This window comes from Pleurodeles waltl, chromosome 8 (assembly GCF_031143425.1).
Source record: "Pleurodeles waltl isolate 20211129_DDA chromosome 8, aPleWal1.hap1.20221129, whole genome shotgun sequence".
Lineage (NCBI taxonomy): Eukaryota > Metazoa > Chordata > Amphibia > Caudata > Salamandridae > Pleurodeles > Pleurodeles waltl.
This window is the reverse complement of record NC_090447.1, coordinates 45,775,869-45,920,047: the sequence shown is the minus strand read 5'-3', so window position 1 is coordinate 45,920,047 and position 144,179 is coordinate 45,775,869.

Sequence of the window (144,179 nt, the reverse complement as noted above, 5' to 3'; positions counted from 1 at the left end):
CTCACACCACTAACACAATGAATACACCACAAAAGAGACCCCACACAGGATTATATGAAAATATAGTATATATCATACATAAATCATAGCCCAAAAGGACCTGAATCATAAATTATATGTGCATTATGCAAATCTGGAAGTAATACTCGTTATCCTGAACAGTGCAAGAAACAAAACAGTAAACATCAGGACAACAGGACATGAAATGCAACAGGTTATGAAATAAAAATATGAAGTTTACCAGAAAACCATAACTACTTGTCCAGTAATGCAAAATGTGTAGGGTAGATCTTCCAGTATTACAGTGATCACTTAGACACAGCACATCTGCACTCCTATCACAAGTTTTATGGTAAATTGTCACCAAACGTAGGTTACGGAACCTCCTGCACACCTACTCCATTGATTATTGTAAAACAACATCAGCAAGATAAGGACCTCCGTTGAGGATTTTACCCGTCCTGCTGTGCGATCCAGCTGATCAGCATCCCAAGTGTATGCGCACAGGTGGGGGCACACACACTGCAGAATCAAGTGGGGGGAAGGCACACACTGTAACAAGGGCTGGGAGACCCCACTGGGTCCTCCACATATAGAATGGCAAGGGGGCAGTCGCCTGCAAATGTGCAGTACAGCTGCTGAGGGTTGCCACACTAGGAGTCACAGCAAGGGGCACCACCCTCACAGAGGACCCTGTGGAACTCCTGCCTGAGGCTCCGTACCTTCTTTGGAGTTGGAGCAGTCCTCGCTCCTTCGATTGAGCAGGGCCACACTGGGAGGAACATCCTCTGGAACATAGGGATCTTCTCCCTACAGGTGTGTGAGTGCTGTTACCAAGATCTTCTTTCTGCACTCAACATTTCCTGTAGTAAACGGTTGCCCACCAGGGGGCTTCACACGACCAGTAACAGAGTCCCCAGAAGAGGGAAGGTGCCACTGGATAGCGCTTCTTCATCAGATGGTGTACGTTGCAGTCCCTTTACCGAAGGGGGTTGGGTTCAGAATAACACTCCAGTTGCTCCTGGAGACTCAGGAGCAGTGCTCCATTACAAGCTAGTGAGTAATGAATGGGTAGCCTTAAATACCAAGTCCCCCACTTCCGATATCTATGAAATGAAGCACTCAGCACATGCTGTTTGTTAAGGAATTAGGAAGTCACAAGGAAGTGCTCAACTTGTGCTAAAAAAGCTCAAAAAGCAGAGAAAGTGAGGTCTTCACCACAAGCTAGTGGCATAAGTAAAGTAAAAATATAAAGCGCTCACCATGTGCTAACTTTTGGGACTGCACGCGCCGGACTCAGGGCCCCACGGCCAATTTTGGGGCAGCCCAGTCCCAGACCAGCACATAAGGTTACTGTTTTAGCCAGGTGCCAGTCCCTATAGAAACAAGCTGGTAACAGGTCAGCACAAACAAGCAAGTAATTCCAATTGCACTTCCTCATGGCAGCACCACAGTGCCTTGGCAGAGCAGACTAATGGAGCAGGTGGCAGCAGGGCATCAATCAGAGAAGCAGTCCAGATTAGTTCTTTGAGCAGCGCAGCGATCTTTCTGACAGAGAATCAGTCCCAGTTCCAAAAGTGCTCTGAAAACATGGGGTCAGAGCCCCTGTACTTATAATCACAAATGCCTTTGACGTAGGGGTGACTTCAAAGGAACCCTTTCAAGTCTACAATAAACCCCTTTCAGCCCAACCCTAGCTCCAGATGCCAGTAGAGAATAAACCAACCTTATTTGTGAAGGCAGGATGCAACCTATTGACATGTAAGGTGTGAACGACCTCTCCCTCTCCAAGGCCAGGAGGACCCTCAGTATACAGATGAACGCAAATGTATCCTGTGCCACACCCAGCTCTTCCAGTGTTGTGACAGTCTAGCAAGTACGCACCAAATGTAGGTGCCACACAGCCCTAGATGTGGATTGGAGTTAGACTGCAAAGTGCACAGAGTTATAAGCACAGAGAAATGTACACTTTCTAAAAGTGTATTTTCTAAAATAGTAATGTAAAATCCAACTACACCAGTAAGCAGGATTTCTCACTACCAATCCAAACATAACAAACATAGCAACACTACTACTTTCTAATCAGGAATTACCACTTAAAGTATGTAAGGGAATTCCCAATGCTAACCTATGAGAGGAGCAACCCTCACAGCAGTGAAAAATAAAATAGGCTGCTTGTCACTACCAGGATGTGCAAAACATAAAGGTACATTTCCTACCTTTTACTTTCACATCACTTTGCCCATAGAGCTACCTAAGGCCTACCTTAGGGGTGACTTATGTATAATGAAAGGGAAGTTTAGGGCTTGGCAAGTAGGTTTAAATGCCAACCAAGTCAATGTGGCAGTAAACTGTGCACACAGGCCCTACAGTGGCAGGCCTGAGACAGGTTTGAAAAGCTACTTCTGTGGGTGGCGCAATCAGTGCTGCAGACCCACTAGTAGCATTTAATTACAGACTCTGGGTATAGGCTAAACCACTTTACAAGGGACTCAGATGTAAATCAAATATGCGAAACAGGTGTAAGCCAACCATAACATGTTTTAGTGGCGAGAGCACATGCACTTCAGCATTAATTAGCAGTGGTAAAGTGCCCAGAGTCCTAAAGTCTACAAAAAGAGGGTCAGAAAAATAGAAGGAGGAAGACAAAAGGTTGGGGATACCCCTCCAGAAAGGGCCATTTCCAACAGTCTTGTTCCTCTATTTGGTCACAGAACTCGTTTGTGATATGCAATATCCTTATGGAGTATGGCAGGAGGTTCTTTAGTCCCAACATTTCAACCAGAGAGCAAGCAGTGTGTCTGTAGCAAGATTAGTGTGCAAGCTCGATTTGTGACCTCCATGGCTGATGGTCCCCAGTGTATGCATAGCACCAAAAAAGAAAGAATGTTCTTATGTTAAAAAGGATATAAAGTAGCATTTCTGTCTTCCTGGCCTACATCCCCACAGTGTTTGTGTGCTGCTCATTTCTCTTCCCCATCCCTACACAACCATGTTGTTGGGTGTTTGACTTGAATCAAACAACTCAAGGGAAGACAAAAGAACTGATGTGTTTTTGTCAAAGAAATAAGAGGAGTTTAGATATATCATCCTCTATCCTCCAAAGAAGCAACAGATAGGCGTGGTGCACTGTACGCCTAATGATTTTACATCTCAAAAGCATGTCCAAGTGTTTAGTGGATAAGAGATGGTATGAACCTCAATTTCATGAGGCAATGTGTCCTACGATAAGGTACACATCAGCATATGCAAAATAAGGTAAAATAAGAAAGGACTAACTCAATAAGTGAGTTCTAGAGTGGATTTAGAAAACGTGTGAAAATGTATTACCAAAATTCAAAAGGTACAATATAGTATAATGAAATGCACAATCAGGAAGGATTCAAGTGACATCCATAGAGGGTCAGGAAGGCTCTCAAAAGAAGTCTGGGTCACTCCCAAATTTAAGGGCACACATACAGATTTGCCCCATAGAATCATATGAAATGTGCAGAATCATTGTGGTGTGAGCAAAGAAATACATTTTTAACAAATCAAAATACAGAATTCGACATTGTCATACACCATTACAACTTAAGCACTAACCCACTACATCAATATTGATTCAAAACCTCTGACCTAATGTCATCTGGCAGAACAGTGAACTACTGTGAAAGAATTATACATCAATGAGACCATGCTAGAGACTTTTCAATGAGAAAAGTATCATTCAGAAATTAACAAACATGACTTACTTGACTTTTAACAAACATGACTTACTTGACTTTGTGTAGCAGAAACAATAAACACTGAATGTGACACCCAATTTGAACAAGATGGGGTCAAGATCTAATTGAAGCCTAGTTAGCATAAGCTAGGAATATGCATTTTAACATGTCACATCAAAATCGTTTCGAAGGCAATTGCATCATGTCATTATACCCGTGTGTATTTGAATGTAAATTACTACTTTGCACATTGTTAATAATGCACACTTTGATTAATACACAAAACTCACTCATAGAGAAATACTATGCTTAACAGCATACACCCTGCACCCCAACAGATGAGGTATGCTGAACTTTCTGCTCCTTCCCTTTATGGTCATCTCTGGTAGAGGAGATGTGAAACCCAGGAACAATTTTTATTGGCTGGAAGACAGAAAGCTGGAAGTACACTTTCTCGGGGTGTATTATAAGATTATTTCAATTGCCATATTGGAGTCAGAGAACCTGTCTGAACCTGAGATGCATAAGGATATCCTTGAAGCTTCTCTTCTAGAGTACACTGTGTTCTGACTTTTTTGAGCTAACCAGAGCTCTCTTTGTTTGTGTACATAAGCACAACCTGTCATGTTCACTCTTGAGTCCGAGGAAAGTTTTGTGTCCCAACCCAGAACTAACAATGGAACAGCTGGCAGTCCTTCCATACGGTTAGGGCTAAGCTCAGTGCACTCTGGATGTTGGTCCTTTGCAGTGACTTGAGGGAGGAGATTAGCTGTGAGGTTTCCTGGAACCTGCTTTACATCAGCTCAAGAAACAAGCCCAGTTGCTGCAGATAATGGTTTGGACCATTGAGGAGTTTCCAGGCCTAGAAAGTCCTATTGCCATTTCCAGCCTTAACTAAAAGTTGCCCTCAAAAAGATCAGAGCTCTCTATATCTTTGGGGAAAGGAATCCCCAGAGAGAATATATCTAGTAGCCTGCAGGGTGATCCGCTGCTACACGTATGTTGTCCAAAATCTTCTTTTCCCTTTGGCCATTCCCTCCACAGTTTGTTGTATACTCCCGTCATGATAACAGCTGTCGGCCTAACCCCTTCTGGCTAGTTAGCAGTGCCTCACAAGTATCAGAGGTAGAAGTGATTTGTGGCAGCCTATCGCATGACACTCAGACTCCTCAGGGAAGTCGTGGTGGAGCAGATCTTACCCCTTTCTCTCAGTTAAACAAGTCTCATGCATGCAAGGACAAATGAAGTTATTGCATTCTATGTAGAAAGGCATGAATTGTGATTATGAGGATAGTGAAACACAGTGTTATTACAACAGTGACCAAGAAAGTGAAACACAAAAAGAGTCCCATCATATTGTCATTGTAGTATGCCTAACATTCCTACCTACACTACTAAGTTTCTACATTAAAGCGAATAGCAGGAGTAGCTCTAATCTGCCCTTGTGGTCCCGGGAAGGAAGCCCAACCACCATACCTGTGCATAGGTAAAGAAGGGATCTGTTAGTCTGCTAAGAGTCCTCCCACGTAGACGAAGAGGAACCAAAGGTTTTCGGCAGAAACTGTGACGACAGGCTGCATAAGATGACAAACTGGCTGGAATGTCCCCTCTAAGATGGTGTGGGCAGTGTGATGTTTTATAATAACATATCTGTTGTTCTAATAACTGCCCTGACGTGACAACTCATACTCTTCTGTGTATGGTAGACAATGGACCCTCTGGACTGGCAATACCCGGTAAACATCATGTACAAGCCTTGGGTTGAGTACAGGATGCAAATGTTGTGCAAAGAAATGAATAACAAATTCTGCAAGAAAGGACAACTGATAAAAATAATAAAAATCATCTCCACTAAAATGAAGCTTTGCTAAAATAATATAAGGAATACAAGTGAAATGTAATTAGGTAAAAGGGCTCAGGCCTAGGGCTAAATAATGTGCTTGTGTAAAATGCTAAAGTAACTTAATGACAAGTTAAAAGAACGGCATTGTGAACCTTGCTATGGCCTTCCATGGATACCCTAGAAGTGCTCTGTCTTACTGTGGAGGATTCATAACCCCACAGATCTCACACATTCTGCATTATTTTATGCCGATTCTTCTGTGTGCCACAGAATCGTGACCACTTGTGTTCTTAATGAGTGGAGCGCTCCTCCTTCCAGCCTCAGACCTTTGCCACATAATCCTTCAAAAATGCCTCTGGAGGAAATACAGTTCAATGGTTGGGGACTAGCTGAAGACTAGTAACATGCAATGTAAACACAATGTGACCCAACAAAATATAGTAGGACGTGAAAGAAATTCCCCAACAAAACATTTTGACTCTCCCACACAAACCAGATACTGTACATTAACTGCGCTGACAGAACATATGATTCCATGAGATCATATATCATACCTTGCCTGCGCTGACAGAACATATGATTCCATGAGACCGATACTGTGCCTCAAATGCGCTACCAGGACATTTGTTTCAATGAGACCAGCTACCATACCTCACCAGCATTGCTAGAACATATGATTCCATGAGACCAGATATTGTACATTACCTGCACTGTCATGACATATGCTTTCATGAGAGCAGGTACCTTACCTCACCTGTGCTTCTTGAATATATGATTCCATGAGACCAAGTACGATACCACACCTGTGCTGCAAGGACACAGGATTCCATGAGACCGGATACCATACCTCGCTTGTGCTGCCAGACCATTAGTTTCCATGAGACCAGATACCATACCGCCCTGCGCTGCCAGAACATATGATTCCATGAGAAAGGAAACTGTACCTTCCCTGTGCTTCCAGAACATAAGATTCCATGAGACCAGATACCGTACCACGCCTCCTCTACCGGGGGATTGATTTCCATAAACCAGTTACCATACCTCACCAGCACTGCTAGAACATATGATTCCATGAGACCAGATACTGTACCTCGCCTGCGCTGCCAGACCAACTGTTTCCATGACAGCAGATACCGTATCTCTTTTGTGATGCCAGGACCAAATACCGTACCTTGCCTGTGCTGCTAGGATATATGATTCCATGTGACCAGATACCAAACCTTGACTGTGATGCTAGGACATACATTTCAATGAGACCAGATAACATACCTCCCCAGAGCTGCTAGAACATATGATTCCATGAGACCAGATACCATACCTTGCCTGTGCTGCTAGGACATACGTTTCCATAAGAACAGATACCGTACCTCGCCTGTGCTGCTAGGACATACGTATCAATGAGACCAGATAACATACCTCCTCAGAGCTGCTAGAACATATGATTCCATGAGACCAGATACCGTACCTTGCCTGTGCTGCTAGGACATACGTTTCCATAAGAACATATACCGTACCTCGCCTGTGCAGCTAGGACATACGTATCAATGAGACCAGATAACATACCTCCACAGAGCTGCTAGAACATATGATTCCATGAGACCAGATACCGTACCTCGTCTGTGCTGCTAGGACATACGTTTCAATGAGACCAGATAACATACCTCCACAGAGCTTCTAGAACATATGATTCCATGCGACCAGATGCCGTACCTTGCCAGAGTTGCTAGGATATATTTCCACAAAGACACTGCAAGTGGATATGCTTTTGTGGCTCACTCATAATAGTTGGATGATTTCTGTGATACATTACTGCAAAGTGATATGAACATATTCCATTTTACTGACCGCATCAAACATTTCAATTGAGTGAAATAGCGGGGATTTAACGTATTTAGACCACTCAGATGCTAACTTTATCTGAGAGTGAATTACACAAAAATCTCAAGGAAGAAGCCTTAACTGTCATGCCTACCTTCACCTGAATGTCCTAAACACACCTTGTATGAGCTGCAAAATACAAGTTACACTAAAACACATTTAAAACACCCACCCACAAACAATCATCATGCTTGTACAAGAGAGGTAGAGCAGCTTTCTATGCAGATGCATCTCAAGCATTGTATCTTTGGTAAAATCAGTCATCTTTGGTATTCTGTCCTGGGTGCTCGTGATGGTCTACAGGTGCTTTGACTTGGGATTAGTGAGGGTTTTGTTTGTGGTCTTCTTTTAGAGTACAGTGTTCTCACATTTGCCCCTGCACATTTTTGAGCTTGGAATTAATCATCAGTTGGGGTCCATTTCATGATGACAGTGGTATAAGGGTGCACACATATCAATATATGAATTGGTTGTGTAATAATACTTTTTATTTATTGCTTCATATTAGACCTCTGCTGCTTCTAAATGCTGTATATAACAAATATTACTGAGTCATTCTCACCTGAGCAATCTCAGGAAGAATGAAGAGCTGAGGCTTCTGGGACGCCAACCCACAATCTGCAGGATCACAGTTCCTTTATTTGGGCCAGAACCGTGTGCTTTTAAGATCTTTGCATGTACTCACATAAACTGTATCTGAATGTGTGCTAAATTAATACAGGGCTTTCTTTACTTTACATTGATATATGGTGAGGGCTAGCTAGGGAAAGATAAATAATTCAGTTTGGATGATCAAGTATATGTTTGATAGGAATGAGGAAATGTAGCCTAAAATTGTTCTTCTCTTAATACCAATGAATGGATGGAACAGCACAAACATTCTGGGTGCTAAGGTGGATTATTTGATCCAAGAAGGACTTAGTTGGATCACAGTTCAGAACAGCTGAGCACAGATATAAGGATTTGAAAGCTCAGAAGGCAGTGAAGTGGCCAAAGAAGTAGCCTGGTCAGTGAAATTCAGGGGGAGTGAACCTTTAATTTCCCAGCTAAAAAAAGCAGGGGGCTGCAGGGTGGAGGAGTGAGAGGACCACGTTTCGGGATGGACTGTTTCCATGAGCAAGAGGGTCAATGATGATTTGCATTAGGTAGGACTCTCTTTTGAGTGGGACACTGGGTGAAAAACATGGGTTAGTATGCTTCCCCAGTGACAGCCACTGGTTAGACTAGTTGCAAACATTAATTCCATTTCTTTTGGATGTTTGATTGCCAGTGGTATGCCTGGGAACATGAGACTGGGGCAGCTTTCCAAGCCTACTACTGTCAGTTTGTGAATTCCAAAAAGTAGTACATTTGCATTACTTGTATGGGTCCAGATTGCTGCTATTTGGTAAGCCAGCCACTATAGATTTAAATCCCAGTACAAAAATTAACAAGTTAAAACCTCTTAGTGAAATGAGAATGACAAGAGAAATCAACAGACATTGCAGACCTGACTAGCAACCACCAGACCCAACTACCAAACCAAGAATGCATTTGAGGAGTGTCATACCTCAAACACCTCCTCTGATGCTTCATCCATGCCCACCCCGACTGGGCCTGGTGGTTCTTCCTGGAGCTCTTGACTATGGTCTCATGCAATACGACGGCCTAGAGTACTGCTCTGGCATCACATATTTTAAATGCATTTTCAATGCATGCACTCTTCTTCGACTCAGCGAAAATAAGCAATGATGGTAGAGTTGCTAAATTGATGCATGAGGAATAGAAATTAATCTTCAACTGGGGGAAGAAAAAGTTACAAGGGCAAATAGTTAAAATCCCATTATAAGAAACGGACATAGGAAAAACAGCCATAAAATGCAGAGTGTTAAATCTCAATCATGTCATCTGATATCTATGATGACTATATGGAATCCAAACAAGGTAGGATTCAATCCAAGGACTACAGATGGTTCACATAATTTCTCACAGTAAGTTTCTGAAACTCAGTTTTCATTCTCTGGGTTTGGAACATATCTAAAGAAAATGCCTTTAAGACGTTCTTACAAGAGGCAACAAAGTCATCTGGACTATCAAATAATTCTGGCTATGGCTGAGATTTTCGAGCCTGCAATTAATCATCAGTTGGGGTCCATTTTATGATGACAGTGGTATAAGGGTGCACACATATCAATATATGAATTGTTTCTTTGGGCCGATGACCATAACATTGGTTTTTGATTGGTTTAAAGTACGATCTAGGTCCAACATGAAGATTGAGAACCTGTCCAAACATCTCTGCTGCCCTAGTGCAGTCAGACCCATAAACACAATGACATTCGCCTAAAGAACAGCAGGTATAGGACAGGTACTGACAAAAGGTAAATCAATGGTAGACTTGAGTAAACATTTTTAAGCAATTAATGAACAGAATAAACAAAAGGGAGCCAAGACACAACCTTGTCTTACTCCTATTGAAATATGGAATGTTTTGGGCCATATCACCTTTCTGTGTAGTTGTCTACAAATGTTTTAAAATGTCAGCCTCCACCCCTAGGTTTATCATAATGTCGTATAGCCTGTTATAGTTCACATGGTCAATGGCCAAACTGAGGTCCATAAATGCTGTGTAAACAGATACCCCTTTCACAACTGTATATTTATTAATTAGAAGACAAATATTGAGAGACTGCTCAATTGTCCCCCTGCCCAAAGTGAAACCATACTGTAGAGAAGAGATGTGATCTGATTATTATATGCAAAGATATCCAAGCACTCAAATAGTAGTTCAAAAATAATGAACAGCCATGCAGTGTCATACTTTGGATACCACACAGTTTTGAGTGTTTGGAGAGACAAGCAGAGGTTTATCAGGGTCTCTCTACTGACTTACCTTGTGTTATCCTGGACCATGTGTAATTGGAAGACGGTCCTTAGCTTGGCCATCAATCAACTAATCTAGACTAGTTTTCTTCTTCCAAACTTCAGACTTGGAAGCTTTACTGTGGATCAACCTTTTGAAGTCTATTCCTGCTATTTGTACTTTCATATACTTGTAGCCTTGAAAAAGTCACGGATGGTGACGAAACACGTGTCGGCTGTTATTGTGATAATATATGTGATTTGGAGCATGGAATCTTCCATGTTTTAATAAAACTCACTTGATTGAACTTATCACCTACAAATCCTTACTCTATGGACTGACAATTACTTTTGGAATACTATTTGAGTACTTGGGTATCTTTGTATACTCTTGTATACAGTGGACCTATTGGACGATTGTTGTTCATGCCTTGGTAGTAGCGCACATGATATCTGTCAAGCACGATCGTAATCAGCTATTTTTTTTTTCCATTATCCACATTCATGTTTGATTAACAGGGGGTGCAATTTATATACCATTACTATGTTTGTGTATAAGTAGTTATCTGATTCTTCTTAGCCAATGACTTGAGATGATTTATTAAAATCCTGCCCATCATGGTAGCGCACAATGAATAACATGAATTAAGCACAAGAAATTAATTGCGCGTCTTGCCGATTCGAATGCCACCATGTGAATGCCATGAAATGGTAGCTCACAATGAATAACATGAATGAAATACAATAAATGAATAGCGCGTTTGCCGATTCCAATGCTACCCTGTAAATACTATAAAATGGTAACGCACAATGAATATCAAGAGTTGAACATGAGCAATGAATCGCGTGTCTTGTCGATTCGAGCGTTCAGCATGTAAATGCCATTAAAACTTGCGCATCTTGCCAATTCGAATGCCACCATGTGAATGCCATGAAATGGTAGCGCACAATGAATAACATGAATTAAGCACAAGAAATGAATTGCGCGTCTTGCCGATTCGAATGCTACCATGTGAATGCCATGAAATGGTAGCGCACAATGAATAACATGAATTAAGCACAAGAAATGAATTGCGAGTCTTGGCTATTCGCATGCCACCATGTGAATGCCATGAAATGGTAGCGAACAATGAATAACATGAATTAAAGACAAGAAATGAATCGCACATTTTGCCGATTCGAATGCTACCCTGTAAATGCCATAAAATGATAGGGCAAAATGAATATCAAGAGTTGTACACGAGTAATGAATCGCGCAGCTTGCCGATTCGAGCGTTCAGCATGTAAATGCCATTAAAACTCCAAGCGCACATTCACACGCACAAGAACCAAAATGTTTCATCATGAAATTAGGCCCAAGAACTCGAAAGCCTTCAAGAACGGGATCGGGGGCCCAGCCCGACCTCCGTCTTACCGCCCTGATCAAGAATCACCAACAGAGTGAAAGGGCAAGGCCCGGAGGATCAAAGTAGGCCTCCGGAACAGGAGCTCAGGAAGTTGCTGCTGCTCTGCACCGGGACCTCTGAATAGTGAGCACGTGGAGCGGGGCTGGCTCCCTTATATAGAGTCTTGGCCCAGCCCACAAACCACACCCAGGCAGGCTGCAGGGAAAGCTTCTAGAAGGCCCTGCAAAGGGACCACACCCTGACACACTCTGAAAGCCTGCAGCAATACATTGCAAATGAACAGTATTTATAAGCACCTTGAAAATAAGTCTTCAGGATTAAACTCTGCAATGCAAAAGGTTAAATAACAGCATATCAGCACAATGCATAAATTACGTTACCTTGAAAGTGCTGGGTTTTTGCATTCTAGTCGCCCGTAGAGCGCGCACTGCCCTGATGTTGACAGTACTCCCCTCTCCCAGACGTGCTCTAGGGACTGGTTTGTCTGGATGGAGACGATGAAAGTGCCTCACAAGTACTGGAGCATGAACATCAGATGCGTTACTTTCAGGGCCATAACCTTTCCATGAGATCAAGTACCATAGGTTGCGCCCTTTCAGTTTGGAATCCAACACCTTCTTGACTTTGTATTCTAGTTCCCCCTGTACTAGAACTGGAGCTGGATGAGGACGGACCTTATGGACTGCCTTTTTTAAAAGGGAAGTGTGGAATACTGGATGAATCCGTAATGATCTTGGAAATTGCAGTTTTTTAGGTCACAGGATTGATTTGCTGAAGGACAGTGTAGGGACCTATGAATTTGGGATTAAACATGCGCTTCTTCTTGAAGTCTATATGTCTTGTAGACAGCCACACTTTATCACCTGGTTGATACTGCGGTCCCTCACAATGTTTCTTGTCATAATGCTTCTTGTATTTTTGTTTGGCCTTTTCTAAATGTTGTTGAATCAATTTCTGGGTTTGATGAAGATGTTGGATGGTTTCTGACACAGCTGGTGTAAGAGAACTTTCTTGAGGGACCATGATGGGCAAGGTGTCAGGATGATAGCCAAACAAGCCGAAAAAGGGTGTCACGCCAGTGGAAGTGTGGAATGAGTTATTGTAGGCTAACTCCGCTAAACAGAGCATTGATGTCCAAGAATGAAGTGCTTTTTCAGCGTAAGCACGCAGGTATTGCTTCAAAGTCTGATTTAGTCTCTCAGTTTGACCATCTGTTTGAGGATGATGGCTAGTAGATAGTGTGGATTTGACTTGAAGTGTTTTGCACCATGTCTTCCAGAAATTGGAGGCAAATTGTGACCCTCGATTGGAGAGGATCATTTTAGGCAGCCCATGATAAAGGACCACTCTATTTAGTAAAATAGTTGCCAGTTCACTGAAGGTGGGCTATTTCTTACAGGCAATGAATGTCCATATTTCGTGAGACTATCTACTACCACAAGGACTACTGAATGTTGTTGAACCACTGGTAGTCCTGTGATAAAGTCTAAAGAAATGTGCTTCCAAGGACGACTTGGAGTTGGGAGTAAATGCAAAAACCCTTTCAGTTTCGAATGACTTGTTTTTTTGCGAGCACAGACTTTGCAGTTGTTTACCATTGCTTTTACGTCTTTTGTCAAGGTAGGCCACCAAAAGTAGCGTTGGATTAATTCAAGAGTTTTAGGAGTACCTGGATGACCTGCCGTAGGTATAACATGCAACCAATGAAATACTATCTTGCGAAGTTTGGTAGTGGGCACGAACAAACGAGCATCATGGAAAGGTAGTCCTTGCTTGATTGACCTTTTGGGATCTGCTTGGGCCCACGCCTGCCATTTCTCAATGGTGAATGAATTACGGATGTCTTCAAAGAAATCTTCAGTTTTTATGATGCATAGGACTTTGTCTGGAGCAATAATAGCTCTGGAGGTTTGAACTGCAGGCAACGTGGTAGACTCTTGGCGGGACAAGGCATCAGCTTTGCGATTGTCTTTACTAGGATGGAAAGTTACCACAAAGTCAAATTCAGCAAAAAACAGCATCCAGCGTAATTGCCGAGGAGTCAAAAGTCTGGCGGAACTCATGAACTGGAGATTGCGATGATCAGTATGTACTGTGACAGTATATTTGGCACCCAACAAATGATGTCTCCATTCTTTAAAGGCGTCACAAATCGCCAGAAGCTCTTTTTCAGCAATGACATAGTTTTGTTTGGCTTCGTTCAGTTTCTGAGACATGTAAGCCACAGGATGAAGTTGACCAGTGTCTTTACTTTGTTGTGACAAGACTGCACCTATTGCCATATCTGAAGCATCAACTTCCACTATGAAGGGGGAGTCCACATCAGGGTGAGTCAAGACTGGGGCTGTGGAAAAAGCTTCCTTCAAGGTTGAAAAGGCTTGATCAGCTTCTGGGGACCATACACATTTTTCTTTCTTTCTTAATAGTTTAGTGATTGAGGCCACTGTCTGGGAAAAAGGATTTATGAACCTCCGGTAAAAGTTTGCAAACCCCAGGAAACATTGTACATCACAAACAGTTTTTGGGGTGGGCCAATCAGGTACGGCTTGTACTTTCTTCTCTGCCATCACCATACCTTGAGGGGTAAGGATAACCCCTGAAAACTAAACTGTGGTAACATGAAACTCACACTTGGTTAGTTTGCAATATAAATGGTTCTTGCGAAGGGCTGCAATAATTTTCTTGACATATTGCACATGTTCACTTTCATTGTCAGAGTAGATCAAAATGTCATCGATGTGTACTATGGCAAATATGTTGAGGTACTCTCTAAGAACGTCATTCAAGAAAAACTGAAATGCTGCTGGAGCATTACACAGACCAAAAGGCATAACGGTGTATTCAAAGAGGCCATATCTTGTCTTGAACGCTGTTTTCCATTCGTCACCCTCTCTCATTCTGATCAAATAATAAGCGCCTCGTAGATCGAGCTTCGTGTAGATTTTAGCTTTCTTTACTTGTTCCAGTAAGACCGGAATCAGGGGCAGGGGGTATTTATTCTTGATGGTGACCTTGTTCGAACTCCTATAGACGATACAAGTTAGAAGATCTCCATTTGCCTTCGGAACAAAAAACAAAGGAGAGGCTGTAGGAGACTTAGAAGGGCGGATAAAACCATTCTCCAAGAATTGATCTAGATACTTTCGTAAATGTTGATTTTCATGTTCTGACAGGGCGTATACACAACAGTTGGGGAGTATCGCACTTGGGACTAGATCGATTTGACAGTCATAAGGTCTATGAGGAGGCGAGGTTTCTGCTTCTTTCTCATCAAAAACATCTTCATAGGATGAATACTGTTTGGGCAATTTAACTTCTTTCTCTGTGGCAGTGGCTATGTAGGATTTGCAGACTTTTGGTACTTGAGACTTTTGGAGGCATTGTTCTTTACATAGTGCTGACGACCTTTCGTTCTGCCCAATTAATCTCAGGATTGTGATGAGTTAACCAGGGTAAGTCAAGGATAATTCCATACTGGGGAGCATGGATCACGTCAAATACGAGTTTCTCTTTATGTTTATTTCTTTGGCTCTTACCCTCACAGATCACCGACAAGATAACAGTCTGAAGACTTACCGGACCTCCAGTCAAGAGTTTTCCATCTACTGCCTGGATTATTTCTAGAGTCTTCTTTTCAATACATGGGATCCCCCACACACGAACCACTTGGGCATAAACAAAGTTCCCGGTAGCCGCAGAATCTACCAGGGCCTTCTTGGAATAGGTCTTTTTCTTTACTTGAACTTTTATGCCCAGCTTGAGATGTCTAGATTGTGAAGGGTCCACGGTAACACCCAAGAGCAATCCTATCCTTCTTTGCATCTTGGGTGTGTTAGTTTTCCGACTCTACTTGAGCATTGGCTGCAATTTTCTGGACAGGACCTCGTTTGTTCTTTGGTTTGATTGGACATTCTTTGGCAAAAATGACCCTTGCGCCCACAATAAAGACATTGTCCATTCTTTCTACGTAGGTCCTTTTCGTCTTTGGTCAAAGGTCTCCTGATTGCTCCAATTTCCATAGGTTCTGGCATTCTTTCTTTCTTAGTTCTTGATTCTCTATTATCGTGAACACGCCAGGAATATTTTTCAGTCTTTTTGCGTGTTCCCCTTCGTTCTGTTAAACGATGATCCAATCTCAACATGAGGTTTATCAGGTCTTGACAGTCTGTAGGCTGTGGGTCTATTTGAGCTAGAATATCTTTTAACTCCTCTCTGAGTCCCTTGTAGAACAAGGCCGCTTGCTTTTCTTCAGGCCAGGATGTCTCGGCTACCAGCCGATTAAAGTTGGCTAAATATGACACTAAGGTGGCCATTACAACCCTGGCGGTCGGTGTTAAAGTGTCGCTAAAACCGCCAACAGGCCGGCGGAAACAAAATGGAATCACAACCATGATGGAAACCGCCAACATAGACAGCCACTTTAACACTCCGACCGCCAGGGCGGTAGAAACAAACACTACGGCGGTAACTGCCAACAGACAGGCGGAGGACAATGTATCGCCCACACTATTACAGCCCACCAATCCGCCACCTTTTCCGGAACGGATTCACCGCGAACAAAAAGACGGTGGAAACAGGACTTCGAAGGGAAAACGCTCACCTCAACACACCCCACGAGGAATCATGATGCCATGGAACCCGAGCTCCAGATTCTGCCAGCCTTTATCTTCCTGCTCCTCTACCAGGATGACGAATGGCGGCGGCGAAGACCACAGTGAATACTGCACCTATGGCACAGGGGAGGGGGGAGGGAAAAAACAGTGACACACACACGCAACACCCCCACTCTCACCCACTACAAGACACACGCGAATACATATTGATACATAACCGTTACAACCCCCAAACCCTCCTGGAAGAATGCAAGGACAAAAGGAAATGAGTCAAATAATTGTGATATATTCAATTACATACATCAAAAATATTTACAAATATATACATTTATACCGTATACAATTATATACACCAAGAACACAAGTCCATGGGATTCCACCATCATAGTCCGTGGATCACTGGGCCCAAAAGACATGGGCGGGGCCCACACTCAATACCCGAACACGCAGGAGAGAACACTGCAGGGGCATCAGTTAGAAATAAAACAGGCACCTCAGGGGGAAGGGAAGTGGGGGCACCTCAGCCAGTTGAGTGCACAACACCAGATCCACGAGGGGGCTCGATGCCCACAGTTCAATCCTGGGGAGTGCAAAGCCACAGTCTCTCAAGTCTCTACAGTGGGTGGTTTGCCCACAGTTCAATCCTGGGGAGTGCAAAGCCACAGTCTCACAAGTCTCTACAGTGGGTGGTTTGCCCACTGTTCAATCCTGGGGAGGGCAAAGCCACAGTCTCACAAGTCTCTACAGGGGGTGGTTTGCCCACTGTTCAATCCTGGGGAGTGCCAAGCCACAGTCTCTCAAGTCTCTACAGTGGGTGGTTTGCCCACTGTTCAATCCTGGGGAGGAATTGTACAGGGGAAAAAGAGAAGAAATTACCAACTGCACCGTCACAGTCATTGGCCCGCATCCCTACCCTTGCCATGATGCACATGCACTCACTGTTGTTTCATGCACGCCTCATTCTCACCCTCCCTATCTTTCATCCACCTCACTCCACACAGGCATTGCCCATACAGCATGCTCACAGTTCACCTGTTTGTCTGGAGGACCGTAGAGTAGCGTGTACTGGGGGAGGAGCCCATCCACGAGTTTCTCCAACTCCTCCGTGCTGAAGGCAGGGGCCTTTTCCCCAGACACACGAGCCATTGTCTCTTCCAGACTGAGGTCACAGCAGCACTTGCAGTGTAGGTCCTCTACTGTCAAAGATCAGGTATCGAATGATTGAACAGAGAGAAAATGGCGGTCACGTCCACGGCGGTGCGTACCAACACCGCAGGCGTACATCGTAATTGGCTCCTTGGACCCATACGGTGCAATGTTAACCAATGCAGAATTGTGCCGCGGTCTTTGACCGCCTACCGCAACGGTGTACAACGCCAGCGCAGTTACCTCATATCCCCCTGTCCAACCTTACAGGTCAGGCAGCCGCCATTTCTGGGGCCCACATGGCATTATTTTTGACTGAGTCACACATACCTAGGCCTTGCCTAAACACTCATAAAGGCCAATTTTGATTTATGAATATTTTCAGAGGAAGCTGTGTTTACATACCTCAGAGTTGGTTGACTCTGTGCTCACTGTTCTCCTCCATAGGCACCGTCCGCTGGGGCATGTGAGGAAATGGCGGCATCCTCCGGTGTACCGACCGCTGGTGAACCTGTTGACAATGGAGGAAAGACATGTGATCATCACCTACAGGCTTGATCGTGCCACAATCCAGAAACTGTGTGCCCAGTTGGAGCCAGACCTGATGTCAGCTATCCGCCATCCCATAGGAATCCCCCTTCAAGTGCAGGTGCTGTCAGTACTCCATTTCATAGCAAGTGGGTCTTTTCAAACAACAGTGGCCATAGCATCAGGGATGTCCCAGCCTATGTTTTCCAAAGTGTTGTCCAGAGTGTTGCCTGCCCTGCAGAAACACATGCGGAGCTACATCATTTTCCCTCAGGTGGAGGATTTGCCTACAGTGAAAGGTGACTTCTATGCCCTGGGACATATCCCCAACATCATAGGTGCCATTGATGGGACACATGTGGCCTTGGTACCCCCCCACAGGAGTGAACAGGTGTACAGAAACCGGAAGAGTTACCATTCGATGAATGTGCAGATGGTGTGTTTGGCAGACCAGTACATCTCCCATGTTAATGCAAAATTCCAGGGCTCAGTTCATGACGCTTACATCCTGCGGAATAGCAGCATCCCTTATGTGATGGGGCAACTACAGAGGCACCGGGTATGGCTATTAAGTGAGGACATGGACCCAATACAGTGTGACTAGGTGTCTTTGTCTGGGGATGTCCCTAAGAGTTAGTGTGTGTCTAACAGTTGTCCCTCGCCATTTGCAGGTGACTCTGGTTACCCCAACCTGTCATGGCTACTGACCCCAGTGAGGAATCCCAGGACAAGGGCAGAGGAACGCTACAATGAGGCCCATGGGTGAACTAGGAGGATAATAAAGCGGACCTTCGGCCTCCTGAAGGCCAGGTTCCGGTGCCTCCATATGACAGGTGGTTCCCTATTCTACTCGCCAAAGAAGGAATGCTAGATCAATGTGGCCTGCTGTATGCTTCACAACTTGGCTTTGCGGCGACAGGTGCCTTTTCTGCAGGAGGATGGTCCAGATGGAGGTGTTGTGGCAGCTGTGGAGTCTGTGGACAGTGAAGACGAGGAAGCAGAAGAAGAGTACATCGACAACAGGAACACAGTGATCCTGCAATACTTCCAGTGAGACACAGGTAAGAAGACAACACTGCCTGCTACATCTAATTTAAATCTAATACCTCTCTACTGTCTGTCATTTTCACCCAGTGGATGGTCTCTGAGTTGTCACTTTCCCTTACGATTTCACAGATGTGGGTCCCACTGTGTGACATCTGCTTTGTTTCCTCATGGACTGTAGCTGTGTGACATAGGTATGTTGACATTACATTTGAAACAACATTTTGGCACTGTAATTGCTAATACACTATTTCGAAATCACAGACAGACTCCAGATTGTTTTGTGCTTTAAGGGAGTTTATTTAAGTGCTCAATATTGGAGGGGGTTGTAAAATGGTCAGGGGTGATGGTGGAGGAATGTCCATGGCAGAGTCCAGTCTATTAGTCTCACAGGTGTATTGTCCAAAGGGGCATAGGAAGTGGAGCTGGGGCAGTTTAAGGATGGACAGGGTTACAAGGTGGGACAAATGGATGACAATCAGGGAGGTCTCATTTCTTGGCGGGGGTCTTGGCATCGTTCTCTGTCTTTGTTCTGGATCTCAGGGACTGTTTGCGGGGTGGTTCTCCCTCTGCAGGGGGTGGGGTGCTGGTGTGGTGGTCCTGTGGCGGTGCCTCCTGTCCACTAGCGCCGGCGGGGGTGGTGGGCAGTTCATCATCCAGGCTAGTGTCAGGGGCCCCTTGTTGTGCCACAGTGTCCCTCCTGGTGTTGACGTGTTCCTTCAGCACCCCTACAATGGTGCCCAGGGTGGAAGTGATGGATTTGAGTTCCTCCCTGAAGCCCAAATACTGTTCCTCCTGCAGCCGCTGGGTCTCCTGAAACTTGGCCAGTACCGTTCCCATCGTCTCCTGGGAATGGTGGTAGGCTCATAGGATGTTGGAGAGGGCCTCATGGAGAGTGAGTTCCCTGGGCCTGTCCTCCCCCTGTCGCACAGCAGCCCTCCCAGTTCCCCTGTGTTCCTCGGCCTCTGTCCCCTGAACCGTGTGCCCACTGTCACTGCCCCCAGGTCCCTGTTGTTGTTGGGGTTGTGGGTTAGCCTGGGTTCCCTGCAGTGGTGGACACACTGCTGCTTGACGTTTCCTGGGGACAGAGGTATGGGCCCACTGGGTGGGTGCTGTGCTGGTGTTTCCAGAGGGGGGAAGCCCTCTAGTGGCTTGTGCCAGTTTGAGGGGAACCGACTGCCCTGAGGTCCGGGCTGGTTGTCTAAATCCAGTTGGACAGAGCTGCTGTCATCACTGTGGGCCTCTTCTGTGGGTGGAGTGGACATGTCTGGACCCTCCTGTCCGTTGACGTTGGGTAGGGGTCCTGCAGGGGTGTAAAAGCATGATTATTGCATCTGTGTGTGCCATGGTGTGCAATGGGTGGGTGACCGTGTACCCCAGTGCTTGCATTCCTGTGTGGGACCTTGTGTGATGATGGTTTAGGGGGGAGTATGGGTATGTGCAGTGGCCATGCTTTGATGATGGGTGTCCATGCTTTGGTGTTGCATGAAGGGCTTGGTGTTGGGATGGGTGGTTTGTGATATTGGGACATGTGTGAGGAGTAGGAGTGATGGGGGTGAGGGCGAGGGTGGGGGTATGTGATAGCATGCAGGTAGGGTGGGGGATGAAGTAGTGAAAGATTTGACTTACCAGAGTCCATTCCTCCAGCTACTCCTGCGAGGCCCTCAGGATGCAGAATAGCCAAGACCTGCTCCTCCCATGTTGTTAGTTGTGGGGGTGGAGGTGGGGCTCCTGTAACTGACTCACTCTCTCAGCTAGGCTAGTTGCCAAATCTTTTGATGATACCACCTCTGCTTGGAGCTGCGTAATAGCCTTGACTAGCTCGTCCAATGTGGCCATGCTGAGAACATACGCAAACCAGGAGGATTATTAATTTGTGAGCTCACTATTCTGTCAGAGTCACCAGGTCCTCGGGGTCTGCGCACGTTCCCAACATGTCCACCACAAGACAGCTCCAATACTCTGATTAGAATGTCACAGAGTCAAAGAGAGTCCTAGTGGGGAAAAGGGGATTAGGTAGGGAACAGCTGGGAAGGAGACCTGTAGGAAGCAAAAAGGTTAAATCACACAATATCAAGATTATATCACATTAATCATTACTAGACTATGATTCCAAGCATTGTTATACTAGAAACATGGATAACTTAAGCATGGAATAAATAGCTAGGCCTCAAGATGTCTGGTTACCTGTGAATGAATCAAGAAGGATTAATACAACTGTTCAGATGAACCTCTCAATGAAATGTTACACATGGATTAGAAAGCATCAGAACCTTCTAGAATTACGTTTTCAAATTCTAACATAGACTTTGCATGAGGAGAAGAAAATGATCTGAATGTATTCTATAACACCATAGAAAATTTACTTAAGGGACTTATTATGCACACACAATATAACATCTAGAATTCTAGCACTTTAGTTTCTTAGAATGCAGGAACATGAATTACGCACACTGCAGATTTCCACAAGAGTTTGTAAATGCCATAACAATGGTTGCGCACAATGAATGACATGGATTAAGCTCAGGAAATGAATTGCGCGTCTTGCCGATTCGAATGTCACCACGTAAATAGCAGGAAATGGTAACACACAATGACTATCATGAATTCAGCACAAGAAAATGAATCGCGTGTCTTGCCGATTCGCCTGCCACCATATGGATATCATGAACTGGTAGCGTACAATGAATAACATGAATTACGCACAAGAAATGAATCGCGAGTCTTGCCGATTCGAATGCCACCATGTTAATGCCATGAAATGGTAGCGCACAATGAATGACATGCATTAAGCACAAGAAATGAATCATGTGTCTTGCCGATTCGAATGTCACCATGTGAATGCCATGAAATGGTAGCGCACAATGAATAACATGAATTAAGCACAAGAAATGAATCATGCGTCTTGCCGATTCGAATGCCACCATGTGAATGCCATGAAACGTAGCGCACAATCAATAACATGAATTAAATACAAGAAATGAATCGCGCGTTTTGCCGATTCGAGCGTTCAGCATGTAAATGCCATTAAAACTCCAAGCACACATTCACACGCACAAGAACCAAAATGTTTCATCATGCAAATTAGGCCCAAGAACTCGAAAGCCTTCGATAACGGGATCGGGGTCCCAGCCTGACCTTCGTCTCACCGCCCTGATCAAAAATCACCAACAGAGTGAAAGGGCAAGGCCTGGAGGATCAAAGTAGGCCTCCGGAACAGGAGCTCAGGAAGTTGCTGCGGCTCTGCACCGGGACCTCTGAATAGTGAGCACGTGGAGCTGGGCTGGCTCCCTTATATAGAGTCTTGGCCCAGCCCACAAACCACACCTAGGCATGCTGCAGGGAAAGCATCTAGAACGCCCTGGAAAGGGACCACACCCTTACACACTCTGAAAGCCTGCAGCAGTACATTGCAAATGAATTGTATTTATATGCACCTTGAAAATAAGTCTTCAGGATTAAACTATGCAATGCAAAAGGTTAAACAACAGCATATCAGCACAATGCATAAATTACGTTATCTTGAAAGTGCTGGGTTTTTGCATTCTAGGCACCGTAGAGCGCGCACTGCCCTGATGTTGACAATTTAAGTCCATGGGTGTCAAAACATTGCACATGTTTTGAAAAATTCACTTAGGTGTAACTTTCAATCCATCAAAGATTTGTAGGGTGCACTTATCACCGGAGAAGGTTTCCAGGCGTCGGGTCTGCTACATGGGTCTTAGTTGAAGAGCCAGATCTTGAGCTTCTTTCTGAAGTCCTGGATGGAGGGGAAGATCCTTAGGTCAATCGGGACACTGTTCCAGGATCTTGCTGCCAGGTAGGAGAAGATGCAGCCTCGCTAGTTGCTGCAGCAGAGGTGGGGGTGTGGGTGAGGTAGAGAGAGGCTGAGCTCAGGTGTTTGGTGGTATGGTTAAAGTTCAGTTAGTGGTTGAGGCAAGCTGGTCCTTGGTTATGTTTGGCCTTGTAGGTGAGTGTCAGCAGCTTGAATTGGCATCATTTGTATATGGGAAGCCAGTGGAGGTTCCTTAGGTGTGGGGATATGTGTGCTCATCTTGAGAGGTTCAGGACGAGCCAGGCTGCTGCGTTCTGAATGACTTGAAGTATTTTCGTGAGGTTTGGCGTGAGGTTGGCATTGAGAGCATTACCACAGTCCAGGTGGCTAGTGATGAGGGCATGTGTGACGGTGCGCCTGGTGTCAATGGGGAGCCATTTGATGATCTTAAGTAGAATGCGGAGTGTGAGGAAGCAGGCGGATGATACTGTGTTGACCTGGCTCTTCATGTTTACTTTTTTGTCAATGATGACCCCTAGGTTTCAAGCATGGTCTGTAGGGTTAAGGGGGTGCCTAGGCTCATGGGCCACCAGGAGTTAGCCCATGGGGTGGTGGAGTTTCCAAATAACAGGGATTCAGAACTTTAGAGGACGGGGTTCACATACATTTGTAAAATCATGTTCCATGCTTTTCAGCACAGATAGTTAAATATAGCACAAAAACTGTTTTTTAAGAAAAGTCGTTCTGTGTAGTCATTTCTATCTCATCACACAACAGTGACACCAGGGCCCAGATCATATATAGAGTGCACTGTTCCTTTTTGTGTCATAGTACACCTTCAAATGGATGAGTAAACACAGACCAGGTCACCTCTAACTAGTAGAGTTCATGAGCTGCCCCAACAAGCTGTAAACATATGTCTACCTTGGGGCAGTGCATCAGTGAAAGGTGGACCAGAGGTTTGAAATAGCTGGCCACCTTTTCACCCGGCATGTGGCCTCCTTTTAAATGCAGGCAAAGACCTCCCTGCAGGCAGCTGTAGTGAGTGGCTGACCCAACCTGCTGAGTGAAAGACTTGGGGCCCGCTAAGACCCTACATAACCTTTTTCATGGATCGCACTTTGAGGTGCACTGACTGCTTGCCATCTCTTTGTGATGGATAGTCAGAGAGACTCTAGACAGCTCCTTTGCCTCTGCACCAGCAAACAGTAACATTACAAAATGCATAGGGCCACCCCCTCCCAATAAGATGAGGGAAAGTCCCTGGAGATCACCCTGGCACCCATGTATTGTTAGCACAGTTTGTATTACAGAAGGTGCTGCACAAGAATTTGTGGTCCTGTCCCTAACACTAAAATGCACAAGGGCATAGAAAGTGGGCTCAAATGCCTGCTGCACCCACAGGGCACAGGGCTTAATAAGGCCCCAGATCTCCTGCAAACATCTCCACTTTCATCCTAATGAGAAGAATGAAGGAGGTCATTAGTGGATCTAATACAGAATATCAATTTCACAGGCCCAGTGTGCTGTCTGGCACATAATGTAATAATACAATGAAATGCTTCTGCTCTCTTTCTTGCATCTGCTCATTTTGATTGCATATAATCAGGTCCAGAATTGGACATGGGTTTCCATTGAGCCTGGCACCCTTTGGTATTGATATGCCATTTTACCTTTGTGATCTTCATCTGTCCCATGGCGCTCATCTTGTTCTGCCATTGAAGCTTCACAGCACCCAAAGCTCATTAGTATCGAAGACCCACTGATGATAAGGACTTGATCATCTTCCCTGTTAAACTGTTTCACCCCATGCTCTTTCAGCAGCAAAAGCAATTCCAGCTAATGCCACCTTACAGCTGTATTGGATTCAGAAATCAAATTATAAAAAAGCTGCCCTATCATAAATAACTATGTGAAAGTTTCTAAAAGGAACTTTCGTCTACAAGGAAGTCTGATATAGGATTGCTTTCATCAATAAACTTCAGACACCCTGTGAATAGCTTTGTCAAGACATCTTCACCCTGTGTAACTACAGCTAAGAGAATGAGGGAGATGGGGATAATATTACACAGAGAAGAGAAGAGAACAGCTGAATGGGAGAGGGGTAGAAAGATGAAGGAGGTCATCAAGAGAGACCCAGGTGAGAAAGAGGCACCTAAGAGAGGGTTTGAAGTGGTGATAGATGAGAGATACAAAGTGCGAAGGAGAAACACAAGTGTGAAAGGGAGCTGATACAGGGATACACGTTAGAAACATATGATAAAGAGAAAGATAGATGAGAAAGAGACAGCTGAGAGGTAAAGTGGCAGATGGAGAGAGGTGATAAAGAAGGAGCTGAGAGAGAGAGAGGCAGATAGAGGGGAGATAAAGAGACAGCTTAGAGAAGGAGTAGTGACTGGAGGGCGGTGATAAAGAAACAACTGAGAGAGGGTGTGACTAATGGGAGGGGGCGATAAGGAGACAGCTGAAAGAGAGAGAGGCAGATGGGATACGGTAATAAAGGGACAGCTGAGAAAGAGAGTGGCAGATGGGAGAAGGGGTGATGAAGAGACAGAAAAAGAGCACAGATGAGAAGGAGCAGTTCATAAAGGAGACAGTCAGATATAATAAAGAGCATGAGAGATAGATATATCTGATGGGACAGGGAGGCAAGTGAGACAAAAGTCACAAAAAGGTGGAAAACAGAAAGTTGAGCAGGCGCGGCTCCTCCGCTAAGGCGGAGGAGCATTGCCCCCCGTCAGCAGCAGAAGCGTCCAAACTTTTACAATAAAACGATGATAAACTATGTTTATTATTGTTTTATTGCAAAAGGGAAGTGACAGGGACACACAGCACTCCCCCTCAGTGTGCATGTATGTTTGCCAGCCAATTCTTGCAATATCTTCTTTGCAAAAGAATTGCCTTTCTTGGGGCATTGGCCTTAATAACATAACAGTGTATTGTACAAGTAACATTATATATATGCATATACTTTACAATTATATGTATAGTATATGCTAGAGCTCAAATTGCCTGATATACTTCACTATAAATTACATTAGGATGGTGACCACACAAAACGTGTAAATATTATCCTGATTGCATTATTTAGTTGCAGTAGCCAAAGTTGATTCAGGCACTTTTATACTTTTCCTGCTTGATGTCTTCACTAAATGTACTCATTCTCACATTGACTCAGGGGTTTCAAGTAGAACCTACTGCACTACTTTCAAACAACAACTGGTGGTGGTAGCACACATACACATCAGAAGTGATGGCTTACATGCTATACAATGTTGCATCAGAAGTGTTAGCTTGCATGCAACACACACTCGCAGATGTGGTTGCCTGCAAGCAACACACAACCACAAAGTAGATTATTTCTTCAGTTGTGTTGCAAACATGGTAGGCATAGTCATGAAACTATCACTGTGTGAACATGTAAACATGATTGCATAGATAACTGGCTGTCAGTCATGGCAAGCTTGAGATATGGGCCTGATTTAGATTTCGGTGGACGGGTTATTCCATCACAACGGTGTAGGGTAGCCCGTCCCCCTGTATGAATACCATCGGATATAATGGTGTGTGTGTCAGGATTAATGCCTAGAAAATAATATTATGAATTGTAATGCTATCAATGCGTGTGTGTAATTGCTACATACATGACAGACATTTTCAGACATGCAAGTTTCTTGAGCAAACAATGCAGAGAGCTGATATTGTCTGTTCTCTGAATGCTGCAGGACTGTGAGCAATGATTAGTGTTGCAAGGCCACCCTGACTAACGCAAATCAAGCTTGGAAGGAAGTACAAGAGGCAACATTTACCTGCCTTCCATATGCTGTTGTAACATATAACTGCAAAAGAAGTTACAAAGATTCACTGGGAAAGAAGGTGTAAAGAGTAGATGGGAGTTGGGTGGAGAAGTCTTGAGTATTGATTGCTAAAGGGTCAAGCAGAAGTGCTATCAGAAGCTGAAGCGCTGTCTGAGGCAGAAGCTGAAGCGCTGTCTGAGGCAGAAGCAGAAGCGCTATCTGAAGCTGAAGCAGAAGTGCTATCAGAAGCTGAAGCGCTGTCTGAGGCAGAAGCAGAAGCGCTATCTGAAGCTGAAGCAGAAGTGCTATCAGAAGCTGAAGCGCTGTCTGAGGCAGAAGCAGAAGCGCTATCTGAAGCTGAAGCAGAAGTGCTATCAGAAGCTGAAGCGCTGTCTGAGGCAGAAGCAGAAGCGCTATCTGAAGCGGAAGCAGAAGTGCTATCAGAAGCTGAAGCGCTGTCTGAGGCAGAAGCAGAAGCGCTATCTGAAGCTGAAGCACTATCTGAAGCTGAAGCAGAAGCAGAAGCGCTATCTGAAGCGGAAGCAGAAGCGCTATCTGAAGCTGAAGCAGAAGCGCCATATGAAGCTGAAGCAGAAGCGCTATCTGAAGCTGAATTGCTATCTGAAGCTGAAGCAGAAGCACTATCTGAAGCTGAATTGCTATCTGAAGCAGAAGCGCTATCTGAAGCTGAAGCACTATCTGAAGCTGAAGCAGAAGCGCTATCTGAAGCTGAAGCAGAAGCGCTATCTGAAGCTGAATTGATATCTGAAGCTGAAGCAGAAGCGCTGTCTGAAGCTGACGCTGAAGCGCTATCTGAAGCTGAAGTGCTATCTGAAGCTGAAGCGCTAGCTGAAGCTGAAGGAGAAGCGCTATCTGAAGCTGAAACTGAAGCTGAAGCTGAAGGGTTATATGAAGCTGAAGTGCTATCTGAAGCTGAAGCTTAAGCAGAAGCGCTATCTGAAGCTAAAGCGATAGCTGAAGCGCTATCTGAAGCCGAAGCGCTATCTGAATGCAGATCCAGTGCCTTGGTAACATATGTGGAATACTTACATGCCTTGGTGTAGAAATAGGTAACTCTAACAACCATTCAGTCAATACAATAATCATGAGGCTGATATTATATATGCAGGGTCGCTGGAATTTTCCAGCAGGTCAGGGCCAAATTACGCAGCAAGTTTGACTAGAGTATGCTGTAAGGAAAGGCAAGTTATGCAGAATAATGGGGCACGTTTATGGTAGTTTTACCTAATTTTTTTGGTATATTTACCCTTCTTAACACTTTCTGGATAAAGGGTTCACCTCATTAGTACCGCTGCGACACCCAAATACAGAAAGATGCAAGAGAAGGTTGACAATGTAACAATCGCGAACACATGTTGCTGTTTTTTGAGTAACGTTTGACCTGAGAGTTACTCTGACAAGGCTGTCTGACTCCTAACACTCCTTAGCTGAATGAGCATCAACTGTTGTTGTGCGGAGTAGGAGAAACCTGTTCTCCATTCCCCTGAACAAGACATGGACCCTACAATTTATTTTGGGCTTAAGAGTTTTATCCAGGTGTGTCCCCCTGAGAAGTGGTGTTCATGCCAGTGTACTTGCAGTAGGGCAACTTGGTGGTGAGTAACTGTGCAGAGATCATCCCTTATACAGGAGGTAGTTGATGCATCACATTTCAGTGTCTGCATAGAATGCACCGCATTGCCCTCTGCTGTTAGAAGGAATGAGCGAGTGTGTTTTTAGTAGGTGTAAGTCGCTGAAGGAACTACAGTGCACTGCCTTTCACCTTCCCAGCGAGAGAGCCACTTCAAAATGAGTTGTACCCTAGTTCTTTAGGAAAATAGACAAGTGATACCTGACAATATGTATCCTCTATGGCTTCCAAAAATGCAAAATACGATCCTGTGCTACTTTCTAACCAATCAACATTATTCAAGTTTACACTAACATCCATAGAATAATGCTACTGGGATTCATGGGATCTCTCAGGTTTTTAAATTACTGCTTCAATAGTGCTCTATTAGAAGAGTACTCAAAACAAAACTAGTCTCTACTCCTTTCTATGTAGAAGTTCAAGTAGACTGGATAGTCTTTTTTCAGTGACACTTGCACTATTCATAGAAATGGTAATCATGTTCTCCTGATTTTGTGGATTTTTCAAATCATTTGAGCGAGTTGACTCCAGACACCTTGTGCTGAACAACTGTTTGAGACAAACAAATACACATTCATCGTGATATAAGCACTAGACGACAATTCTTTCCAATGCTTGTTTACGTTCTCAAGGCTATCAGGCTCAGCAGATTCACCCTGTGTGCAGACCTGGCTGCTCACTCATGCTGCTGTGTTTCACACAGGCACCTAGTGAAGAGCCTTCACAACAATCTTACAGAAAATAGGCTTGCATCTTGTTAGACCTGACAGCCTTAGCGTGGTCACCCCTACCTTTTGGTCTGTTTGTCTCCCTCCATTTTTTGGACACTGTTTTTGCTGGTTTTAGGACTCTGCACACTTTACTGCTAACCAGCGCTAAAGTGCATATGCTCTTTCCCTTTAAACATGATGACATTGGATCGTACCCAATTGGATTATTTAATTTACTTATAAGTCCCTAGTAAAGTGCACTATATGTGCCCAGGGCCTGTAGATTAAATGCTACTAGTGGTCCTGCAGCACTGATTGTGCCACCCACTTAAGTAGCCCCTTAACCCTGTCTCAGGCCTACCATTGCAAGGCCTGTGTGTGCAGTTTCATTGCCAATTCGACTTGCATTTAGAAGTAGTTGCCAAGCCTAAAACTCCCCTTTTTCTACATATAAATCACCTTTAGGGCAGACCCTTGGTAACTCATAGGGCAGGCTGCTGTGTAGACAAAAGGCAGGACATGTACCTGTGTAGTTTACATGTCCTGGTAGTGTAAAACTCCTAAATTCGTTTTTGCACTGCTGTGAGGCCTGCTCCTTTCATAGGCTAACATTAGGGCTAACCTCATATGCTGTTTGAGTGGTAGCTGCTGATCTGAAAGGAGTAGGAGTAGGAAGGTCATATTTAGTATGGCCAGAATGGTAATACAAAATCCTGCTGACTGGTGAAGTTGGATTTAATATTACTATTTTAGAAATGCCACTTTTAGAAAGTGAGCATTTCTCTGCACTTAAATCCTTCTGTGCTTTACAATCCAGGTCTGGGTAGGTTCAGTTGACAGCTCCCTTGTGCATTCACTCAGACAAACCCCAAACACAGGATGCTCAGCACCACTTGCATGCATCTGCATTTTCAATGGGTCTTCCTAGGCTGGGAGGGTGGAGGGCCTGACACATGTCAAAGGACAGTAGCCTGCCCTCACACAAAGGACTGCCACACACCCTACTGGGACCTTGGCAGACAGGATTGAACTGAAAGAGGACCTTGTGCACTTCTAAGCCACTCTTTGAAGTCTCCCCCACTTCAAAGGCATATTTGGGTATTTAAACAGGGCCTCTGCCCCTACCAACTCAGACACTTCCTGGAGATGAGAACTTGGACCAGAACCTGCAACCTGCCAAGAAGAACTGCCTGGCTGACCAAAGGACTCACCTGACAGCTTTCTGAGATGGCCTGCTGCCTTGCTGCTCTCTGGCTGTGCTGAGAAGTGCTCTCCAAGGGCTGAGATAGAGCTTGCCTGCTGTTCCCTGACGTCTCAGGACCAAAAATACTTCATTCCTGCAAGAAGAACTCCCTGTGCGGCGGAAATCGATGAACAGCTGGCAGAAAACGATGCACAGCCTGCATCGTGGTGAAAAGTTCACTGCACGCCAAACCAGAACATTGCAGCCTGACTTTGCAGAAGATTGACGTAGCACCAGCATAGCGACCGGAAATTCGACGCACGGCCCACTGGATCGATGCACAGCCGAGCTGGAATGCCGCAGCCCACTTCCTGAGAGGAGTCGACGTGGCACCTGTCGTGCGGTAGAAATTTCCACACAACGCCCACTGGATTGACGCAGCCCCTGTGACTTCCTCCTGTCAGCGCCAGATTTCAACGCATCGTCCCCAGGGCATCCGAAAACCCTGCAACCCGAAGAGGATCCAAGACTGAGTGCCGGAAATTGACGCAAAGCCTTCGCTGCGTGAAAAATAAACAACACATTGCCGTGTGAAGCCAGAGAAATCGACTCACACCTCCCTGTTTTCCATGCATCTCCTCTTCTGCGGTTCCTTGTGGAGATTTTAAACGCAAACCAGGTATTTTGTGCTTGCAAGAGACATTTATTGTTTTTAAGAGACTAAAGACACTTTATATAATTTTTAAAGTGATATCTCAACATACACTTATTGCATCTTAATCGTTTTGACCTGCATTTATCCAGATAAATATTATATATTTTTCTAAACACTGTGTGGTGCATTTTTGTGGTGTTCTACTGTGTTATTGCATGATTTATTGCACAAATACTTTAAACATTGCCTTCTAGGTTAAGCCTGACTGCTCAGTGCCAACCTACCAGAAGGTGGGCACAGGATAATTTGTATTGTGCGTGAGTTGCCCTGACTAGAGTGAGCGTTGCTGCTTGGACAGGGGGTAACCTCACTGGCAACCAAAGACCCCATTTCTAACACATCTCATGTAGGAATGAGCTGCACTGTTCTGTCACTGCAGTTTTTATATTCTCCCCAGTACAAATGAGGCTGCCCCAGATATCTATAGTGTAGTGCCTCAAAACCCTGCAGTGTCTCCAGAGAACCTTCCCCTTTCAGGCCCCTCCTCATTCTCCATTAGAGCATTACACAGTGAACATTATTATAAGGTTAGCCGGCCTCTAGGTATATGGGTATCCATGAAGTATCTCCTAGCACAGCTGTATTGTAAATGTCGGTGAGTATAAGTTGATCCTTCCTGCACAAAAACAATCATGAGAGAATTTTCACTCTTTCTAAATGTGCTGCAGAGAGCTTAACACATAGAAAGAGAAACAAATGAGGAGAAATAAAGGTATTTCTCCTCATTACGCCTCTCCTGGGCAGGCGTAAGATTTTGGCGAATTCCCAGGTTTACAAGTCCTTGTAAATCTGGGAATGGGTCCAAATCCTTGAGAGTTGTATGGCAACATCCACCGCAACACCCATGGAACGCCTATCCATGGCAGAGTAAGAGAATGCAGCAGTTTACGCTGTGTTGTCTTACTCCATATTTTTAGAGCCATTCAAAACCAAGCAAAGTGGCTTCGCATTGCTTAAAAAATATTACTTAGTTGTGTGCGCCACGCATGTACCATGTTGCATAGCACAAGCATGGCACAACCCACTCATAAATATGCCCCTGCGTCTCTATCAGAAAATCTGTACCATTCCTGCCCACGACCCCTGGATATTATTGTCTCAGTCAATGACTTCCTCCAAACCTGGACTATCATTTGATTATTTGTTAAAAACTCCCTATTTGCAGCACTGTGAATTTAGAGGTCATCACATAAAACAATATCCTGGCCTGCCAACTAGAAACTTTACTAATTAATGGGATTGTGTCAATTTTGTTGCATTTAGTCAATCCAGGATTTAAAATGTTCCACGCTGACCCACCCTGACCCACGACCCATGAAACTCAAAGCTTGACGTCACTTTGCCCAAAACTTTGATTAGTTCTCCTGGGAGAAATGCTAATACCTACACCTTCATTTAAGACTAAGGACCGTATTTATGCTGGCCTAGCGCCATTCCAATGCCACATTAGTGTCATTTTTTTAATGCTAATGTTCCGTTGGAAGGGCAAAAACGCCATGCCATATTTACAGTGGCACAATGCTTACATTGCACCACTTTGCAACCCCTTGCACCAGTAGCAAGGGGGGCGTTCCAGTGCTAGGGGGGGCATAAAAATGGAGCAAAGGAATCTATAAGATTCCTTTGCGCGATTTTAATTAGCATTTTTTAATGCCTGCTAAGTGCAGGCATTAAAAAGAGGCTTCCATTGGGTTCAATAGGCCTCTGGGTGCTTTGCAGGATTAATGTCAACATTTTTTACGATAGTCCTGCAACGCGCCAGACTAGCATAAAAAATTATGACACTAGTCCCCCTGACTACCGCCATGGTGCACCGTATTTTATATACGGCGCACACATGGTGGTGTTAGGGGGGCGCTAAGGAGCGCAAGAAAAGTGGCTCTGCACTAGGTACAGTGCCACTTTTCATAAATCTGGGCGTAAGGATTTTATATATGTATTGCAGATGGCTCTTGGTTCTTCCAGCCTCCGTCAGCCTGGTGGGGACTGCCCGCCAGATTTATAAATGACCACCAAACTGGCAGTCACTTATAAAGCATTGGCAGGAGCTGCTGTCAATTTGCTTCCTGTCAATGCATTTTTCTGTTTGGTGCAGGGCTCTGTCAGCAGGAGGGAGCCCTGTACCTAACAGGTTCCATTTTTCATTTTTAAAAAGAAAATCCAGAAACAGGATTTTATTTTCGAAAATAAAAAATACAATGCCCCCCTCACCAGGGGAGTCGCCTCCCATTGTGAAGGGAGCATTTAGCAATTTTCACTGCCCCCCTCACAGCCAGGATTTCCCTGGCAGCGACTGGCAATGGAAATTGGTATGCATTCCGCGGAATTACAGGTGAGTCTCCGACAACCCTTACTCTGCAGAGTCGTCGGAGGGATTAATCATGATGGAGTCTGAGTAGCCTCCTCCATGAACTAAAGTATCTGCTGACTGCTCATGTTAAAGAAACTGCAGTTTGCTTTCAAAACGCTTCTGCTCATGTTCAGATTTGTAGTTTCACACTCAAAATTACCTTAATAGTCTACTCAAGTACAAAATCTACCAAAAATGTTGCTCACTGTAAAATTTCTCCCTAATCTACGTGATGTGGCATAAGGGTTTAATCTGGGTAAATAAGCACACATTTCATTATGTGGAGCTACCAAAATTATGGCAAGTATTCTGGCATGCTTAAAATTTTGCCCAGGTCCTGTTTTGACAGTATCCAGTTCCAGAGTCTCCCATCTGTAAGTTTTACAATATATTTTGCCTTTCCTAAATTCACAGTAGAACACATTCAAGTTGTTAATGCCATCGCTTAGAACTGAACTGATTATGTAATAGCGACTAGCTAGGAGCCTCTGAGAACAGTGTGAATTGCCTCCAATTGATTCAAAATGCAGTGGCCAGACTGGTTGCAGGCAGAAAACATGCTGTAAAGTTGCCAATATTATGGGCAGAATTGTTTTAGTACAGCCTTCCTGCACAAAAACTTCTTTATAGGCTGATTTCCTCTTTCTATGAGTGATGCACTACACATGGAAAATGAAACTAACAAGGAGAAATAAAGATATTTCTTCATGTTACGCCTCACTTGGAAAGGTGTCACATTTTGACGCGTTCCCAGGTTTACTAGCTTTAATAAATCTGGGAATGCGCATAAATCCATGGGTGGATGCATAGTAACGTCCATGCTCCATCCATCTAACACCTACAAGATGTAGTGTAATGCAACACAGCACAAGGGGCTGTATTGCGTTACATTTTCTTTGCCAAGCCAGTCGAGGCGATGCAAGTGGGCCCTTGGATGGCTTATTAAAAACCCACTGACATTTTGTGTCATGGCTGAGACACAAATGTGGCGCAACCACCATCAACACAAAATGTTAGTAAATCTGGGCCCAAGTGTTCTTGACCATAGTGAAGCAAAGAGTACAAAATGGAAAGCGCTATGTAGTTTTAAGCTGCATAACTGTATTCTTTATGCCCTGAAGTTCTCTCATGCGTAACATCTAAAGTAGTCTTATATGTTAGCAAGCAGCACATTCGGGCCATGACATTAATATACAAAGATGCACCAGGGTCTTTGGACACTAAGGGCCTGATTACAACCTTGGCGGATGGGATGCTCCATCACAAACTATCTAAGAGACACTGAGAACATTCTTATTGATATCTTGCCCACTGTTTTACAAGTTCCATAGGATATAATGGAACTTGTAATACAGCGGGCACGATTTCCGTATTCCACCCGCAAAGGCCGTAATCAGGCCTTAAATGTGGGGCTGCCACTGTGTATCCCAGCATGCACTACTAATTAAGGCTCCGCCATTATATTTCCGCTTGATTCCTTTTGGATGCAGCACTGTGTGCGCCAACACACGCAGGTAGAGCCTTTGACACTGCAGATGCTTGGGGCATCTCTAGGGTGCATGGATAGTGTGCTACCTCTTTAATCTGTACTTTGACCAAAGACCATTGAAATGTGTGATTCTTTTACATAGTGAAAAGGAGACATTCAGATGAATGAATTCTACAACACAGGACTCAGAAGTTTTGTCATGGATATGTCCACACCTACACATAGGCACACAATTGATTTGTGCACACATTTTTCTCTAAATTGCCCCAATCAATCCCATGCATTTCTGATCCATGAAACCCCCAATTCTAGGGAAGCCCTGACTGTGTTTTCAGACTCATTTTAGACAATTGAAATGTTCCCTTCAAGCAGCTTATCCATTGGCACCATCATCATCTGCATTAACTACTGTGATCTCCCCTGTACCGTCCATGCATCTCCTTCACACTACTTTCTCCCTTAACCCTGTGTTGCATCCACTTGCAATATACCTGGGTCCCTTGTGACCTGTCCTCCACATACTTCGCATGCATTTTCTGCTGCTTCCTGTTACATCCTATCATGCTCTCCCTTGTGCCCTGCACCATTTTCCTCTTATTTGCTGCTATGCTTTCCCTTGTATCTTGCCCTGCACCCCTTGTATCCCTCTGGATCCTGTTAACCCCTTGCATTGTGTGTTGCTCTCTCTGGTTTTGCTGCATTACATCCCCATGCAATGTACCTTGCATCACCTTCAACCCTGTGCTGAATCCATTGTATTATGCCCTGTGTACCCTCTTGCATTCTGTACAGCTCCCCTTTGCATCAATTTTTCCTGTGTGATGTACTGTTCACCCTTGCATCATGTGCTGGCTCCTCCTTGCAACACGTTCTTCTCCCCAAGGTGTAAGCAGGGGTCTTCTAACGTTTTTGTAGTAAAAGCTACTTATGTTGATGAAAATCATCCAGAGCTATGAATATTATTCAATTTTTAATGTTGACCACATCAGTCAAGTTTACATGTTTGTTTTAAATATACATTTTTCAGTTTTTGCAGGCTGGGCTGAACACAGGAGGGTTAATTATGGGTAGTTCGAGAGCTACTAGTAGCTCACAAGCTACTCATTGGAGACCCCTAGACAATAGCTGGCCTTGTCACTCAAACAAGCTCACAGAACAAGAACACCGTGTGCAGGAGTGAAGATTCCTTTGTATGAGGGCAAATGAGCACACACTACTGCCCCTCTGCACATTACACAAGCCTGAAAATACTACTCCGCTTTTTGGTCTAACAGATCAAAGTATCTGCAGGACTGGCCTACTTAACTAGGCTTAGTGTCATAAACAGAACAAATAACATTAAATTAGTACAGTCCTTGCCCTGCCAGACCTCAGCACCTCTCTTTGAAAAGAGAGGCACTTAACAGGAAGAGATGGGGTGTGGACCTCCTTTCTGACCCAACCCCATTCAGGAGAGGATGTGTTTAGATTTGAAAATGAAACATGAAACTTGTCTTGTGAGCTGGGGTGACTCCTCCTCTAGGGAGGAGGAGTGTTGCCTACCCCCCGCCAGCAGCAGTAGCTGCAAACCCTTTAATACAAAATGAAAATAAACCATGTTTATTATCATTTTGTATTAAAAGAGGTGGGGCCACGGACTGTGATGAGCACTGAGGGGAATGCACTGTGCACTCCCCTCAAAGTGCGAGACGGCCGGCCAAACACACATGCGCAGTGTGTTTTCTCCCTCCGGCACTGTGCTGCCGGGCTGGAGACAGCATGCACAGGCTCTCAGTCTGCCTGGGAGTGCCCTGACTAGGCGCTCCCAGACAATGCTAACGCTGCTCTAAGCAGCATCAGGATTGGCCGCACGGTAGGCTGGGAGCCTGTGTCTGCAGTCGACTTGAGGACGGAAGAGCGGAGAAGTGCAGTGCGGAATTAAGGTAAGGTTTTTTTATTTTGTAATATTTTATTGTATTTCTTCCCCCATCACACACTGCACCGCACCGCCCCTTTTCCCTCCCACAAGCCACCACTGCTCGTGAGACTGTCTACATCACAGATTATTACTAGGCCTCAGCGAAATTTTAATTCTGCTGCCATAATTCACTTAATTTTGTGAATTTTCCATTACGCTTGTTAGATGAAATTCCCGAAATTCCGTCATTTCTCCACTTGCGGAATTATGCTTGGTGAGCATCAGTAACGTCATTTGAGTTACAAATTTACCACGATTGTACAAGAACTTTAAAACACGAGCAGCTGTTGTTCACTTTGCTTTTGTGTTATTTTACTATCTTTTTAGCCCAAAATACATCTTTACATCACAAAATGATGTGAGGATGCATTTCACGCTAGAACAGCATGTAATGACAGTGTTGTATTTTGCATAATTATACATAATTTCAGGTAATTTTGCCGAAATTTCATGTAATTCCATGAAAACAAATTATGCATATCTTTAATACATATACATATAATTAAAACAAGACAACATAATTTGGTAATCTTTTCCCCCAGGAAATGCAGCAACATTCCCATATCCATCCAGACCATCTCAAACAACCTCCAGCTAAAGATATAGTACTTTACAGAACACTACATTAGGAAAGAAATAATAGTCTACATCTGGCCTCAGATTGCCTCTACCCCACCAATCTCTTATTTAATGTATACAGGCTGAAGTGGGACAGACAATAGGCCAGGGCAGTGAGGCAACAAAGGCCCACCTCCCGATTTCCAGGGGGTTGACTCAGCACAGTACACTGTGCACGGGCAGCAGGGCCCTGGACTGGATCCATGGGGGGTGCCCTTCTGATACTTTGCAGGGGGGCTCCCTCAAGTTTTGTAACACCACTAGGCTGGGGCACCGAACTAAAAGTACATGCATTAGCAAATCAGATAGCTAAAAAACTGGCCCACCTTTGCACATTGCTCTATTGGAAGCCACTGAAGGGAGAATAGAATAGAGGTAATGTGATCAAATTTCTTGTGACCGGTTACAAAGAAGAGTTTCCACTTGGAGGACAACTTTGAGCAGTGCTAGGTATGTTTTGAGTATGCCTGACAGGAGAGTGATTCCATAGTCGAGGATGGAGAGCATCAGCATACTGACAACTGGTTTTAGGGCCTGTTTTGAGATGAGGTGCTGAATCACCAAATAATCCTTAGCTGGAATCGAGCACTCTTATCCATGATTGATATTGGCTCAGGAGGTTAAGATGTCTTTTGAGGGTGACTCGAAGACACTTGGCATTCAGAATGGTGGATGGATGGAATTCCATATCTGTGAGAAGAGACATCCAGTCTTTAATCAGTGGGTTGGGTATCTTTGGAGAGATAAGCAAGAATTCTGTTTCTGCAGGATCAAGTTTGCAATGGTTTTTTGTCATCCAACTTTGAATTCTTGTCAGGGTTTTGGATAAAAGGATAATGTGGTCTAGCAAGGAGACTTTCAAGTATTTTGAGGGTGTCCTCAGTGTACACATAGAAGAGTATTTCAGAGTTCCTGAGGATCATACAGAGGGGTTCTGTTATAAGTTTGGTTTCTAGTTGGCAGAGGTATGCACCCTGCCCAAGCAGGGACCACAGTCCTAATCAAGGTAAGTCACAACAGAGACTAGGTTATCCTGTGCTCATCTCCGGTAGCTTTGGCACAGAGCAGGCAGGCTTAACTTAGAAGATAATGTTCAGAGTCGGCTCCTTCGCTATGGTGAAGGAGCGTCACCCCACGGGCTGAGACAGAAGAAGAAAAATAAAAAGATAGTTTACTTTTGTTTTATTTTTCTGCTTCTGGCACAGCCAGCAGTGTAGGGAGGGGCAGGGCTAGACCACAGAAGGTGGAAGAGAGGAGGGGGAGAAGGGGAGAGTGCACCTAACTGCGCATGTGTGTTTGGCTGGCCATCTGAGGCCGGCCAAACACACTTGAGCACTTAGGTTTCTCCAGTCCAGCTGTGTTGAACAGCTGGGCTGGAGAAACTGCACAGACCCCCAGGGCTGTGTCTGAGTGGCAGTACGAGCCTCCCAGACTAATCCTGGTGCTGCTTTTATGCTACGTTTAGCATGAAAGCAGCACCAGAATTGCTGGGGAGCCTGTGCAGATGTCCCAGCGGTAAATGCTGGGACACCACATGAGGAGTGAGAGAGGCGGCAGGGACGGAGCCAAGGTAAGTGCATTTTTTTTTTTATTGTCACCTTGTCTCCGTCCCTCCCACCCCTCCCACCCCTCCCCTTGAGATAAGCAGTGGCCCCGCTGTCAATGTGTGAAGTATTTGTATAACTCATACAGTGACATGGTGAAAACACTACAAAAAGTACTCCACACCAGTTCAGGAAAATAGATAATATTTATCTGAATAAAATAAGACCACAACAACAAAAATCCAATATCCACAAGTCAAGATATCACTTTCAAAACATTTAAATGAGTCTTAATCCACAAGAATCAGTGGTTGTATCTGTTTAACACACAGTACCTGGAATGTGTCAAAAATAACAAGGCAGAGGAGCCACAGAGAACGAGATGCATTGTAAAATGAAGTGATGCGTCATTTATTTTTACGCGGCAGAGGTGGTGCTTTGAATTTTTCCATGAGGCAAAGTGATGCGTTGATTTTGGGAACACAGCTTGGTTCCTCACTGCGATGCATAAGTATTTTGATGCCCAGGGATCGTGCATGGAAAATACCGAACGTGTTCAGAAGATGCAACAGGTGCTGTATTGATCTGGCAAGCATTGCGTCAACTTATGCAGTCATTGCATCGATGTTCCAATTTGCATTAGAATTCTTTTGTGAAAATGCTGTTCCACAAGACATTACCAGAGGTCCAGCTCAAATGAGATATAAGTACTTGAAATGCCAATCACAAACCTGAGGGGGTGTTGCTTTAACTGAGAAAGTTACATATACAAATTATTAGCTAATCTAATGAGTTGTGCTGATTTTCTGTAGGATAAATATATGCACCAAAGCTGGTTTATTGTGAGAGGTAAACATTGCAACATACAATAAATGTCTTGAGTGTTATGGAAATAGTTGATGACAGGCTGCTATACACAGGGACTAGCACTCACTGGGAACTACAGGTGTCTAATAATGTCTTCTCTTGGAGAACTCAAAGTAAAAGCATCCACTGGTTGGAGTGGGCCGGTTTGTTGATCTGTACTCTGTGCTGTGGTGGAAGGAGGCATAGATGAGTGACATCTGAACAGACCAATGGTGAAACAGTGTTAATTAAGAGCTTATATATGTCTATCTATATAAGAATGATTTTTGGGAAGACATGAGGCTAGCAAGGCAATTAAAGGTATCTTTGGGGAAGAGCCAAAAACCGGGCCACCAATACAAGCCGGCAAACTGCCAAAAAGAAATGTCCTACATACTGACCTGTCTGCCCACCCTTTTTGCACTGCCAGATTGCCCTATGGGACAGTTCAGCACTGCAGGTATCTTTGCCTATAAACCTCTCGAGTTTTCCACTGCCTTTTGGCTAGCTTTGTGCTATATACATAACACATACATACATTAAGGACTAGGAAGCGTAGCAATATTGTGTTATATTGAAAGAAACTGACATACAAACACCTATAATGTGGGTGAGACATGGCGAGGGGGCTTGAAATAGGTATTAATAAACTGAACCACAGCTGTCCATACGGCTGTGCATTCTGTGCATTAAGTCCTGATATAATGGAACCGCGATTGCCACACTTTGTGTCTAGCAGTCTCAGAGCCTTACTAGCAGTAAGGGCTTTATTGCCACAATCCGTCTCCCAATATTATACTGTTCTTGTCCCCAGGCAGCAGCATTATTAAATGACATCCGTTCAGCTTCGCGAAGGGCTCCTTTTCTCAACACTGTGGTGAGAGCTGTGCCTGAAGTCAAACTGGAAAGTGGGGACAGATTAGAGGGCCACAGTGATTTGCTTCATAAAATAAAAGGTCACAGAGTGTGCTGTCAGACAGTGATTGAGTTTGACTCGGAGGCAAAGAAAGCTACTGTACTGTCAGGACATCTTCCTGCGGGTATGAGATGATGGCATGCTGAGGCAATAAGAGCTGTCCCTCAATCATTTTGCAGCACACAGGGTCGCTGGCAGGAGCACGCGGCAGGCAGCGCACCAGAGCCTGGCTGAGAATGCCCCGCTGACTGGAGAATGCATTGCACTGGAGCCTGACCAATTAGCTCCCCCTTACTACAGAATGCGTCTCACTGGAGCCTGACCAATTACGTCCCCCTTACTACAGAATGCGTCTCACTGGAGCCTGACCAATTACGTCCCCCTTACTACAGAATGCGTCTCACTGGAGCCTGACCAATTACGTCCCCCTTACTACAGAATGCGTCTCACTGGAGCCTGACCAATTACGTCCCGCTTACTACAGAATGCGTCTCACTGGAGCCTGACCAATTACGTCCCGCTTACTACAGAATGCGTCTCACTGGAGCCTGACCAATTTACTGCAAACCCGACGAAAGGTGTTATGTTGTAATTACAATCCAGTGTAAATTGCAATTACATTGTATTGTAACCGAAAGTAACACAACGCCGCACAGTGCACTGCCTTTCATTACTTTGCATCAAGGGGACGTTCCATGGGTGAAGCATAAGATTCCAATGCAACCACCGTTGGTTTTGATGCAAAATCCTATTTCCAAAGAATTGTAGACGGGGATTTGCTCTAAAATCCTGCACCTACCAGACGCTGATGTATCACGGAGAAATGTATTACTCTCCCCTCTTTTTTCCCTCTCTGCGTGTGTATTGCACTCTACAGCACACATACAAAGAGGAACAAACTTAAAAGCATTGTTTTTGTACAGGAAAGAACCTGCTCCTGTACACAAACTATGCTTACCACAACACAGGCACACTTGCAGTATGGCACAATGATGTCTGTGTTGGTCGCATAAAGAGCAGAGTGGCGCAACATCTTAGCAGATACCGTGATGTCTGTTCTCTCCCATTCATTGCAACTGTTCTTGACTTCTTAGTAAATCTGGGTTTAAAGGGCCTGTTCACAGAGCAGCTGGATTATGGGAAGAACAGGGAGGTACCATTCCATATTTAACAGGAACTGAGGTTAAGTCTGGTGTGGAGCACTCAATTGGGACTTTTCCTGAGCCTAGTTTTGTGAGTTTCCCTATAATTGCACTGGCCCATAGGTCAATCTAGCATTGCCATGAGGATTATTGACAGGTGCATTTTTTGATTGTCTGTGGGAGTGTTTATGGCCTGCTGGGCCTGCTGTTGATTTCCCTGATATTACCACAGTCTTTGCCTGCAGGTGCCACAAATGTGTGCAGTGTGCCGAAGTTTGCACAAAAAAAAACACTCAGCTTGTGTTTAAAAGGTCTAAACTTCCCTGTACAACGATAAAATACCAACAATAGAAACATCTAGTAAAACTAAATTGTTAACCAAAACAAAACAACACCGACAATAAGAAAACAGAAAAAAATATATAATTATCGAAATAACTCAATGAAATTCAGAAAAAAAAGTAAACCACTAGAAAAGTACTATCGCTGCATTCTCGATCTTCTTTCAATATCCAACATATGCTTTAATTAAAGAATACTCAATGGTCGTGCACTAAAACCACAAACATACATTAACCTGCTAGCAACATGCATCTGCAAACAACGAAACACATTTTAAACACCTAGAGCTGAACCTACAAAATATTTAACCCAAATACATACAAAAGCCATTTTTTTCTTTCCTGGTCAAATGAAGGCAGAGCCTGCTGCTGCATCCCTCGATTTCAACACAGACAGGGGGTGCAAGAATCTGTTGAGGATTATGTAGAAGCTCAAAAAACTTGCTGTGTTGTGTAAATTTGGCAATCTCCATGATGCTCTCATAAGAGATCATATTGTAATGCACAACAGCGACTCTGATGTCCAGGAAAGACTTTGTGCTAATGGAGGTACTACCTTGAAAGATGCCACAGCCATGGCAAAGAAAGCAGTACTTTCAAAACAATACACCAAAGCAGCCCTGGCTCATATGGAAAAATAGAACACATTTGAAAAATTGAAGTGCCTGGGAATGCTTGTTCAAAGAGTGTGCCTGAACAGAAAGGGAATTTGTCAAAAGCCTACACACCTGAAACAGTTTCTTTACCAACCAGAATATCTTTGCTTACACTAGGTGGGGTGTTAGTCAACCTCATGGTTGCGTCTGGCTCCTTGTTAGAAATGGTGTCTGGTTGGCAGTCAGATTACCCCCTGTCCAGGCAAGGACCCTCACTGGCTGACTGGGGTGTGAGTCCTGGTCAAGCAGCAACCTCAATCCATGTCAGGTTAAGGCACAAGCATTACCCAAATTAACCTGTGCTTAACCCCCTGGTGGCCTCGCACAGAACAGTCAGGCTGAACTTAGAGGCAATGTGTATAGTATTTGTGCTACACATCAAACAGTAACACAGTGAAAACACACCATAGAAGCTCCCCACAGTGTTAGAAAAATAGAGTAGTTTTTAATAAATAAAGCAAGACCAAAACAACAAAAATCCAATTAGTAGAAAAGGAGCTACACAAGTTCTGGCTGACCGAGTTTGCGCACATGCTGGCTACAGGGTCCCAATTAGACATGCTCAAAAAAGTACTTTCAATCCTGGTTTGTGAAGCATTGCGTGGAAGATGATTCTCACAGTAGAGGGTGATACATTGGGTCTGAGATGCAGCAAGGGTCCGGTGTAACATCCTTTGCATCGATGTTGAGGATAGCTTCAACGGGGCTTGACATGATAAGTTCGATGTCGGGGATGTGACAGGCATTTTGGGTGACACAACGGTTCCAAAGAGCTGCAATTGTGTGATGCAGAGTTCAGCAATGTTGAGACATCCACTGATGATAGATGCGAGGGCCTGCACCTGGGAAACGCCACACAGTGGTGATGCAAGTCGTTGCAAAAGGTCCAGTCCACATAGCGGCAGTGATGCATCGGTTCTGCTCAGGTTTGCTCCGCACAGCAGAGGAGTTGCACCAGTTCTGCTGGATCCACAGGCCAGCACAGCATCTTTGGCCCATGATTCCAGGACTTAGGTGGCACCACTTTCCAGAGCAGACTCACAGATAGCAGAGTCCAGGTGCAGATGCAAGGATGTTGGAAGCACGCTGTCCCTGAGGCTTCAGATCAGGAGGCCAGCCAATTAGCCATTGGAGTGACTCTAGGTTCGAGAGATGCTGTTCCAGTCCTTTTCACCTAGGCAAGAGGGAAGCTGGCAGCAAGTCAGCTCAGCAAAGAAGAAGTCTAGCAGAGTACAGTAGAGTGCAGTCAGCAGACTGGCAGTCCTTCAGCAGCACAGCAGTCCTTCTTCCTGGCAGAGTGTCCACATGCCCAGAAGTGTACTGAAGTGGTGATGACTGAATTCCATCTTTTATACCTTGGTGCCTTAGTTCTGAAAGGTGGTAGAAGCTTCTTCTAGACAGTGGTTTTGAAGTGCAAGGAATTTCCTGCATTGGCTCCAAGGTGGCTGGCGTGACAATGGAGTTATCAGGCCTCTGTGTGTGGACAGGACACACCCTCTTCAGATGTAAGTGAGGCTGTGTCCAGCTTCGCTCCCCCATCCTGCCAGTGATTACTCATCATCACACCTAAACTCCCACTGTGTGAATCTATCTAGAAGAATACACAAAGTCCAACTGCCAACTGCACCCAGTCATCCTGTCAGAGACAGGATGAAATACATGTATGTATTTAGGAGTGGATCATCAATTAAAACCATTACACTGATGATAAAATTAATATTTAAAACACAGAATTCACAATAATATTCAATGTATCCACACAAACATTGTAATGATTAAAGTGCTAATGTGCCTAGATACTAAAATGCCTTGTGCCTGTAATAAAGCACAAAGTGGTCATTAAACAATATCTCCTTCTTTTACTTGCGTACACTTTGGTTTTTCCTTTTACTTCCTTCACTTAATTTGTTTGTAAGCCTAAAATAATTGATCAAGAAAGGTGCTAATGTGCTGAAATGCCTAACACAGATAACATTTACAGTCGGCAGGCTTCTTCCTGGCAGCATCAGTTTCACAGTTCATGCATCAGTAGTGAAGAGAAACGTTTATTAGAACATTGGAATGCTGGGGGCTCCATTGAAAACAATGGAGTGCTGTGGGCTTTTACTGGCCGGTAAAAGCCAGCAGCACCAACATTCCAATGTTTGCTTTGTTCACAGCAACAGCTGTGAACAAAGCCTCACGGAGCCCGAGGGGATTTTAATTCCCTCGGGCTCCGTGAACATTTTTTTTTTTAATAGAACATTCTGCCCTGAGTGGCAGAATGTTCTAATAGCCTTAGAACCCGCCGTAGCGGGCTCTACCGGCTATTAAAGTCCCTCTCCCTTGTTAAATGCCCTCGCCTTCGGCTCGGGCATTTAACGCAGGGAGCGGGCCTTTAATAGCCGTTAGAGCCTACTACGGCGGGTTATAAGGCTATATTATTTGATTGCTTAAAATCATTACGAAACAACCATAGAACTTCTTATAAAATACCAGATATGAATTAGAGAGCTATGGCGAATGCACAGCAAAAATACTCTAGTCCTCAATAAGACTGGGCCACAGAAATGAACAAAGGCCACAAAGCAGTGGGCCACTGTATAGGTTTCGGGATGGGTATGCTGGACAAAGCCCGCTCCATTCCTGCAAGATATCTCCCAGTTTGAGAGATCAGTCTTTGATTGCTGAGTTAAGACAGCTTAAGACCAAATGCCTGCATGTTCTCGCCCCCAGTTGTATCCATAGTGTGCGCAGAAATTTTTGGCATGCAGTCAAGGTGGCATTATACAGGCAGAAAATGTGGATCACGGTTTTTCGCACAACACCACTTTGGCGGCAGGGCCTGTCCTTTTCGGGCCGAAGCCATGGGCTCTCATGCTTGTTAACTGGAAGGATCCCCAAACAATGGAGCACGTATTTCTTTTTCATGCTGTACTTTAGGGTTTCCCCCAGGTACACTGAGGGGCTAAGGACTTGTAGCTATTTAATATTAACCAACCATGAATCTGTTTCTCAAAAGTTGTCTTGTCTTCGGCCAGCGACAGTTGCTTTGTCACTTTTTTGGTTGTTTTAAATAGCTTGTGGTTTACAGCTGATGACCATAAGCTCTCCAGGACTAGCCACACAATTGAGGCACCTGGATAGTCTTGGGCCAGGGTACAGGACTTCTTTGATATTTCCTCCCATATGTAATGATTTATAGTGTTCCCAGACGCATTTTTCAATTTGCAACACAGGTTAAGGAAGGCTGGGCACCTGGCAAGAGAGAGTGCTTGAGCAGACTGAACTCCAACCTGATCAGAGCTGGTGAGGTATATCGGGGTACCTTGAAGAGATGCTGATATATGCAGACTCTAAGGTTCTGAACCTTAGAGTCTCTGCCTCGGAGAGCAACTCTTCTGTAGACCAGAGTAGGGCCCAACTTTACTCTGGCTAATTCGAGCAGTGGGCTGAGTGAATACTCATTCAGTTTTTCCAAGAGCATCCAAAGCCCTGAAGACAAGGTGACTCCTTTCTGTCTTATTTAATTCCTGCTTCTTATGAAGGAGCCATTGCAGTCGAACAAGAGGCAGAGATATTTGTAGCTAGCTGTTTCTTCTGGCTTGCTCCTGTCCAGACTCCAGGTTACTGTCCCCTTGAGGGTTCTCCTGCCATAAGCCATAATTTTAGTCTTTTTGTGATTTATTTACAGCCCATTCTTCAGGGCATAAGCTTCAGTCGCGTTCTGTAGGTGCTTCATGCCTACCCTGGTTCGGCTAAGTATAACAACGTCATCAGCATAAAGAAGATTCAATGATACGGCTGAGCCCAGCCTTGGTGCATGCAAGTTTATACAGTTGGGAGGTCAGCCAAGAAGAGATTGAAAAGTGTTTGAGCAAGCACACAGCCCTGTTTTAGGCCTTTAGTTGCTGGGAACTTACTTGAGAGGTTTGATCTGTTCCCCAGTGTTGTCCTGACCTGGGTACTGGAATACAAATTCTCAATTGCTTTCAGACGCTGTGGCGGATTTCGCCAACTATTGAGTTTCCCTCATAGTTTACTTCAGCTGACGCTGTTGAAGGCAGCTTTGAAGTCAAGGAAGCAAAGATAAAGTGGAAGTTTGGTGATCTTTGATGAATTGAAAACTAACAATAAGGCCATGATGTTTGTTTCTGTTGCTGTCTTGCTGGTGAACCTGGTTTGATTTGGGGGAATTATTGAGTTTTGAGTGGCACACAAGATGTCCTAGGAGAACGCCAGCATAGTATTTTGCTTCATTGTCGATTTTTTGCTAACACCCGACAATTCCTTGGGTCTGCTTTATTCCGCCATTTATGAACTGAAGAGATGATCGATCCTCTCCAGGATTCTGGAATTGGTTTGCCTGCCAGCGCATTTGAAAAGAGGGACCATGGCGTCCACCCATTTTGACGGATCAGACTAATAGATAGTCTGTTGGGCTCCGTTTGGACCAGGAGCCCCTGTTTTCCTCCCCTTTGCTATCAGTTCGCTGTCCTTATGCGGGGTCATGTGGTGGTCTACTTCAGTAAGATAACTCAGCCTGGCTCGTTCTCAGTTAGATGCAGTGTTCTCGACAACATTGTTAGGGTTGAAGTGGTTAAAGTGAACTTTTAGTAAGTGCACCCAATCAGCCTTTAATATGCATTATTCTGTTTTGAGGCTGTGGCCTGCTCGTGTTCTTATTTTAGACATTCCAGACAAGTTTTGCCCCCAGTTTTTTTGCCTTCTGATGGGCCAGACTGCTTGCTTGAGGTTCGATTTTGCTTTTCTCAGGTTGGCAAGGAGGCCTTATTGTTTTGGGGAACTATGAACTAGCCGAGGCTCGTTGTTAACCTTCCCCTCTAATTGCCTCAGGACACCCGAGGCCAGCAATTTCTTTGTGAGCATTGGGATTGCACTGGAATGGCCCCTTGGTATAGCAATCTTCCTGGCGAATTGCTTGGTGTAAGACTAAATGAATGATTTCTATTGTTCTTAGCTGACCCTTCAGTTTGTAACAAAGTTTTTCAGATGGTGAGCTGCCTCATGGGCCAAGATGCCAATTGATGCAGAGGACCATTTGATTCTTTTTAGATGGCTTGAATATTTGGAGCAGGTTCAGCTGTGCGTTCGTTCACTGTGGTAAAAATGGTAAGTTCCACTTCCTGAGGTAGGTGGTCACTTTCTGATCTTAGGCCCATTTTAAAGGAAAGGACCATCTGCAAAAAGGGCAGATACCCATGTGAAATCTATTAAAGAGTCATTGTTTATAGAGTGAAACGAGAGAGATGAAGGCGTGTACGCGCTGAACTGTCTGTTTAGGGCTCTAAGACCTAAGTGCTCTAATGACCTTAACAAGGGTGGGCCAGTTGAGCCCCTGCTTTCTTGTTTTATCTGAAACTGCTTGGGGAAGAACAAATGGTGCTTCTTGGCCTCAATCACTTAATTTCAGATTGTCTAAGTTGGTTCATGTTAAAATCCCCTGTTATTATTAATGAAAGATGAGGATGTGAACTTCCAAGTTGAAGCATGCGATCCACAAGTAGTTTGGACATCTCCTCCTGGTCCTTCTGCCTTGGAAGCATATTTAAAATTAGAATTCTGGTTTCACCATAAATTAGAATTTTAAACTGTGATTCCAGAGATACTAAACTTGAAGGAGTTATCTTTTCCCATTTGGAAATTACAAATATAAAATGTAATAAGGCAACTCCAATGAATCCAATGGGAGAGATAGGCCTTTCAACAGTGAAAAACTAATTTGTGAGTTTTTCACTACCAGGCTGCTCTCTGTGTTGTCTAGGTTTTAACCTCAGGATGACTTACATGCATTAAAAAGGATGTTTTGGTCCTTGTAAAAGATTTATTTTGACAGTTTGAAATTGCAGTTTAACTGCACATGCAGGCTTTGCAATGGCAGGCCAGGGACATGTTTTAAAGGGCTAATCAAGTGGGTGGTGCAACCAGTGCTGCAGGCCCACTAGTAGAATTTCATTTACAGGCCCTTGGCACATGTAGTGCCACTTTACTAGTGACTTATAAGAAATCTAAATATGCCAATGAAGGATAAGCCAATATTACTATGTTTAGAAGAGAGAGCACAAGAACTTTAGCAAGCTGTTAGCAGTGGGCCTGTCAGAGCCTTTGAGGCAGAAGCAGAACATCCCTTTGGGATGACTGTTATTTACATACCAGAAGTGCTCCAAGAGGGGGTTGGCTTCAGCTCCTTAGAACTTCTGTAAGGGCACCCAGTGTGAGGATCGCTCAGACAGGTGAAGGAGGGGTGGGAGCAAGCTCACGGGAAGGCCCCCTGGCAAGTGTTCAGATATTGGCTGGCACTCTGTGGTCAGATGAAGCAATTCTGGAAATGAGCCAAGGGGAACCTGAAAGTCAGCCAGGAGGTCATGAAACAGTGGTACAGCCAGAAGGCCAATGTGGTACAGTTTCAGCCTGGTCAGTGAGTGTAGGTGATAAAGTCTGTGGAGCCCAGGGCCCTACAAGATCATTGGTATGGGCCCTATCAGGTGACAGAGTGCCAGAGCTAGGTCACATACCTAGTGGACCCCAGAACTCCCAGGAAACCCTTTAAGAGTTCTGTACATTGTTGGAAATGGCCCTTTTGGCAGGGTTATCCCCAAACTATTTGCCACTGACCCCCTGTTTTTGACTGCATGCTGCATTATGTTTTTGCTGGCTTTAGGACTCTGGGCACTTTGCCACTGCTGACCAGTGCTAAAGTGTAAGTGCCCCCTGTCTAAATTGTATTGGGGATTGGTTTTTCCTTGATTGACATATATGATTTACTTGTAGGTCCCTAGTATAGTGTATCAGGTGTGCCTAGAGCCTGTAAATCAAATGCTACTAGTGGGCCTGCAGCACTGATCATGCCACCGACAAGAGTAGCCCTGCAAACATGCCTCAGGCCTGCCATTGCAGTGCCTGTGTGTGCAGTTTTAAACTGCCATGTCGACCTGGCAATTGCATCCACATTCCAGGCCCAAACCTTCCCTTTTTATTACATGTAAGACACCGCTAACATAGGCCCAAGGCAGTCCCATGGGCGGAGTGCAGGGTATTTAAAATGTGGGACATTTACTGGTGTGCTTTACATGTCCTGATAGTGAAATACAGCGAAATGTGTTTTTCACTATTGCAAGGCCTATCTCTCCCATAGGGTAACATGGGGGTTGCCTTGAAATATATTTTAAGTGTAATTTCCCATTGGGAGCAGAGAGCGATTTGGAGTTTGGAGTCTCCGACTCACAATTTAAAATTACATCTTTTGGTGAAGTTGTATTTTGAATCGTAAGTTTGAAAATGCCACATTTTGAAAGTGGGCATTTTCTTGCTTAAACATTATGGCGGTCATTCTGACCGCGGCGGGCGGCGGTCGCCGCCCGCCATGCGGTTACCGCCGAATGACCGCTCCACGGTCAGGAGACCGCGGCGGCCATTCTGGTTTTCCTGCTGGGCCAGCTGGCGACCGCCAAAAGCCCGCCCGCCGGCTCAGCGGGAAAGCCCCTGCAACTCAGATGCCGGCTCCGAATGGAGCCGGCGGAGTTGCAGGGGTGCGACGGGTGCAGTGGCACCCATCGCGATTTTCACTGTCTGCTAAGCAGACAGTGAAAATCTTTGTGGGGCCCTGTTAGGGGGCCCCTGCACTGCCCATGCCAGTGGCATGGGCAGTGCAGGGGCCCCCAGGGGCCCCACGACACCCGTTCCCGCCATCCTGTTCCTGGCGGTAAGAACCGCCAGAAACAGGGTGGCGGGAAGGGGGTCGGAATCCCCATGGCGGATTCCCTGGGCCAGGGGAAAACCGTCGGGAAACCGCTGGTTCCCCTTTTCTGACCGCGGCGGTAATAGCCCAGAAAGCACCGCCAGCCTGTTGGCGGTGCTTCCGCGGTCCCCGGCCCTGGCGGTCATGGACCGCCAGGTTCGGAATTACCCCCTATGTGCCTTTGCCTGTTTGTTGAATACATGTTTCGGTCAGGATGACGGTTGGGCTGTTTGTGTATTTACTCTAGACAGTCACACAAAGGAAGCTGAGGTGTGCCCTGCCTATTGTGATGGTCCATCAACAGGCTGATAGGTCTTCCTGAGCTAAAGTGGTGGTAGGAGCTGATACTTGCACCTGAAAAGGGCTTGGCCTGTCCTCCAAATCAGTCTCCAACGCCCTGAAGTGTGTCTGGGGCCAGGAAAGGGAAAGGCAGGCTCTTGTGCACCCCAAAGACTTTTCTTTGAGGTTTGCTTACTTCAAGGATAGAAATGGGTATACGTTCTGAACATCTGTCACCACATAGTTAAAATCCTTCTGGACTGAGGAAATTCTGCAAGGCAGAAGAGCTAGATCTAGTAGGAGGGACTGCAACTCTGCCTGCTGCTTTGTTGTGCTGGCCTACTGCTTGCTGCTTCTGTCCTAGGAGTGAAAGGACTGGACTTGGCTCTCTATATCCTGCTTTCAAAGGTTTTCCAAGGGCTTGAACTGAGCTTGCCTCCTGTTAAGAAGACTCGGGGACATCAATGACTTCATCTGCCAGTGCCTGGGCACTTATGCTGAGAGTCCTGACTTGCCAAGTGGTGCCAACTCCAGTCCCTATTCACTTGGAAGTGCAAGTGGGGATCCAAAGGAGAAAATCCATGCATCAATGCATTGCGCCGGAAGAATCAACACAGTGCCTGTCTCGCGGCTGAAAAATCAACGCAGCACCTGTCTCACAGCTGAAGAATCAGCGCAGTGCTTGCCTCGCAGCTGGAGAATCGATGTAGCTCTTGCCCCACGGCTGGAGAATCAGCACAGCGTCTGTCTCCTCAGAATCGATGCAGCACCTGTTTCACCAATACAGTATGTCTGATTTTTCCACGCATCAGTCCTTGGTGCCAATTTCTCCTCGACCACGCACCGCAGAAAGGAACCAAGGCTGCATGTCCAGAAATCAACGTATCTCCTTTTCTGCCAGGAAAAAATCAACTCATCACCTCTCGTGCAGTAAGGAACTAATGCATCGTCTTACCTGCAAGGAAAGAATTGACGTCTCACTTACCCTGCGCAGTAAGGAACCGGCGCTTCCCATTGCTTTTCCAGCACTTTACAATCCCTGTGGCTGGCATTGTCTTTGTTTTTGATGCATTCCAGGTACTTTGTGCTAAAGCAATACATTCATTGATTCCTATGGACTAAGACTTGCATAAACCTTTATAAGGTGATATCTTGACTTTTGTATTTTGTATTTTTGTCGTTTTGGTCTTGGTTTACTCAGATAAATATTGGCCATTTTTCTAAACTGGTGTGGAGTCCTTTTGTAGTGTTTTCACTGCATTACTGCATGGAGTACATACAAATACTTCACCCATTGCCTCTGAGATAAGCCAAACTGCTTGTGCCAAGCTACCAAGGGTGTAAGCAGAGGGTATCTTAGCTGTGGACTCCCTTACCTTTAATAGAGTGAGAGACCCTACTTTGACAGGGTGTCAACCACTACCAGCTGGAGACCCTATTTCTAACACACGTCAATTGCTTCAAACCCCATTGTGAGAGGTCTGAGTAAACAATGCCCCTGGTCACAGATGGTGGGGTGGAAGAGGAGAGTGAACCTTTCCCTGACCTTCTTTCTTCCATGGAGCAGGGGAGGGTGTCAGCCTCTCCCCTACACTGACCCTAGAACTGCAGAGAGGCTGATGCCAGTTGTTGGGGCAGTTTGTCTTTTTATTCTCCCTTAACCTAGGACTCACCACTTGATGTACCCATCATATTCACATTGGGGACAGCATATCTGTGACAAGTAAAATGTACAGGTTGTCCGATAAGGTGTGGTCCAGCATCAAGGAGGAGATCTCACAGATGCTGTAGTTAGGGGCTATTGAGCCCTCAAACAGCCCTTGGTCCAGCCTAGCGATGTTGGCCCGTAAGGCTTCCCCTCCAGGTGCCACCCCAGAATTTAGGTTCAGTGTGAATTACCAGGGGCTCAATGCAGTTATAAGACAGAAGCGTACCCCATTTCCCTTGCTAATAAGCTCATTTATCGGCTAGGAGATACCTGTTCCTCAGCACGTTTGATTTAGCTTTTGGGTACTGGCAGATTGCCTTGACCGACTGGGCTAAAGAGAGATCTGCATTGTCTACCCCAGAGGAGCACTTCCAGGTCTGGGTAGTGCCCTTCAGGTTGAAGAACACTTCCGTCACCTTTTAGATGTTGGTTCACCAGATCTTGGCTTACTTGTAGAACTTCAGTGCCACCTATCTAGATGACATTGGGGGCTTTTGCTCTAGCTGGATTGACCATGTGTGTCACCTCAGGGAGATGCTTCAGACTCTGAACAGGGCAGGCCTATCAAGCCCAGTAAGGGCTAGATAGGGCACGATTCAGTGGCCTACTTTGAATACTATGGAGAGAAGGGGTAAATGCATCCCCTCTGGGCCAATATAAAGACAATTGTGGTTTCGAACCCCCAAGACCCATACAGAAGTGAGAGCCTTCTTAGGCCTCATTGCCCCCCTTTTTGCACCCTTGATAGAGCTGACTTTCAAGAAGCAACCCAGACAGTTGATCTGCACGGAGGCATGCCAGAAGGCTTTTGACACCCTGAAGGAGGTCATGTGCAGAGCACCCATGCTCAAGGCCCGTTACTTCACCCAAGAGTTATTGTCCTGGCAGATGCCTCCAAACATGGCATAGGAGCCATGCTCTCACAGCTAAATGATGAGGGCTAGGATCAATCTATAGCCTTCATCAATAGGAGGCTACTTCCCCAGGAACAGAGATGGACTGCAATGGAAAGCGAAACCTTTCCAGTGGCCTGAGTGCTAAGGAAGCTGAGACCATACCTGTTTGGTGCTCACTTCCGGGTTCAGGCAGACCACAGACCCCTCAGATGGCTAATGCAGATAAGGGGTGAGAATCCCAAGCTGTTGAGGCGGTCCATCACCCTACAGGGAATGAACTTTATGGTGCAGTAATTCCCTGGAACAGACCACATTGATGTTGATGGTCTCTCCAGGTTCTTCTGCCTTACTGAAGAGAACTCCCAAGGGATTAGGTAGTTCTCCCCACCTTCAGCTGGGGATGGGATGTGTTAGACCTGGCATCCTTGGTGTGGTTTTCCCCTAACCTTTCACCTACAGACTTCCTTTTTTACTGGCTTTGTTTTTGCTGGCATTAGGACGCTGCGCACTTTATCACTTGTAACCAGTGCTACAATGCTTGTGCCCTCTTCTTAAAACATGTAGATTGGCTTTTATCAAATTGGCATATTTCATTTAGTTTCAAGCCCCTAGTAAAGTGGCAATACCTGAGCCCATGGCATGTACATTTAACTAAATTTAAGTAAATAATACTAGTGGTCCTGCAGCACTGATTGTGCCACCCGCTTAAGTAGCACTTTATATATGTCTCAGGCCTGCCATTGCAGCCTGCGTGTGCGCAGTTTTAAACCGCCATTTCTACCTGGCAAGGTGAACTTTTTGCCAAGCCCAAACTTTTCTTCTTAATACAGATGTCACCCCGAGGGTAGGTCCAGGACAGCCCCCAGGGCAGGATGCAATGTATTTGAAAAAAGTAGGACATGTAGTTTTAACCTTCATATGTCCTGGCAGTGAAAAAAACATTTAACTCATTTTTTATTACTGCAAAGCCTACCCCTCCCATATGAGAACATTAAAGTTGCATTATCACATTTTATAAGTGCAATTTCCAAATGGGAACAGGTATTCAGTTTATGATTGATGTCTCTTGAATTGTAATGAACGATCCTAACTCATGGTGCAATCAGATTTTAAGTTACAATTCAGAAAATGTTACTTTTAGAAAGATAACATTTTCCTGCCTTAGCCATTTGAGACATGCAGCCAGTCTCTGGGTCAATTGACCAGCCCAGGAGTAGAGGACAGTTGGGCTTTGTGTATTTCACATAAACACCCACACACTGGGAACCTTAGGTGTGCATTGACGGGCCATCACTAGCAGGATGGAATTGAGGTACTGGACCTAACCCCACTTACACTTGAATAGGCTATGCCCTGCCTTCACACAAAGGACTGCATACCCCCTGCAGTTAGTCTAGAGCCAGGGCTGGGAAGACATGGCATCTGTGCATTTTAAAACCTACCTCTAAAAGCTTCTCCCCACTTCAAAGGCGTAACTGGGTATATATACTGGACCTCAGACACTACTATTTCAGTACACTTATGGACTGTGGATACTCTGCCAGGAAGAAAGATTGCTGTGCTGCTGAAAAGACTGCCACTCTGCTGGACAGCTGCTCTGAAAGACTGCCGTCCTGCTGTGCTGACCTGCTGCCTGCGGCCCTCTTGTCTGGGTGAGAAGAACTGAGCCTGCAGCTCTTGTACCCAGAGGGACTCTGAGAGCTAGTTGGCTGGCCTCCTGAACTGAAGCCTCAGGGACATAACAAGCTTCCCACAACTTCGTACCTGCACCTGCACTCTGCCATCTGTACGTTTACCCTGCCAAGTGCTGCCATCTCTGTCCAGGAGCATTGCATGTGCTCTGCTAACCTCTGTGGATTCAACAGAAATGATGCATCTCCTCTGTTGGAAGGTGCAAACCCAAGCAGAATGAAGTATCGCTGCTGCTGTGTGGATTGGAGTCATCGCAGTGCCTTCATTTCCCTTGCAGCCTCATCAGAACCGCCACTGCATGACACATCCTCAGTGAAGATCCTCACATCCGTCATTGACGGCAGTCTTGATGACGACGCTGAACCCCACATCTCAGCCTCACAGATCCTTGACACTAACACATTGCTCCATCTGTGGGCCGCATCCCTGATGCCTGACTTCACATAGCAAGCCCCATTGATGGTATCCTCAACAACAACGCAGACCCTCGCATCACAGACTTTCCGCATCTTGGAACCGACATATCACTTTCCTGAGTGACACATCTTCTTCGTGGATCCTCACAGTGCTCTGAAAACCAGGATTTAAGGTACTTTGTTCAGCTTGTATACTGAATCGCTGCAGCTGGTCCACACTCACTGTCAGCCTGAACTTGTGGCTCCATCCTGGTCTGGTGTGACCAAAAATCCACAGTTGGCACTTTATGCTTTTTGGCACTATTTTCACTAAAATCTTTAGAATTGCATATCTCTTGTTCTACTGATTGGATTTTTGCCATTTGTGTCTTGTTTTATTTATTAAAGAATGTTCTATTTATTTAACTTGGAGTGGGATCCCTTTTGAGTGGAGTTTTCACTTTATTACTGTTCCCCGTTTTGCATAAATGCTTTATTCATTGCCTCTGAATGAAACCTGACTGCTCTGTGCCAAGCCTCAGAGGGTTGAGCACAGGTTAATGTGGGGTTGGCTTGTGCCTTACTCTGACAAGGATCTTGATTGCTTCTTGACCAGGTCAAACACCTCATTCAGGCAACAACCCAGTTTCTTACAGTATGTATTAGTCTTCAAAAGATAGATCACTAAGAGGCTGTAACGTCTTTGCTTTTGGCAGTCTTTCCCTCTGTATGCCTAATATTAGGTGCCTCCTAGGGTCATATGTCAATGCCCTTTGATAGTTGAACATCAGCAGAATCCCTGATGACCTTTGAATATGTGGCATTTTCATATGCAAAAGATGGTTTGGGTGCTTCCAAACAAATCCTGCAGTGTCGGATTAGGCAGACACTGGGGCTCAATCATGGATACAACTATCACTTCACAACACTATGATGGTTTCCCTCAATCTGTCTAAGCTACACTTGCCACTGAGGCACTATGACAAACAAAACAAGACATTTCAAAAACACAAAAGGGCACAACTGGCCCGGCCATCATTACCTTTGAATCCAATCCAATCACGTTACCAAATGTACTATAACTTTAGGTACAGGGGTGGAACTAGAGGACACCATCGTTAACATCAGCAGTAGAAACAGTATGTTCCATCTTCTGCTAGCTCTGCTTGTCAGGTGTTAGCCGCGGCGCCTACATTGCCGATCGGGATAACGTAGTCCTTTTGGACTACATATCCCATGACGCCTAGAGGGGAAGAGGTCGCTTAAAAAGCAAGCACATACAGGAAGTAATGTGCGTTATTCGTTTCCTAGAAACCAGTCGGATGGACAACGAGGGCTCTTGCTGACGGCGTTTCCGAGGTTGAGTTGTTTGCTTAGGAGGTTTAATTCCTCCTCCGGTTTTCCGTGGAGCCTGGGACCTTCCCGATATCAGTGGGAGTGTCGAGTTATTTTCCCAGGGGAACCTGACACGAAGGAGAGGTGGTAAGCGGTGAGACGATTTGGTGCCGGAATCCCTCGCCTTTCTTTTTCCCATTATTACAGTTCGACAAGGACACTGGTAACTTCTGAAGCACGGCGGTCTTTTGTTTGAGTTACCAATAAAGCACGAACGATTATCCTTGGGGCCAGAGAACATTATATGTTTGGCTACGACAGAGGGTTAATGTTTATTTTTGCGGGAATTGAACTGCCGGGACGATTTTTCTTTTCAATACGTAATGAAATAACACAGGGTTATTCCTACAAATTGCGTGACTATGACATGGGGCTTAGTGGATTAACTGAGTCATAGAAAGGACTACGAGATAGGTTCTTATCATCGTTAATTTTATTCCCTTTCTTTTCGTTTCTGTCTCCTCATTATTTCGTGACTATCTTGTATAAAAGTGGGTGTTGAGCAACCCATTAGAGATCATCGGTGTTAATTGTTGGCTTGTGGCGTCCATCTATGATTCAGATGGAGCACAGATAGGTGTTGGATTAGTTCTGCCCTCATGAGTTATGGGCAGGTACGGTCGTTGGTACTTTAGCGAGACATTGCGAGAGTAGACAGGCAATGTGATATTAACACTGTGTATTCCTCTCTTTACAGATATCCCGTCCCTGCTGTTCCTTCCCCTTCCTTCCCTCACCCGATTACTCCAATGCACCGTGGTTTATATAGGTGACTTGGTGGTGTCAGGAGGCGGACACTTATTTGCATCGCACCGAGTCTGAGGAGCATCTACAACGTGACACTGCTGCCTCAACCCTTCTATGACTCTTCTTGATGCCTTTCCCCACAAGCTTCTGTTGGGGCATGTATCTAATTTTCCATTTGGAAGCTGATCACGATGAATTACTGGGCCATCCAGCTAATCCTCAAGGACTACTAAATTATCTCCTCAAGGACTACTAAATTATATTTATTTCTTCTCCTCTGAACTGCCCAACTTCCTCCAAAGCATGCTCTTCTGCACATACCTCAATTTTGGAGGCAGAACTTATTTTCTTGCAGAACAAGGGGTTCATATCTAAAGAAAGAGGCATGTGATTGTCAGACATAGGGTGGTGGCTCATCCCTCTCTCACCTTTCTGTGTTGTTGGCTTCCTATGTCTTGAAGGGTCTACTTAACTGCCACAAGGACAGGTGCAGTCTGTGACCCTCATGGGGTTTTCAGTGCCCCAACCAGGGACCTGGTTTATGGTGTTTTGTGCAGTTATCGCTTGCACTGATAGAGTGCTCTGATGCAGATATTACACTTCCTACAATATTGTCAGTGTCCCTGCAGAGGCATCCATGAACTTCTGTTGGAGGTGGGTCTTGGTTTCTTAGAAGAGAGTACATCACTGTGGAACGGAACTAGAGACTTCACTATGAGGAGAGACAGCCTGAGATCTGTCAGATATAACATTTAGCATGTTAACAAACATAATTAGCAGGTGCACAAACAGGATTAGCCACCCGGAGTGCATTTTAACACAACAAAGAGCATTAGAACAATCAATATAGTAAGAGGGACATTTGGTAATCCTCCATCAGCTTTTGGCTTTTTTGTATGAGCCACTTCAGGTATTATTTACATCAATGAAGTGTTAATAATGCTTTGGATCAAACATGTCATTCCTGGGACGTATTCATTTTCAAGGTTGTTTGTGCAATTGTGTTTTTGTGCTTTATTGCCTATGTATAGAATGTTGTTTTTCACTAGATTACACATGTACACACTGATGCAGTGAGACGGGCTTTAAAATAGTTTTCCTACAATGTGAGAAGTGTGTTTTTGTGACCTTTGTTAACTAGGCCTCAATGTGAGAGGATAGCAGCCATGTTTTCCAAAATGGATGCTTCCCCCTGCACATTTCATTGTTTGTGTTTCTTCAGCACTCAGTAAGCAGAGCCTTATTTGTTTAATTCCATTGTCACTGTTCATACTGCGTTCGATTAATCTTTCCTGGCTTGGTCATAAAAGTGTATCTTTACCTCAAAGCCCTTCCACTAGCTGACTGTACTCTATTCATTCATTGCTCTTGTTCATATGCCTAGTTTTTCAACCATCTCTGGATTGCATTAGGATAGAGTAGGCAGGATCAGTGTTCATATATTGGGATAGTACGTCAGTGCTAAGAAAATATGACACTTAATAAAAGTGTGCTCTGAATGTGACACGTTTGATCATACCACAAACAGTCAGCAGTTCTAGTGATTTAATATGTGGGAATTTTACGTATAAAACCTCTATTTTGGGGATGAGCCAGAACACTAGGGATGCTCAGTTTCTCTCTTAATTTTGCTGCCAATTTGGGACTGTACCACATTTTTTTAGTTTTTGTAATCAAAGCTTTAAACTATTCTGTTGATGTAGAACTTAATTATTGAGTGGGCCCTTTTACGTAATTGACAGTATTCATGATATTTGCAATGCATGTGGAGGTGCCTTACCTCTAGGGCACATCGCCTCATATATTTACAGTCTAACACTATCTCTGGTTCACTGGATTGTGGGTGTTCTTTTGAGGTAATGTTTTGGGGTGTCAATATTGCTGGGTCTTCCATGCCCACACATTTACTACCATTACTTTTTTACATTGGAGATTAGGTCACAATGTAATCTATCTGAACTGCTGTAGCATCTCTGTCAGACTTCAAGCTCCCCGTGTGGTGCTGCTTGAAGAGAGCTACATACGCGTGTGTCACACAACTCCAGGCCATGCCATCTTTTGGCTCTTGCTACTCCATATTGACAACATGGAACAGGAAAAAAATACACGACTCATCAAACCATATTGGATTGAAAAAATGTCCCAATTTCTGATGGTCACCACATGAATGTGTTGATTTGCCAATCTTTGATTAGAGAATTCCTATTACTTTGCATTACTCTGCCCTCTTAAAAGAATATAGGTTGCTGACTCACCTATAGCAGCTCTCGGGCAGCATTGTCTATAAAGCACACCATTAGCTCCACCCCCTCACTTCTGGCTTTCTCCTCTGGCTCCAGGTTGCTCCAGCGCAGTGGTGGTGGAAATGAGGCAGAGGGAGCAGGACCAGAAGATGGTCAAAAGCATAGCAGGGCTTTTTTATTTTGGTGGAGAAGAGGTATTGCATATTGTGCTACAGCAGTGATATCTACCTGCAGTGTGGCAAACTTTCTCCAAGGTTGCATCTTCCTTCCTGACAAAATCAGCAACATTGAGACAGCAGGTGAGAGTAGGTATCGTCCCATTCCTTAGACTTTCAGATTCTCCCCTCAGGCTGTAGCTCCCGCACAGTTTATGACATAGTTGTGAGGTGGCTAGTGTGGTACAAGGAGATGGCTGGGAGTGGTGCACGAATGTGCTAGTGTGATGAAGGAGCGGTACTAACTGGTAACAATGAAGTTCTATCCTGACAAATGTATTTCCAGTTTGTCATGGGCCTACAGAGAAGTAACATTAATTGCATTTAATGGGGATTGCTGAATTTATGGTGATCATATCCAAAGAAACAATGCTAAGCACATGGCCGATCATCACCCCAGAAGAAATTGCTACCACCATGAAGTCCATCCACTCACAGGCATCATCTGACCCTTGCCTCCACGAGGCCTACTCCAGAGGATTGCAACCCATCAGCCCCATGCTCACACCCATTATGAATGCATCCTTTTCCACTGTGACCTTCCCAGATGCCTGGGAACATGCAACTGTCCTCCCATGGCTGAAAAAACCCTCTGCGGATCTTTCAACGCTCGCCAATTACAGACCAATCTCTCTGCTACAATTCCTGGCCAAAATCTTAGAGAAAATCATAACCAGATTGTAGGAGGCTGGCCTGGCTTATAGTGGGTACCTTGTGGTACTTACACCTTGTGCTAGGTCCAGTTATCCCTTATTAGTAGAATAGAGGTGTTTATAGCAGCTTAGGCTGTTAGAGGTAGCTATAGCTGAGCAGCTTAGGCTGAACTAGGAGACATGCAAAGCTCCTACTATACCACTTATGTCATATAGCACTATATCACAAGAAAACACAATACTCAGAGTTACTAAAAATAAAGGTACTTTATTTTAGTGACAATATGCCAAAAGTATCTCAGAGGATACCCTCACTTAGGAGGTAAGTATTATACACAAATTATATGTACACAAATTAAAAACAGGTAAGTAACAGTTAGAAAAGTAGTGCAAACAATGTAGAATCACAATAGAATGTAATAGGTAGAAATAGGCCTAGGGGCAACTCAAACCATATACTCTAAAAGTGGAATGTGAATCACAAATGGACCCCAGGCCTATGGTAGGTTGTAGAGGGTCGCTGGGACTATTAGAAAACACTAAGGGTGTCCAAGATACCCAACCCCAAGACCCTGAAAAGTAGGAGTAAAGGTACCCTACTACCCCAGAAAGACAATATAGTCGAGATGAACAAGTTACTTACCTTCGGTAACGCTTTTTCTGGTGGATACACTGACTACCTGTGGATTCCTCACCTTATGAATTCGATCCTTGCGCCAGCATCCGACGGAAAGTCTTCTTCCTAGCTGTCTACGTCGACGAGGACGTCATAATGGCACGGCTCCGCGTGACTCCGTCTGACGTCAACGTGCCAATAAGAGGTCCCAGTCAGCGTGCTAACGTCAGTTTCACCTCACTTTTTTCGTGCCCTTAAAGAAAATAGGAGGAAACCGACCATGAAAATTGATAAATAATATAGAAAGATATACACACACAAAAACCTTGACCATTTAAACAATCCATTCTTATTGAGAGCTGAAATACATAAATATACAAAAATAAATAGAGAAATATCACTATATACATATAAATATATATATATATATGCGCTTTCATATACAAAAAATATATATATATAAATATAAAAATATAAGAATAAATATTAATCTAAATACTGCAAAATAAGAGTGTAACCAGGCAGGCAACGGGGAGGCGGGAGGGACCGTGAGGAATCCACTGGTAGTCAGTGTATCCACCAGAAAAAGCGTTACCGAAGGTAAGTAACTTGTTCTTCTGATGGATACAACTACCTGTGGATTCCTCACCTTATGAATAGAGTCCCAAGCAGTACCGCACTCGGTGGTGGGTGCCCGCCTGATTACACTAAGAAATCTTGCAATACCGAGCGAGCAAAATGACCGTCCCTCCTCATCTCAGAGTCTAAACAGTAATGTTTCACGAAAGTATGGAGGGACGCCCAAGTTGCCGCTTTACATATATCTATTAATGGAACTCCCCTCGCCAGAGCCGAGGATGCAGATTTAGCTCTAGTAGAGTGGGCCCTGATACCTTCAGGAGGGACCTTTTTTTGCCAAAGAGTAACAGATCTTGATACACAAGATGACCCACCTGGAGAGTGTCCTTTTCTGTACAGCTCTGCCCTTTTGCTGACCAGCATATCCAACAAACAGTTGCTCATCCAAACGAAAGTCTTTAGTTCTTTCGAGATAAAAACTCAGGGCCCTCTTAGGGTCCAACCTATGGAGTCTCTCTTCTTCTTTAGACGGGTGGGGAGGAGGGTAAAAAGCAGGAAGAGTGATATCCTGCCCTAAATGAAAAGGGGTGACACTTTCGGCAGAAAAGCAGCCCTGATTTTTAGAACCACTTTATCAGGGAAAAACATAGTGAAAGGGGGCTTAACGGAGAGTGCCTGAAGCTCTTCAATCCTCCTAGCAGAAGTAATTGCGATCAAGAAAACAGTCTTGAAGGCTAAATATCTCAATGGACATGAATGCATGGGCTCGAAAGGCGAACCCATTAAGAATGTTAAAACAAGATTTAAGTCCCACTGAGGCATGTCAAAAGGAGTAGGAGGAAAGCTATTCACCAAACCCTTAAGGAACCTATGTACAATGGGAGACTTGAATAAAGACGGCTGATCCGGAAGGCAAAGAAACGCGGACAGAGCTGCCAAATAACCCTTAACTGTAGCTATAGCACAGCCTTTCTTCGCCAAACTGAGAACAAACAAAAGTACATCTGAAAGATGGGCCTTTAAAGGATCTTTTTGGTTCTCTCCACACCACAACACAAATTTTGCCCATCTTCCGGCATAAATAGACTTAGTGGAGTGTCGCCTGGACGATAGTATAACATCCACTACATCCGGTGGGAGAGAAAAAGAACTCAGGTTGCCCCGTTCAATCTCCAGCATGAAGGTGCAGGCTCTGGAGGTAGGGGTGTAGAACCTGCCCCTGCAATTGAGAGAGGAGATCTGCCCTGAGCGGGAGATGGAGTGGAGGGCACTGAGAGAGTTGAAGTAGGTCTGTATACCATACCCTTCTCGGCCAGTCCGGTGCTAACAATATGACTTGGGCCCGGTCTTGACGAACCTTCCTCAAAACCCGAGGAATCAAGGGTATGGGGGGAAACGCGTAAAGCAACTGGCCGTTCCAGGACATCTGAAACGCGTCCCCCAACGCCCCTTGCATCGGATACTGGAGGCTGCCGAATAACGGGCAATGCGCGTTCTCCCGAGTGGCAAATAAATCCACCTGAGGAGTATCCCACATCTCGAAGATCTCGAGGACTAGATCCGGATGGAGACGCCACTCGTGATCTAATGAGAAGTGACGACTGAGAACGTCCGCACGTACATTCAACACTCCGGCCAAATGATTTACCATCAAGCAAATCTGATGGTCCTGAGCCCAGGACCAGAGTCGTAGGGCTTCTCGGCAAAGAAGATACGACCCCACTCCTCCCTGCTTGTTTATATACCACATCGCGGTAGTGTTGTCCGTCAGGATCTGAACTGACTGACCGCGAAGGGAAGGGAGGAAGGCCTTGAGCGCCAAATGTACAGCCCGCAATTCCAACAAATTGATATTCAACATCTGTTCCGCTGGAGACCAACGACCCTTGATATCCAGGTCCCCCAGATGAGCTCCCCACCCTAGAGTGGAAGCATCCGATATCACTGTGGCCACCGGAGGTGGTAGTGAAAACGGTTTTCCTTGGGAAAGGTTGCCGTCCACTGTCCACCAATGAAGATACGCTACAGCGTCCCTTGAGATCTTTATTGAATCCCTGAGATCTCCCTTGTGCTGGAACCACTGTCTGCGGAGACACCACTGAAGAGCCCTCATATGCCAGCGAGCATGAGTGACCAACAGAATGCAAGAAGCAAACAGACCTAGCAGGCGTAAGACTTTGAGGACTGGAACTGCCGCTCCTCTTTGAAACCAAGGAATCAGCGCCTGAATGTCCCGTACCCGCTGAGGCGGTGGGTAGGCCTGAAACCTTGTTGTGTCCAATACTGCCCCTATGAACAGGAGGCGTTGAGAGGGCTCCAGGTGAGATTTGGGCACGTTCACCGAAAAACCCAGATCGAACAACAACTGCGTTGTCATTCGCAGATGAGACAACACAATCTCTGGAGACTTGGCTTTGATCAACCAATCGTCCAGGTAGGGAAAAACCGCTACCTCCCTCTTTCTGAGATGTGCTGCAACAACTGCCATCACCTTTGTGAAGACCCGGGGTGCTGAAGTAAGACCAAACGGGAGAACCGCAAACTGATAATGCTGCGATCCGACCACAAAACAGAGATACTTTCTGTGCGACTTGATTATGGGAACATGAAAGTATGCATCCTGCAAGTCGACAGACACCATCCAGTCTCCTTCGTTCAACGCCAATAGCACCTGCGCTAGGGTCAGCATTTTGAATTTTTCCTGCTTGAGGAACAAATTCAAAATCCTCAAGTCTAGGATCGGCCTTGGACGACCGTCCACTTTGGGAATCAGGAAATATCTTGAATAACACCCCTGACCCCTTTCCTGCAATGGTACCAACTCTATAGCGCCCTTTGCCAACATGACTACAACCTCCTGCTGCAACAACAAAAGATGTTCTTCTGAACAAAAGGAGGGACGGGGAGGGAAGGTAGGAGGAAACTCCTGAAAGGGGAGAACATAGCCCTTTTCCACAATTCCTAGCACCCACGAGTCTATTGTAATTGACCTCCATTGCTGCAGAAAAAGACTCAATCTTCCCCCTACAGGAGAAGTGTGACTGATAAAGTGGGAAAAACTAGGGCTGCTTCTGCTGTTGTCCACCAGAGGAGGATGAAGAAGAAGAGAGCTGCTGGGCTGGACCTCTAGCCCTACCCCTACCTCGCCCTCTGAAGGCACGATAGGGCGGGTTGGCAGGTTGTTGGGCATAAGATTGAGACCTACGAAAGGCAGAACCTCTAGCAAACCCTCGAAACCTACGAAAAGGCCTGTACAATGTAGCAGAAGGGGTTTGCAAACCCAGGGACTTAGCTGTAGCCCGACAGTCCTTAAACCGTTCAAGGGCAGAGTCTGCCTTGTCCCCAAACAGCTTTTCCCCATCAAATGGAAGGTCCATTAAAGTGGATTGTACATCCGACGAGAAGCCCGAAGACCTTAGCCAGGCATGCCTTCTCGTAGCCACCGATGTTCCCATTGCCCTGGCAATAGAATCCGTAGTATCCAAGCCAGATTGAATAATCTGCTGTGCAGCAGCTTGCGCATCCAAGAAAAGGGCCCCAAAATATTTTTGCACTTCCTGTGGCAGATCTTTTGCCATCTCCTTAGCAGAGTCCATTAGGGCATGAATGTATTTGCCTAGCACACAGGTGGAATTGGTAGCTTTCAGGGCCATGCTGCAAGAGGAGAAAAATTTATTTGAGGATTGCTCCATCCTCTTGGATTCTCTGTCTGTCGGAACACCAGGGAATGTACCAGGGGCAGACTTTGCAGAACATGATGCCTGAACCACCAAACTCTCCGGAGTCGGGTGACGAGATAGAAAAACTGGATCTCCTGGGGCACTTCTATGCCTTCTCGCCACTGCCCTGTTCACCGCAGGAGATGTCACCGGCTTTTTCCATAGGTCCATAATAGGCTCAGTCAAAGCCTCATTAAAAGGCAACAAAGGGTCAGCACTGGAGGAAGAAGGATGAAGAACCTCTGTGAGCAGGTTAGTCTTAACTTCTGCAGTGGACAAAGGCAAATACAGATAGTCAGCTGCCTTCCTCACCACAGCATGGAAAGAGGCGGCCTCCTCAGTAAACTCCCCCGGAGAAGCAATGTCCCACTCCAGGGAAGTATCCAAACCACTTGCAGTGGCAAGTCCCTGGAAATCATCAGAAGGCTCTATCTCACCTTCCTCAAGCCTTCTGTATTCCTCTTCCTCCAGAAGCCTCAACGCCTTCCTTCGAGATCTTAAATGCGTCTCCAGAGCCGGCGTCGACAAGGACTCCATCGACGCTGACGATCTCAGACCTTGAACTGGTTCCGGAAGGCTCCCGGATTCAACCGGCGCCGGCCCGAAGTCGGCAGATGACCTCCTCGACGCCGAATGTACAGAAGGAGATGTAGCCGGTCTGGATGAGGCCATCAATGACGCCGGATGGTGCGGAGAAGGAGTCGGATGAGAAGCCGACGGATCCACGGTCCCGGGCGAAGGACTCCTACCAGGGGAAACCCCCGGCGCCGGACCACCAGTCTCTGTAGGGCAGAAGGGCATGAATGGAGCAGCCCTGTATGACGCCGGCGAGCCCAAATTGAATGCCAATGGCCCCGTGGGACCCGCCAGTGCACCAGCAGGGGCCATGGATTGAAAAACAGCATACATCGCATTCAAAAATGCGGCCGGATACGTCCCTGGAGTTGGGAAAGCCGGGTACTGCTGTGTAGACATCTGGGGAACATCAGGATCCCTCGGCGCCGGTGAGAAGCGAGGACTACCTTGAGTGACCTCATAGACTGAAGGCGCTGGTGACAACCCCGGACTCTCCGGCTGAGGCGTGACCGTAGGACTCATCTCCCACGTCTTCTGGGGCCGTGACGAACGAGATCTCGACCTCGAACGACTCCTCGATCGGCTCTGCTCCGAACGGCGCCGAGAGTCATGACGGCGCCGAGAGTCATGATGACGCTGCTTCTTATGTTTTTTGGGAGAAGTATGGGAAGAAACCTTCTTGTGTTCCTTCTTCTTTGCCTTGGCCAAGAAAAGCTTCGCTTCACGTTCCTTCAGAGCTTTCGGATTCATGCTCTGGCACGAAGAACAACCTTCCACATCATGTTCGGAGCTTAAACACCAAATACAATCCGAATGGGGGTCGGTCACTGACATCCGACCCCCGCATTCCCTACACGGCTTAAACTCGGACTTCTTCGGAGGCGACATTGTAACTTCAAGAGATCGCTAAAGTTACCAACGGGCCAGGAAGAAAAAAACGTTGGAGTCGAATGCACGGAAAAAGGAAAAACTAACGTTAGTACGCCGACGGGGACCTCTTATTGGCACGTTGACGTCAGACGGAGTCACGCGGAGCCGTGCCATTATGACGTCCTCGTCGACGTAGACAGCTAGGAAGAAGACTTTCCGTTGGATGCTGGCGCAAGGATCGAATTCATAAGGTGAGGAATCCACAGGTAGTTGTATCCATCAGAAAGGGGATTCTGCAAGAACAACAACTGCCACCAAAACACTGAAGACCGATTCCTGGACCTGAGGACCTGTAAAGGAAGGGGACCAAGTCCAAGAGTCATGTAAGTGACCAGGGGGGGCAGGAGCCCACTAAACCCCGGATGAAGGTGCAAAAGGGTTGCCTCTGGGTGGAAGAAGCCAAAGATTCTGCAACAACAGAAGGTGCCAGGATCTTCTCCTTTGGTCAGAAGTTGTCCCATGGCGTGCTGGAGGATTCAGAGTTATTTCCACGCAGAAAGACCACAAACAAGCCTTGCTAGCTGCAAGAGTTGCGGTTGAGGATTTTGGGTGCTGCTGGGGACCAGGAAGGACCAGGATGTCACCCCTTGGAGGAGGAGACAGAGGGGGCGCTCAGCAACTCAGAGAGCCCCCACAGAAGCAGGCAGCACCCACAGAAGTACCAGAATAGGCACTTAGAAGATCTGAGGACAGCGGTGAACTCAGAGTCACAAAGGAGGGTCCCACGACGTCGGAGTCCAACTCAGCAAGTTGGGCAATGCAGTACGGAGTGCTGGGGACCCAGGCTAGGTGGTGCACAAAGAAATCCTTGGAAAAGTGCACAGAAGCCGGAGCAGCTGCAGATCACGCAGTGCACAGGATTACTGTCTGGCGTGGGGAGGCAAGGACTGACCTCCACCAAATTTGGACAGAAGGGCCACTGGACTGTGTGAGACACTTGGACCCAGCTCCTGTGTTCCAGGGACCACGCTCATCAGGATGAGAGGGGACCCAGAGGACCGGTGATGCAGAAGTTTGGTGCCTGTGTTGGTAGGGGGAAGATTCCGTTGACCCACAGGATATTTCTTCTTGGCTTCCAGTGCAGGGTGAAGGCAGACAGCCCTCAGAGCATGCACCACCAGGATACAGTTGAGAAAGTTGTCAGGATGAGGCGCTACAATGTTGCTGGTAGTCGTCTTGCTACTTTGTTGCGGTTTTGCAGGCGTCCTGGAGCAGTCAGCGGTCGATCCTTGGCAGAAGTCGAAGAGGGAAGTGCAGAGGAACTCTGGTGAGCTCTTGCATTATTTATCTGAGGAATAGCCCAGAGGAGAGACCCTAAATAGCCCAAAAAGGAGGATTGGCTACTGAGAAAGGTAAGCGCCTATCAGAGAGGGTCTCTGACGTCACCTGCTGGCACTGGCCACTCAGAGCTGTCCATTGTGCCCCAACACCTCTGTATCCAAGATTGCAGAGGTCTGGGACACACTGGAGGAGCTCTGGGCACCTCCCCTGGGAGGTGCTGGTCAGGGGAGTGGTCACTCCCCTTTCCTTTTTCCAGTTTCACGCCAGAGCAGGGCTGGGGGATCCCTGAACCGGTGTAGACTGGCTTATGCAGAGAGGGCACCATCGGTGCCCATTAAAGCATTTCCAGAGGCTGGGGGAGGCTACTCTTCCCCAGCCCTTCACACCTATTTCCAAAGGGAGAGGGTGTGACATCCTTTCTCAGAGGAAATCCTTTGTTCTGCCTTCCTGGGACCAGGCTGCCCAGGCCCCAGGGGGGCAGAAACCTGTCTGAGGGGTTGGCAGCAGCAGTAGCTGCAGTGGAGACCCCGGAAAGCAAGTTTGGCAGTACCCGGATTCTGTGCTTGAGACCCAGGGAAGCATGGAATTGTCCCCCCAATACCAGAATGGTATAGACATGTTACATGGCCATGTTCGGAGTTACCATTGTGACGCTACATATAGGTAGGTACCTATATGTAGTGTACGCATGTAATGGTGTCCCGCACTCACAAAGTCCGGAGAATTTGCCCTGAACAATGTGGGGGCACCTTGGCTAGTGCCAGGGTGCCCACACACTAAGTAACTTGGCACCAAACCTTCACCAAGTGAGTGTTAGACATATAGGTGACTTATAAGTTACTTATGTGCAGTGGAAAATGGCTGTGAAATAACGTGGACGTTATTTCACTCAGGCTCCAGTGGCAGTCCTGTGTAAGAATTGTCTGAGCTCCCTATGGGTGGCAAAAGAAATGCTGCAGCCCATAGGGATCTCCTGGAACCCCAATACCCTGGGTACCTAGGTACCATATACAAGGGAATTATAAGGGTGTTCCAGTGTGCCAACGAGAATTGGTCAAATTAGTCACTAGCCTGCAGTGACAATTTTAAAAAGCAGAGAGAGCATAAACACTCAGGTTCTGGTTAGCAGAGCCTCAGTGATACAGTTAGGCACCACACAGGGAACACATACATTATGAGCACTGGGGTCCTGCCTAGCAGGATCCAAGTGACACATAGGCAAAATCAAACATACATACAGTGAAATTGGGGGTAACATGCCAGGCAAGATGGTACTTTCCTACACAGATGCCTCACCAACTCTGCAACACCACTCAATTGGAAACTGCCCTAATCACCACCTGCATGTCCGTGACAGAGGAGACATAGCGGCCCTCATCCTCCTGGGTCTCTCCGCAGCATTTGACATGGTCTCTCGCACCATCCTCATCGAACACCTACTGAACATCGGAATCTAAGGACACACACTCCAATGGGTCTGCTGCTTCCTGACTGGGAGGACCCAGTCAGTCTGCCTGTCACCATACATCCTGGACACCAGCAACCTCTTCTGTAGGGTTCTGAAGGGATCCTCCATGAACCTGACTCTCTTCCACACATACATGCATACATGATCCCCTGAGCCAGCATCATCTTCTCTCATGACATCAACACCCTCATCTAGCTTAACAACAAGCAACACATTCTCTCCTCACAGAAAAGATGCCCAATACCTGGATCAAGTTCAATGCCTGCATGACTTAAATCATCTACTGAATGTGGACCAACTGTCTATAGCTGACAACCTACAAGACTGAAATCATGATCTACAGCGAGAGCACTTCACTGTGGCACTCGACCTGATGGCTAACTGAGCCATGACCGACAACCTTCCAACACGATCCATGACAAGAACCTTGGGATTGTCACCGACAGCAGTCTTGATATGACACCCAAGACAACGTTGTCAACGGCTGATGCTTCCATACCCATAGAATGCTGAGGATTTTCAAATGGATTGTAATCAGCACCTTGAAAACTGTCACACACGCCCTTGTTACAACCTAGCTGGACTACAGGAACAACCTCTATGCCGAGAACAACAACAAATTCATCAGAAGACTGCAGAGCATTCAGAACCTGGCAGCCAGAAACACTCTCAACCTCCCATGCCCTACTCACATCACACCACACCTGAATGCGCTTCACTGACTCCCCATGCACAAACAAGCACAATTGAAACTCCTGACCCACACTTTCAAGGCAGTAAACACCACCAGGACAGCACACCTCAGCAATCTCATCTGCGTTCCAGAAACATCTGCATTGTCCGGACTCCTACTTCCACACATTTATCACATTTAAAGACCAGATCCAGAGGTCAAGCTTTCTCCTACATCACTTCTACAGCATGGAACAACATGTTGTTAGTCACTTCTTGAATTCTAAAAGAAGCTGAACACCTGACTTTTCGAGTAGTCGCACTAGGCCCTAGGTTTGGCTATACTCACACCTGCTCAACTACAAGATAGTCTCCTAAGTGATAGTGAACTCTACAGATCTGCATAACATAACATGGAGTCCCTTCTCCTTGCAGAACTCCTTGAGCTCAATTATGGTGTAGTTATCTAGGTTTAAAGCTCAAACTCCATCTTTGCAGGTGTAGCCACAGGCACAGACAGCAGGTAGAATGGGACTGAATTTGGAGAAGGGAAAAGAGACAAACAAGGAGAATTTTAAAGAAATTTGAAATGGTATCAAAAGATTTTATCTGTGATTTTATTGTTATGCCAAATGACTGTATGCCACTGCACAAACACAAGTCCTAATTCCATAACTGAACACCAATGTAGTGAAGTGACCTTTATTTATTAGCGTAGTTACTTGAAATCATTGCATAAAAGAAAAGTAAGACAATCCATAAAATCCTTCCAAAGTAATTAAACATTATGTAACCAAAAGACCAGTCCATAAAACTATTACAAGGTAATAAAGCAATCAATAAAACCTTAAGGGACAGTATTTACCCAGCAGTTCAAACAGTAAAAGAGTTAAAACATGGCAAAAGGAAAATACCACACCAAAATAGATAAATAAAGTAAGCTGTAAACTTTGCACTTCTCACCTGTGAGGGTCTCAAGGTGCTGTACGCATACCGCTGTGGAACCCCTCCTGGCTTTTCCCGGTGAGGCGCCCACTCCTGGACAGGCCCAGGGTGAAGCCAGGCATCCAAGTGCTGTGAGAGCTGTTGTGGAGATTAAGCAAGCTATTGCCCAGAGTTACAGAGTGTGACCCATGAATTAGATGAGGTACCAAGGCGAGAATTATCTGGTCCAAGGGAATTGAGCCCAAGACCCACCAAGGTGGGAATTGATCCCTGGTCCCAGGCCAGATCTCTGCATCAGGATCTGCCACTCTAACCATTGTGCCACACTTCTCCACTTCTCCAAAGTAAAATGTGATAAATAAACTGACACCAAAACAACAAAAATCCAAATAGTAGAATAAAAAGCATAGGATTTTAAAGGTTTTGTGAAAAGCAAGCGCTAAGCAAAAAGGGTCACAGAAGACCAGGTTCAAATGTTTAAAAGGCTACTTAGGAGGGTGGCGCAATCATTGATGCAGGCCTGCTAGTAGCATTTAACACAGTGCTTAATTTGTGCTTGTTGTTTCCGATGCTGAGCACCGGCACTTATTTTTGAGGGCCGGTGCTCAGTCTTCTGCATTCAAGCATTTTCTGCGAGTAAAAGACACTTACGGGAAAGACAAAGGAAGAGAAAAACGAAAAAGGGTCACAAAAGTAGAAAGCAGAAAGCTGCTAGAGTGAGCTGAAGGGGGAGGGAGTGGCTGTAAATAGAATGAAGAGGCCCGAGATGGATTCAGGATTACTCTGCTTCAGTATTGGGTGCTCACACATTTAAACGCAGCAGCCGCGTGTTTAAGATGAGGGCTTTGGGCACCTGCACGTTTTTATTTACAAATTAAGCACTGATTTAACATACAGACCCTGGGTACAAGTAGTACCACTTTCTTAGGGACTTACAAGCAAATGAAATACCCCATTCAGATGTAAGCCAGGTTAACCACGTTTGAAGGAGAGAGCACAAGCAATTTAGCACTGGTTAGCAGAGGTAAGGTGCACAGGGTCTTAAAGCAAAAAAACAAGAAATTCAGCAAATCGGGAGGGGTGAAAGCAAAACATTGGGGTGACGCTGAAGAGGGGGCCAAGTGCAACAGGAGGGAGTAGAGGTGAGCAGTGCCTAATTTGTAAATAAAAAGGTGCTGGTGCGCTCCCCTCTTAAACAAGGGGCTGTTGCAATTAAAATTGCAAGCACACAATACTGAGGCAGCGTAAACCTGAAGCCCCCTCGGGCCTCTTCAATCCATTTACAGCCACCCCTTGCCCCTTCAGCTCACTCTTGCAGCTTCCTGCTTTTCCCCTTTCTGACGCTTTTTTCGTTTTTCTCTTTCTCCGTCTTCCCCACATGTCTTTTGCTCGCAGTAAATGCTTGAGACAGAAAACTAAGCCCCGGCCCTCAGAAATAAGGGCCGGTGCTCAGCACCGGAAACAATAAGCACAAATTAAGCACTGGAGGTGACCCAACACCAGCAACACAAGCTAGTAAGGCTGGGAGGAGGCTCTGTCCCTGTAGGAAAAATGGAAGCCCGTCTTTCCACACATCTCACGTCGCACGGAGGGGTCTTGCAATCTTAGGAAAGATGTGCAATATTGCAACACAGCTTTTCATTCGCTGTACACCTAAAGTGCTTCATGTTAAAACATTGTCGGTACAAAAGTGCGCGCCCAAGCCAGTGGTTATCTTGTCTTTCCGAAAAACATGTTTTTTTCTAACCTGTGCTGGCTCTGGAGGCTGTTGTCACAGCGCTTGAGGTGACTTTGACGGAAATTGGTTTTGGCTGGGAAAGAAGATTGCTGCAGTATTACCGGGCTTCACAGGTGCCAGGCGGAGGAGGCGCTGGGATCGGATTATCCGCCTGCCCGCGGCATTATTACATTCATAACAGAATTACAAGGCTGTCAGGGGCTCTGCCAGAGAAACTCTGCCATCGCCGGGAGGGGCCGGAGCGCGCGCTCCCGTCTCCTGGGCCCTGCGACCGTGCGCGCGACAGAGACAGACAACCCCTTGTGAGACCCCTGTGTGGGGGGTCCATCCTCCCGTGAAGCTTCTCTGTCCCCATCTTTATCTGCCCCGGGCCTCGGACTCTGAACCAACAGAACCCCCCCAGGCCTAGGGAAACTGGGAGAGCTTCAAATACACTCCTGCGGCTGCAATTAGTAATGTTTACTGAGTTTTCGGAAGAAGGACCCCCGAGAGCGGGAGAGAAATAACCATCAGCAGTGACGCGCCAGTCAGTCCATCCTTTGCGCAATATGGGATGCTGGTGCGTGACCGCCACCCAGGCATGCGCCACAAGAACCGTGCCAGTGTGTGCCCGGAGGACCCTGGAGGCACCACCCAGCGTGCTCGAGCTGCAGAGCTCCGGTGACGATCATACAACCAGCGTGGTGCCCCGCACACAGACCCGGTGGGGCCAAAGCGCCGAGAGGACCACAGCTAACCATAGCGCCAGCGCGATACCAAACCAGAGGGTGGAAGACGCTCCATCAATGCACTCCGGTCATTTGTGAGTCAGAGGTCGACTAGTGGGCACAAGTAAAGGAGTCAGAAGTTTTAACCATGTAAACATTGCCCAAAGAAAGACGAGACCACGAGGCAAACGTGGCTGCTGGGCTTCAGCCGTGGGAGCAGTGCTTGTGTGCCTCAGAGGCCCCGCCCTCCATCTTAATATGAGTCTGCAAACTTGGCCAAGTACAAACCTTTCTGCACTTAACTCTGGGTTGTGGCAGTGGTGAGCAGTCACAGGATTCTCAGGGAGGCAGTGTGGGCGCGCCAAGCTCAGAACTCAACCATCAATCAAAGACTCAGCAAATGTCAAACCCACACAATGGTGCTTAATACTGCACACTACATAGTGTCTCTGGGTGGTATAGCGACAGGTACCACGCCCCCCGGCTGTCTCCCTGCTTTTGGGTGGTTCCACCTAGGAGTAGCCAGACTCACTTTCCGCAACCCCAGGTACCCAGAGCAAACAACCGAGCTGGACCGTACAATGGCTTTTCATTGAAGTCCTATTATAGGCCAATTCTTACAGAAAAACAGGCAGAGTGTAAAATGGGTGTCACAGAAACGTATGTAGTTATGAAATGGGCACAAGATATAAAGTTTATAACCAGTGGCTATTTCTACATCTCTGAATTTGTGAGTACCTGTACTAGCGTAAGATTTGGAGGGTCTTCCCTGGACTGAAAACAAGTATCCTGGGATCCTGGGATGCTTGTTTCCTGTCCAGGGAGAACCTGGCCTGGCAGTTCGGGCTGGACTGTTTCCATGAGGAACAGGGTCAAGACTGATTTGCATATGGCTGGGTCCAAACTGGAATGGCATGGGCAGCAAAATAACGATGGATTTAGGCCCAGATCTCTGTACTGGGGGTGAATGAGATCTCTGTACTGGGGGTGAATGTTTGACATTGTTCAGCATTCCGTCAATCACTTCTTGTTTTTGCATTTGTTGCCTCAAGTGTCATTAAGGCAGCCTTCGGAGCAAAAGGTGCTTATAGCTGTAAGAATTATATATTAATTTGTTGCAGTTCCTTTAATGCCTTTGCAGAAAACAGGAAAGCTATGAGACTATGAGGATGGAACAGGAGTGAATCCTATGGAGCCCTCAAGAATAACCCGCCCTAGAAGCTGGGCAACTAGGAAATCAATAACCAAGTAGGGGCAGGAAAACAGGCTCAGGGCCTCAGAGTAGGTCACTCCATCACAAACATGACAGTTCTCCTGTCCACCCTATTACGACTGCCATAGCACATAATACATATGTAATAAGGGGGTGGGATATTCATCAAACACCCACTAAACACACCTTATCCTGTGAGATCCAGATGTTTTCCTAGAGTTCATCTATTGCCACAACATGTGGTGCCAGCTGACCACAGGTATGGGTCACTACGACCTCTCTGGTTCACCTGCTCCTTCTCTGTTTGTTCCTCTACGAATGGAGCAAATCAGTTCTGCAGATGGCAATGTTGAGGTGATGGTAGTTGTTACACTCACAAGCCCTCTCGCATGTGGGAAATTGTCCAGGTGCTATATGAAGTGACATGTGTTAGCTGTGAGATAGTAATCTGCACACTATATAAGAGGTGGGCAAGCCACTGGAAGCTTGTGGCAGGCTTGAGCCAGAAAGGCCAAAGTGAGCTGCATTTTCAAGTGTCCACCCATGATCTAACCTCACATGCCAAGAATTTAACAGAAACCATTAACCTTTAATATAAAAAGGTGAGAGACAGAGATACCACACTAACGGCTGACGTGCATAATACGGAAACAGAAGCCCTGAGGGTAACCCCAGCTTCACCACATTGTGTCATCCTAGGCAATTCGTTTTACTTATCTGAGGCAATATTTTCCTCATTATCACATTAGAGAACTTCAAATAGCTGTTTTCAGGAAGGGTACCACATCCTCTTGTGTTTGATTTTAATAGGCTATCATTGTTGGAAGCTGGCCCTCTATGCAGTGTACAAAACCAAGTACACTATGCAGAGGGTCCGGGCAACCACATGTTAGTTTTCAGGGGTAAAAATCAGACCACCTAGTGCTCTAATTTTTAAGGTAGCTGGTCGAGCAGTTATGCTAATCCAGGAGACATGCTAAGTATTTGTTGTACTGTCAAATCCAATCATGCACCATACACACTCAATGAATAACTCAAGACCAGAATTTATAAAAATACTTCAGACTTTTATATCATTTTTAAGACCAAAATCCTTTTAATATGTTAAGTACTTTTCTTATTATGACTTTTTAAAGTTTTAGAAAAGTTAGTCTTTCTGTGCGTAATCACGCACCATAGGAATCAATAGACAGTCACTTTTAAAAATGCATAAAAAATCGCACAGTTGGGTTACTAGTCTTTCCTTTTGCAGGGGGGTCACAGTAGTCGATGGGCACCTTGTGCCAGCTGGAGAGCCTTGGGCAGCTCCCAGTTCCGGCGGAAGCAGCGTTGGAAAGGTTCTTGGCACAGGCACAGGGCCACCTGACTGGGCCACTTGGAAAAGGGAGCTGGATTGCAAATTCAAAGTGGTGCATGGGGTCCCCTTGGGCTGCAAAGGTCACAATGGATTGAGGACCCGGGGCACACAGCAGATCCCATGATGCAAGGCCCAGGGCGGCCAGGTGCAGGGCGTTTTGGAGGTCTTGGATGCTGTGCGCAACAAAGTCCGCTGGAGGTGAGTCTCGTTGAAGGCGGCTTACAGGACAATGGGGGCACTCTGGTCGGAGGTCCGGGGTATTCCTGAAGTCCCTTGATGGGGGCTTCCTCCTGATCTTTTTTCAGCTCAGGAGGAGCTGGTTTTCTCCTGGTACGATGTCAGCTGACTAGGACCGAGGATATTGCTCTATCTCGGCCACTAGGGGTCAGAGTGCCACCAAACTTGGTACAGTTGTGGGGTACATCTGGGTGGTCATCGGTGTGTCATCAGGTCCGGCTGTGGCTTCTGGACGCGGAGATATTGGCAATTCAATGAAGTGGCCTTCACTGGTTTCTTGGTTCTTTGTGGTTTTCTTGTTTTTCTTGAGTGGTGCCTCCACTTAGGTGGGAGATCTCGGGTGATCCTTGAATCCTGGAGGTCCCTTGGGTTTCTTGGGGTTGGATCATTGATCAGACCTTCCGCAGTCACGATTGTCGGGACTCTGGAGCATTAAGCAGGGGTTTTGGGGCCTCTTCTGGTGCAGCAGGTCCTCGGTTCTCGTCCTGGCGGGGTCTTTGGTGCTGGTCTTCTTTTCTTATTGGAGTCCTTTTTTAATCTTAGCTCTTGGTCTAGGGGAGCTCCCTAAATACTGAATTTAGTGGGCGTTTTAGGGGGAACCTGGTAGTGTCCAATGGGACACTTAATCTTGGGTGGCTACACTATTCACTGTATAACTTCCCCTGCCCCCCCTCCCGTCAGGACATTTCTCAGCATTATATTTCCTCTTCTCTGACCTGTGTTGTATTGGGAATGCATAACTGTCCTGCCCTTTTCATTTCTTCCGAGCCTCCTTTTGTCTCAGTGGGGTTGTCCTGACTCTCTTTTCACCTTCCATCACTAGTTCCAATGTTGCAGTTGTTCCTCCGGTCACTTTGGTCTGTCCCATCTCCCAGTTCCCCCATATCTTCTCATTTTTTTCCATTGCCTCTGTCTCTGTATATTTCTTTTTCCAGTATTCAGCATCTATCCATACCCTCCCACCATTCATCATGGCTTGGTGCTGTCCCAGATCCCCATCTCCTGGCTATGTCCCTTTTTGCAATCATGCAGCCTAAATTAATCAGTAGTTTTTGATATCTTGTGTGCTCAGTGCGGCCCCATACCCCCAGTATCATTGACTCCGGGGTCATTTCGATGCTAGTCTCTGTTACACGTTCCAGGGTCCCCCCCCCACTTTCTCCCAGAATCTGGCGACCTGGGGGCATGTCCATAACCGGTGGTAAAAATTTCCCTCCCTCCTGCATCCCCGTAGACATTTGTCATTTCCTGCCCTCCCTATCTTAAAGAGAAGAGACCTTGTATAATATACCCTATGTAGTATTTTAATTTGTATTAATTTGAGGTATACTGGAATAGCCACTTCGGCTGGAAAAATCAATGCCTTCGCCTAGTCTTCCTGTTCCTTAAAGTCTCTTTTCCATCGTTCCCATAGATTAGATAGTGAGGGTTGTGTGTGTCTCATGATTGTACCGTAAATTTGTGATAGTAGCTTCTTTTGTATCTTCCCCTCTAAAAGTCTCAGTTCTAATGGGGCATTTTCCTGTGTTTCTTCTTCTAAGGGGATGCTGCAATTCAGGGCCGCCTGTAGGCGGGCATATTGTAACCATTGTGTGTCTGAAATTTGGTATTCATTTTTGAGGTGCGAATAGGGTGCCACCCCATTTGCGTCCCACTTGTAAGCTAAATACGTTATCCCAATATTGTCCCAACCTTTATAGCCCATTAAGGTATTTATCATGGGTAGCCTGGTTCCTTCCCACAGAGGAGTTTTGGGGGGTCAAGCGTGTGACCCATCCCTTCTCCTTGGTAAGTTGTTTCCAAGTTTGTATATTTGTTTTTCTTGCGGGGCTGAATGTAGGGTTCAGTCTACCCCCATATTACCAGTGTAGGTAACTGTTCTTATGCATCATTTCCCTGTCCCCTCTAAATGCTGGGTCATCTTGTGGAGCAAAGGCCCAATGGTTTATTATGCTGAGTTGTACCGCCTCATAATACTTCTGGATATTTGGCAGGGCAATGCCCCCCTCATATTTTGATCTTTGTAGGGTGCGTAGTTTGATTCTGGGCTGCCCCCTGACCACAGTAATGCGCATAGTAGGTGATCTGGCGAAACAATGTTTCTGAAATTGATTATAGGGAGTTGTATAAAATATATAGGAAGCAAGGTAGTGCTACCATATTAAAAAGTGATGCCCTACCCATCAATGAAATTGGTAGGGTTTGCCAATGCTTAGTCTCCATTTCAAATCTCTGAAATAGGGATTGTAGATTGATATTGTAGTGAAGGTGGGGTTTACTTGATATCCAGATGCCTAGGTATCTAAACTTCTCCAGTTTCACTCTAACTGGCAACGTTGTTGCCTGTTCTATCTCCCATGTCCCCACTGGAAACATTAGAGACTTGCCCCAATTTATTCTGAATCCTGATACCTCCCTAAAAGCCTGGAAAATATCTCCCAGACGGCCCATTGAAGATGGTGTCCGAGTCAGATATAATAGTATGTCGTCCGCATATAGCGAGATCCGATCTTCCTCATCACTATTGGTGGGCCATCCTCTATCAGTGGGTCTATTCTTATCCAGTTAGCTAGTCCCTCGATCGCCAATGCAAAGAGCATTGGCGACAGAGGACATCCCTGCCTAGTCCCCTTGTAAAGGTCAAATTCCTGCGACGTGTATCCGTTTACCCTCATTTTTGCTGTTGGTCTTTTGTATAGTAGCTCAACGCACTTCCGAAATCTGGGACCAAACTGCATTTTGGCCAGCATGCTGAACATATTTCTCCATTCTACTGAGTCAAATGCCTTATTGGCATCTAGGGAGAGGATTGCTCTTCCTTTAGTCAAATGTGTTATTAGGGCCAAATTATTATGGCGTCTTCGGAGATTCAGGGCTGTGGAGCGGCCTGGTATAAACCTCATTTGATCCGGATGGCTCAGGGTCACCATCAACTCGCTCAGTCTGATTGCCAACGTCATTGCCAGTATTTTGGCATCGACATTTAATAATGAAATTGGGCGATAGGAATCCCCCCGGTCTCTAGGTTTGTTTGGTTTAGGTAGGAGAATATTAGTCGCTGTTCTCATATCGTGTGGAAGTTCCCCGATTTCAACAGCTTGGTGTAATGCCGGAGTAGTATCTGCCCCTTCCCGAGCTTCTGAAAGAACTCAACGGGGAATCCATTAGGCCCTGGCGATTTCCTTTTCTGTAGTTGACCTAGTGCTGCCAACTTTTCTTCCTCGGTGATCTCCTCCTCAAGATCCGCTGTTTGTTGCGGGGATAGACATCTCATGGGGCAATCGATTAAAAAGCTATCTATTTCTGCCTCTGGGATCGTCATGTGGGATTTATAAAAATCCTCCATCTGGGCTGCCATTTCTTCCATTATTTCCTTGGGATCCCTAATTAGCTCCTCTTTTGCTGTCCAGATTTCCCTGATGAGGTAATTACTTAGTTCCTTCTTTCCCAACCATGCCAACAGTTTACCTGCTTTATTTCCAGCCTCATATAACAGTTTGCTTTGTTTTAGGTATTGTTGACGTACTTTGTCTCGGGGGACTATATTATATTCCTCTCTTTTTTGTTTCATCTGTTTTTTAATGTCTTGTGTCAGTTGTGTTGTGTATCGCCGTTCCAGTGCTATAAGTTTGGTTTCTAGCGTTACCAGTCTTTTCTCTCCTTGCTGTCTTTCTCCTACTTCTCCCGCTATTATCTCCCCTCTAATAGTGGCTTTATAGGCCTCCGATAGGACCACCTGGCTTCGTACTGATCCCTCGTTCTCAGTGAAGTAGTGCTGAGTGACTTGCTCTAGGTCTTCAACCACCTTCGCGTTTTGTAATCGCCATGTTTGCATCCGCCATTCTTTTCCTGGCAGTCGGGACTCCAGAGACACCGTCATCTATAGTGGGGCATGGTCACTAATTCCCCTAGCCCGATATTCTATCATTTTAATTCTTGGCAGCATGTCTGCCATAGTAAAAAATAGCCCAATCAAGAGTGTGTGTCATGGACAGCTGAATAATATGAATATCCCTTTTCCTGCTCATGGAGAAATCTCCACGCATCACATAAGCCCATTGCCTTTGTAAAGCCCTCCAGCTTCCCCCTATTGGGACATCCTGTCCTCGATTTACTAGCTCAGTCCAGCTCCGGATTCATCACCATATTTAAATCACCTCCCATTAGGATTGATGCTGGTGGAGAGGTTGTAAGTATTGTACCAAGTGTATGGAGTATCCCTCCTTGCAGACCCGGGGGTAGGTATACATTAACTAGCAGTATATGCATATTTTTATATGTCCCTAGTATTACTATGTAACAGCCGTGTGGGTCTGCCCACTTTCGTGTGGAATGGGATGCCTTTTCTAATAAGTATCATGGCCCCTCTGGATCCGGATGTAAACTGCGTGTGTCCCATTAGTTTGTATTTACCCCTCTCCATAGCTTTATGTTGTGTATCTACAAGAAGAGTTTCTTGCATAAATATTATGTCTGATTTGTATCTAGATATGGCTTTATGTATAAGGCTCAGTTTATGTTTATTTCTTGTCCATTTACATTCTATGTGAGGATGGATACTCATGGTAATGATGTTATCGAGGGTGGTCTGTTTTTATTTATGGGATTGTCCTCTTGTGTATTCCCCATATTCTTTGTACCTACTGCAAGTTTGTGTTCCCCCCTCAGTGTGAAGTGATCTGTAAGCCTTTCCCCCCAACTACACCCATCCCTACCTTACTGTGCTGTGATTGTAGAATTAACCACCTCTTCAATTCATGGTATGTGTTTACGCGAACCCCTGATTGGAGACCCTCGTTCCCCATTGTGTGTCTTTCCGAGGCATGGATCCTTGCCATTATAGTTTGTCTGTTGCTTTCCATTGTTCATTTTCTGCCCTCCCATTTCTGAGGAGTGTATGAGGAGAAAGACAGGACCCGACACAGGGTTCCCGAAGGTCTCCCCAATGCCCCTCCCGGCGTCTCCTTTGTCCGTTCTCGCTGGGTCATGGTCATAAGATGTGCTGATTAGTGTTTGAAAAAGTATCTGTCAGCCCAGCAGGTCCGATGTCATTGGGGTCACCTGAGGCGGCGGATCCATCTCCGATTCTGTTCCCGACCCCGATTGCTCTGTTCCAGTTCCTCCAGCGTCCACCGCTAATCCTCTCCATCTGTCTCTCAGTCGGATCTCGGTTGTCCCCCTAAGGTCCCTGACGGCCTTCATTTGTGCAGCCTTGATCTGTTCCTGTGACGGCGCGGCGGCCGCTCCCATTCAGGCTCTTGCCTCTTTGCGTTTCTTTTCACCAGTCGTCCAGGTCTTGGTGCCCTCTTTTCCAAGTCCATTGGCTTGGCGAAGACCCCGCATCTCTATCCATTCCCAGGCTTCTTGAGGCGTTCCCAGGAAGTGTGTTTTCTTCTCATGTTCGATCCGAAGTTTCGCCCGGTATAGCAACGCGTATTTTATGTTCTTGTGATGGAAGACTTTTTTGACTGCAGCAAATGCCGCCCTTTGTTTCTGTACCAGATTCGTGTAGTCTGGTTAGATGTTTATCTCTTTTCCTTCAGTTTTCTATGGGCACCTTTTGCGCGTCTCTCGGAGGATCACATCTCTGTCCCTAAAGTTCATCAAGCGTACTATTATTGGTCTTGGATATGCCCCCGGCGGCTGGGGGGCTGCTGCAATCCTGTGGGCCCGCCCCACCGAGAAGAATTTAGTGGGTGTGCCCCTCAGCACCAAGTCACTCAGCCATGTTTCTATGTAAAGTTCTAGTTAGGAGCCCTCTTTCTTTTTGGGGACTCCCACCAGGCGTATGTTATGTTGCCGGGAACGGCTTTCGGCGTTCTCCACTTTTATGGCCGGAGTCCTCATTTCATTGTTCATGAGTGCGAGTTTCTGCATGAGTGCTTTCACCTGCAGGGTCGTCTCATTCATCATTTCTTCTGTTGCTTTGACTCGATCTTTCAACTTGTTGTGATCGTCTCATAGAAGACCTACCTCCCCGCAAGCGTTGCAATTTGATTCTCCAAGGCTGTCTTCGAGTCCTTTATAGTTAGTGCTTCAGTTCCCCTGACTGTCTCGCTCATAACATCTCTTGGAGAGGGCCCGGCCGACACATCTTTACCAGTTTTTTGTTTCCCCATCTTCACCTGGGAGGGTGAGGGGGGCAAGTGTACACCCCAGGATTCCCAATTTCCACAGTCTTTCAGTTGCTGCTGCTCAATCGCTTATCTGTTTCGTTCCCACTGCAGTGCGCAAGCGCATATGGTGGTGACTGCCGCTGTTCCCGGTCGCCAACTTTCCAGCCAGTAAGTTAGTAGGGCGGTACATTTTTTATCGTGCCATCTGAACATCTGCGGCCATCCATGCCCCTCCGGTACCCTAGCACACCTCCACCCTCTGGTATTCAGAGATTTTCTTGCGCTTGTTGCGTTACTCCTCTGTTCGGTATGCCAGGGTACCTCCTTTGCTTGTTCACTTTACTTTAGTTTATGGGCCCTGTGATAAGTGGCTGAGGTATCTGTGTCCTGTGCTGCATCGAGTTCGGATTACGCTCTGTTTTGTTTTTATGCCCAGACTCAGGAGCTTCCTATCTCGTGGCTCCCCGCAAAGGGCTTTCACAAGCCTGTCTCAAGCTGTCTCCAGGGGGAAAGGAGGTTTGTTCATCCGTTCTTGTCTTCTTGTTTATCTTCTCCCCCCATGGAACACCTCAGGCCCGTCTCTCGCACCCCAAAAGGTAGAAAATGGAAGATGGTGGGCTCTCCGACCTCCTGCTCCCGGACTCACCGCCCCTTTGTTGTACTGTCGGAGTGCCCCAGTTTCTTCCTGGGCCTCCCCAATCCAGACCCAGAAGTGAGGGGAGGAGGCCTCGTTTAGGCCATAGCCGTAATGCTTTCCTTCCTCGGTACAGGTGGCTGGTTGCACGCCGTGGCGATCGCGGCCTGAGGCCCGCCACAGCCTGGCCTTCCGCGACATCCTCCAGCGCCTCCCTCTGGCGCCATGCGTCCTTCTCCGCCTGCACCCCTGAGTCCCCCGGTCCTCGGGGGGCCAGGATCTCTCTCATGGGGTCAGGTTGGTGCCCCAAACAGGATATTTGCCCCTCAGATTGGAACACAGCAACATGAGCTCCGGACTACGCATCCGACTCCATTTCCCACTTGGCCACGCCTCTGGTGTTGCACATTCTTGAGGGAGGGGGTGTTAGCTCCTCGACACAGGAAGGGTATTGTCGTACAAATCAGAGAGCCATGGATCTCCCCCAGTTTTGTATACTGGTTGTCTGGAGTGGCAGCTGGATGGAACCAGCCAGCAACTCTGCCAGTTAGGGTTAGCTTTTGCAGCGGGCAACTCTAAGGTGCCCCCTGGGTACATTTAGGGTTAAATCCAATACTGGTATCTGTTTGGATTTAGTATTCAGAGATGTTTGATACCAAAAAACCCAGGGGGCAGAGTGGCCATTATGTAGCTGGGAAACTTGTGTTTGACCAGTGCCCAAAACATACATTAAAATGCCTTCTCTGTTTACTCACTATGTCCTAGGTTTAGCAAGGACACAGTGGGGGAATATTGCTCATGCAGCTATGCCCTCACATATAGTAGGGTGCACCCTGCCTTAGGGCTGGAAGGCCTACTAGAGGGGTGACCTACCCATAACATATGCAGTGTATGGGGGACAGGGCACACAGAGGGTGTGCCATGTCGAGTTTGTCCCTTTAGGGTTGCCCCAGTACACTCAGCCTGCAATGGCAGTGCTGGGTGCATCTGAGTGCAGGGCCCCTAGGAGTAACACAATTAGTGCTGCTGCCCCCAGGGGCCTACTCTTAATATCTCTTGCCCTGGGTACTGGGGACTTACAGGGGTATTTAAGAGTGTAACCAATTGTGCCAAGCATCACAACAGTTTTAGGGAAATAGCTCTGGCCCTGGGGACCTAGTTAGCATGGGCCCTGGGTATACCAACTTCTAGAACACATCAACATCAGGCAAAAAGTGGGGGCTAACCATGCAAAAAGAGGCCTCCTCTCACAATCATGTTGCTTCAATCTATAATGAAAATCTATGCCACGAGCCAATTCACTTGAATCATAGTTTATTGATGACATTGCTGTAAGGGGGCATGTTTATTTGCAAATTCAAGTGTAAAAACCATCACTTCTAATCAATTCCTTTTGATGCAGTGACACTCTAGTTTACTAAGATGAATCGCTTCTGCGTGGTAAAGATGTATTTTTTGAATAGCGAAGAGACCTTATCATACTTCTATATGATTTGTGTTTGTGTTTTAAAAGTTCATCTTGTGCACAGGCTCCTAGAGTCGAGATGGGCCCTTAGCTCTGCTCTGGCTCGGCTTTCCCTGATAATTTGTTGACTCACCCACCTCTGCACTGTGGGAATGAGAGCGGTCTAACGATTGTGCATACACAGATTTACAGAAAAGCAACTCTTGTTAACAAGACACTGGCATTTGTTGCTGTGGAAAGTCAATCAAACTCTCGTGGAATTGCAATGGGTTCAACATGAACACACTCTGTACAGTGGACCAAAGCGCCAACTGTGGTTATATGGTTGTACCGGCAGGGATAAAGTCACAAGTTCAGGCCAACAGCGATGAAAAGCAAACCAGATAAAGGGACCAAGTTAGGTTCGCTGAACAAAGTACCTTAAATCCTTGTTGTGGAGTATTTTTAAATCCTTCCTCAAGGATGCATTGCACAGCAGCTGTTCTGAAGAAGCTTGGGTTGGAGATACCTCATGTGGCAGTTCTGATGAAGGCATCCACGAGGCTTGTGATGCAAGGTCCTACATCACTGTCGAAGAGGCTGTCACCGAAGTCTTACAATGCAAAGTCCTCCATCAGGGATGCATTGATCAGCAGACGTTTTGAGAAGCTGCAATGTGAGGTCCTGCGTCAGAGATTCCTCGTGTAACGACAGCTTAGAAGTGGAGTTGTGAGGAGATGGGTCTCACTGTGCCAGTTCTGCCTAACAAACTACAAATGGGCTGGCAGAGCACCTACAGGGCCACTTTTAAGGATTAAGAGGATTGGGTTGGCACCATTTGGGGGTAATACTCATAGCAGAGTCCATGTGCTGGGTTCAAGGTTGTTGGAGCCGTTCCTGTCCCTAAGGCTCTGATCAGGAGGTTATGCAACTAGCCCTTGGAGTCACACTGGTGGGGCCTGAATTCAAGGTTCAGGTCCAATCCTTCTCACTCAGGCAGTAATGGCAGTCAGGCAGCAAAGTAGCAGTCGTCTTGCAGCAAAGAAGCACAACAGTCCTTTTTCTGAGTCTTTCACAGCTCCAGATGTATACTAAAGAGTTGGATCTGAGGGTCCAATATTTATACCTGGTGCCAGATCAAAGAAGGAGAAGGTTCTCCAGGGTTCCAGCCCAAAGGTGTTTGGAATTTACTGCCTCCCTGCCCTGGCCCAACCTTTTCTGGTGGCACAAAAGATAAGTTTGAAACCCGTAGTGAGTGTGCTGAGGCACAGCCTTTGTGATGTGCATGTGTGGTAGTTGGCAGCTCCTACCTCTTATTAAGCCATAGGTGCTCCATCCTGCCATCATCTATTTCGCCCTTGTCTCACTGTCTGGGACTAATATAAAAAGACCAACTTTCAGCTACACCTAGTTATGTAGCACAGTATACATGGTGGAGGAACCAAATGGTTGGGACAAGAAAATGCCCACTTTCTTAAAGAGGCAGTTTCAGGCTTGTGATTTAAAACTTGACTTTACCATTAGGGGGTTTTAAATAAAAAAATCATTAGACACCAAACTTCCAATTGAAAATTATCACATATTTAATGTAATAAGGTAGCCCAAAGGTACCCTATGGCAGAGGAAGGCCTTGCAGAAGTGAAAAAAAGAATTTAAGACAACACTGTACACTGCCATATGGGTTGTTTAGGGCCTAACCTGAGCATCAATTATATGTATTTAAAACCAAAGGTTTAGACCTGGCAAAAGGTTTTTCTTCCAGGTGAAAACAGCGGTTTAAAAAGTGCACCTGTGGACTGCATTAGCAGGCCTGAGGCATGTTTAAAGGCTACTGAAGTGGGGGGACAACCAGTGCTGTAGGCCCACTAGTAGAGTTTAATTTACCGGCCCTAGGTACATGCAGTAACACTGTACTAGGGACTTACAAGTAAGTTAAATGTGCCAATTGGGTGTAAGTCAAATTTACCATGTTTAAGGGAGTGAGCACTCACACATTACCACTGGTCAGCAGTGGTAAAATGCACAGAGTCCTAAGGGCAACACAACAAGATCACCAAAAGTGGAGGAGTAAAGCAAAAGGTTTGGTGGAAGACCACTGTAAGGCTGATGAGTCTAACAAATTCAGGTCCAGACCAGATACACAGTACATCATGTTTATATTGTTTCCAAAGAGTCATATTGGTATGATAATGATTGGAATCATGATAGATGAAGGTTGCATCAAAGATGCTAACATAAATGCAGGCCAGACTCATGCATAGGTAGCACCAAAAATCACCCTGATGCATTCTGATATTTAACAATTGTTTCATGATCCCTCCTATGGCAGACGTTGATTATTCTTTCACTGATTTTACAGTGTTTGCCATTTCAAAGTCCTTTCAAATCTCTGATTAAAAATGGCTGAGAGAAGCGATTAAATTGAGCAACATAAAATATATGTAATTAATCACAGGCACATTGATCTTTTTTAGATGAACGCCTACCCATCAGTTGTTTGTTATGCTCATAATTGCCTTTAATAATAACCTCTTTGGGTTCTGAAATATATGACAAAAATGCCACTAAATGATACTTCAGCTGAAGTGTTTTCCCTGTCAGCCCATATTTCTATGCATGTGTTCTCAGACACAGGACATTCATGTAAAATAGGTGTAGTTATTTAGGTTTGGCAAAAGACAGCTCTAGCTTCTATGAGACCTCATGTGATCGATACTTTAAGAGCAATTATAATATTAAGACGTTCAGAGGGAGTGTGCTTTGGGCAAGCTCTTTTCAGCCATTAGCTTTTATCTGTTGTTCATTCTTTGCCATTAAATGGATGGGTGTTCATCAAACCCATAGGGAGTTTTGTTTATGTACTCATTAAGCAGCTTTGTGTAACAAAGACCATAACTTGGAGGTGTTGGAGCACTTTACAGCATGAAGATATAACAAGAAAACATACAACAAGATACATAATGCATGTAACTGTTTACAATAGAGGGATCCAAAAGGGCGCATCTACATTAGTGCTTTATAACTTTTTCATGTTGTGTAGCCATTTTAAGTATAGCTCCATGCACGTTAGTTTAACATACTAGGCCGCTGTGCACTTTGCCCTAGATATATTTTATTCAGCTTTGCACTGTTATTTTACGATAACCAGTTTTTTCGGTCTTGTTTTAATTTCTTCTATCACACTGTTTAGCTTCGTTCAGCACTGTGTTCTCAAACAATGCATTCTTGATCGCCCTGTGCTTCAGTCAAGGCTACAGTCTGGTACATTGCCAGTAAACGTGGTAGAAGTTTAGTCTCCAGCATTCGTAGAAAATACACATCCTTACGTAGGGACATTTTCTTAGAACATCTGCTGTGTTAGTTATAAAAACACTTTCTAGTCCTAGTACACAGGAAGAGGGAGATTTGAGCCAGGGAACCACAACTGTATGCTGAATACCCCGTTGCAGATGCTGAGGCAGATTACAGGCCTTTGCTCAGGTATGAGGGTTGATGTCCTCCCGGGGGAACCTGAAGGGCAGGCTTAGAGCTTAACATGCTGTGCTCGAAATATAATTTAGAGAGGGAATAATCCATTGATACTAACAGCACTGTGATAGCCTTATTCTTGTGCTTCACTCTCATTGTCACTATTTTAATATTACTGTGTTGTGTAGTTCTGGTTATTGCTGTTCACGCTTTGCTATCCAAAATGCAGTTGTTTATTTAAACCAATCTTTAAAACTTATACTTCCTTTATTGTCATTTACATATGAGACCGCACTGTGTATGAGAGAACCGGTTGTGACCTGAGTGACCACGACTTCCCTGAGAAGTACTGATATGTCATGCGCTCGGCTGCCCAATTGTCTCTACCATTTGGGAGAGATGAGGCACTGCTAGTTAGCCCAAGCAAAACCCGGATTTTGAGTGACAAGCGTCATCCACCGTGGGTCAGACTCAGTCCCCCACACTGTGGACGATCTTGCTGCTCAAAATCCAGTAGTCTCATTAGGCTAGTGAGAGCCTACGTGACATTCACATGTTGAGAATGAAAGGCTGAGCCATATTTATATGAGTAACAGGTCAAGGGAGAGTGGAATGGTATATGAACCACAGAGAGTAGACGTAGGGATGTAGATGTAGGGAGGAAGGGAAATTGTTTGCACTCAACATGAACAGGGTCTTTGCATCATATGAGTTTTCAGGTCTGTCTTAAATTAGTTTTACCTAATGTAGGGGCACCCAATAAGCCACAGAACAAGAGTAAAATAGAAAATATCAAAAAGGCTTTCTGCCAGGAATTCCTCAACTGGGAAGAATTATTGTTTAGCAAATTATGGTAATGGATAACACATTGAACATGATTGATTAAATATTCAAACAATGATACACATTTCCTACTTAATAACAGACTTGTATTTACTCCATATACAAAGAAGTAATGAGACTGACTCAACAATAAAGGTGCTCCAAGGTGATCGGGCAGTGAAAAGTGCAAAAACAGATCCGAAAACTCTATGCACAATTCAAGCAAAACAAAGAGGCAGCCACTAGTTTGAATTACTAAACACAAATGAAGGCTTGTAGATTGTTTTAAATGTTCCACAATTAACAAAAGTGTGTTGCCTTGATCCTATGTAGATGTTTCAACCCCAATGGAAGCAAATAGTCCACAGTCTTCATTAATACATGTTAATGTCTATGAATCAAATGTTATACATGAGCCAGATACATACCACTTGATAAAGCCCAGAAGTACCCCATCAATACAGTCTCAGAGGGGTCTACCACCTGCCAATGGACACTACAAATGTGGTCACTGTCTGGCATGTGGTTTGTGTGTAGAAACAAAAACATTTCCCCATGGGAATGTGGACATAATTTGAAGGCATTTTATAACTGTAACACAAGGGTTGTTGTGTATGCCATTTGGTGTCCATGTCACAAAATCTACATTGGACATACAACTCAGAAGGTTAAGATGAAAATTCTGCAATATAGGAACCACATCTATTGCAGAACCATTACAGCACCATTGGTGGATCACTTCATCGAACAAGAACGTTCTGCGAACCAAAGTCATTGGCAAGAAGTCAAAGTTTTTATCCAAGACCTAAGAGGAGGTGACAACAAAAAGAGACTTCTTGAGAGTGTCACGGGATATACCATGCAAAATCTATAGAAAATGGTTTGAATAACTAGGATGAGTGGAATCAGTGTGTTACTTATGCTCAATGATCACCAAGATTTTGGTGTAAGTCACTAGTATATGTGATTGGGTTACCTGCTATACTGACAGGAAAAATGAACATCTATCTTGTGTGTTCTCTTGCATGTTTCTCTTTGCATGCTGGGCTCTTTCCAGTCTTTTCAGCCTTTTTCATAATTTTTTCCTTCATTTTCGATGTATTTTATTTATAATTCTATGACAGGACCGGAGGCTTAGATTATGCTTATCTCTCGCTTTTCTACTCAACAGCAGCCAATCAGCATATTAATAGAACTTACATTAACATAAAAACCATAGAGTATGTATCCCAACATGCCTTGCACGCAGCCACCAATCCTCTTAGGGCTATCCCTTTAAGGTCCAGTACACAGACATAACTTCCTCTTTCTTTGCTGCTCAGTGAGGCAAGATAAGTGTATGTCATATTCCCTTGCTTCTGGTTCTGTTTCTTGCTTATGCCATTGTTCTGTTTTGGTTCTGTGTCCTTTTGCGGTCACTCCGGTGTCCGCTTAGCTGCAGTCGGCAGGTTCATTTATTTCCTAATCCCCTAATTATCACCGGCCGGCTACCTCTTCTGCTGGGAAAAAGAGGTGGAGTCAGACGTGCTTGGTGCTATTCTGCCACTGCGCGCTCCACATGCTAGTCGGTTGTGATGCTTTCTTTTTCCTCGGTTTACACTTACCTTAGGTGCCATTTCCCTCACGGCTTGGATGCTTGGTGCCTCCCCTAGTCAGCCCGAGGACGAAGACGAGCCTTCAGCAGTGCCGTGTAGCCTGTCGGGCCACTTCTATTAGATTAGGCTCTACTGAGCCCGATGTCAGTTTGACAGGTCTGGTTGCTCAGCAACACGCACGCTTCGACTGCCAAAGTGTGAGAGAGACGCTGAGGCTACGGCTGGAAGAATTTAGTCAGTTTCCTGGGGCCTTTATTGATTTTTTGGAGCATAGTGCACGATCGGCTAAACTTTGGCTCGATTGACACCCACATTCTGAGTGTAGGTGTGGGCTGTAATAAACCGGTTCACAGGCTTGCCTGAGGAGCATTTTGAGTCTTGCTGGGGCAGATTCTTAGTTTATTTCAATTATTGCACTTTGGGGTTGCTCCCCCCTGATGGCAAGTGTCTCCTGGATTGTGATTTCTGGACAGATTATGACAGACAAGCGCTTATCTGACGAGGCGGCATATTTTGAGGAGGATTATGAGGAGGTTGGAGAATTTAATTATGAGGTTGCAAAGCTTTAGACGCGTCTGTTCAGCACTCCATTCATAAGACTTTAATGGCAGCTTTGCGAGCCATCACAGCTCAATTACAGTTATTGGCTAGTTCCCAGGTCAGGAAGACCCCAGCCTCCTCAACTTTCATAAAGGAGCCTACAGACGTTTCCCGGAAATGTAAAGAGAAGGTGAAACATTGGCCCCATGAGGAGGTTATTTCTTCTTTGGAGCACATACCGGCACAGGATCATGGTTATTGCGCTTCTGATTCAAAGCCCGCTCATTCGCCTTCCAGTTCTGATCCTTAGTCTCGCTCTTGTGAGTCGAGCAGTTCTGGGGCTGAGAAGTCTTGCCGTTATAAAATTAGGACACAATCTCCTTCTCCCAGGGATCCTTCTCCTCCTACCCCCTTTAATTTAGATCCAGAGAGTATCATTCATGCTCGGTCTTCGGACTGGGCTCCGGAAAGTGAGGTGTCTGAGTATGTGCGTAATTCCTTGCACGAACCTTTCGATAAAGATGTCGCAATCGTCTTAGGGCAGAATGCCCCAACCGGACCTCCCAGATAAGGTGTCTCTTATGCCGGAGGTTGATCCTAGCATTATTACCTTTCTGAAGAAATACTCCAGGGATCCCAAGAAGGGGATCAATAGGGCATGGAAGGCATGCCAAGATAAAATGCTGGACGCTGTGGGGCCCCTTGCGAAGATCCTGGAGATGACGCTGCAGGCTAAAGAGAAGAGTGATCCCATCGACCCGGTTATTCTTGCTGGTTGGACTCAACGCGCCATCTGTCTCCTTGGTAATGCCAATTGCGCGATATCCACGGAGTGTTGTAAATCGATTCTCATGAGGATAGACCCCACACTTTCCGATTTGGCTCCCGCAGAAGCGGGTCCTTTGGCTGACAGACTCCTCTTTGGGGAAAAGTTGTTAAGGACATTGGCAAGTATGTTAGCACAGTTACGGCCTTTGACAAGGTGCAGACCTCTTTGAAAAAGGTTTTCCATCCCAACCTTTTCATCAAGGCTAGACAAGGCCGAGGCCACTCATTTGGCTGTCAATCTTTCCAAGGCCTCCAACCAGGAGCATGTGGCCGTCAGCGAAGAGGCTTTTAAGACTCCACCAGAGGGGAAACTTTCTTCCCCTCCAGAGCCCGTTACCACAAGTCAAGAGCAGGCAGAGGTTCGAGAGGCCTCTACACCTCTAGTAACTCAGGTAAGAGTGCTAGATCTGTCAAATGTTCCTTTGGGGGGGCAGGGTCAGATTGTTTATTCACAATTGGCAGCTTCTTACCCGCGATTCGTGTGCTCTTCAGACAGTTCAGGGTTTTCATATCGATTTTTATCAAACCCCTTTTCAGCAGGCGTGTCCAAACCCTCTCCATTTTTCCCAACAAGTGGAAGAGTTTATAGATGCACAAATAGAGGCATTGCTGTGGAAACGGGCGGTGGCCATAGGCGAACCACATCCCCACGGTTTCGGCAGCAACATCTTCTTAGTGCAGAAGAAAGGAGGTGGTCACAGATTGGTTTTGCATTTGTGAGAATTCAATTTCTGGATTGTTTACAGCCATTTCAAGATGGAAGGGATTCACCTCCTGAGAGATCTTCTTCAGGAAAGCGACTGGATGGTCTGGCTGGACTTGAAGGACTCATATCAGACTATTCCCATATTTCCCCCTGATAGGTGTTTCCTTCAGTTTCCATGGAAAGCTCGATTGTACGAGTATCTGGTTCTTCCATTCGGGCTGGCTTCAGCCCCGTAGTGTTTCACCAAGGTCCTGAAGCCAGTCATAGCATGACTGAGAGAGAAAGGAATTCACCTTATCGTGTATTGGGACAACATATTGATCATGGCGCAGTCGCGCAAGAGGTCGAGCATCTTCAGGTGACAACCGATCTGCTCCAAGATTTAGGTTTTGTGATCAACACAGAGAAGTCCAATTTAGTCCCATCTTAGTCTATAGAATTTCTAGGCTTGCTAGTAGACTCTGTTTTGACAAATCTGTCGCTTCGCAAGGCAAAGCTCCACAACATCAGAAGGAGTTGAGATTGGCCCTTTCTCTTTCGACTGTGACACTGTGACGGATGGCAAGACTGGTGGGCCTATTAGCGTCTTCCAGTCAGGCGATTTTTCCAGGCCCGCTGCATTAATGGGCTTCGGAAGGGTTTAGCTTATTCGCAACAGATTACGCTTACTGCGGAGGTCAGAGTAGAGTTGCAGTGGTGGTTAGAGCAGGTCGAGGCGTGGAATGGCAGAGCAATTTTTGGGGCTCAGCCAGACGTCATCATAGAATCTGAAGCCAGCCGTTTTACCTTCTGTGTTGGGTTGTGGAGAGGTTTCCACAGGAGGCAGATGGTCTCCTAGTTAATTGGAGATGCACATCAATTGCCTGGAACTGTTGGCAGGATCCTTCGCTATTTTGGCTTTGTCCCCAAAGCAAGCATCATGTTGCATTCTTTTGAAGATGGACAATATATCTGCAGTCAGATATATCAACAAACTGGGGGGAACCAGGTCCAGACTCCTGGCGGGGATGGCCAAGGACTTCTGGCATTTGTGTCTGCATCGCAAGATTATGGTGATAGCGGAATACATTCCGGGACAGTCCAACACCATAGAGGACTGGAATTCCAGATTTCTGAGGGATTCCAGTGATTGAAAGCTGCATCCACAAATGTTTGCTCTGAATCAGGACACTTGGGGTCTTTGTTTCATAGATCTTTTTGCATCCCGACTCGAGGTTCTTCAGTTGGAGACCGGATCCACAGGTATTAGTGACAGATGCTTTTCTCCAGGATTGGTCGGGCAATCTTAATTACGCTTCCCCCCCATTCAGCATGATATCGAGAGCGGCTGCTCAGGTGAAGCGCCAGAGGGTGGAAGTGGTGTTGGTCACTCCAGTGTGGAAGGCACAGACATGGTTTCCACTGTTGTTAGCTCTGGCATGCGATTATCCATTGCTTCTTCCGTGGAGAGCGGATATGCTCCGCGGTCATCTTGGGGAAGCTCATCCGTTAGTAATCTTGGAGAGACTATCCCTGATGGCCTGGAGGCTGTCAGGCAACTTTGGTACTTGCCAGGCCTTTCAGAATCAGCTTCAGAATTTCTCAAGCAGACATGGGCTCCGTCCACTAGGAGACAATATGCATCAGCTTGGAGATGCTGGATGGGTTGGTGCATGGAACGACAAGTGGATCCCGTGGAAGCAGACATTACAGAGGTTGTAAACTTTCTTTCTATGAAGGCTTCTGAAGGCTTGTCTTACAGGTCAGTAAATACCTTTAGGTCAGCCATTGCTGCAGGACATGTGCAGGTAGGTAATTTGTCTCTGGGTATTGATCCTGTAGTGTGCAAATTAATGAAAGGAATTAGGATGTTAACCCCTCTGAAACCTAGATATTCTGTTTTGTGGGATGTAAATAAGGTTTTAGACCATTTTGGGAAATGGCCTCAGAATAGTGTGCTGACTAGGAAGCAGCTTTCTGCCAAATTTGCTATGTTATTGTGTCTGGTTTCCTGCAGGAGAACAGCGGATGTGAGAGCATTAGATCTTGCAGGTAGAGTATTTACTCCGGAAGGAGTCTCTTTCTCTGTTACCAAGAGAACGAAAACTCTGACCAAAGTATTGATTATCCAGCTTTTCCTTTTAATGAACAATTGTGTGTGGTGAAATATTTAAAGGCTTATGAATTCAGTACTCAAGTGATTAGAAGTGATCCGAATGGGCAGTTATTGATTGCTTTGAAAAGACCTTTCAAACCGGTGTCCTCAGCTACTATAGCGAGATGGGTCAGAAATGTCATGAAGGAAGCTGGTATTGATGTTAGTATTTTTGGAGCACACTCCTTTCAAGGTGCTATGGCTACGAAATCCGTAAATCTGGGTTCTTCTCTCCAAGACATTATAAAAGCAGCAAACTGGTCATTAGATTCAGTTTTCAAACGGTTTTATTATAAACCTGTGGTGGATGTTGCTTCAGTAGTAGTTTCTCAGCGTTAAACTAGCATAATCTGAGCCTCTGGTCCTGACATAGAATAAAAATTTTGCTAGCATTCTCGCCAAGAATTTTCAATTCTATTAAGGACACGGAGGCGAGGATTATCTTAGGCTTTACTTTCGGGACCACACGTCGCTGGCAACACGGGCGGTGATTCTTCTTCTCTCCCCTTGGATGTGGATTTTGAGTTTTGGTTCTCACTCTAGCTTTCCGTTTTTTTGAGTACTGGTGTTAGGAATGCTATTCCAGCCTTTTTTGATTGGCTGCAATCTGAGTTCTTGCTCTAGCTTTCCTTGTTTCGAGCACCGGCGTTTGTAATGCTGTTCCAGCCTTTTTGATTGGCTGCAGTCTGAGTCACATGGCCTGGCGGGTTCCTTCTCAAATACCCCGTACGTGGGCCGTTTCCTGAGGTGTCTGCATACACAGGTAGCTCTGAACGCAGCGAGAGATCAGCAAGGGGTTTCTTGCTTCTCTGTGCCTATTTACCGCACTGTGGGTTCAGCTATATGTGCTAATACAGGTATTTTGTTTTCTATCTTGGGTCCAAGGACCTTCTGATCCCGGGTTGCTATGTGGTTGTTTATCCACAGCTTTTAACTTGACCTATTCCACTAGGGTCCCTTTCTTTGTTTTTTTCCATTTTGTATGCTGGGGCCTCTGGGGTGGATTCCTGATGTATTTCACACTGCTACCGATGCTGATTGAGCACTCTTGCTGGCCTTAACCTTCGCCTAGCGTTGGAGATTGATTTGATGGTTTCCTATACTTCACAGCTCGCTCCCCACATGTGTCTCCTGATGCATGTGCTTACACAGGTGTGCTTTTTGTTCAGAGTAGTGCCCAGGGAGTTTGTGCAATCAGTAAGAAAAGTTTGCAATCTAGGATATTTACTCCAGTGCTCTGCACTTTGTTGGATATTTGGGACACTTCTCGCTTAGACCTCCATAATCTTTTTCCCCAATAAGGTATCTATGCCAAATTTGCATCCTTTTTCCCAATATCACAGGCGTTCTAAAGTTAACCAGGGATTATGATTCCATGGAAGTGACTGAGAAAAGAGGTAAAATATAGCTAAATTATGAGTTTTATTGGGAAAAAAGGAAAAGTGTTCAGCAAAAAAGTGTCTGCTTTTTCCTAAAATTGGCATCAACAAAAGGTTTGCTGTGCTAAAGTCACCATCTTCCCAGCTTTCAGGCACACGAAGAGCTGAATCAAAAACCTACCATTTTACAAAATTTCTTGCATTTTTCTAAGAGGCAACCCATTTTCCTAATTTTGGTGCTTTCAACTTACTTCTGATTTATGTTCAAAACTGGCGTGAAACTTATGGGCGATTCTGGAAGGGTATAATTTATGAAAAGTAGTCTTCAGATAGGGGTAATTTCTGCAGATCCCTCAAGATCTTCTAAGGAAAACAACTGTTAAAATAAAAATGGCCATTTGTGACAACATATTCATCTGTAGCTTATTGTCATAATGGCCAATTCACAAAAGAAATATGCCATTACATGTGCTAGACTCCTCTGGATGCAGATTTATTTAGGGTTTGTAGGTTGTGTAAGAACCCGACGTACCCAGAGCCAACAACTGAGCTGCACCTTATAATAGTTTTTCAATTGTGTGCTGATTATAGAGTAATTTATATGGAAAAATATAAAGAGTGAAAAATAGGTATGAAGGAAATCTATGTATTTCTAAAATTTACACCAGATGCTGATATTAGAAGAAGTATGAATTTATACATTTAATTTGTGTGCATCTATGCTAGCATCTGATGTAGAGGGCACATTTGAAAATGTTTTCTTTCTTACACGTTTGCTTACATTTGGAAGGCACAAATGCAGAGGAACCCAATTGGTAATAATAAATGCTCTGCTATTCTGTGTTTCCACATATCTTCCAATAGAAAAGGTGTCTCACTTGTGTCAGTAGGCCTACTGCCCACCAGAGATAAGGGTCAAAATTGCAACATGGACACATCACAACTTTCCCCTGAAAACTGACCCTTTTTTGCAATGTGGCTAGCTGTGTATTTTGGGCTGAAGTTCAGCTGGCACCTAGGAAAACCTAACGGACCTGCACATTTTTAAAAGCTAGAAACCCTGGACAATTCAGAGTGGGGACACTCACATAGCTCTCACCAGGTTTTCTTTCCCAGAAGCCATTGCAAACCTCAAGCTTTGACACAAAAACACATTCTCCTCACATTTAGGGGAGGAAACCTTATGGAATTTGTGGGGAGCTACACTTTTCCTACCACTTAGCATTGCCCCTGGTTTGCCAATAAAAATGGGACTTCTGTTGTCTGAGCAGGCCTAGTGCCCGCAGCAGGAAAGGGCCCAAAATGCAATATGGACATGCCACATTTTTACAATGAAATGTGGGTAGCTGTGGATTTTGGGCCATAGCTCAGCTGGCACCTGGGGGAAACCTATCAAACCTGCACATTTTTGAAAATTTGTCACATGGGTAAATCCAGGGTAAGGTGACTTGCAAGGTTGTCTCCAGGTTTTTCTACTCAAAAGTTAATGAAAACTTCAAACTTTGACTGAAAACACACATTTTACTCACATATTTGTGCAAAAGATGTCCCAAATCTGTACGTATTTACACATTCTGTGACACCCAGAGATCCCACAGATCACCCAGCAATAACGGTACCTCACTTGTGTGGGCCAAGAGAATGACAAAAAGGGCCTAAAATGCTACAAGAAGAGATGTGCGATAGGGTAGCTGCGGTATTCGGGCTGTTCTCAGGCCACCACCCATAGAAACCCACCAACCACATACTGCTGAAAGCTAGGCATACAGCGGACTACAGGGTAGTCTGCCTTGTATGGATCCCAAAATGGTTTCTTACTCACAAAGACTTGCAAACCTTACATTATTCCTAAGATCACACACTTTCCTTACATGTCTGTGATGAAAACCTCCGGACTCCAAAGGAGTCAACCAAATTCCTTCCATCCAGTGATATTTGACTTGTCTCAATGAAAACACTGTCCCACTTGTGTGGCTGGGTCTACTGCCCACTACAGGAATGGATCAAACCAAGGCCAATGTGAGGACTACCACTGACTGTGCTTTGATCTATTTTTGCTGCTGGAATAAGTTGGGGAAAGGTGGGTGGTAGGAAAAGAATCTCTCTGGTGCAAGCATCAGAGGGTCATTTTAAAATCTCCCCAGTGAGAACGAGTGGTCATCAAATGCACTGGGGAGCAAAAGTTTACATTTTCCATTGAGAATAAGGCCCATAAGGAACAAAAACGTAGAGATATATTGGGCTGCATTATACTGCTGTAATCTCATGGTATACCACGGTACATATTGAGGACAAAACAGGATGCGATTGGCTAATGAGTGCCCTTACAAAAGTAAAAGGCAGCCATATTGTTTAGACCACACTTTGGCTGTGGTCTGGATTTGAAGTGTAAATATAGATTATATGGGCCAGATTTATCAAGGTTTATTGTAATCCTTGTGCCATGCAAGGGGGCGCAAGGGTGAAGCAAAACCTAAGTGAGATTTACCAAGCCACGCAAGGCTACAGTGTGTAGCCCTGCATGGCTTGATAAAGCTAGACTAACACAAGTCAAGACAAATCACTGCCCAAGGAAGGCATTCCATGGGTGGAGCATAGGTGCATTCACCCAAGGATTTTGGTGCATTCCCAGATTTAGCATTTATGCTAGTATCTTCAATGCGTCAAGTGCTACACCTTTCCAGGTGAGGCTTAACAAAAATAATTATCCTTATTTCTTCTCATTTTTCCTCTTTCGAGGTGTTCTGCATTCTGCAGCACACATAGGAAGAGTAAAATGCCTTTAAGGATTGTTTTAGAGCAGGAAGGTGCTAAAACTCAGAGACCCTTGCTAGGCAGTCAAAAGTGTGCCAGTGCTAGGAGAGGACAGGAATGCACTGTTTAATGTTAAATACAGCAAATTCCTGCCCTTTCCCTTTTTTGAAGAGTTCTGCATGAAAACATGATAGATATAGGCAATAGAGTTTTATAAGTGTATAGGTAGGGATACGGCCTTTTATAAGTCTATGAAAACTGCATTGGTCAAAAAATGCATTTTGGACCTCTCTTTGTTTTTTTGCACCCCTTTAAATAATCACCAAGAAACTTTGCATCATATGCCAATGTAGAAAACGGAATAGGTCTGCAAAGTTTTGTCAAGATTTGTCAAACGGATGGAAAGTTATAACCAATCAAAACACTGAGGAATTTCTATCTGTTGGAATCCTAACTATAACTACATAGTGACTACAGCAACTAAGTGATATATATAATTCTTTTTCATAATTGACATTACATTTTATTTATCTGACAACAGCCTAGCTTAATTCATGCACTTTCATTTGTGCATACTTTTGTGCATTTATATATGCACTTATTTTGAAAGGTTTCACATACTTTGCAGCACCCCAATGACTAGATGGCCACCACATTGTATGAGGTTACTTTTTCTTCATGTCTGGCTGAATAACCAGCTTCTTCACATTATATATCCAAACACTGGTCATGTAGAACATTATCCCTTCTATTTTGCATGTGGCTGGATAAACAATGAACCACTGAGTAAATAGCAGAGATTATGAACTATTTGGCCAGTGACTTGGGAAATAGCCACTCCATACTTCATATTAGAGTGTATTACGCGGGGTGTGTTACTTTTGTTTGGAATTGTATAAGAAGCTTGGAGTGGAGGACATGCTATGGGTTTCAGATATATGTAAGAGGACTGCAGTGAAGGGCATGGTGTTAGTTTTGAATCTGTATGAGACCTGCAAAGGAGGGCATGCTGTGGGTTTTGGGTCTGTGTAAGAGTCCTGCAGTGGAGAGCATGCTGTGGTCTTGGCATATGTTGTTAGAGGATTACTTGCTTATGACATGCCACCCACATGAGGTCGATATATTCTGGCTGTCACTTCCTGCCCATCTGGATTCTCCCTAATTTGCTGGCCATGGGTAGTCTACTCTGCTCATGTGCTCTGGAGAAGGTAGGCATGTGGAAGTGGTGAGAGGGAGATTAGGGGATGGGGGATAGTGTTGAGTTGAATGAAAGTGGGTATTAGAGATTGGGTCTCCAGTTGGCAGAGGTATGCACCCTGTCCAAGTAGGGACCACAATCCTAGTTAGGGTAAGTCAGATACACCCTAAATTGGCCTGTGCTCACCCTCTGGTCACTTAGCACAGAGCAGTTAGGCTTAACTAAAGAGTCAATGTGTAAAGTATTTGTGCAACACACACAGGAACACAATGAAAAACACCACAAAAGATTTTACATAGGCTTAGAAAAATAGAAAATATTTATTGGAGTAAAACAATATGACAAAAATACAATATGTCAAAGACAAAATATAATTTTTTAAAGAATAAACTAAAAATAGTGCTAAGAAGTCACTAGCGGTCAAAAGGTTACTCGAGGTTGCTTGGGACCAGTACAAATCCAAAGTTCAGGTTGACCGTGAGGGAGCACGGGTCAGGTACAGTTCCAAGTAAGACCTGCTGAAGTATAACCTCTTCGGTTTGATGTAAAGTGTCCATTTGTGTGTGCGAAGAGCAACCGGTGTTGCAGACAGGTGGACTGAAGCCTTACTTCTGGGTGAAGAGACACAATTGTGCTCTTTTGTGCTGGTCCTTTGTGTGAGCAACGTGGTTCTGGTGTAAATGCACCCGTTCACATTCGTGAAGAGCTCAAAAGCATAATTTGAGAGTAAAAAGACCAGAAAGACCACTTCCAAGGGCCCAAGAATGGAGAGCCACCTCTAGGGGATCAGGAGTTGATTGAAGGTGGATCCAGGTGCTGTAGCAGGTGAGTTGGAAGAAGTTGTTTGCATCCCTGAGACTTCAGAAAACAGGATGCAAGCCAGTATGCCGTTGGAGTCACTCTGGGTTCAAGTAAGATGAGTCCAGTCATTGTCCTCAGGAGGGCAGTGATGAGCAGGCAGCAGGGGCGCTCAGCAAAGCAGTGAAGTAGTTCCTCAGAACAGTCAGTCAAGCAGAGTGGCAATCCTAGTAGCACAGCAGTCCTTACTCCTGAAGAATTCTTCCCAGGTCCAGTAGTGTACAGATTTGGTGGGATCAGAGATCCAGATCTTATACCCAAATGTGCCTTTGAAGTGGGGGGGACTTCAAATAGGGTTCTTTGAAGTGCAGAGAGATCCGTTCATCCTAGCCCTGGCTCCAGACATCCAGGAGGGAGTAATCAGCCCTTTGTGCAGGGACAGTCATTTCCCTATTCAAGTGTGTCAGCTCCCCTCAATCCTTCCTGCCCAGGAAGGCCCACTGGAAGCATTTAATGTGCAGGCCCTGAGTATATGGTATACCACTTTACAAGGGACCTAAAAGTAAATTAAATATGCCATTTTTGGATACACCAGTGTTACCATGTTTAGGGGAGAAGCACATGCACTTTAGCACTGGTCAGCAGTGGTAAATGCTCAAAGTCCTAAAGCCAACAAAAGGATACAGCAAAAAATGGAGGGTAAAAGGCAAAATGTTTGGGGTGACCCCGTCATAAAGGGACATTTCCAACAGAGGGGGCAGTAGGTAGAGAAGTGGGAGGGGGGAGAGTATTTTTTGAAGGGTGCTTGGGGTGGAAAGTATGTGGGGGAGAAAGGATTTTTTAAAGCTGCTTTCAGAGGAAAAAGTGTGGGTGGGGAGAGAGAATTTTTTTAAGGATGCTTTGAGAGGAAAGGGATGAAAGAAGAGAAATTGATAAGTAGAGATGAGAGATGCACACTGCAAGAGGAGAGAAAGAGTGCAAGAGCAAGTATGAGAGAGATGACGCAGCCAGTCATAACAAAAATGGAGAGTTCTGAGTGGGAGAACAAGAGAGAGTAGGGACATGGTTAATGGGCCAGGGCCTAACAGAAGAAAAAGGCTTAAAACTGGGTAACAGGGAAAAAGACATGCATATTTATGGATATAGGAGAGAAAGTAGGTGGAAGGGGGAGAAGAGGACAGCGGAAGGAAGGAGATATTGATGAGCTTGAGGTAGATGTGCACTTTTGAGAGCTGCAACGAGCTAAAAAATGAGAAGGAAGAGAATGTGTGAGTTTTTGGAGGGAACAGATCATGAAGTGGCAGGGAACGACAGACAAGAGATGGTATTATAGGGGGCGTAAGAGGAAGATAATGATAAAGTGGTTAGGGCAAAGTGAAAAAGAGAATATTGTGGTAAAGAAGAGAGAAAAGAAAAGATGGAATGGGTAAGAGGATAGAAAGGAAGAAAGAGAGTGAGAGTTAAAAATGGGCAAAGGAAGGAGTGAAAGACAGTGCAGGAGCACAGAAGGAGGGTGGGAACCAGGGGGACAAGAGCGGGTTGGTGGATAGAAGCAATAGATATTTTGGAATAAAAGGAGTAGAATGATAATGAAATGGAGTGGAGACACAGGTATGGTGTCTGCCTCACAAAACAATGAGGTAGGCAGCAGATGCCCCTTGCCAGTAACACACACGCACACAAGGTTATCGTGCTGATAAATGAAGAGTGGCCTTTAGCAACCATCCTGCCCTTTATTTATCTCATCGTGCCGTGCCCAGTTCTTGGGATGGAAATACAATACAAATTATAGTAGAGGCCGGGTAGAACTTGATTTATCTCATTGTGCCGTGCCAAGCTCTTGGGGTGGAAATACAATACAAAGTATAGTAGAGGCCGGGTAGAACTCGACAACAGGGAGAGACTGATAGTAGCAAGGAGAGAAGTGAGGACTGCAGATAGGGATTCACTGCACACACAAAGTTTCTAAAACACCCACATCCACTCTATGACTCCCTCCAGAAACATTACAATCCTTTTCAACCCCTTCAATATTTCACCCTGCTTCATCAGGCTCCTCATCAATGCCCATTCTATTCTTCAACCGTAGGGAACCATAATGCTGACACCCCTATTCATCTCATTGAGCAAAAGCACTGTTCTTATTCTCAAACTCATTCACTTTATGATTCTGTCAAACACCAGCAGACCCCAGAATTAACACTCTCAGAAGCATTTTATGGCAGACTCACCCTTCTTTCCAGCACAAGTGTCCATTCTCTTAAGCATCATTATTTAGTCTTCTTGGCACCTTCACTCATTCTCTTTGGGTGTCTCAATCATTCTCCTAAGTTGTATATTTTCCCTGGATAGGTCTCCTTTCGTTCTCCCTTATTCTATCCTATATCCCTCTCATTAAATCCCTGAAGTACCTTCAAGAGATTCCAAGCATCGATTTAACAGCCATCATCTCTCACATTTTCCTAAGCAACTCACTTGACTACTGTGTTTACTGAATAAAGGTATGTGTTGTCTAAAGACACAGGTGTGGACCATGATTGCCCTCTTAGGCTGTCATATTTCCCTGTGTCCGGTAGTATATTTGTGCTGTGACTCACTGCATTCTTGTCATGTATTCCCGTGCACTATACAAAACCCTTCTTCACAAGAGGCAAGCCATCTTAATGCGTGCTGGTGTAGAAGAAACACCTCACTGAAAATCATATTACGACTAAACTCTGTTTCAGGGGAGGCAGCATGCCCAATGTCTCACATCCATAGAAACATATGTAAAATCTATATATTACAAACTCACATCCCTCTTCTAACCTTCCATTATCCTATCCGATTCAACGAACAGACTTACATGACCACCGTTCAGATTAACTCATATTTTCCTATACTAATCCATCTCTAATCCTTGTGGGTTCTGGAGTAGTGTGCTACTCGCCGAAAAGCACTTCAATGCCTCGCCAGGGATAGTAAGAGCTATATAAATACAATTTACAATTACATTTACAGCATCGAAACATGTCTATGCAGTATAGGGCTTCCCATGCTTTCCTCCTAAGCAATACACACATTATAAAATAACTGCACACAACTGAGATATAACAATGGAGATGCAACCCCTACCCACTTTCCATCAAAACAATGGAAATGTCATGTGAACGCAGTGTTTCAGTCACAGTTGACAATGCTACCACTTCATCAGGATAAACTGGTGGATAATTTTATTCCAACCATTGGTAGTATCAATTTATGAGGAGTCCTTTTCCTCATACTAGATCACGTCTGATGAAACGATTACCTCTTCATACATTTCTTGGGTTGCGTTCAGCCTGTCAAACTGCAAAGGTACCCGCAGGCCTTTACATCAGTCAGTACAACAGTTTGTATGGGTTAAGGAGACAATCATGCAAAAGTATTGATGTGGGATTCATATCACAGACTCATTGTAATAGAAATTGCCCTGTTTGCTGAAGCGCGTTTTTTGTCCATGAAAGAGCAGATACTACGCACTTCCTCAATGAACAAACGCAACCAATCAGGTCCTTTTGAGTTGTCCTCTGGCGGTGCCATCAATTTTCTTTTACTGTATTGGCATCTCCAGCATGGCTTGTAGCCGACAACATTTTTAACCATTTCACTTCTCAGTAGCAGAACCCTGACTGGTTGAAAGTTACAATTGCAACTTCCACAACATAATGTTGTAACAATTCCATTATCCCTGGGGGGGGGTTGTTCTGCAGTTGGTTGCCTGTGTGATATGTACATCAAGGGTGACTACCTCACTCCAGGTTATTATGCACACTGTCTCCAGTCCTGAAATATCTCCCTACAAATCACTGATGTTGTGTGTGCTAGTCAAATGGTGGAAGCAAAACAGACTACATTAAACAGAATGCATCAGAGTAACACACAAAGTTCCAGGAATTGAAACAATGCCGAAATGACATGGCAAAAGGTGATCACCTTCAATAGATCACTCCATTACACTTTGATTCAACATATGTTTTAGAAGTGTTTTTGAAGGTCGATAGAAGGAGTGTCACTGTGTTGGGTGTTACACCTTTTATTGGAGATCTTGTAGCCTCAGGTTATTATCAGGAGTAATAAGGGCCTGATGTTTTATCAGGAAAGTGTTGCCTGTACCGACTGGTATCATATTTCACTTTTCCTCTCGGGGGCGCACAGTTTCTAACCAGCTCTGTTCTGAGAACAAAACATGTAAAGAAAATTGAAATGGAGAAAAAAAAGTTATTTGTTAGGTGGTGTGGATTTTGGTTGACCTTTAAAATATACTGGTCAGTAAGTAGAACCCAGTCTATCTCCCATTGTCCAGTCTAATGCCCAGACCACGGAGGGGGGGCTGGGATTAAGTGAAAAACCAAGGAGAGCATTACAGGTGGATTAACACAGAACACAGAGTACAACACACACACCAACAAAGACAGAGAAGGATACAGCCGGGGGCAGGATGCCAAGAAAAGGGGCTTATAGGGACTGGCAGGTGTGTTTTCTGGCAGCTGGCACTTGATTGGTATTTGTTGTGAGCTAGGTTTCTAGAGATGTGCAAAACTTGTGTAATTACGCAACATATCAGGAAAAGTACATGAAATTACGCATAATTATGGAAAATGCAACCAATCATTTACTGCTAAATATTGTTAAAAACACAGTTGTCATGAAAAAATATTTGCTCACGTTCGGGTTGTTTGTGTTGTTCAGGTACTATAATTTTGGAGCAAACAGCAGGATAATGATGCTACGGGCTGTAAAGGTAGAAATTTAGGAATTTTGTATAACAACCGTATAGCAAAGGAATTAGGCCCTCATTACGAGTGTTGCGCCTCAAGACCGACACACTCGCAATGGCGATAGGACCACCTCAGACAGGGCGGTCCGACCGCCCTATTATGACCGTGGCAGATGGGCCACGTTCTGACCGCCGGCACCACCACGTTTCCGCCTGTTGACTGCCTGGCGGTCTCCGTGGTCGAAATCCACCAGGCCTGGGGATTATGAGTCCCCTTTTCGCCAGCCTTTGCATGGTGGTCTCACTGTCATTCAAAGACTGGCAGAATGTGAAATGCGTGACGGGTGCTGTTGCACCCGACGCACCACAACATTTCCGCCGGCTCAATTATGAGCTTGCGTCAATGTTGTGGTGAGTTTACCGCTGGACCAGTGGAAAACCCCTAACAGCATGGGCAGCATACTGCCAACACTGGCGGTATACTGGCTGTAGCGGCTTTGGCGGTCTTTCAAGAAGACCGCCAAAGTCGTACTGAGGGCCTAGATGTATAAAGCATTTTTGCTGTTTTCCGTGACAATATTAACGCTTTGAACTGAAAAGAAACCACTGAAATTCACCAGTTATAGTTAGCAGCACTAGCAATACCTTGCCCCTCACCATGCACTGGTTATGACCTCACATATTATATCACTCATGACGTGTTCCATTATATCATTTCTGACATCACTGAATGCATTTGCTTCTAATGCATCGTAGGGAGGTTGAGGTACTGAACATGTTATAAATCTTTGCATTGAAGAGTAACTGTATGTGTAGGTGACAGATGATGGCTTATGTCCAGTATGTTCCACCCAAGTTTTTTTTATTCTGCAGAAAAAGTTTTCATTAGGGCAAAGATTCGGCATAGTAGACATTAAGGGGCATATTTACAAGCCCCCTAGCACCATTGGAGCGTCACTTTTTGTGACTGTCCGGGGCACTGTGTATTACGCATATTTACAAGGCAGCTCTAAGCCACTTTTTGTGGCTTAACACCGCCTTGTAAATATGCCTGATGCAGTTTTCAACAGCAGAGGGGCATGCAATGGGTGTTGTGTGCATTCCACTGCAACACCCATTGCTTTTGACACTGCCCCACATTTACAAGAATCTGTAAATCTGTGGCAGCAGAAAAAACTAACTCCAATCCAGAGGTGGCATTAGCATGGCACAACAATGAGAAATGCTTTCATTTCTCCTCATTGTTGCTTTTTCTATGTGTGCTGCATTCTGCAACACACATAGTAAGATCAAAGCCACCGTGAAGGATTGCAAGAAGGTTTCCTTTCCTCCACATAAACAATCATTAAATAATGATGATTTGGTACTTCTATGTGCCCTGGATTCTACAGCAAACATAGAAGTGTCAGATTGCCATTGTAGATTGTTTATGTGCAGTAAAGGACACCTTCCTGCACATAAACAGTCCTTCCCTGCAATACAGACACCCTTGCACTATGATGCAAGGATGCCTACGTTGGCACCTAAGTTAGCGTCAGCACTAAGGGAAACACAGGGGTGCACCATATTTTTGTAAATATGGCGCATCCCTGCATTTCAGAACTGAAGCAGCATGGCGCTGCCAATTTTGGCGCAGCACCACACTGTGTCAGTTCATTGTAAATATGCCCCTTAGTATTGTGCACAGCCTTGAGAGATTAGACAGCATTGTCTCAGCAAGACAGTTTCTGCATAACATAGAAGATCGTGTGCACCAGGTACTAACCCATGTACATGTACCTCTTTTCCTACTGAAGATGGGTTGTCTTTAAAGTTTTCACCACTGTATGAAGGCTGCAGGTAGTATGGTCTAGCACCTTCAGACCTTGGTTATTTTAAGTGAATAGTCTCTCTTTGAGCAAGTGTACACAGTTTTTTATCAGATACTTTTTAATACTCAATGGCGTATTTCTCATCAGTTTCAGTGTTTGCAAACAATGTGGTACAGAGTAAACTCTCTCCATAGAGTAAACACTGTCTACAGAACCCACGTTTCTACTCATATCAATTTAATTTCTCACTGTAGGCTTGGTGACTGTGAGGGGGCTTGATACTGAAAAATTTTTAAATGGACGTTGAGCATCTTGCTCAAGACTTGGGGGGTCATTGTGACTCCCGCCGGCCGCGGTAACCGCGGTGCCGGCGGGAGCCGCCCGAATACCGCTGCGCGGTCAGAAGACCGCTGCGGTTATTTTGTGTTTCCCGCTGGGCTGGCTGCCGACCGCCAGAAGGCCGCCCGCCAGCCCAGCGGGAAACCCGTTCCCACGAGGAAGCCAGCTCCGAATGGAGCCAGCGGAGTGGGAAGGGTGCGACGGGTGCAGTAGCACCCGTCGCGATTTTCAGTGTCTGCATGGCAGACACTGAAAATCTTTTAGGGGCCCTCTTACGGGGGCCCCTGCAGTGCCCATGCCATGGGCACTGCAGGGGCACCCAGGGGCCCCACGACACCCCTCACCGCCATCCTGTTCCTGGCGGTCAAAACCGCCAGGAACAGGATGGCGGTGACGGGGTCGGAATCCCCATGGAGGATTCCTCAGGGCAGCGGAAAACCGGCGGGAGACCGCCGGTTTTCCGTTTCTGACCGTGGCCATACCGCCGCGGTCAGAATGCCCTTGGGTGCACCGCCAGCCTGTTGGCGGTGCTCCCGCGGTCCCCGGCCCTGGCGGTCCATGACCGCCAGGGTCAGAATGACCGCCTTGGTTTTCTCTGAACAGTTGTACACATAATGAACACCATGTGCAATGCAGGTTTGCCATATATCTGTGGTTGATTGTTAATAAGAACTAGGGTACCTGGTAAGGTCAATGTCGCACATAACACATGCTTGCTTCTCCTAGGAGAATTGTATCTGTGGTGGTATTAATCATGCTTAATATTATTCTCAGCTAGTTTGTACTTACTTTCAGGCCTCTAATTCCATACTAATTTATAGAGTAATGTGTGTAAAAGAAGCTTGGGTGATGTCATCAGTGATGTCATAAATGATGTAATTTGAGATGTCATTAGTGATGTCATAAATTACGTTATAGAACATTCAAGAGTGATGTAATATCATAAGCAATGCATGACAGGGCACAAGTTATAGTTAGCTCCTCTAACCCAACTGACACTCCTTCCCTATATATATATATATATATATATATATATATATATATATTGAAAATGCAAGGGGATTTTTCATTTTGATTTTGGGACCACCCTTTTTTCTTGGAACCCTCTTGATGGATCATTCAGAAACTTTCCATGCACAAACTATGGAAAGATTAGAGCTTTTAGATACAAATTTGTGAAGATTCCTGAGACTTAGTAGGCCCCAGTGACCCCATCCCTCTGGGTCCAAATACAATCAAAAAGGGGAGGGGCACTCAGTCCACCTCCCTGAGCCTTATTAGGCTTTGGGAGCCTCCATCCCCTGGGACTGAGTAATTAATAAAAGGAAGGGGGTGCACAGCCCCCCTTCCCAACCCTGGATAGGCCCAGGCAACTCCATCCCCTGGGGCTGAAATTAAAATAAAAGGGAGGAGGGCTACGGTTCCTGGCCCACACCAAACTTTTTTGGTAACCTTTGCCCTACTCAGAGGTCTTCATGGACAAGCCACTCCTGCATCAAACCCTACTATCCATGGCATTTGCCTTATACTGAGGTCTTTATGAATAGGCTACTCCCTTATCGAACCATAGTGTGCAAAGCCTTCACCCTGTACAGAGCTCTTCAAGGACAAGCTGCTCTCTAACCAAACTCAGCTACATAAACCCTTCACCCTGTACAGATGTCTTTGTTGACAAGCCACATCATCACCAAACCCTAATACCTGCAGCATTTACCAGCACAGAGGTTTTCGCAGACAGGCCACTCTCTCACCAAATTGCACCATTCAACACCATCACCCTGCACAATGATATTTGTAGAGAAGTCACGCCCTCACCAAATTCTACTGCATTCAGGTTTAGCCCTACACAGATGTCTTCATGGACAGGCCACTTCGACACCAAACTCTACTATGTAAAGCTTTTTCCTTGCACAGGGGTCTCTGTGGATAGGCCACTCCCTCACCACACCCTGCAATGCACAGCCTTCTCCCTGTACGGAGGCCTTTGCAGAGAAGCTGCTCACTCACTGAACCCCTACTACCCTCAGCCTTTGCCCTGCATAGAGGTTTTGGAGGACACTCCACTCATTCACCAAACCTTTCTATGCATAGCCTTTGCCCTGCTTAAAGGCCTTTGCGGACGGGCCACTCCCTCACCTAATCCTACTACACACAGCCATCGCCCTATACAGAGGTCATCGTGGACATGCCCCTTACTAACCAAACCCTACTAGGCACAGGCTTCACCCTGTACAGAGGTCTTCGAGGACATGCACCTCCATAACTAAACCCTACTTTGCACAGCCTTCGCCCTGTACAGAGTAAAAAGGGGTTTGAGGTCAGGCCATTCCCTCACCAAACCCTACTATGCACAACCTTCACTCTGCACAGGAGAGACCACTCCTTCACTAAACATAGCCTTTGCACTGAACAGAGGTGTTTGCAAAAAGGCCACTTCTTTACAAAACCTTACTATACACATCATTTGCCCTCCACAGACGTCTTCGGAGATAGGTAACGCCCTCGTGAAACTCTACTGTGCAATGCCTTCACCTTGCTCGTAGAACATCTTGGGCAGGCCACTCTCTCGCCAAACCTTCCTATGCATAGCCTTTGCCCTGCAGGGAAGTCTTTGCGGACAAGCCTCTCCCTCACCAAACCTAACTGAGCACAGCCATTGGCCTGCCCAGAGGTTTTTACAGAGAGGCCATTTCTTTCATTAAACTCTACTACACACAGCCTTTGCTGTGCATAGAGGTCTTTGCAAGAGGTCACTCCCTCACTGAACCCTACTACACACAGCCTTTGTCCTACAGACAGCTCTTTGAGGACAGGCCACTCACTCACCAAAACATACTATGCACAGCCTTCACCCTGCACAGGGATATTTGTGTAGAGGCCACTTTTGCACCAAACTCTACTACTCTCAACTTAGCCCAGCACATAGGTCTTCATGAGCAGCCTACTCCCTCACCAAACCCTACTACGTAAAGTCTTCACCCTGCAAAGAAGTCTTCACGGACAGGCCACTCTTTCACCAAACCCAAATGCATAGGGCCTTCTGCACAGAGGCCTTTGTGAGCAGGCAACTCCCTCACTAGACCCTACTAAGCATAAACTTTGGCCTGCACACATGACTTTGCGGACACATCAGTCCTTCACTAGAACCTACTTTGCACTGTGCAGAGTTCGTTGCAGACAGGCCAGAGTCTCACCACATCCTGCCTCATGGTACAATTGGTTATAAAGCGACAGAAAACTATTTTATTAGTTAATAAATTGAAATATACATTTTGTATCAACACTGTATTAAAGAAGTAAGATAAACACCATACAACATTTTATACATGTAAGATAAATCAGTTGTTACAAGTGCTGGAATTTTAATTCAGCACATAACAATTCTTTTATTACTAAGAGTTGATTACTGTAGCAGACGGTTATGACTTAGAAACATAAAGACACGTACACTACAAACAACATAATAATATTTCTATTTTAAACCTGGAAAGATGTTTCTCAGTAGAACTTTTTTTTGTTTCTTTTTATTTTTTTTGTTTTTTAGATTTTTGGGGCATCAACATAAAAAAAACTTGGCAACTAACTTGGAAATGGAACTGTGAAAAACTACTTGTGCTGCTTGCATATGTTGTCCAACCACCATTTTTATTTTCACGTGGAGACTCTCTCCCACCACCACAATTCCGAAGCATCTCTTACAATATCTAATGATGTGCTGGTATTCTGGCACTATATCTGTCTGCTGCTTGAGAACTTGAGTTTATGCACTGTCCAATAGTCCTTATGATGGTCCTGCAGCACATGTGGATGCCTCTTCCTCATCTTCTTGCTGGTGTCAGCACTTGACTCAAACAAGGTGCCCAGGATGGATGACCCTCATACGTTTGAACCATCCAGATGTTTCAAAAGAATGCCTTTTAGGAGTCCCCCTGTTGACTTGCTTGTTGCAGAAAGAACAGGGTACAGATGGCCATCTTTTCTGACACCGTTTTTCACAAGCAGGTATGGTGGAAAAGTCACAAACCAGTCTGCTTCGGTGATCTAATATTCTCCCTTCCATTCTGTATGTCCTGAAGCCTCTTTTGCCCTGATGCCATGTTTTCTTTATTTGAAAATTCTCCAAAATTTGGAAGGAATCCAAAGAAACAGACAGTGCTTAACACAGCAAACAAATAAAGGAAGACAGTGAGTTCACCCAATCAGAAGTCTTTCATGTGTGTGTTCTAGCTCCCACCATACTCTCACAATACTTCCGTAGTATGCCTTTGGGATCACAAAATGTAGAAAAGAAGAGCTTTTTAACCACAACCACTCAAGGGATTAGTATAATATAACCCAGAAAGAAAATCTTTGGGCCCAAAGTGATATTACAATGAATATTTCAAACTAAACACACCTTTGTTTATACTTTTGCAGACCATGGACAAGAAGTAAAACCCTTTCGGAATCTCAGTGAAGATATAAAAAATATTTAATTCAAAATGTACATTCAATTTTATTTAATATATGCTATTGTAAATTTACATTATTATTAACTTAAATAATATTTTACTTTACATTTAAAAACTATTGCAATTCACTGAAAAATCACAGGTTCATGTGATGTTATAGTTAACTATGGTAATAATTGTCGAGACGAGACAGGGCCACTCACCCGAAAAGCATGATGTCTGGGGGGGCGATGGTATGCCCCCGACCTCCTGGAACACCTCTTGGCACTTCCTGGTGGACACAGAAACCCCGGCAGGTGCCCCAAAAGGAAAAGGGGAGTGGAAGAGAAAGAGGCAAAACACTGCCACGTCTTCCCGGTCCAGCAAGGCACCCTGTATCTTTGGGGGTCAGGTTGTTGTTGACAGAGTGATAGTAGAGTTAGTGCACTCAACGTCCTTGAAACTGAATCTCTCTTTCTGATATGGGCACGGGAGTGGTAGAAGAACACTGGGATGCTCCAGCACTTTCCTTGGATAATAATAACTGTTGGTACAATTACTAACACTGCATAAAACCCAAACTGAGTACCATAACAATAAGTAATGCGACACTAGGGCTTGCTTCACAGAGATTCACTGTTGCACACTACAGTTAGAACTGTGGTTGCACTTATCATGCACAAGAAAGACAAACAAGGGCATTAATTATATCACGTATAACTTTCCTGCATGCATAGGGTTAAACTGAAAGGAACAAAAACAATCCAAGAAATACAAATGTCCACTCTGGGTTTAAACAGTTAGGTTGGCACAGTTTGGTTTTGGTTTCACTGTGTGCGTGACAAACCCTTCAAAAGCAAATTCCTCAAACCTGAAACACAGGCATGAATGACACAATTTAAATCCAAGAGTTATGCTAATAGAGAAAGAAAAGTCATGTAAATGCTCTTTTAAAATTGCACTGTCACTTTTTGTAGTACTTGAGCTCAAGCAGATTTCCTAAAGCACATTTAGGAAAGTAACTACAATAATAATGTAGAATGTTCAGAAATGCATTTGTCTCTTCAAGATAAGCACTCTGCCAAAATACAAGGTCTGAAATACACCAGCTGCTCTAGGAAAGCTGAGCGCTCAAAGAACAAACTCCCTGGAGAATACTAGTCACTTAGCTGCCGGAGTGCCGGAGGAATGCCTGGTGTCAGCTGGTACAGGAACGAAGAAAATAATTGCCTCAAAAGTCCTGAATACGAGGATGACAGCAGGGGCTGGACTGCCAATTCAGATGCTGAGATCAGGAAGCAAAACAAAGCTAAGCAGGGAGGCATGCTTCAATCTGCTATTTATAGCCAATCAGGAAAGCAGTTGAGTTTCCACATGTGGATGAGTCACCACACCCAATTAGAAGCATATGTCTACACCACACCCAATTAGAAGCACATGTCTACACCTGCTCACATTAGCAAACAAGCATTGGTAAAACAAGCATTGATAAAACCAATTGTGTAACACAGCACATTATGTTTACTTAGAAACATGAAGGTTTAACCAAGAACAGAGATATGATTCAACCCTAATCCCTGGGGATGCTGACAGCTAATGCAGGAGGCACCTTGGGGATTCCTGACAGTCCTCCCCACCAAGGACCCTCTCAAAGGGCGGGGCTTGGAAGGGTGCAGGAGATGGAATTTTTTAGTAAGACGTGGAGCATGAACTGTGAACGCCGGTTCCCAGGAACACCACAGACGTGCCTGGAGTCAAGAATTTTGACCACTTCAAATTCCCATTGCCGTGTACTTTCACCAGGGAAGGTGGTGGGGCATCAGGGGAATAGGGACGAATAGGGACGGAGTAACGATACATGAAACACGGGGTGTACCTTGAAATCATCTGGCAATGTCAGTTCTACTACCACAGGATTGATGATTTTAGCAATAGGAAAGGGGCCTAGATATCGGGGTTTAATTATCTGGATCCTGCAAGATGGAAGCATTATACCATCAGAGGAGAAACCAATCCTAGACAATGTGTCTGCCTTTTGTTGTGTAGTACCGGGCCTATAGGTGATTACGAAGTCAGGCTCGTTAAAGAATAGAAGCTAGTGTAATTGACAAGGTGTCAGGGCCTTGGTCACTTGAAAAAACTGTAAATTACGGTGATCTGTGTAATAGTTATGGTGTGTGTCTAGCTCCTAGTAGGTGGTAACGCAATTCCTGGAAGGCATGCTTGATGGCCAGAAGTTCCCGCTACACCACCATGTCATTTTTCTCTGCGGGTAGCAATTTCTTTGAGAAGTAAGCTACTGTATGGAAATACCCAGACTCAGGACACCACCCACTGTCATTTGGGAAGCATCTGCTTCCACGAAAAATGGCTGAGCTGGGTTGGGATGATGGAGAATGGGTGCTTCAGTGAATGTGTTTTTAAGATGTTGTACGGCTTTCTCAGCTTCTGCATCCCAGAGGAACTTAACCCCCTTTCGTAGGAGACTAGTTTTGGGAGATACCACAGTAGAAAAGTGGGGTATAACTCTCCAATAAAAATTTGCGAAGCCCAAAAACTGTTGCACTTCATTGATGGATCTTGGGGCTACGCAATCTAGGATGGCCTGTAACTTGGACCTATCCATGGAAATTCCATCGGGAGTGATCACATATCCCAGGAATTCTACAGTTGTACCATGAAAAACACATTTTTCCAGCTTGGTGAAGAGATGATGCTCACGAAGCCATTGTAAAACCACTCTTACATGCCCTATATCTTCCTCAGTGCAAGACAAATAGATCAAAATGTCATCTAAGTATACCACTACACAGATATTCAGAAACTCCTGCAGCACTTCATTGATGAAAAATTGAAATGCTGCAGGAGCGTTACACAACCCGAAGGGCATCACTGTGTACTCGAATAGTCCGAATTTAGTTCGGAACGCCGTCTTCCACTCTTCCTCCTTCATCACTCGGATCAAGTGGTAGGCACCCTGGAGGTCGAGTTTAGTATAAATGGCCGACTGACGTACCTGATCTAAAAGTACCAGGATCAACGGAAGTGGATACCGGTTTTTTATGGTCACTTTGTTCATTGCGCGATAATCTATACAGGCGCCCAACTTGCGATTCTTCTTGGGCACGAAGAACAAAGACGACGATACTGGTGACGTTGAATGACGAATGAAACCCTTAGCCAATAGATCATCCAGGTAGTCTCACAGGTATCGATTCTGAGGCTCAGAAAGAGCATACACCCGAATACATGGTAGCGGTGCCCCTGGAATCAAGTCTATACGACAATCGTATGACCTATGTGGCGGCAGCTGGGTGGCCTTCTGCTCACTAAAGACATCATGGAAGTCTTTATACGGTGTAGGAATGGCCAGTGTGTTGTCCGGCTTGATAGCCATACTATATGTGGACCCACAATGCAAGGGTGTCACTAGTAATGGTTTGTCTTGGTAACAGGAGGGCCAGCAATGTTTACAGTCTAATGTCACTGTCCTTGCTACCCAGTCAATTTTGGGATTGTGTAACTGAAGCAAGGGTATCCCCAAAATGGCTCCTAATACTGGGGTATCTATGAGGTCAAACTGAATTTGTTCTGTATGGTTGTTTGCACAAAGTATGGACAAGGGTGTTGTTTGGTAAATGAGAAGCCCGGAAGACAATTTTGAGCCATCCACGGCTCTGACTGGTTCAGGGATGTCTTTTCTGACAGTCGTAATATTGAAGGTTTTAGCCAAACCCAAGTCTAAAAAAGTTTCCGGTAGCCCCAGAGTCAAGCAATATGGGAATGACCTTACGAACCTGAGGGGACGACACTAACGTCACAATAAGAATTAGATGTCGCAGTACTGGACTGGTGGTATTAGCCAGAAGATGTGAGACCATATTGAAAGAAGCGCTCAATATAATGGTCTCAGAAGGTATCGAGCCAGTTATTTTTCCACCTGGTCAGGGAGAGAGAAATAAGGCCCTGTGACCGCTCCGATGGCTTTCTTTGGAGCAGTAGGCTTGTTCGGACATTCCCGAGCAAAATGCCCTGTCTTACCGCATTATAAACACAGTTTCAATTTTTTCCTACGTTCTTTCTCTTCCTTAGATAGTGGGCCCCGCACACTGCCAATTTGCATGGGATCAGGTGTATCATGAGCGGGAATAGTGGACTCCTTTTTCTCAGTTTTGAGCACCACTAAGCGCGTGTCACCCTGGAATTTTTCTCCCTTACGTTCACTCAAGCGGTGATCCAATCGTACCACCAGGTCAATGAACTAGGAACACTCCATAGGAGGTTCCACAATTTGGGCTAGAACATCCTTAAGATCGTCCCGAAGGCCACCATAGAAGAGGGAGGTCCTCTTCTCCTTGGGACACTCAGTCTCTGCCACCAACCAATTGAAAGAGGTGATATAGGACAGTAGATCCTTATTTCCCTGGCACAAATTCAGGAACTCATTGTCACTGGCTTGCACGAAGAGGTGTTTGGCGAACAGTTTCCTCAATGCTTCCTTGAACCGGTTGAAATCATGCAGTATATGGTCATTGCGCTCCACCAGCAGAATAGACCAATTAGCTGCATTGCCTCCCAAATAAGAGATAATAAAAGCTACCTTTGCAGCATTGTTGGCGAATGCAGCTGCCCGACACACAAACTGTAGCTGGCACTGGTTAAGAAAAATGTTGAACTTGGCACTATCTCCAAAAAACCTTTCTGGAGATGCTAAGGGCACAGGGGTTGGTGTTGTGACCATTACCTGCATGGGTTGTGTGGTGGAAGTCGTTGGGCCTGAATCGGGTCTAGGAACATGATTAGACGGGTCAAACCAAGGGGCCAGTAGTACTGGAGATCTTTGTTTTAGTTTGACTCCTCCCCAGGGGGTGTCTTGTGGTTTATACCGCTGTAGTTCAGTGTGCAACTCCAGGTTCTCTTGCTTTAAGGAAAGAACTTTATTCTGTAATCCCGCTAGGGTCCTAGTTAAATCTAATAAAGATGGAGAATCCTGATCAGCTGGTAAAGCCTGTGCTAAACCTTTGAAAGTACCCATTGAGGAATCCATCGCCCAGGCAGCCCTGTATGTTGTGGGTTGGCTTTATGTCGAGACGGGCCACTCACCTGAAAAGCAGGATGTCTGCAGAGGCGATGGTATGCCACCGACCTCCTGGAACACCTCTCGGCACTTCCTGGTGGACACAGAAACCCCGGCAGGTGCCCCAAAAGGAAAGGGGGAGTGTACGAGAAAGAGACAAAACACTGCCACGTCTTGCCGGTCCAGCCAGGCACCCTGTATCTTCGGGGGGCAGGTCGTTGTCGACAGAGTGACAGTAGAGTTAGTGCACTCAACTTCCTTGAAACTGAATCTCTCTTTCTGATATGGGCACGGGAGCGGTAGAAGAACACCGGGATGCTCCAGCACTTTTCTTGGATAATAATAACTGTTGGTACAATTACTAACACTGCATTACCAAAAACCCAAACTGAGTACCATAACAATAAGTACTGCCACACTAGGGCTGGCTTCACAGAGATTCACTGTTGCACACTACAATTAGAACTGTGGTGGCACTTATCATGCACAAGAAAGGCAAACAGGGGCATTAATTATATCACGTATAATTTTCCTGCATGCATAGGGTTAAACTAAAGGGAACAAAAACAATCCAAGATATACATATGTCCACTCTGGGTTTAAACAGGGGTAGCACAGTTTGGTTTGGTTTCACTGTGTGTGTGAAAAACCCTTCAAAAGAAACTTCCTCAAACCTGAAACACAGGAAGGAATGACACAAGTTAAATCCAAGAGTTATGCTAATAGAGAAAGAAAAGTCATGTAAATGGCAAAATATTTTTTGTAAATGATCAAGGAGGCTAATTTGTCTATAATTTCCCGGTATGCCTCTCTCACCTTTTTTATAGATGGGTACAATGATAGCTCCCTTCCAGGTTTTGGGATGGATGCCGCTTGCCAAAACGGCATTGGACACCCTATTAATATAGGGACCCCAGTGGGGAATATCAGATTTGTACATGTCTACTGGTATGTCATCCAACCCAGGGGCTTTATCAGATTTTTGGGCCTTGACAGCATTCATGGTTTTCTTCAGAGAAAACAGAGTATGACTAGATATGGGTGGCAGCTCTTCAATGGGTTTGTTACCCAGGACAAGAGAGGAAGGCGCCTCATAGCTATAAATCTCAGATAAATGGATTATTCATTGTTCAGGGAAAATTTGGCAGTCAGGCCTTGAGTTTTCACTGCGTCCCTTTCTGGCACCAAGGGTCCAAAATCGGTGAGAATCCTTGTCCCTTGCTGCCAGCAATAACTCCTGCCAAGATGTTTCTTCCTATTGTTGTTTGCTAATCTTGATTGCTGATGCATGTGCACGCCTAGCTTGGAATATCTCATCTCTATCTTTTAGTTTTATTGCTCTTAAAAGATTACTCTTAGCATCTTTACACAACTTACCAAACCAGCTGTGGTGCAAGTTTGCTCCCACAGATTTGTTCGCACCCCAGGATCTTGTAAATAGCTCTCTCATTGCAAGAAAGAGGCCCTCATGCGACTTCATTACCTCATTCGGGGAGCATGGGGAAAGGCTAGTGGCTAGTTGATGGGAAGAAATTAAATTACAGAATTTTTCCCATAATTTATTAGAATTCCTAAATGAAACCCATTTCAAAATGCACTTATTATAAGATACCTCCAAAGAAGGAGGAACCTCATGATGAAATTGCGCACATTTTTTTATGTGGAGCTGCCTATCATATGTTACCCAAAGGGGGGCATGATCACTATTATATTGGTCCCCCACCTTGAGGTCTTTAATAAAATGCCATAATCTTACATCAATGAGTACCAGATCAAGAGTGCTTCTATATGGCCCTCTAAAATATGTGGGTTTGGTAGGGACATCAGATGGAAATTGACCAATCCCTGGACAAAGACCATGAGCTAATATGAGATCTATGACCTGCAGGGACCTGACATTCATTAGATTTTGACTGCTTTCGCTGAGAAGTATACGGAGGAATATTCCATATCACATCTACCTGTGTAATTTCTGCAAATGCAGAATTCGGTTCCAAGGACACATTAAAATCACCAGCAATGATAATATAATGTGTCAAATGATAATCCATCACGAGGGCATTCAGAATCTGACTGGTTTGAGACATTTTATTTCGTCAGGCCTATTATACACATTCACACAAAGTAGCGATAAACCTTGCTTTGTCTGTATAGACAAGGTCAATATATCAGACGACTCGACATTCATTTCTTTGACTTTCCCCACCTCTGATATTCTTATCCAAGTGATGAGCCCTCCAGCAGCTCTACCAGCAGCGGACCGCCTTGCTGCCTTACAAAAGGAGCAAAACCCCTGTCGATATATGTTTGGTGTGGCCCAAGTTTCCTGGAACAGACATATACTAAATTTATCTATATATGTCCCCCAGTCACTATTGTCTATTTTATTTCTAATTCCTGCCACATTCCATGTTAGAAAATTTGATGTTGACAACTCATGAGCCCGCGGGTTCTTTTGGGAGTGCCCAGAGAAACCCTCTCCAACATAACTCAGTATAAGTTGTGAATTGGATATAATGTTTTTGGGTGGCAAAACCGAGCTCTTCTGAAGAGGAGGGTTTAAATTCTCATAACTGGCTACCTTTATGCTAGTTTTAGAAATGAGCTGATCGCTATCTTCATAAGATGACAGTCAATCTGTACCTAAAGCAGCAGCTGCTGAGCCTAGGACGCATGAACTAATCCTCCCTTCCACACAGACTGATTTTGTAATTTGTGACTCATCTGTACGGCACTCTCCCATAAACTTGCGACTCTGGTTTTGGGACTTTGCTAGTAAGCCACCTCCCACCACATCAGGACTAATATTGGTACATGCGAGTACAGGATTCCGCAAGACGTTATTCTCAGGACAAGTGCTACAAAGACAAATGCTTGACCCATTTTGCGTAGGGCGGAGGGCTTCCATGGATAACAGTCCTGTTACCAGGCTTGGACTGGCTAATGCTAACTTAATAGAGTCCCATTTGTCAGCTCTTTCAGAAAAACGTTTGGCCAAAATTATGTTCAAATAAATAATAGAGCCACATTGTCAAGTCTGTCTTAACCAATGTACAACTTTGCTAATCAGGGATAAGTTATCTTCACGTGACTTTGGGTGTGGGGGGGTACGCGACTTTGGGTGTAGGGAGGGTTCAAGTCACGTAAATGCTCTTTTAAAATTGCACTGTCACTTTTTGTAGTACTTGAGCTCAAGCAGATTTCCTGAAGCACATTTAGGCAAGTAATTACAATGATAATGTAGAATGTTCAGAAATGCATTTGTCTCTTCAAGATAAGCACTCTGCCAAAATACGAGGTCTGAAATACACCAGCTGTTCTAGGAAAACGGAGTGCTCAAAGACAAACTCCCTGAAAAATACTAGTCACTTAGCTGCAGTCTTTTCCGGAGTGCTGGAGGAATGCCTGGTGTCAGCTGGTACAGGAATTAAGAAAAGAATTGCCTCAAAAGTCCTCAGTACGAGGATGCCATCAGGGGCTGGACTGCCAAATCAGATGCTGAGATCAGGAAGCAAAACAAAGCCAAGCAGGGTGGCATGCTTCACTCTGCTATTTATTGCCAATCAGGAAAGCAGTTGAGTTTCCATGTGTTGATGAGTCACCACACCCAATTAGAAGCACATGTCTACACCACACCCAATTAGAAGCACATGTCTACACCTGCTCACATTAGCAAACAAGCATTGGTAAAACAAGCATTGATAAAACCAATTGTGTAACACAGCATATTATGTTTACTTAGAAACATGAAGGTTTAGCCAAGAACAGAGATAAGATTTAATCCTCATCCCTGGGGATGCTGACAGATAACGCAGGAGGAACCTTGGGGATTCCTGATAATAATATCTTACTTTCTGTTAAAAACACAATAGAAATTCACTAAAAAATGGATAAAGTGGCTCTGTAGTTTCGTCTGTGTTTAACGTTAAAAAAGAAACATTCAAAAATTCACTGAAGAAAGTATAGGTTAATCTAATGTCATAGTGAGGTGAAAATGTCAGTAAAAAGTACTATTTTCAACTAAAAAAACAATGAAATTTACCAGTTACAGTTTATTGACTTAACTATAACTTGCCCCCTCCATGTACTGTTTATGTCCTCATATATTTCATCACTCATGAGATGTTCAATCATAAAATTGATGACATCACTGATGACATTTCAGATGACATCACTGATGATATCCCACTGACATCATGCTGCTGTTCAATTTACTCTACGAACCATTACAGCCTTTTAAATATGTAAATATGTACTAAATGGCATAGAATCATGTGAATCACAAGTTATACAAACCTATATGTTTATATAAAATAATTAGATTGTAGTAAACTGCTGCTAGAAGCACAAGCCCAGCCCCTGAAGAGCACAACCTTTGCATTGTGCACACATTTTCATAGAGAGTTCACTAGCTCCAAACACCCATTAAGTGCCCAAGCTGCTCTACACACAGCCTTCAACCTGTGAAAAGCTCTTTATGGAGAGCCCACTTCCTCCAGGTCCCCATTCCTCATTAGGTGTCCTAAAATACAGTTATATATAAACTTTATCCTGAACAGAGACCTTCACGGAGAGCCCACTGCTTCCAAGCACCCAAGTATCATTAGTTGGCCAAGCCCTTACTATGCATATTCCTTGCCCTGTGCGGAGCTGTTATCTGAGACTTTACTCCCGCCAGACAACCAAGCCTCAATTGTTCACTAAGCTCCTACCATGCACAACCATTGCCTTGTGCACTACTTTTCACGGACAGCCTACTACCTATACACTGTCAAACTCTGTTAGGTGGTGAAGGCTCTACTAAAAGAGGCCTTTGTCCTGTGTAGAACTTTTCATGGGCAGCCCACAACTCCCATGAATGCAAGCCCTCTTAGAAGACTAAGGCCCTCATTAGACGACAGTGCTGAGTGCATGTATGTGTTTGCTGAATGGGTGTGTATGTGTATGCATGCGTGTGTGAAGGGGTGTGGGGGGGTGGATGTGAGTGTGTGGACGGGTAGGGGGAATGTGTGCAGACATGTGTGTATGTGTGTGCTGGCAACAGGAATGAAAATTTCTGTCGCCGGATGCATGACTGCCAGGGTTTTCGTGGTGGGGTGACCGCCACAGAAAGCCTGGCGGTTTGCAGCCTCATAATCTGGACGACAGGCTGGGGCCTGTCACCGGATTGGAGGTGCTCACCTCTGGCTGCGGTGGTTAAACCACACCGGCAGGCCAGGCGGAGTTATGGAGGCTTGGCATTTGCCAAGCCTCACAACTCGTAATGTGGCGGTGACCGCCAACCTCGCAATGAGGGCCTTAATATTGTGTAAAGGTTTACATTTATTATAAAGACAGAAGCTATTGAAAGTTTTTTGCAGATGTAGCTCACTAAATATCTTTTAGTGTCAGAAATGCATTGTAAACTGTCACACTCCCTGGATGATGTCATCAATGATGTACCATCACTTGGATATCTATCTATCTATCTATCTATCTATCTATCTATCTATCTATCTATCTATCTATCTATCTATCTATCTATCTATCTATCTATCTATCTAATCCTATGCTTAAAAATGTTGCTTGAAAAGCAGACATTTGAGGTGAGCAAATTTAGAGTGTCGCTGGAGTTAATTCCGAATTAATTGATGTTGATGCACACAGAGATACATTTATATTCATGAACAAAGTCAAAACACCACTATTAGATTCCCCCGTCATAAACTCTCTGCCATCCCTGGCACATAGGTATGTGGTCAGGCAGTCACTGAGACCTAAGCCTGAGGTTAATGATTGACTGGTCACAGGTAGGAGATCACTCAGAGAAGAAGCAGCACCACAATGCTCCCAGGAGACTGGCCCGATAAAGCACAATAAAGCACACATGGCCAGAGAGAGGAGTGCATTCCCAAACACACTGTAAAGTTAGATGCCACATGTAGTTAGGAACACATAGCAATCACGATGAAATACACACTGCACACACAGCGACCACAGGCCCCTCAGACACGTACCTGCTGGCCCACATTGTGTCCATACCAGGCCGAGAACACCCTGTTCTTATATTTATGACTCCATGACAACTGTTCCCATTTTTTCACCTAAAGAAGAATGTCTTTTACAGCTTCATGGCACTAAGAGAAATGTATAAAAACCTGCTTCAATCCGATGTACAACGAGAGACAGTCCTCAGACCCCGGTTCTGTAACTTATCTCCTGGGCCATAATGTTTAATTAAAGAAACCATTCTTGCTTTGCCAGGTGCCTCCTGTCTTTTTCTATTAAGATAAATTCTCATTTGAGCAATACTGGTGTTGTAGGGTGCTCTAACCTGTAACTGATCTCCACCTAAACTTGGGAACTACCCAGAGTTCTCTGTTCTCTCTTGCATGACTTATGCATCACTCTATGCCTCAGTGGGTATTGTTTTGACTTATATTGGATGCTCCTTTTGTCTTGACAAAGCTAAATCTCTCTGAAGAGCTATAATTATAATGAAACACATGTCAGGGGATGCTTTTGCTCATTTCAGGCTGTCTTTGATGGTATTTTACCAATTCAAAGCTGTAATACTGTGCCTGGAGTGGTGAAAGGCATTTGTGATTTACAGCTCACTAAGGATGGCGCTGTGTTAATCCTATGATTAAAGACTTTGCTGTATAAATAGCAAAAGTCTTTGTCCCTTTCTATCTTGGCATGGATGGCACTGTAATAATCATATGCTTAAAAACTTTGCTAGAAAAGCATGCATTTGGGGTTAGCAAATTTAGAGTGTCACAGGTGTTGTAGGGTGCTCTATACTGGAGCTGCTTACCACTTAAACCTCAAGTGTGTTGAACCACGATGAGGAACTGAGCAAACATCTACACAAGGAATGAATAGGGTTTGATCCCAGTGGTGACACTCGGACTCCAAAATGTTTTACATGTTCTACAATGTTATTCTACTTTTACAACTCTTTAAGAGGTGCATTGTGATCAAACTCATTAATTTTTAACTTGTCTCCTTCTTGGATTTCCTACTTTTCAATATTTATAAGTCACATCTAAGTTAGCCCTAAGTGCCTATGAGGAAGGGTGCATGAAAAAAGTTGAAAGTAAAATATATCTCTACAGAGAAAAGGCCTAAAAATCTATTTGCACTGTAATAGGGTTAGCTGTTGCTCAGGAAAGCATTGGGAGTAAATCATAAAATTAAATAATGTAGTTTCTTTCTAGGAACCAGATAAAAGGTTCAGTCTTGGACATTTGAAAATAGTTATTACAAATCCAATTTAAAGCTAAAGGATTAGTGAGAGAGATTTTGCAAATGCTACTTTCACAAAGTTACCTTTAGCCTGCCTAAAGCCTCTAGAATCCCATTTGTCAGAGTCACCAGATCCTCAGGGTCTGCGCACGTTCCCAACACGCCCACCACTGAACAGCTCCAAGACTCTGATAGATGAATCACAGAGGCTAAGAGAGTTCAAGAGGGGAAGAGGGTATTAGGAAGGGGACAGCTGGGAAGGAGACCTTTGGGAAGTAAAAGATTAAACAACACAACATCAGATTCAAAACCACAATTAGGGGCCAGATGTAGGAAGGCATTAGCGCCTCGCAAAGGGCGAAAAAAGCCGTTTGCGAGGCGCTAATGCCCTCACGCGATGCAGAAACACATATTGCGAGTCGGTACCGACTCGCAAAATGTGTTTCAGACTTGCAAATAGGAAGGGGTGTTCCCTACCTATTTGCGAGTCGCACCGCAATGTAAGTTGATTTGTGACCGCGAAAGCGGTCGCAAATCAACTCGCAGTTACCATCCACTTGAAGTGGATGGTAACTCATTCGCAAATGGGAAGGGGTCCCCATGGGACCCCTTCCCCTTTGTGAATGCTCACAAGAATATTTTTTCAGAGCAGGCAGTGGTCCTATGGACCACTGCCTACTCTGAAAAAAACCGAAACTAAAAGGTTTCAGTATTTTTTCTATTTGCAGCTCGTTTTCCTTTAAGGAAAACGGGCTGCAAAGAGAAAAAAAAAAACTGCTTTATTGCAAAGCAGTCACGGACATGGAGGTCTGCTGTCTCCAGCAGGCCACCATCCCCGTGAGTGCCTAGACTCGCTATGGGGTCGCAAACTGCGACCCACCTCATAAATATTTAGACACCTTTCTGCATTCGCTTTTGCGAGGTGCAAATTGCAAGTCGCAGGGACTTGCAATTTGCACCTCGCAAAAGGGAACCTTCCTACATCTGGCCCTAGATTCATAAAAGCTCTCTGTTGAATCTAGGGTTCAATGATACTTGAAGCATGAAATAACACTCTGTTGAGTCTGAAGTTCAGTGATACTCGGAACATGAAATAACACTCTGTTGAGTCTAGAGTTCAGTGATACTCGGAACATGAAATAAAACTCTGTTGAGTCTAGAGCTCAGTGATACCCGGAACATGAAATAACACTCTGTTGAGTCTAGAGCTCAGTGATACCCGGAACATGAAATAACACTCTGTTGAGTCTAGAGTTCAGTGATACTTGAAACATGAAATAACACCTGTTGAATTTAGAGTTCAGTGATACTTGAAACATGAAATAATATCTAAAACTAAGGAAACATGAATGGCCTAGAACTAGACTCTAATTAGGCCTCACTAAATCTAGGTACCTGAAAAAGAATAAAAAATGGTTAGTACAATGTTTCATATGTAATTTTCATGAATTGAAAACATACTGTTCTAGGAATACAAGAACCTTCCAGAACAATGTCCCAGAACAAACACGGCCTCATTACATGAGGATAAGGGTAATCCGAACATTTCTTGGAAAATAATAGGAATTGTATTAAAGACCTTACATGCACATAGAATATAACATCCAGAATTCTAGCACCTTAGATCTTTAGAATGCAAGAACACAAATTGCGCACATCGTGGATTTCCACAAGAGTTTTGTAAATGTCATGAAATAGTTGCGCACAATGAATAACGAATTAAGCACAGGAAAAGGAATTGCGCGTCTTGCCGATTCGAAGGCCACCATGTGAATGCCAAGAAATGATAGCACACACAATGAGTAACATGAATTAAGCACAGGAAACAAATCGCACGTCTTGCTGATTTGAATGCACCCTTGTAAATGCCAGAAAATGGTTGCACGCAATGAATATCTAGATTTGTACGTGAGTAAAGAATCGCGCGTCTTGCCGATTCGAATGCAACCTTGTAAATGTCAGAAAATGGTTGCGCACAATGAATATCTTGATTTGTACACGAGTAAAGAATCGCTCGTCTTGCCGATTCGAATGCAACCTTGTAAATGTCAGATAATGGTTGCGCACAATGAATATCTTGATTTGTACACGAGTAAAGAATCGCACGTCCTGCCGATTCGAATGCAACCTTGTAAATGTCAGAAAATGGTTGTGCACAATGAATATCTAGATTAGTACATGAGTAAAGAATCGCGCGTCTTGCCGATTCGAGAGCAACCTTGTAAATGACAGAAAATGGTTGCGCACAATGAATAACATGAATTACACACAATAAATGAATTGGGCGTCTTGCCGATTCGAATGCCACCATGTAACTGCCTAGAAATGGTTGCGCACAATGAATATCAAGGGTTAAAGTACGAAAAGCGAATCGCGCTTCTTGCCGATTCGAATGCCACCATGTAAATGCCAAGAAATGGTAGCGCACAATGAACATCAAGAGTTAAAGCACGAGGAATGAATCGCGCGTCTTGCCGATTCGAATACCAGCAGGTAAATGCCACTAAATGTCAAGCGCACTTTCACACGCACAAGAGCAAAAGGGATTTATCATACTAATTAGGCCCAAGAACTCGAAATCCTTCGAGAACGGATTCGGGGCCCCAGCCCGACCTCCGTCTTACCGCCTTGATCAAGAATCACCCAGCCAAGTGAAGGGGCGAGGCCTGGAAGATCAAAGTAGGCCACCAGAACAGGAGCTCAGGAAGTTGCTGCTGCTCTGCACCGGGACCTCTGAAAAGTGAGCACGTGGAGCTGGGCTGGCTCCCTTTTATAGAGTCTTAGCCCAACCCACAAACCACACACAGGCATGCTGCAGAGGAGGAAGTTTCTAGAAGGCCCTGGAAAGGGACCACACACTGACACACTCTGAAAGCCTGCAGAAATACATTGCAAATGAACAGTATTTATAAGCACCTTAAATATAAGTCTTCAGAATTAAACTCTGCAATGCAAAAGGTTAAACAACAGCATATCAACATAATGCATGAATTATGTTATCTCATACGTGCTGGGTTTTTGCATTCCAGTCGCCCGTAGAGCGCGCACTGCCCAGATGTTGACACATTTGACTGAGCTTCCAGCTGCCATCTAGGGGTTGAATAGGCCCTTAATTAGTTGTGAGAGCTGAGACAAAGGGCTTGGGTGTCAGGAAGTATCTTGTTTCTTTCACGGAATGACCATCTGGGCACTGTCCAGATACCTAATTAGCTTCAAATGGTCTGCCCTTTCCAGACAAATGCACCTCACATCCAGGCCAGCCCCCTCATTTGTCTTTTTAGCCCATTAGGGTACAATCCCAGTGGGAGAGGGGTTGCCGTAGAAACAGTTTTGTGTAACGAGAGGGGAGGCTAGCTCATTCCCTGGCACAAGTCTAGGGTGGACACAGGAATGCTACACCAGAGTGAAAGGGTCTGCAATCTTGGTTTCAGGTAGAGAATGGCATTGTAGGATTGTTTGTAGTAGTACACAAAGGAACCGCTGCAAAGGTGGGCAGGGTTACCACCTGGAAATGTTTTCCCTATTGGTCAGGGAGGGACAAGACGTCACCCCTAACCATAAGATAGTGGCGGGTATAAATATGGCATCCCTGGGCACCATCTTCAGAATGCTGTTGGACCTGTGCCTACTTGTGCCAAGGAGTAAGAAGTGGACTCCATGAGTCAGTTGGCTGACCTCCTGTTAAATTATAGGGACATAAAAGCTGCAAGAAACCTACTTTCTTGAAAGAGGCCAGCTGACTAGTTTCTACTGGACCTGCTCTAGACTCTGCTGGTATCTTCTGGTGGAGTAAGTCCTGACTGCCAAGTACTGTTCCTGAGCATCTGGAACCGGTGGCTGGAATCAGAGTGTACTCCCCCTGCCTCACCCTAAAATTTGCGACATAGAAAACTTTTTGCCAAGATTCTGCAATTAGAACAATGGAGGAAGTTGGGAACACCCTACCAGCTGTTCTGCCGAGTGTGCATCACCAGGGGGCCTGGATATTTTGCAGCTCCCACTTTGTCCTCCCCTCCATTCCTGAACCCTAAAAAAAGCTCACTATCCCTGATTACCACACAATCTGTGATCCTTAAGAACCCGTCATCCCTCCTAAAATCCACCCATCCCAGAACTCCCAAAAACTCTTTCTACATCTAAACTCCAACCATTCCTAAACCCTGAAACTCTTTTGGTCCATAAACTGCAACACTTTCTCGAAAACCCATCACCGTCCCCAAACTCCACTCATTCCTTGACCCTAAAGTCGCTTTATGACCACTAAACTCTACCCATCACTGAACCTTAGAAACCGTCACCAGCCCTAAACTCCACCCATCTGTGAACCCAAAAAACACCTTGATGCCTCTAAACTCTGCCCATTTCTGGTCCCTAATAAACCTCAGCATCCCTAAGCTCTATTCACGCCTGGCACATAAAAGGCCTCACTAGTACTAAACTCCACCCAAATTTAATGTACCTTTTAATATTTCTTGCATTTATCTTTCCTTTAAAATGTTTCCTTTTTATCCATATTTCCTTAAAAAATTTATTTCCTTAAAATTAGTTTTCCATGATTCTGTTATCTCTAATGTGGTTTTCATTTTTCCATGAATTCATATACATCAAAGTCTGTGTGCTTCGTAGAACACACTCTTACCACTGAGGATAATCCATGCCATAAAAAATTAGTAAAATCTAAATAACGTACATGGGTGGACCAATCCCTGATTGATTGATTAGGAAACTTCTCAAGACCTGGCTGTTCGAGCAGTGGCAGTACTGCTACTGCCCCTGCCTTCTCCTCCCTCCCCTCCTCAGCGCCTTGAGACTCTCAAAGGTGAGTAGTGCGCTTTACAAATCCCTGATTGATTGAGGAGGCAACAAGCGCCCTATTTTATTTCACGCACTTTCGGGCGTAGGTGATCAAACGTTAAATACGCGCCCGTTAATATTATGTATGTGCAATTCGTCCCTCAGCGCCTCACCATTTCTCTGGAGCAGTCAGTTTCTCAAAGCTCCAAACACATTCAGAAAACTAAATAAAAGCTGTTCACCAGGCATTATAAGTTTTGGTTGACATTTAAAAGATAAAACCCAGTGGCAGAAAACTGACCCCTTCCAATTGTGAAGTTTGATGTATGAGGGCAGGGGTTAACTGAACATTCTAGAAAGGTAATGCAAAAGTTTGACCAAACTAGAAGGGAGGTGAGATGAGACACTAACACACCAAGCAATAAATAAGGTAGTGGGTCAGGAGGCGAGAAGAGGATTCTTATAGGGGCTGACAGGTTCATTTTCGGGCAGCTGATCCGTGAGAGACATTACTCTTTGGATTTATTGGGAGTTGCACTTTTGATAGAATAATAACACTCATTTAGACCACACATGATTCCAAAAATGAAGTGCACACTTTCCTACGCCATAACATTAAGCTGGTCTTGAAAACTCCCAGCTCTGACAAATTCAGCCGGAAACCACTCTCACCCATTCAACAAACAAAGGTTGAGAATTTTTTTGTAGTACATTTCTGAGATATTTTACAATTGGGTGAGAGTAACCCAGCTTTTATGAGCTTTATCAGACTGTGGGCACACTGCGCCACTCGAGCATCATTTTTGTTTCCCGCTCCGGTGGCGCAGCGTCCCATAATCACAAGACACAGCAAAGTCACCTTGCGTGGCTTTTCATAGCCTTGTAAATATGGAACCCTTTCACCCATAACACTGCTTGAAAGTGGTGTTCCATGGGTGTTGCTTGGGGTGCTCCCAAGCAACACCCATGAAACCCAAAGGAATTTGACACATTACCAGATTTACAAGGCTGGGAATGCGTCAGATTCCTACACCACTTCATGGGTGACGTAAGAGTGATTTAACGGGGAGAAATCTCTCTATTTCTCCCTCTTTGTTCCTCATTCTATGTTTGCTGCATTATGCAGCACATATAGAAAGAGGAAAATATCTCTTGTGATCCCTTTCTGCACAAAATCAATCATCCCCACAATGCAGTCACACGTGCACCATGGTGCAAGGGTGCCTGGGTTGGCGCATGGCAGCAGTTTGTGCACCAGCACAGGGGAGAGGCAGAAATACGCCATAGCTTGTAGATACAGTGCATGTCTGCCCTTTCCCGGTGGTGCAGGGAGGTGCAGCAATGCACTTTCTGCCCCGCCCTTCGTCACAGACCTTGTAAAAAAGGCCCTCTGTACTCAACATATACTTACATTATTTGTGAATCCAAAGACAAAGTATTAGTGAAGATCCCCAAAGAATCCGATCAATTATGTTTCATGGATGTGTAATCAAGTATGATCAGTACAAAACTACTTGTGTATAGTGCCCTTAGTCACCCTAACGTAAAACAGTCAAATGCACTTTTTCAGAGAAATTGTGTTTAACAGCCTAAGGCTCCACAATAGCCAGGTCTGCAAAATAGGATACTTCCAGGGAGCCTCAGCAAAGTAATCCTTGAATAATTCACAATGTAAATATGTGTGTATTTAGAGATGTCACTCTACCACGCACTGTGTTCTCAGAAATGATGGTGCTTGAGATGGCATAAGTGTTGCTATAAAGGCTACAAATTCTGATGATAAAAGTGATGTTATATGGAAGGGTATAAGCAGTGCATGGTAGAGTGGTGATTTATAGTTATTGCTGTCTGATTAACGAGCTGAAAACACTGTGTATGGAGGAGCGCTAGTTATAATAATGTGAAGAGTGGTGCATGAATTATAAATTTAAGGTGTAATTGCAACTTTTAAATTTTTAATGTTTGTGTACTCTTAAGTTTGGTTTGTTTAGAAAGAAGAAATAAAGTTATAGCAATTTAAATGTGGCGCATACCTTAGACATTTAAGGAGTATCGAAAACTTTAAAACATCTAATGTTTGTGACATTTAAGTCTGGTTTGCATAGAAAGAAAAAATAAAGCTTTTCTAATTATAACTACGTTTTCACCTTTGTTTTTTCACTGAATTTCAATTTTTTCTATTTTTAATAAAAATGTGTTTCAAATCATAGAGTCCAGTGTTGTACAGTACAGTGGAGGACAGTGTCATACAGTCTGGTGTCATAGAATGTAGTGTCATAGAGTGGAACAAAGTGGAACATAGTAGAGTTAAGTGGCATAGTGAATAATGGAGTAAAGTGTCATACAGTACAGGTAATCTACTAGAGTACAATAGCGTGAAGTGAGGTACTGTGGAGTGGCTTAGTAGAAAGTCAAGTAAAGTTTCATAAATTGGAGTGGGGTCTCGTAGAGTACAGTGGAGTGCTGTGTTGTAACATGTTGGAAAGTCTCGTAAGGTAGAGTATTGTACAGTGGAGTGTCCGAGATAAAGCAGAGTACAGAGTTGTGTAAGGGAATGTACAGAGATAGAGTGAAGTAGAGTTTGGAAGAGTGGCATAGAGTCTCAAACTGTTTTGTAGAATGAGGGTTAGGTAGAGTGGAGAAGAGTGCCGTAGAGTAGAGCAATGTAGAGTGTCAAACAGTGGCATCGACTGGGGTAAAGTATCATATTGTGGAGCAGAGTGAAGTGAATTCTAGTGGAGTCACGTAGGATAGAGTGGAGCTAGGTGTCATAGAATGGAGTGTTATGTTGTAGAGTGGAGTAGAGTGGCTGGAGTGTATACGGTGGACTGAATTGTTATGGAATGGAGCAGTGTGTCATACAGTGGAGTGGTCTTGCATGTCATATAGTCTTGGAAAGTGTCATACAGTGGAGTGTTGCAGAATGGATTACGGTGTTATAGAGTGAAATAGTATGGAGCAGCATGGGGAAGAGTAGTGTGCGGTACAGTGTGGTAGAGTGGACTGGCATAGAGGGGAGTAGAGTAGGATGGCATAGGGTAGCGTAGAGTGGAGTAGTGTACAGTGGAGTAGTGTCGTAGGATAGAGTGGAGTAGTGTGCCATAGAGTTGAGTGCAGAAATTTGGACTGAAGTGGCATAGAAGTAGTTAGGAGGAATGTCGTACAGTGGAGTAGAGTGTCATACAGTTCCATAGGCTAAACTAGAGTGAGGTAGACTTTCACTGATACTAGCACATTGTTGTACACTGGAGTGCTAAAGAGTGGGATATAGTGTGGTGCACTGGAGGGGGTAGATTAACATTCACTGAAATACAGTGTTGTTGAGTGAAGTACAGTGGAGGGGTGTGTAGTGGGGTTGGCTAGAGTAGAGTGGTGAACACTTTAATAGCATAGAGTGGAGTGGTGTAGAGTGGAGTAGCATACAATGGAGTGGCAAACCCTAGAAAGGAGTAAAGTGGGCTGGCATAGAGCAGAGTGGGGAAGAGCTTAGCGGAGTATACTGGAGTAGTGTAGAGTGGAGTTTCATAGATGATGTCCATTCTACCGCATATGGAAACCATATCTCCCTTTCAGACCCGAAATACTGGCTTGCCCAACATATCTAAGTTTATTTCTTTTCTAAACAACCAAAGGCTCCAGTAGAGCCATCCTATGTTATTTATAATATCATTTAATAATGTGCAACAAATATTTTTCAGTTTTATTGGTACTACAGTACTTCCTAGAAACTAATGTGGTACTAGTGTGGATTACCACAATAGTCCATACATAAAAAAAAATTTACTTATTAAATGGCATATCCCTGCCATTACTAACTTATGGTTCTTTCTGAAGCTTACAGACAGTACATTTATAACCTCTTACTTTCTATTGTTGATGTTCATATAAAGCACAGAGCCAAATAGCTCTTGCTAATCGAACATGGCTGCCTTTTAATTGTGGACTATCAGTAAGTACCCGTTTATAATTTGTGATGTCATTGCTATGTACTGCAGTAGTAGTGCTGTACTAACACCAGACCTGTTCTCACTAAGGTGTTTTGCCATGTAACTTAACAAACACTAAACCAATGTATTTGCCATGTGAAGAAAAGATTATCTGCACAGTATACTTACAGTATTATTGTGAAAATTAATTAAAATACGTTCTGGCGTTTTGGTGCAACATGCAATACAAAAAGTCTATGTGAAATATATGATTTTCTCCCAGGACTCCTGCCCCAATACATGACCTTTTCCTTTGGACACATCCAAGAGACGGCACAAACTGGTACACATTGACTTGCTGTTTTAAAAAGGGTTTTTTATTTCATAATTATAAAGTGTGAGGTGCCACATATATATATGTGATTGTGTGTGTATATATATATATATATATATATATATATATATATATATTTGTGTGTGTGTGTGTGTAGGAAAGTGGTATCTTTCTGATGTAGTTACCCCCAATATTTGCCTGGTGTCAGTGAGCTTAGACTGTAGTGCACATGGATCCTGCACATCATGACCTCAATATCTGTACTCTCTCCTCTAAATTTGGTTGTTGGTAAACCTTTGCTCCCCATAATTGGCATACTGGTGCACCCACGTAAGTCCTTAGTATATGGTACTTAGGTAACCAGGGCATTGGTACCCCAGGGGACTCCCATAGGCTGCAGCATATATTGTGCCACCCATAGGAGCCCATGCAGACTGTGTCTGCAGGCCTGCCATAGCATCCTGCATGGAGTGGTGCATGCACCTTTCACTTCCGATATAAGCTTGCCTTATATCATGGTCACTGCACATTGACACTGTAAGTCACCCCTCGGGTAGGCCGTTCAGCCAAACAGCAGGGTGCATGTCCCTAAATGGAGGGTACCCCTGCATGAGCAGGGTACCCCTACAAATGCCACACTCTATTTCCTGGGCTTTGTAAGTGTCTACTACATCTTGAGGCATGTAGTGGACACTGGTCAACATGGGTGGACCAACTAAATAATGGCTTCTCCGAACCTAGACATGTTTGGTATCAAACATGTTGGAATTGTGCAACTACACCGATTCCAGTGTTAGTTGCATGATCCCATGTACTATGGGGGTTCCTTAGAGGATCCACCAGTTTTTTCCGTGCACTCTTAAGGGGTCTCGGTGCCAGCCTACACTGCTGCCGAACCCAGACACTGTTCTGCCCTCTTGCTGATGAGCCTAGCTCAAGCAGGGGATAGCAGAACAAAGTATTTCCTGCGAGGGAGAGGTGTGACCACCTCTCCCTTTGAATTAGGTGTCTCTGGGCTGGGGTGGGGTGGCCTCTGAGTGCCACCAGACTGCTTTGAAAGGCACTTTTGGTGCCCTCCTTGCATAATCAGGTTTGCATCAGTTCAGGAACCCCTTGTTTCCGCTCTGGTGCAAAACTACACAAAGGACAGTGGAGTGACTACCCCCCTGTCCAGCTCCTCCCCTAGGGAGGTGAACAGAACTCTGTCAGATGGCCGGTTGATTCTGCCATCTTGGAACCAAGGTGGGCAGAGGCCCTTGGGATCATCTGACTGGTTAGGCCAGGTAGATGACATCCCTGACTGCCTCTGATAGGTAGGTCACTACAGAGAGTGACCAACCCCCTTTTAGGGTTACTTAGGGCTTCCTGAGGGTGAGTCCACAGATTTGTCGAGCAAGACTCTTCAAGGAACTCTCTGCAACACATCTTCTGCTTCTGGCCTCCGAAACCAATGCTGGTCTGCTTTTGGAACTGAAGCAAGACTGTATCCCATTGAAGGGCTCCCAATGCAACATTGTTTTCTCCAGTTCCTGAAAGCTATCTGCAACATTTGTGGCTGTTCATCCTCCAGGGTCACAAGGACTATGTCTGCATCCCCCAAAAAAGAAGGAATCTCCCTTGGAGAGGAGTCACTCTCCTACATCCGCAGGCACTTCAAGACAATAAAGATCGGCTAGTCGATCCTGCTGTTCTACGGACAACATAAAGGCTCTGCTCACAGGTGGTTGTTCTGTGAACCTTTCTGGGTCCAATGTGTCTTCTGACTAACTTGGGAGACAGTGGACCTGTAGTGGGCTAGTCTACAAAAACCCTCTTTCTACTTCAGTCCCCTCCTAAGGTCTCTCAAAATAAAGAACGCTGGGTTTGATGTATAATATGGCACTTTTCTTCATTCTACTTATTGGTTACCCTCCTTAGGTTATTCGGTTGATCGTGTCCAACGTTCTTCTTTTGATCTCTGCTTTCCTTCTTCCAGTCTTTTTCCTTTTTTTCTTTTCCTCGTTATTTTATTCTTTCTTCTGTAATGCTCTGTCTCCTTTTCCTTTTCTTTCTCTCTCTTAATGTCCTCTAATTTGTTTTTCCTTTAGGTACAGCTCAGGGTCCCATGGGCATCACTCCGGAGCATGAGGAGAGAACAAAGGATACAGGAACAGGAGGTAAGTCTGGGGTTTTATTCCCCATTCGTGCGTCTTAGGGTTAGGGTACTTTCCGTTTCCTTCTCTTCCCATTTCTCCGCAGCCATATCTAAAAGGGTTCTAGGTTGTCTACCAAAAACTAACTCAAACGGACTATGCCCGGTGGACGCCTGTACATGAGTTCGGATAGCAAATAAAACCAATGGTATTTTCTTATCCCAATCCCTTCCTGAGTCGGATATGGTTTTCTTTAGACGGGGTTTGATTGTACGGTTATATCTCTCCACTAGTCTGTCTGTTTGAAGATGATAGACGGAGGTGCGAATGTGTTTTTTTTCCCCAAGGGTTTGGCATATCTGGGATATAAGGCGAGACATGAAAGCCATATCTTGATCTGTTAATATTTATTTTGGGAACCCCACTTGAGAAAAAAAAAAAACCATAGCATGGGCCACACTTTTTGTAGTCATGCTTGTTAGCAGGATAGCTTCTGGGTAACGGGAAGCGTAATCCACAAGGACTAAAAGCTACATATATCCTCGGGCGAGGGAGTCAGAGGTCCCACTAAATCCATTCCTACCCTAGGAAAAGGAACATAAATAATAGGTAAAGAGTAGAGTGGGGCTTTCCGGACCTTTCCTGGGTTAATGAGTTGACATCTAGGACATTGTGCACAGAATCTCCGTATATCAGAAAAAAACCCTGCCCAATAGAAACATCGGAGAAGGTTCTCCTCGGTTTTTTTCTGCCCATAATGTCCTCCCCCAACCTGACTATGGGCTAAATGGAGTACCTGTATGCGATAAGGGGTGAGTACTACTAAATTGAGTCTTTTGTTCGATACCCTGTTGGACAATCCTATATAATAGGCCGTTTTGGACAAGGAAGTAAGGACCTACCTGCCCTGTTGTTTCTGTGACTGCAGTAGCCCAAGCGTGTTTCAGCGCGGGGTCCTCCCTTCAACTGACTCGGAAGGGTGGTGGACTCGTTAACATGGGTTTCTCTGCATGGAATACAGGAATAGAATTGTTTTGTTTGCCTATTTGATACTTTTTCCTCTGTTTTCTTTTCTCTTGTCTGCTCAGCTTCACCTTTATCTTACCCGGATTAATGGCGCTGTGGGAGAAAGGAGCATTGTTGAGCCAAGAGTATGGTATATGATCTCCGTTGATGCTTTCCAAGATCGTAGGGAAAGCGCAATAATCAGTACCTATGGTTATATCCTCAACTAGGTGGGATATCACCCCTAGTAGTAAGAGTTCTTCCCATCCTCTCCAGTTTATGGTAATCTCCGCTATGGGATAACGTTTCATGTCCCCGTGGATACAGCAAATAGATACTGTTTCATCCTGTTGCCATAGTTCTTTTTCTAGTAGTTCAGCATTCATCACTGATTGACTACATCCAGATTCAACCAATACCTTGATAGGTTTATTGATTACTAACATCTCTGTGGAGTGTCAAGTTGTTTTTCGGGTCGTGCAGAGCACCCTGCCCCTGGTTATTCCAATTTTCATTAATTCAGGTTTTGGAAGTCGATGTGGATAGTTACGTGCAATATGGCCCCACTCCGCACAATGATAACATTGGGGACTTTGATTCGGTTCTTTATCTGTAAAGCGTGAGCTGGGACTCTCCTCAGGACTTTTCGGCAATCTAGGTCTTGGAGTAGTGCTAACAGATTTGGCTGTTATTGCTTGTCCTTTAAGAGGGGTTATCCTAAAATCAGGGGCCCAGTGGAAAGTACAGGCCAGTTCAATGGCAGTAATTGTTGTGGCATTTGGATGCTGTTTGATCCAATTACGTGTCTGACTAGGTAAAGAATCTAAGAACTGTCCTAATAAGATGATCAGTATCACCTCTTCCCTATTCGTGCTAATAGGACTCAACCACTTTAATCCTAAATCTTGTACTCTATAATACAGCGCTCTAGGATTCTCCATTGGTATCTATCTGATTTTTCTGAACTTTATGCAATAATATTTGCTATCAAACACTACTCCCTCCAAGATAGCCTTCTTGATATCCCCATATGGGGTGGTTCCCCTGGGATTTACAGCTTGGTAGGCGGCTTGTAGAGTCCCTGTCAATGGGGGGGGCACATATTGTCCCCATCTTTCTTGTGGCCAATTGGCTGATGCATCCCTCTCAAAATTCATAAAGAAGGCCTCAAGGTCTTCTCCTTCTTGAAGTTTCTGCAATACAGAGCTGGGTACATTTGGATGGACCCGCGTAGTGGCTAGGGTGTCTGTCAACTTTTGAATGGCTGTCTCATGGACCAACTGATTGTGCGCTATGATAGTGTCTTGACTTTTAAGGGCATTTTGCAATGTCTCACTATCCTTTCTAGCTTCACGCAACTGTTCTTCCCACACTATCTGTAAATGTCTTTGTCCCTCAGCCAGGTTGCACAATCCTTTTATGGTGTTTACTATATATTTATATATATATATGTATATATATATATCTGCAATATGCGCAATTTGTGTTGAAACATTTTAAGAGTACACAGAAGGCCAGAGTTTCTAGATGCAATATTGTATGGTCCTAGTATACATTCTCAAAACAGGATTTATATGACTGGTTTAAAATTTAGTCAGAATGTTTTTCTGATTCTCATGTAAAGGAAAGTATTTGAATAAGAAAGTTTTCATTTAATTCATCTTGATTCCCCTACAAGTATCCGGCCATCTTGAATCTTAGTCATTTTAAACTGAACTCTTAGATTGTTCATGTTTTCAGAGTGACTAGGCTTAGAATCATAGTCTAGTATTGATTTCAGAAGATATACTTTTCTTATTGTGTGTTCTAACCTTTTTCTTACTACAGGTCTCCTTCCCAGCTGTTCCCTTCCTAATCCCCTCTTACCCTCTTGAACTCTCTCAGTCTCTGTGATTTATCTATCAGAGCCTTGGAGCTGTTCAGTGGTGGACGTGTTGGGAACATGCACAGACCCCGAGGATCTGGTGACTCTGACACGATTCCTGAACATCTGTTCATTCTGCCGGGGGGGACAAATGCAATATGTGTTCCATCAATTGCCCCAATTATGTTGGGGATATGTCCCATTGCATAAATCTCGGCCTTCACTGTGGCCAAATCCTCAACCTGGGGGAAAGCAATGTAGCTGCGCATGTGCTTTATCAGCACTTTTGAGAACATTGGCTGTGACATTCCTGCTGCCAAGCCCACTGCCACTTGAAAAGAACCAGATGCCAGGAAATGGAGTACAGATAGCACTTGCACAATAGGGGGGATCCCAGTTGGGTGACGGATAGCAAATATCAGGTCAGGCTCCAATTGGGCATACAGTTCTGTGATTGTGGCCCTGTCAAGTCTATAGGTGAGGATAATGTGCCTGTCCTCCAGTGTTGCCAAGTTCACCAGGGGTCTGTACACAGGGATATGTCTCCATCTCCTATTCATCCGTAGTGGTAGGAATCTAAGGGACAAAAGAGTCAGTCACAAACTGAACACTGGAGCTACAAAAGTAGTTTGCATCCTGTAATCATGTAATGGGTCATGGTGATTTGTCCAATATGTGCTAATATCTCTTGTGACGCAGTATTATTCCAGAGGCCTGCCCCCCACCCCTGAAATGGCGTCCGCCTGTCCTGTGTGGAGGGACAGGTGGAATGGAGATAATTCCGCTGATGTTGTGTGCCATTGCGGGAGGCAGTTGGGAACCGCTGTGCAACTCCTCTTTGGTTAACATTGGGCCCTATGGGGTACAGTGGCCAATGGTGATCTACGCCGGCGATGACGGAATGCACCGCTGCGGACGTGACCACCATTTTCTATCATATTCCTCACTTGCTACCTGACCTTCTATAGGAGGAGGCGTACACTGCATATGCTGCTGTGACCTATGTCTGGAACCTACCATGGCCCGTGTGACTGGGGAGAGGGCCCCAGCCTTCACTTCGGAGGAGTTGGAGAGACTGGTGAATGGGGTCCTACCCCAGTACGGACTGCTGTATGGGCCTTCAGACCAACAGGTGAGTACACTGTGGGCACGATGCGAGTGGTGTGTGTGAAGGCCTCCTGTAAGGGGGGTGGGTGGTTGTCCTCTTGGCAGCATACAGGTTGTGTGCTCAGCCATGTGTGTTTCAATGGTCATGGGAACGGGTATGGTGGGCCATATCTGTAACAGGCTGGACTGTTTGTCTAATGTTATTTTCCTGTGTGTATTGCCTCTGCAGGTCAGCGCCCATCAAAAGAACAGTATATGGTGTGCCATCACAAAGGAGGTGCAGACCCTGGTGGTCTATGGCAGGTGGAGCACCCACTGTCGTAAACGGTGGGAGGGCCTGAGACGCTGGGCACGGAAGACGGCAGAGGCCCAGCTGGGGATGGCCTCCCAACAAAGAAGGGGTGCCCGTCGAACCTTGACCCCCAGATGGCCCGCATACTGGCGGTGGCCTATCCAGAGCTGGATGGGTGCTTGAGAGCCTCACAGCAGCCACAAGGGGGTGAGTACAGTGCCGATCATTACAACTTATGCACAGTAGGGTGGTATCCGGGTGGTGGATTTGTGTCAGTAGGTGCCCTAGGCCAGGCCTGACATTGCAGTGTAGGTCCCCTGGTGGCTAGTGTACTGAACAGATACTCCTGCTACCTAGCTCGTAGGCATCCACTACTGGGCAGGGTTGCGTGGGTCCCAGGTGTGCTGCATTTGCCGGTGTGTGCCCTTCCCCATGCCTCGGTGGCTAGCAATATCACTGGTAGTGCAATGCATAGTGCGTAGGCCTGATCCCTGTTTGGGAGGGTGCTGTGTACGCCAACTGGTGGTGTTGGTGCAGCCACTGACCCTGTGTATCCTTTGTCTCTTCCCCCCCTTTCTTGTTTTGTCCTCCTGTCCTTATGTGCATTAGCATCATCTGGCAGAGGATCACCGGCACCGGTGATGGAGGGAGCTGCATCCCACAGGACTCAGGAGGCAGAGTCCACCGACACTGAGGGCACAACTCCACCGACGCTGAGGGCACAACTAGGACGGATGGCGAAGGGAAGCACAACGGCGGAGACTGGAGCGGACAGATCAGACACAGATACCTCCTCCTATGGAAGCTCCCTGGTGGTGGTGGACACTTCTGTGACCACCCCAGCTACAGGTATAGCTGCCACCCCCTGTGCCAGCACCGCCCTCCCAGAAGCCCCTCATCTAGTTGCCCGTTCCCACTCACCCAGGAGGGTGGGCATCTCCTTCACCCCAGGCGCCTCAGGCCCTGCACCAGTGAGCCCTGCTGCCCTGAGTGAGGAGGCCCAGATGCAATAATCTAATGCATTCCTGGAGGGCATTCACAATGGATTGATGGCCCAACAGAGATTGATTCAGGCTCTGGCCTCCTCTCTGATGGCAGCCATTGTCCCTGTTTCTACCGTCCCCCCTCCAACTTCCACTTCCCAGCCCCATTCTCCTCAACCCCAACCCATCCCAGGCACACATACAGATGAGCATGCATACAAGACAACGCCCAAGAGTGTCACAGGCAAACACAAGCAGCACACTTCATCCCACAGGCACTCACACAAACACCATCCAGTTGCAGACACAACAACATCCAGTATTTCTACTGCCTCCCCCTCTTCCTCCTCCTCCACCTCCCACCTAGTTACGTCCACACTCACACCTGCATGCACTACATCATCATTCACTACCAGCATCATCACAACACCAAGCAGAAAACACACCTCCCAGGCAGACACCTCCACAACATCCATGCACACATCCCCTGTGTCCTCTCCCACTGTGTCTGCCCCCCCTCCTAAAGTACAAAAACACAAGCACTCAGACACCCAACAGCCATTCACCTCACAACAGCATACAACCCATGCACCTGCACCCAAATCCAAAAGACAGACACCTCCAGCAACCACTCCCTCATCTTCCATTTCCATTCCTTCTCCCTCTTCCCACCCCACTGTCCCTAAAAAACTGTTCCAATCCACCATTGGCCTCTTCCCTACCCCTCCCCGACCCAGACCTGCATGTATGGCCAGGATATCACAAACCCAGCCAAGCACCTCAGCCACACAATCCACGGGCCCAGTTCCATCCACACCCACTCGTGGTGGAAAGGAATGCAGGCCACATTTACTGAAGGGGAAGGAGCCTTCACCAGCCAGCCTAAAGGGAAAGGAGCCTGCCCCAGCAGGCTAGCAGGGCAAGGAGCCTGCACCTGCCACCCGAAAGGCCAAGGAGCCTGCACCAGCAGGGAGGAAGGGCAAGGAGCCTGCAACAGCAGGCAGGAGGGCCAAGGAGCCTGCACCAGCAGGGAGGAAGGGCAAAGAGCCTGGACCAGCAGCTGTGATGTAGCCCCCACCACCAACCATGGTTGTGCATCTGTCTGAGGGTGCAGGGGATGTGCAGGAGCCTCCCACCACCAGCAGCACCACCACAGTGCATCCGTCCGAGGGTGCAGGGGATGTGCAGAAGCCTCCCATCACCAGCAGCACCACCACAGTGCAGCCCTCATTGCCGGCAGACACTATGTAATCCTGCCTCCATGGGCTGCTGTGCGGGCTGCCCCCTCAGAACAAGTAGTCAAGACACCCACTTGAGAGACTGTGTCCCGTCACTCCCCAGGATCAAGCACAGGGCATGTTGCCCCCTCCAAAACCAGTGGGCAAGACACCAACTCGAGAGACTGTGGCCCATCTCTCCTCAGGATCAAGCACAGGGCATGTTGCCCCCTCCATAACCAGTGGGCAAGACATCCACTCAAGAGACTGTGGCCCATCATTCCACAGGATCAAGCACAGGGCATGTTGCCCCCTCCAGAACCAGTGGTCTTGTTTCTGCTCCAGGCTGAGGTGCCCCCATTCCTGAGGTGCCTGTCTGTTTACCCACTGATTCCCCTGCAGTGTTCTCTCCGTGTTGAAGCAAGTGACAAGTGGGGCCTTGGACTTTGGCCTGTGGCCATGTGGCCCACGCAAAAGAAGGACTGGGCTGTGTCCCTTGTTCTGTAAATTTGTATATATCTGTTATATTGACTAAATTATTATTTCTACTATGTTGATCTTTTTACAAACACTTTGGCAAAATTGTTTTGTCCTTGCATTTTCAGGCGATTCAGGGAGATTAACTTGTTTTCTTGTGCATCTGGTTGTGTGTCTGGTGTGTGTGTGTGGGGTGTGTGTTGTACCTGTGTGTGTCATTCTCTTTTTCCTCCCCCCCTCTCTTGTGTGCTAGGCAGCTGTACTCACCACCGTTGTCTTCGCCAGCGTTGGTGTTCGCGGTGGAGCAGGATGTAGAATATTATCGGAAACACATGGCCGCATGGTTCTTCCCTGTGTCTCCAATTGTGAGTCCTTTCACTTTTAAGGTCTGTTTCTGCCAGGCTTTTGATGTTGTTGGTACCGCCCCAGAAAAAGTGGCAGTTTGCAGGGTCTTAATATGGTGGGCGGAACATTGACTTCTGCCTGGCTGTAGGCCGCTACCGCCGTGGTGGCTCTTGTTTCCATCCTGGTGGTCGGTGTGGTACATTGGCTGTCTTTCAGAGATCTTTCCGCCATGGTCATAATTTGGCGGTAGTTACCATCAGCCTGTTGGTGGTATTTCAGCCATTTTATCACGGACCGCCAGGGTCGTAATGAGGGCCTAAGTGATTTGCCCCAAAACACCGGATGTTGAACCAGCACCAAGACTCAAACCGTGTTCCTCAGCTCCAAAGTTGGCAGCTCTGGCCCTTGCGCCACATCCTCTCTCCTAGGGTTTCTTGCGTGGTGCGTGTCGGGGCAGTCTGAGAATAACTCTTTTTTTTATATAGTGCTTGGTAATACAGGTTCTTCCATTTCATAGCGCTGCAAAGCAGGTGCCATTCTTAAAGAATTTGCAATAATTAAATTGCATCAACCTTGCAGACATGAAAATGTGAAAAGGCTATGGCCCTCATTATGACATTGTTGGTGACTGTTAAAGTGGCGGTAATACCGCCAACAGGCTGGCGGTAATTACAGCTAAATTATGACTATGGCAGTGAACCCTCCCATAGACAGCCAATGTACCGCACCAACCGCCAGGGCATAAACACCACTGACCATGGCGGTAGCCATTAACAGCTTTTCCGGGACGGTACCAACGCCATTGAAAGCCTGGCAGAAACACAGTACAGAAAACAAAAGACTCACCATCAGCGACACAGAGGACTCTGCCGGCACCATGGAACCAGAACTCCAAGTTTTCCCGATGCTCTACCACGCCATGGCTGTCCTGGAACACCAACGCTGACTAAGACGACGACGTTGAGTACAG